A 142,198-nucleotide genomic window follows, 5' to 3' on the forward strand; every position below is an offset into this window, starting at 1 on the left:
GCATCATCTCATCAGCATTGCACAAAATCATGGCTAGCAAGAGATTTCAGTAGCACTGGGAGGTTTTAAGGGATCCCTGGATCTTTTCCTTATTCAGATTGCTTTAATCTTTGCTCAGCATTTGATTATTTTTCTTTCTGATAAAATGAAGGCAGGATTTATTATGGTGTTCTGAGTAACAGAGGAGGACATTAATTTCTCAGTAAAGTTGGCCAGGAAAATATCCCAGTAATGTCATTAAATAGCTGCATGTCTGACTGCTCAAACCACACTCATTCAAAATTTTAGGTGATTCAAAACGACTTTTTATTCTCTTTCTACCCAGAATATAACTTCCTAGAGAAATTACCATTCTTTTACATGAAAAGATGAGACATCAGGACCCTGGGATTTATCTGGACAACCTCTCCCTTACCTTATAATAGGCTTAAAGAAAAGAAACTTACAGGCATTTTGTTTTATCATGAGAATTAAAAGGAAAAAAAGAAAATATCCAGCAAAGCCTGAGTCCTCCCAGAGCACCTGCTGCTGTTTACTTTTTAATTGGTGTCCTTGATCAAGCTGAATTTCAAGCCTGTTTTTCACACTTTGCACAGAGATATGAGCCCAGTTGTTAAAAAACAGTTCTCCTTTATCTTAAGCCAGCTTTTTTTCTGAGCCTGAAAGAATCCAAAAGGGATTTCTCATCCAGTTCAAGGTACAGAGTATATTTGCAAAAAAACCCAGGAAAACTGGGACGCTGGGTCTGCTTTAGAGTCAGAAGCTGTAGCAGCATTTTGGTTAAATAAGTTATTTGTATTTTAGCTAAATAAGTTATTTGTCTCCCTAAAAGTCTGCAAAAATAAAGGCTGAATCCTACTTCAAACACATTAATTTTTCTGCATCAACTCCTGCTCTGTGCTCAAAGGGAAAATGGGCTGAAAAGAGTTTCTCTATGACCCAGATGTCTGTAAAGCCTCTCTACCCCAATGCCACCTGCAGAAAGCTCTGGTTTCTGTTTGGAGCTCCTCAGGGATAGTGGGTTGTGAGCTTTGAGGAATAAATCCCATTTCAGTATTTCTTGTGAAGGATGGTCTTGAAAGCTGCCATCAGACCCATCCCAGAGATGTGAGGGGTGATGGTCTCTGGCCTCGATGCTGCTCTTGTCACTTGGAGTGAGAGTAAGGAAGAATTATGGCATGGAAGGACCCGTGAGCTGAGCAGGGCACACATCCAGCCTCTCACCCAAAGTACAGCAGGGCATGAGAAAAACACAGGGCATGGCAATATCAGGTGCTCCCATGGAAATCCTAAAGCACTAGGACCACTGCTGTGCTCAAGGCATGCCTACAGCAGAGCAACTGCTACCACTGACTATCACACGCAGCTGGCCTAAGATTTAGCTATTTTCTGTATTTTCTGCTTTGCCCTGTCTCATAGATCCCTTCAGAAAAACCCCAGAGCCACAACCTTGCATCTCAAAATTGGGAAGAAGCTACCAACACTCATTGCCCCTTACCCAGGGGACCTTATCACAGCCTGCTGGTGGCACATTTTGGAACCCCTGGGGTGCTGCTTACCCACACTGAGCCGTGTCCCGCTGCCCAGGAGGAGCTGGGAGGACTGGGAGATGGAGCAGTAGTAGGTGCCGTTGTCCGAGGGATGGAGGTGGCTGATGTGCAGGCTGTAGGAGCTGTGGGACCTCTCCTCATGGACTCTAAACTTGTCCTGGCTCATGTTTGTGCCATATGTGGCTTTGCCCAGTGTGTTGGAAAATACCAAGAACTCGAAATGTTGCCTCTCCTGGCTCCAGCGGTACCAGTACACCCCGGTATGCTCCTTCTTCAGCTCACAGAGGATTGCGGTTTTATTGTTAGTTTGGGTTAAAATATGCTCTGGAGTTTGGGTTAAAAGTAGATTTGCATAAAAACCTAAGGAAAAAAGACACAGGAATATATAGTTATTATTTTAATTTCACTATTTTTCTTCCATGCTAAGTACAGATTTTCTTTATGGACTTAATAAAATCACGTAGACACACAGATGAGGCAGGTCACACAAGCAAGAAACAGGAGCATTTTTATCAGGATGCTCCCATATTCCCTCAGAGGCCTTTTGGGTTCCTCAGCTATTTTTTGGTCAAGCCAAATTATACAGATGGAGTTTTCTCTGTAAACACTCATCTAGGGAGCAGGCTCACTGGCAGGGAAGGGGATGGAGGGATGGTTTTGAGGGTGTCCTCAGGGCTGTATGTGTAGGGAAGAGCATCCCTGCCTGCTCCTGTGGATGCCCCTCTCCGCCCTCCTTACCTTTCTCATTTTTCAGACATTTCACCTCTCTTTCAAGATTCTTTTTTTGCACCTCTTAACTGATTTGCCAGGTTCTTCTTCTAACAGATGCAACACTGATAAACATCTCAGGGACAGAAAAAGAGACCAAAAAATGTGCAAAACATCTCAAAATGAGCCAATTTTATATTAGCTTTCAGACAATAATACTTTTCAAAGGAATTTTGAGACATGGGGAAGGAGGGGGAGTGAGGGGCAGCGGTGGGGTTCAAAGCTTTGGTTTGGTGTCGCATCGCCCTGTTTGGGCTTTGCAGCTTTTGTGGAAATTATCTAAGCCTTGTTTGGCCCAGGCAGATGTGAGGGGTGTCTGTGTGAGTGAGGATGTGTCCTTGTGGAAAGGATAACAGGTAACTTGTGATCCTTTCTGTTCAGCAAACAGTCCTGCAAATCTGCAGATAGTCCGAGACCGAGTGAAAAACAGCCCTCTGAAGATAAGGAGGCTCCCGCTTCCCCCGTCTCTTTCCCAGGCATGTTTTAAAGCTGTGCAAAAAGCTCAATAATACATGTTTCTTGTCTTTTTTTTTACCTTATAATGTTCCTTTTCTTTCAAAATCCCCAGGTTGCTTAGAGCAGTTTTTGCAGCCTTGTGCAGCCCTGCAAACCCAGTGGGGTGGGGATGGGCTGGCTTGACCCAAGAACACCTAAAGCTATCGGCGTGGCACGAGGTCCTGATGTCTCCCATGTTCCCAATGGGACAGGCAGAGGAAAGGGCTCTGGTGACTGACAGGGGTCCAGAGCCTTCCTCTGCCCCCCCTCCAATGACCCCATCACTGCCAGTGCTGCAGAGCATTAACATTGCAATGCCAAAACTCAAGCATTGCACAGCAGCTGCAGCATTTCGCCACATTCTCTGGCTCTGTGATAATGTCAATGTCTCCTTACTACTAAAATACATAATTTTCAGGTTTTAGAACATAATTATCTTAAAGTTTGCTCTGTCAAATACCCATGTGTTTTTTTAGGGGATGAAATGTATGTGTCCGTGGTGCATGGGGGCTTCCTTGAGTGCCCTGAGGTCTGGCTCTGCTGGGCATGGGAAGCATAACTATCCATGAAAAACTTTTCCTTGAGCTGTTGGAGACAGTGTTAGATAAGTCAGAAAGGATGAGAAGGGATCCTGGAAAATCTCAGCTCAGTGCCAGTGGTCAAGCCAGGGGTGAGCTGGGATGGAGACAGAGCAGAAAAACTCATCCTCAGTCATACCTTCAACCCCAAAACCTCCCAGTTCCCTTTCCTGGTGTATATTCAAGGGGGCCACAGAGAATCATGGTGTTTGGCCAGACCAGCCTGCAGCACCTTAAAAATGGTCCCTTTTCCTTTTGCAGGTGCAAAGCAAACTCTCACTTATTGAAGTTTTCTCGGCGGGCTGCCGTACAGATCTATAGGATATCAGTACTTGTAAGGCAGAATGGCTCAATAACACACCAGTTCCAGCTGCGGCCCTTGGAAAGTACTCAGTCTTTGGATGATTTAGAAAATTTGATGGGGTGTTTATCATCTTTGTGTTACACAGGCAGCATAGAGAGGAGCTACTTTAACTTCTCCATCAGCAGCTTCCTACAGTCCATCTGCACTGAGGGTGCAGTAAAAACTCTGTGGTGTCTCTACCATTACGTATTGAAATATGAATGGAATACAGAATGGAATAGAACAGAATGGAATAGACTATTTCAGTTGGAAGGGGCCCATAGCAACCAACTGGTGCCACTTCCTGACCAGTTCAGGGCTGACCAAAAGCTAAAGCATGTTATTAAAAGCATGATCCAAAATTATTGGAAATAGGTAATATCCTGTAGATCTATACTATGATGATATATTTAACCTTCCATCATCCAGATGCTGTGCAATGCATCCCACGTGCTGGAGTGGGGTGGAGGAGAGGCTGCAGCACTATTTTAGGTGCCCTCAACCCTTAAGAGATGCTTCCCTCTTACCTGGGATCTGGAGGCAGATGCAGAGATGGAGCCACGGCTGGGCCATGGTGGCAGACTCCGTGATGGAGGGGTTTTGTGCCAGCTCCCCCTTTCCACTCAGTGTCACCTCTTGGTGGCAGGGCTGGCTTCACCTCAGGAAGTCCTTGCCCCTCTCTGTGAAGATCTGTCACCAGCAGCTGCCAAAGAGCCTCTGCCACAGCAGCACGTGGAGCCTCAGCCTGGCAGCTTCTTCTGCACTGAGCCCCAAACCGAAGAGTGCGTCAGGGACAGAGCCCTATGCTCCTTTCCAGCACTTCACAGGGCACCCTTAAATCCTCTCAAGAAAAATAAAACCAAGAAAAGTCACTGAATTTTTAATAATGATTTTCTCATATTTCACCATCAAGTTATTCCTCCTTTTTATCTACTTCTATCCTATCAAAAAATTACAAATGTAGGACCATGGCCTTAAAGATAAAAGCAGGAAAGAATTAATTTCGGCTGTTTCTTTCCCTGTTGAAATAAAAAAGCTTTCAAAACAAGGGAAAGATGTGATTTGATCCATGGGGTTGTTTTCTTCAGCAGAATTTATAGCAGGAGGTGTTTTTCTCTGGAGAATGCTGAACACTAGACCAACCCAACATAAAGCAGAGACGTGAGGCATCACAGAAAACTTTGAAGTCAAGAGCAAGAAACCGCAACAAATTTGTGGCCGAAAAACCGCAAAAATGAGGAAATTCTGCTGGGGCTTCCCACCTCGCAGCATGTGCTGCTTTGGTAGCTGTGACAGCACACAGCTCATAGGCAGAAATATTTAAATGATGAAATATCAGAATGACTTTGAAATGTCTGTGAGGAAGAGGTTTGAAGCACTTGGGGTTTAGGATTCAAAGACAAGTACACGACATGAAATTACAGAGATGAACTGGTGTCAGCAGCCTTCAATATTTTCAAGTTTGGGAAAAAAATAGAAATGATTTATTATTTTTATTTATTTGCTGCCCTCTTGGCTGCCAAGTAAGATTCAGTTTTCTTTTATGGCACCCTCATGCAGATACTTGTGGTTCTTACAATGCCCCAGCATCTCCCCAGCAAGGGTAGTCTCATGTGGGGGCACTGAGAAGCCTCCCTCAGGGTTGAGCTGGCAGATGAATAGGAAAAACAGTATTGAATCTCGTAGACTGTAGGTTTTTGGTCCATTTTGTACCAGATTTTTCCATGCTGCTGTAACACATCCTCTCCCCATTTCTGTTTAAATTAATTTCCTGCTTGAAGCAGGCTGCTAGCTGCAAAAGCCTTGCCACAAAGGCTTCATCTGCTAAAATCTAGGGTGGGCTGAATCGCTTTTTAACTCTCTCCTGGCAGGAGAAGGCAATTTTAGTGTTTTCAAACCCACTTCAGTGCTTTTAAGCTCTCGTTTTCAAAGCTGAGCCCTCAATGTGGGGTGCAGCAACACTTGCCTCTGCCATCCTCACCTCCTGCCCTTTTGTTTCACATCACTCCAGACTTGGGCCTCCACAAAATGAGGTGAAACACTTCTTTTTTTTTGAGGTGGGGGGGCAAGGAATGCTTGACATGAGAAATGACACTGCAAGTGTATTTTCCCTTTGTCCCTGTGGTGAAGACTGTGAGCTGAGCCCAACATCCCCAGCTGCTGCAATGGCTGTGTCCCTCTTTTCCCACTGCTGCTGTCACCTGGAGCAACTTCTGGCTTCCTGTGCAGGACAAGAATTTGTCCCAGAGGTGGCTTTTGCCATCATTACAACCTTGGATGTGGGGATGTTACACTGGGATGATTCCCACAGGACATTATAGCAGCTTTAGAGGAAGAAAAAGGAATATGTGCAGTGTAAAAGCATAATGTACTGGAACATGGATTAAATGTAATTTTTTTTGAAACTGCTGTTTATACACAGTGGAGCTGTTTACCAGTGGCCAAGCTGTTCTTAGGACTGGCTGTTGCTCCTAAGAGAAAACATTCTGGAGGAGGGATACCTTTGTCTGGCAGCATATCGCCGAGAAAAATCAAAGCACTGTGCGAAGGTGCAGGAGACAGCTGCTGTTTATAACATCCCCACATTGTTTGGGGCTGATGTCCTGGGAAGAAAAAAGGGGAGGAAAGAAGACTGTAAGATGAACTTCTGTGTTCACACAAGCAAGATTTGTTGGTGACCTTGCTGGGGAACAGCAGCTCCTAATCACGAGTGTTTGGCTCACGGCTGAGCCACGCTGGGGGGAATCGCTAAATTTTGGTATATTTGTACTATTTGGCTGCACAGTTTCTAGGGGAATTTTATTCTTTTTCTGAAATTAAAGACAACTATCCCTGTTCCCAGCCCCACCAACTCCCTATGAGCCCATCCTAGTGGGAAACAGCCCCTCCTCTTTTTTCCCAGCCTGCATCCTGCCCACTTCACCACACTGAGATTCACTTCTGGTGCTTTCACCAGCTTTTCTGCATTTTTTACTCTTTCTTTTCCCCTTGTGATGAGTTTCCTACAGCAAAGTGTTTGTTTTGGGGGGCTGGAGCAAAGCATTGGGGTAGAAGAACAGGGTTTACAGCCAAGAAGCAGGACCTGGCTGGGGTTTCATCTCTGTTAAACTCCCATGTTGCAGAGGAGGTAATTGCAGCTGGGCTGTAAATGCCAGGCTAGAGAAAACAGCCACCATAAAAACAGGGGAAAATTCATTCTCTCTGTGCTTTTGAGGCTAAAAGGACTGATTTTGGGGGTCAGGGAAGGCTACTCAGGCTCAAGCCTAGTCCAACACAGCCAATACTGCAGTATGTAGAAATAAGGGCTGCTCTGGGGGCAAAGGGGTGCAGGATAGAAACTCCCCGGGGCTCAAGAAGCCATGTGTGAACATTTTTTTTCCTTTTTAATTTTTTTAAATGGTTTTATTCCAGTGGAGGGTTTAGCTTCTGGAGAATTTAATTGGAGGTAAAAGCAGTAATGCAAATGATAGCATTTTCACTAAGATGATTGGTACCCTTTTCTGAGTGTACAAAAAAAAAAAAAAAACAACCCACAACAAGTGGGTCAAATTTTCTGAACTGCTCCAAGCTATAATGTGGTTTGTAGAGTGGGGGGAGGGGTTCATCTGCTTTTGCAGGTGCAGATTTACATCTGTTATTCAGCTGATGCAATATCACGGTGGAGGCTCCTGACATGTCTTGGGTAACCCCAAGGTCCACGTCAGTGTATGAGGAGCTGGGTTGTGGCATGGAAAAATGCTGCTTTTAAAGACCACATGCCAAAATGGATATAAAGGATGAATTGTGTGAATTTTCCTGTCATTTCATCCCTCCCTGGCAAACAGATCTGTGCTTCGGGGGTGGTTTGGCAGGACCGTGTTTGTTACAGGTGTCAGGTGCGAGGCCCATGGGTGATCTTCACCCAGACCCCAGGTGCTAATGGGGTGTGCAGTAAATGAGGTGGCCTTGGGGGGATTTGGAAGGATGGACGATCAGAGGACAGGCTCCAGCTCTCCCTCTTCAGGACACTTGGCGCAAACAGAAGTTTAGTGTGAACCATGACTAATCCTGGACCTCCCCAAACAGATAAGGGGCAGTGCAGGTGCTGCAATGTGATCTCAGCTTCCCTAATCAGTGTTGAAGAGGATAAGGAAAGACAAGGAAAGTGTCCTTGGGAAGGCAGCACACGGAGGAGGAAAAGCCACCGAGGAAGTAAACACAGGTTTCATCAGCCCCAAACAACGACCTGCCATGGCTATAAAAATCACCGGGCTGAGACTTCGTGACCACCTTTACCTGAAAGGTGCCGGATCTGCTGGTCCTCTGCAGAGACTCTCTTCAAGCTCCTGAGACTGCCAGAACATTCAGCCAAGGATTGGTGAGATCTTATTATTGGGGTCCTATTCCATCTCTCCTTTGCTTCACCCGCTCCCGCATCCCTTCCCCGTTCCCTCCCCGGGAGCTGGTGGCTTGTGGCAGCTGCCGGCTCGGCCGTGGCCTCCCCTTCCCACCTTCCTTCCTCCTCCCTTGTGCCCAGGTTCGGTATCCCCCCGGGGGGCTTTTCGGAGGGGCAGGTCGTGGGGCCTTGCTCTGTGGAGGGGTTGGCAGTACTGGTGTGTTATGGTAGTTTTGCTCTGAGACAGAGCTCTCTCAGATCTTGTCCCCTTCACTATGATGAGCGACATCGTTAGCAGTTGGAAGCTGGAGCAGTTTGTGCTCCAGAAGTGTCTCCCCCCAGTTTGGTCGCCAGGGTCCTTCCAGGGGCCAGATGCGTACCAGCAGCTGTGCCAGCAGTGGGAGAGCTGGTCGGAGGAGAACAAAAAGCCCAAACCCACAAATAAGTGTAAGAAGCGAGCGGCTTTGCAGGGTTTGCTAATGGTAGGCAGGGAGTTGTCCAGATTGCTGAAGGAGGCTCTTGAGAATGTGCAGACCTTGGAGCAGGCCAAGCAGGAGCTCAAAGTGCAGGTGGACAACCTGCAAGCAGAGGTGCAGGGTTTGTGCGGGGACTCTCTGCGGAGCGCGGTGGAGATCACCCGGCTGGAAAGCAAGCTGGGCTATGAGAAGCTGAAAACGGAGGAGCTGAAGAAGGAGGTTGGCAAGTGGATCGGGGAGACCCACGATGCGCAGAGCGCGGTGCGGGCCGTCCTGCAGGACGTCCAGAGGGATCGGGGCACTGGCCCTGATCATAAGGTATGCCATGCCAAGATCCAGGAGCTGGAGGCAGAGCTGGGGGTGTCAAGGGGCATTGTGGCTGCCATCAAAGGCAAGAGGATCCCGATTGGGAATGGTGAGGGGGAGGACTCCCTGGACCCGCACCCACCCCACTATGATTATGAGGATGATGTGTGGGGTGCTAACAGCCCCACCAGGCCGTCCCCCTATGCTCCCCTGCGGGAGGAGGTGTGCCAGCTGCAAGTAGGGGAGGTAGAGGCTTCCAAAGATAAAAAGGCCCCCCACGATGAGCCAGTCAGCCATGCCCCACTCCAACCCATAGACACCAACAGGACTGTGCTCTGTTTTACCCCTGAGCAGCTCAAGACGGTGGGGAAGATGCTGGGGCCATTGACAAAGGAGACAGCAATTAACTGGCTGTCCAGGGTCCAGCGTCTGCCCAAGTGCCAGAGTGGCAACTTTGTGAGTGACCTGATAGACATTGTGAGAAAGTGCATGAAACCAGATGATTTTGCAGCACTGCCGGGGGATGTGCAGATGGGCAATGTACAGGATATTGGGGACGTCCAGCTGGCTGTGCTGAAGGTGTTCTTCCCAGAGGTCAACCCCTTAGTGCTGTTCCACCAGGAGAAGCAAAACCCTGAGGAGAGGCCCGATGCCTATGTTAACCGTAAAAAGATGCTCTACCAGATAGCTGGGCTGCCAGGCTCAAAGGAGTCCCCCCTCGATTTTGACAGGCCTGAATTCAAGGAGCCACTGGTGGTGGGGCTAACACCCCCACTGCGGGTGATTGCTGGTGGGGATGCAGCCAAAAGGCCTCTGTTGGAGCTGGAGCAGATCCTGACCCAGAATTTTGAGCTGCAAAAGCAGGCATTCCCAGGGTACATGCTGGGGGGGAAGAAAGGGAAAACATCAGCCATGTCCTTCCAAAATGCAGGGATGAGAAAAATGCAAGGAGACAACCGAAAAGATCCTGATGGTAAGGGGGGGTTGGGGAAGGAGAACCAGCAAGGGCTGAGGTTTCAGAAGCCCAACCCTTGGCGGGCTGAGCTGAGGAAGCGCTTGATAAAATACGAGAAACAGGAGGACATTGATGGCTTGCCGGATGGGGAGCTCTTCCAAAAACTGGTCCTGCATGAGGCCAAAAAGCACAGCAGCTCCCACCCGATTGACCCGGGGTCTATGGCTCAGCAATAGGGCTGCCAGGCACCCACATCGCCCCTTTTTGTGGCACCAATTAAGACCGATTTTTGGGGGCGCCTGATAGTTGATACAACTATTGGAGGAGGGGTGCTTGGACAAGTGATGTTAATTGATACTGGTGCCTCTTATTCAATTCTGGATATGGCCCCCAGCAGAGCCGGGATCTTTCAAACCTCTGAAATTATTGAACTGACAGGGCCAAATGGCCAGAAATCCTCAGTGCCATTCACAGGGCCCATACCCTTTGAAATTGGGGCTGCCAAAGGGTCTGAAAAATTTGGTAAAATGGAAATGAAAGGAAAGCCAGGAATTTTAGCCATCTCTGCACTGACAAAGATGCAGGTGGTGGTGGACCTGGCAAACCAAGCATTGTTACGCTGCCCACAAATTGATTTGCCTGTCATCCCAGCAAGCCACAGGGTAATGTCAGTGAAAGCCCCTGAGATCCTGGTCCACCCTGAGTGGGAGCCCCGGGTGAAACGGGTCACAGAGCAGTTCCCCCAGGTCTGGGCAAGGAGCAAGCTGGACTGTGGGCAGATTGATGCTGTTGTGGCAATCAAAGGGCCGGATCCGCCTCCTCAGCTTCAGCCGTGGTACCCGGCTGAGGCTGAGGACAGCTTGTGGGACACAGTCAAAACCTTGCTGGACAAGGGCATGCTGGTGGAGCAGCAGAGCATCAGCAACTCCCCGGTGTGGCCCCTGAGGAAAGCTGATGGGAAAATGTGGAAGCTGACAGTTGATTTCAGCATCCTGAACCAAGTCACCCCAATGCAGACCTCCACAGTGGTCAAGTATCCCAACATCTTGGCAGCCATCTCCCGGGGGTCCGAGTGGTTCTCAGTGCTGAGCCTGACCAGCCCATCATTTGCCATCCCCTTGCACCCCGAGTCCTGGCACAAGTTTGCTTTCACGATTCGAGGACGGCAATTTGCTTTCACCAGAGTCCCTCCGGGTTTCCACAATGCCCCTGCCATCTGCCATGCCCACGTGGTGAGGATGTGGGAGCAGCTCAGCCACCGGGAGAGCGTGCTGTCCTGTGCTGGTGATGTCCTCATCCACACCCATACAAAGGAGAAGAACCTGGAGGTGCTAGCAGAGGTGCTGGGGGCTGTCCAGAAGACAGGCTTCAGGATCAGCCCTACAAAGGCCCAGCTGTGCTGGAAGGAGGTCTCCTTTGTGGGGGTGACCCTGGGGGAGGAAGGGCGCTCACTGGAAAAGCAGAGGGTTGAGCTAATACAGAAGATGTCAGCACCATCTGATGTGTCCACTCTGAGGTCCTTCCTGGCTCTCCTGAGGTTGTGCCGTGAGTTCATCGAGGGCTATGCCGAGAAAGCAGCCCCCCTTTGCCACCTCCTGAAAAAGAACACCCCCTGGGAATGGGGGCCAGAGCAGGATGAGGCAGTGAAGACCTTAAAGGAGAGTGTGGCACAAGCCCCCATGCTGGCACATCCTCTGGGGGACAGACCCTATGTTCTGCAGCTGGCCAGCACGGGGAGGGGGCTGCAGGCCACACTGGGCCAGCAACACAGTGCCAACCTGCTCCCTGTTGCCCACGCCTCGCGTCTGCTGACGCCAGTTGAGCAACAATTCAGTGACTATGAGAGGGAGGTTTTAACCTTAACCTGGGCCCTGCAGCACTGGGAGTACCTGGTGGGGTCAGCCCCAGTGCTGTTGAGGACCTCCTGCACCCCGGTGAGGTACCTCTTGTTGGGAAAGGGGGATGAAGGTCCCCTGCGCTGCCCCAGGATGGCCAACTGGGCGTTGGCATTGACCAACAAGGAGGTCCCCGGGGACCCCTCACCTGGTGTCTACAGGGTGGTAATCAGTGGAGAGAGGGATGGGGAGGAGCAGGCAGTCTCCCTTACTGACCCCAAGCCGGGGCGGGCACCCCTGTTTGAGAGCAGCCTCAGCCTGGAGGAGGCCAAGGAGAGAGGCTACGTTGTGTGGTTCGTAGATGGGTCCAACTACCACGAGGAAGGGGTGCCCTACACGGGCTATGCTGCTGTCAACCGGGGCACCGGGGAGGTGGTGAAGGGGAAGTGCCTGCCACACTCCATCCAGGCTGCCGAGCTGGTGGCCGTGATGGCTGCCCTGGAAAACACGCCGGCAGACCAGCCGCTGGCCATATTTTCAGACTCGGGTTGGGTGGTGCGTGTGGCGCTGGAGTGGCTGCCCCTCTGGAGGGAGAGGGACATGCAGTCTGCTGATGGCAAGCCCGTCACCTACGCCAAAAAGCTGCTGTACCTTGCCAGGCTGGCAGAGCAGAGGGCGTGCCCAGCCCAGATCATTAAGGTCAAGGCCCACAAGAAGGGAACAGAGGAAGCCAAGTGGAACAAGGAGGCAGATGCCAAAGCCAAGCTAGGTGCAAAGGAAGGGCTGATGTGGAAGGCCAGCAAGAATGAGAATGGCCCAGTGTTGGTGGCTCCCAGCAGGCAGTGGGAGAGTGTGGATCTGGTGGGCTTGCAGGCACAGGACCCCAGGCTCTGGGAGTTAGCACGGGGCGGGGAGTACAAAGGGTGCAAGGTGTGGAAGGATGTCTCGGGGCTGCTCCTGGCGCGGAGGGAGGGGGCGGATTTCCCGGTCTGGGTGGTGCCTGAACTGGTCCGGACAGAGCTGGTGGCCCTGGCTCATGAGCAGGGGCATCTGGGGACAGACAAGACCATGGTGAGGCTGCAGGGCGCTGGGTGGTGGCCCGAAATGAGAGAGGATGTGGAGAAGTATGTCAGCAACTGCCTGACGTGTGCAGCCAACAATCCCGATGCCAAAACAGCCAAAGCTGTCCTGAGCCACCAGAGGGTTTCTGGGCCATGGAGCAAGTTGCATATGGAGTTTATTGGCCCTCTGCCCCAAACAGCCCAAGGCAACAAGTACTGCCTAGTGGTCAGTGATAACTTCACCAAGTGGGTGGAAGCATTCCCAGCTAGAAACAACACACCCAGTGCAACCGCAAAGATCCTAGTAGAGCACATCTTCTCACGGTGGGGCATCCCAAAGGAGATCCACTCAGACCATGGCCAACACTTCATCGGGGAAGTCACAAAAGGGGTGTGCAAGGCCCTGGGAATCAAGCAAAAGCTTCACATCACGGGGCATTTCCAGAAGCCCAACTCAGCAGAGGGTCCCAACCAACCACTGAAGACAGCACTAAGGAAGCTCATGAGCCAGCAAAGGAAAGACTGGGATCATAAGCTCCCACTGACCTTGCTGGCATTACGGGGTGCCCTGGTATCTCAAACACCTCCCCCGAAATTTCATCCTGCAAGAGACCCGAAGATTCTGGAACACTGGTGGCAAGGAGGGGAGCCCCCGGATGAAATGCAGCCCCGCGTGCTGATGGACAGGTGGGTCCAGGACATGCTGAGGACAGTGTCAGCCACCTATCACCAACTCGCCTCAGTGCAGGAGACCAACATCCCCAAGATGGTTAAGCAGCTGGGAGTGCTACTGCGCCCCGTGGAGTGGAACACGGGGGACCTGGTAATATACCGAAGGGTTAGTGAGAAGAACCAGGAGCTGGAGCCCCAGTGGATGGGGCCTGTTAGGGTTGTGAACAAGGCCAGCCCCTCTGTGTACCAGGTAGAAATCAGAAAGGGGGCAAAAAGGGAGGAAAAATGGTTCCATTCTTCACAATTAAAAGCATGGAAGGGAAACTAACGGGGCTGGAGAGCCCGCCTTGCTTATGTTTTGCAGATAAAGGAAAATGGAAGACGATTGTGACCAGCGGGAAGGGCGAACTTCGTGGCATCACCAGCCCTGTTTGTGCTGCGGGGAAAATGCTTTCAAATTTGTGATTGCAGGATTTACTTTGCTTTCTGGTATGTGCATAGTGCTGAGCACCCAATGTGTCCAACCAACTCATCAGCACCTTGGACAAAATGTCATTCATTCTCACTTAGAAAAGCACCTTGACACACAGGCCACAGCCCAGCACAGGGTTAGGAGGCACGCAAAAATTGGGACTGATTGGCCCTGGTCCCAAGCTTATGTAAAACATACGGGAATCATGGGATTAAATTCTAACAAAGGCTTAAATTTGTCAACAGTGGTTATGCATGGGGCAGAGGTGTACTTGGAAAATGAGTGGGGCTGGGATAGCACAAACAGACTTCCACAGCTGCTGGGGAAAGTGGGACAGCAAATAAAGGTGGGGTGCAGGGTGATTAATGGATCTACTCACCAGCGAGTAAATCAAATCTCTGTCACTGAAGTAAAAACTAAGAAGAACCAGAAAAAGATCTGTGCTGTGGAAAAATTTGACTGCTGGTACAATTTTACTTTGGTTCAGCCAGTTTTTGTGGTCTGCCTGTGGGCACACAATAGCATGGGGCTGTCCTTTAAATTCAAGATCAGCACCACAGCACCCTCCTTTGCTGCCATTAAGATCTCAAAGTGCCATTTTTTGGCGTGGCATGCAGCCCCTTATGTTGAAATTGGCAGCCAGGTAAAATTGGAAATTAAATATTCCCAAGAAGGTGTAACTGACCCAATGCAAATTGATGGCACCACCGTGACTGTCACAACCCCTAATGGCCACAAGAGGATCATTCCATTGAGCTGTTTCCATGAGAGCAAAACACTTGATAGATCCGAATTAGATGCGGAGGCTTCATGGTATAATCAGGATTATGGACGCTGCCCACACCTGATCATAACCCTCCAGGTGTGGTGTCGAGGAAACCTGAGCATAGAAATGTCCCCCGAGCTTGGAGGAAAGTGGTGGATAGGAGGCCCTGAAGGATTTAAAAAAGAATTTGCCATCATTGCTGTCTTGCCCCCTTTTGTTTCCAAAATAGGTCCTTATGTAGTGAAGCAAAATCACATCCAGGAGCTCCTGACAGGGCCTGTCCGGTCACTAAAGAAGGTGGTGCTGTCTCTGTCCACTGTTAATATTTCCTCTGTCAGACCACACTGTGCCCCCTTCCTGTCTACTCTCCACACTGGCTGGCTGGCATGGCTCCACAGCCGCTCCATGCAGGGCACCCGGGCCAGGAGAGACCTGCTGGCCACAGCGCTGGGAGGAGGAGGTGCCGGGCTGGGAGTCCTCAACAGTATGAATGCTGAGGTCTTGGCAAACAAGCTGGAGACTGTCACCTCAGGTGTGCAGGGCCTCCTCAAGCCCCTGAATTCATCCCTGTCCAGCCTAGGGATGGGGCAGTGGCTTGTGTCAGAGGTGCTGCCCACCTGGGAACAAATAAGTGAGAAAGACCATCAGGTGCTGTTGCAAGCCCTGGGCATCGAACAAAGTAACGTCTCTCTTGCTCTTAGCTGCATCCAGGCCCAGATGTGGGTGCAGAGTGTCATTGCAGGTATCCTGAGAGACGGTGACAACGGCGTCCTGCCCACCGAGATCCGAAAGATTGTGTGGGACGCAGCCACAGAGAAGGAGCGGCAGCTCCAAGCCTGGTGGAGGCTTGTCAACTTCACCCACGACCAGGCCCTTAACACAGTCATTGCCCACGTCCTCACTGTGGCGGAGGCTCGCATCGAAAAGGTCTACCCCATCGTGGCCCTGGGGGTAAACACAAACGGGTCTGTGGTCTACCCCCTGGACCACCGCATGTGGGCCAGGGTGTCTGACGGGAAGTGGCAGACGGTAGATTTGGAAGCCTGCATTTTGGAGAGGGGGCTGGGATTCATATGCGAAGATGATGCCCTTAAGGCGAGTGATGTGTGCTTTGACACCAAAGAAGGGGTGTGTCACTTTGAGATCAACCCCCAGAGCAGTAACAAAACCGTGTTAGTGTATGTAGGGAAAGGCTGTGTGTGCTTCAGAACGACATGTAAATATGTGCAAATTAATGAAGCTTATAACCAGACCGTGTTTAACAACTCAAATATGTGTGCTTGCAATGTAGCTACTATTAGAGGCTGTGATTTTGTGTATAAACCACCTGTGTTTACCAGCCAGTTGCTAATTAGAAACTATACCCTGTATCGTAGTATAACCCCAACCCCCATTGGTATGGATTTATCACTTGTAAAAGAAATGTTAGAGCATGCAAATTTACAGCAGCTGCTAGAAAATGCCAAGGCTGAAGCTAAAAAGATCCTAATAACCGTTCACCACGATGGCAAAGTTATAAAACAGGTAATGGAACGAATTAAGAGGGTGGGAGAACACCACTGGTGGGAAGTGTTTTTTGGCTGGTCCCCCACGGCCACTGGCATTTTCAACGCGCTGCTGCACCCCGTTGTAGTTATACTGCTAATGCAAATCTGTGTGTGCTTTGCCATGGTAGCCACTTGTTACTGGATGAGGCAAGTGAAGCTCTGCATTGACAACCAGGTGAAAGGACTGGAGCTGGCCAAGCGCCTCCTGCCATAGTCAAGGGCAAGACTGGGTTGGCCTCTGTGTTTGCCACCAAGAAGATCTTTTGGCTCCGCTGTTGGCTGCAACCCAGTAGGCGTTGAGCGGTGGGGACACACGCCATACCAGACCTTGATGAGAGGGATGGCCTTCTCTGTTACCAGAGGGCCATCCAGGAGGGGAGGACAGGCCAAGCAGCCTGCAGGTGGCATGAGTCACAGAATGGTTGAGGTTGGAAGGGACCTCTTGAGCAGTTTCACTTAGTCCAAACCCACCTGCTCAAGTGGGGTCAGCTAGAGCAGATTGCCCAGTACTGTGTTCAGCTGGGCTTTGACCATCTCCACAGATGGAGACTTCACAACCTCTCTGGGCAAACCTGTTTCATTGTTTGATCACCCTCATAGTAAAGAAGCAAAAGTTAGCATAAGTAACTTGTTTTTGAATCTCCCATCCCTAAATGCTAATGTTAAGAAGCTGCTCTTGTGTGATTTAAGAGTCCTTAAGCCAAGGAGATGGGGGTAAGGAAAGCCAAGGACAGTGTCTTTGGAAAGAAACACCCGAACTTGGAAAAGCACCCATTGAAGACAGCACGGGTGTGAACAGCCTCAAAGACTTGAGGAAAGATGGTACAAGATGAGCAGAACAGAAGACCCTGATATCACCATGGACTTTAAGGAGCTGAATCCACATGGACCTTTGCAGCACCACTTCCAGGTTCCCAAGACTCCCAGCACGTCTGGCCAGCGGATTGGTGAGATCTTGTTCTCGGAGCCTGGACATCGCTGCTTTGCTCTGCTTCTCTTAGTTGTGCACGTACTCAATAAACCTGTCTGTTAGAGAATGGGCCTCGGTGTTCAATTACCACCTCTCTCTCTACCCAGGCTCGTAGCTTTGGCTACACTGGTAAAGTGAAATCCCGGTAAAAAGGAAAGATGTGGTGGTTTTTTCTCTTTTATAGGCCCAGATCCCTCACTTGCTTTTTGTCTGCAGCATGTTCACACAAACACAAAGATTTCTGCCTTGGGCTGCAGAATGGGGCTCTGAGCTGGTGCACAAACCCATTCCCCTCTCTCACTCTGCCTCTCCCCACCTGCATATCTTTCCTGCCTCTGAATACAGAAAGAGCCTCAAAATACACATAAGGGGTCTCAAATAATTTTAAAGCATTGTCAGTTTCAAAAACTAGATGAAACACCTCATTTCCAGCCCATGTTCAATTTCATCTCAGATGTGCTGCACTCTCTGAGGATGGGGCAGGGGGTGGGGCTTACACAGACAAAAAGCCCTTTGCAATTCAGGTTGAAATAGATAGATAAAGTCCTTTAACCTATCAGAAACTGAGTAAAAATGGAGAAATTAATTTAAAACTCACTTTTCACAATCCCCAGGCTGAGAAGTGCAAAGAACTGTCATGTTGCTGCAGCACAGGTGCTTTAAAGAAACGCAAAACTTTGATAAAGACACTTCATCTTAAAAATACACATTATAACTGAGCTCATGAAAATATAAATAAACAAATCATGATCTAAACCCACAGAAATCCATTATTCCCTTGCTAAGAACCACAAATACACCCCCTTCACCCTTGGGATGGGAGGTTGAACTCTCCCTCCAGCCCTTCCACCTGGCTGGGACAGGCCTAGTACCTGGTGCTGCTCCCTTCAGTTTCCCCATCGCAAAGCCTCACAGAAAACACATGATTATTTTGCTTAAAGCACCTTTCTTACTTGCTAGCAGCTCACATGTTTCACGAGAATTAATTTATCAGTGAATATTACGCTTTTATACAAAGCTTTTACCCCTTAAACCTGTTTTGGGACTCTGTAGCAGAGAAAGAAACCACAGAATATTCACATTATCCACTCTTCAGTCCCAGCTATGCACCGTGAGTGTGGCCCAGAAGGGATTAGCCCTGGGATGATGGTATAGCCATAGGGAAAGGGGTTCCTACACCTACACACAGGTTTTAGCTGAGCACAGACCCCTGCACGTGCGTCCTCTGCAGCTGCACCGAGCTGCTCCCTCTGCACAGTTGGCTCACATGTACATGTGGGTTTGGAAAGTTTACAAAACCATGAATTTCCCCCCCTTTACTGTCATTTGTTTATCACCACAATCCAGGGAGGGCTGTTTTCACAGTAGCAGCTCTATTGCTGTGGCTGTGACGCACTTGGGGTTGCAGCTTAGGAGCAGGACCTCAGGGTTTGTCCGCTTTTCCAGCAGTTTCAGTAGATCCCAGAAAAGACTCTGCCCAAACTTGCCTGCTCTTCTGAGTCAAATGGGTAACACAACTGAATTTATTCCCTGGTTTATTTATTTATTATTTTGTCCCTATCCTCTCTGCTTTGGGAAAGAGGGGACTCTGTGCAGTACATGCAAGCTGTGGCCTGTGGAAGCCCCCAACCTGTCCACTATGCTCTGGCTTCCCTCAGCTCCAACTAGGCAGATCAGAGGCAGTTTTCAGCTCTAGCCCAGCCTGGCTGCCTCTGCTTCAGGCTGTGAGCAGGTCACTAGGCCCACTGACCTGGCCCCATGGCAGTAATTCAGATTAAATTCTGAAAAATAAGGGTTAAGGTGCTATTGAGAAGCAGTTTTTACTCAACCTGAACAAGTGATGTACAAAGAACCCTTAGTGGAACCCCAGACCTGCTGGGGTCCTCTGAAGAGTCTAAAAAACGCTCATAAGGGACAGAAAAGTACCAAACACATAATTTAACCCAAGGTAAGTGCTGATCTCTGGATATGTCTCACAAGACCGCAGAGATACTTCTCTTTTTTCTCCTGTGTACTTTGCTTGATGGATATTTGCTGCTGCTGCAGAGGATCCTGCTGGTTTTGGAAGGTGCCCTGCAGTCACCCAGAGGTGCCACAGCAGGTCCTCACTCCATTTGAGCAGACATGGAGTCTCCATCTCCTCCAAAGCACAGGTGAGTGGCTGTGTGGAGATACCTGATCATGGCTGCACAGGGTCACTTCCAGAGTCAGCCCTGGGGTAAGGACCTAACAGCTACCCTGAACCTAAACATCCCACATGGGCTCAAGTCAAATGGAGAAGGAATTTGCACTTGGGTCTTTCCCTGGCTAGGCTTGTACCTGAGTGTGTTGCTCAGAAAAAGCTCAGACTTTGATTTCCCATCCCCAAAGAGATTAACAGCATTGTATGTTCACAAAATCATTCAACGGAGCTTTTAGTAGGGTTCTGCCTCTGAAGCTCTAAAGACCATCAAGGTTCATTTCATACCTCTCTGGGCAGGGCCAGCTGGGCAGATTCCTCTGTCAGAGCTGCCTCTCAAATCCATCATCAGCATTTTGACAAAAGTCACTCTCCAGTGTAAACTTTCTTTTTAGACTCAAGGCTTGGCCATGGCTCTTTTTTTTTCTCGTCTTTCCTCCTCTCTCTTCCCTCTTTCCCATGCCCAGCTTTTGCCCCTTCCTGCACCAGGTGCTTTCCACCTTCCTTAACACCAGTTTTCTTGCTTCTTGAAAGTGACTGTCACTCCAGATCATCCTTCAGGAGGGAGAAAGCAGGGACAGCGATAAAAGTGCAGTGATATAACCTGGCTGATCACAATTTGTTACATATGGGCATGATGGAAGAAATGAGCTTTAGGCAGAGGAATGAGGAAGAGCATCAGGACTGAGAGGCACAATGAGGAGAATTGGTTTGAGAGCTAAAGTGCTGGGTAGCTCATCTGGGATGTGGGACAGATTCTGGTTTGTGTTGATTTTTTTCTCTTTCATAGAGTCTCAGAGAAATTCTGTGATGTGCCAGCACTCAGCATGAAGGGAGATGCTTGATTTATTCCTCACAACAACCTCAGGAAGTGATCAGATATGTATCAGCCTGGCTGAGAAGGGTCATGAATAACTCAGCAGGGAGTCAGTTTACTCTTAGGAACGGTGAAATGACTGAAGATGTATCCTGCAGAGGAAATTCTTGAGGGTTTACACATCTTCTTAAAAATAAAACATAATTGAAACAAATCCCAATTTTGAGAGATATCTCTCGTTAGTGTGACTATTGAATTTGGCAAGGCTAACACAAAACTGTAATTAAGAATTAGGCCTTCTACAGAATGGGACAATCAAAATGCCCTCATTCCTCCAGCTGCTTTCAACATCTTCACCAGTGGATGGGAGTCACAGTCACCTGGAAAGAGAATAGAAAGACATGAAATTATTTGGAAAAGTGCAGGCTAGAAGATAAAGGGAAAAATATCCCTCTTAAAAACCCTTGTGTTATCCTTGCTCTTCATGAGCAAATGTTGCAGTAAGGCTACGAAGGTGCCTGCTTGCCTATGTTTGCCTAAGCAAATGTATCAGAATGTCTATAAAACACTGCCAAAACAAAAAAGAAAGAAACAAAGGTTCATTTGTTTTAACAGCACGCCCACTAATGAACAAGAAAGCATCACCACAACAGCAGTGGTATGTGCATCCTCACTTCCTTCACGCTTGCAGAACCCTTGTTGGTAATCTTAACCCAGTTAGCTGCCAGAGCAGTAAAATCATAATGAAAGGTGATGTAGCTGTAAGATGAGCATTGGAGAGCGGATGAGGCCACACAGCGAGGTAGAGGTGGACACCAGCTAGGGAGGGCTGTCTCAGCCTCCTTTCCTTCTGCAGCTGGTGTTTCTCGCTGCTTCGAGCACAGAGTGGAGAGATGAAAGGCAGGCTGTGCACGGGTGTGCATCCCCCTGCTTGCAGCTGCAGGGCAGGCAGAGGGTGGCTCTGCTCGGGCTGGGTGACAAAACACCTCCACCGCAGGCACAGCGCCGGGGTCGGCAGCCGGCACCCCCGAACGTGTGCGGTCGATTTCTTCACTTGTTGAGCTAGAAAAAAAAAAGAGGAGAATAAAAAGAGCTGTAAACAAACCAAAAGGCAGGCAGTGAAGCAGCTGGCATCACCTTCTTCATCTGATTTGAGTGGGATTTTCCTGAAAGCAGAGCCACTTCCATAAAATCCCCTCATTTTAAGGGCAATTCTAAGGAAATGAGTCTATCTGCTTGTTTAGGCTGAGAGTACAGACACTCTCAGAGAATGACATGGAATAACTGAGCAGGGAAGAGACACGCATCCTGAGAGTTTTCAAAAAATATCACAGAAGGGTAAGTGCTTGAACAGACACAAATGCCAGCAATGCCAGCTGCTGGCCATTCACAGAGGGTGCCAAAATCCAGACTTTATTTAAATCTGATGGGATCTGATGCTGTTTTGCAGGATACAACTCTGCTATCATGAGTTGATTTCACCTCAGCTTCCCAGGTATCCTCCTCCACCCTGAACATGACAGTGTGGAGCAGAGAAGGAGCTCCTTTGTGAAGAAACTGCTGATGCACACTCCAATTTGAGCACTACACACAATACAGGTGAAAAAAGGTGCCTTCCCAAGGGGCCCAGAGGTCTCTGCATCATGGGCACCACTGACATGGTGCCCAGATCACTGACATGAGCTACTGGGCCCAGGGACCTCTGTGCCTGCAGAGATGTTGCTGCTGAAGGCGAGCCCAGGTGCTGCCTGAGAGAAACCTACGAGAGCCAAGTGCATCCAACATGGTGCCCTGATGTGGACTTGCACCACCAAAACTTCTCTTGGCCTCTAAGAAGTGGACAAAAGAGCCAAATCTTGCAGCTGCTGAGAAGTCTCACATTTCAGTGGTCACACACCACTTTGCCCAGACTGAGTGACTCCCTTGTCCAGACAGAAATGCAGTTTCCTGGCACTGTGGCGACATGGGGAGTGCAAGGCAAGAGAGGGAGCATTGCTGGGGTGAAGGTGAGCAAGGCAGAGTGATTTGTTATATTTTTTTAGGTACAGCAGTTGGCTATGCCCCCAGCATAAGAAGGATGTGGACCTGCTGGAGTGAGTCCAGAGGAGGCCAGGAAGATGCTCAGAGGGCTGGAGCACCTCTGCTATGGACAGAGCTGGGGTTGTTCAGCCTGGAGAAGAGAAGGCTCTAGGAAGACCTTCTAGCACCTTCCATCACCTAAAGAAGCTACACATGTAGACTGATATAATGTAGTTACAAAAGAAACATTTTGAGGGAAAAACTTCGCTCGCTATACGCAAGAGGTATCACAGCCAGTATATTTCTCACACACCATGGTATTATTGATAACTGTGGTTCAGTCTGTGGAGCTTGAATTCATAATGCAGATGGTTTGGAAACTTCTAGCACTTAGCTTTGGGGGAAACGACTTCATTTCAACTGTTTTTTAAGTTAGTGCTCAGAACACTGCCGGGAACTGTTTCATTCTTAATTCTAAGAAATCCTACTTTACTTTAAAGGTCGGATCTTTTAAATTTCCCCTCTCCTGCACAAACAGTTTTCAGTTTTCTCCACAGCTCTCACAGAGAAAAAACCCACAGTGTACCACTTTTTCACAATCCCCCCACTGAGAATCTGGTTTTATTTCAAACTTTCATATCTCAAATACAGGAACAGCAAAGACCTGAGCCTATCAATGGAAGAAGAAAGGTCTGTGACCTGACGATCTGTGGTTTTGCCAGGTGTTGTTAAGTATCAATTCTGCAGTGAAGCCCAACTGTGAGACAAGTGGCACCCAGCACTCTCTGCAAGGTGGGCTCCCTCAGGTGTTCAGGGCTTGTGGATATGTCAGTCACTTGTGGAAACTTTGATTTAAATTTATGCCCACATTCAGTGTTCCACCCTGGAGCAGAAGTGACAGACAGCACACTCCTAGGAGCAAAGCTGGGCAGGCAGTTTGCTGCAGCCCTCTGAAATCAAAGCAGAATTTTCCTAAATTCAATAGGAATCAATGCCTAAACCCTCATTTTGCCAGAAAAAAAAAACAACTGGTGGAAATAGCACTTCTTTGCTTTCACCTGCAAATCGAGCTCTGAAAGGGAGATGAGGAACACTTGGTGCTCCTCTTCTAAAGCTGTGCCACAGATTTATGGCACTGCACTTATTTATAATTTCCTATTCATTGGGGGTTTTTGTGACTATTTTTGTGACACCTGTTTTAGGGTATAATCAAGAACTGTTACAGGATTGAAAAGATACCATGCTTTGGCTGCTCATCACCTTGCTCTGAAAATAGAAGCAGGATGGGAAACAGGTATAGCTGGAGAGACACCAGCAGATCTGGCAGGGCTCTGACCTCCTCCCTCAGGCCATTTCCACCACTGGATGTCCTGAAGAACCAGCAGCTACAACATGTTATGGTTGAAAAAGCTGCAGCTGGAAGAGCTCATCTGGCGCCACAATCGTGGCAAGTTGTAAATCACAGAAGCTTGTGGAAAGGCTGGAAAGAGAACAAAAATCTCCCAGGCCTCACCCTGGTGCTTTCCTCTTGGTATTCTGACAGATACACACAGCTACTAAGCACAGTGTCAGTGTCCGTGTTGAGGGATGGCAGTGCTGGCCAAGAGCTCCATGCTGAAAAATGTCTTTAATTTAATTAAGCTGTAATAGTTCTCTGACTTGCTTAAACAACTGTTTTACACTGTGATCTGATTCCACAGATAAATGGTACATTTGAGATGCAGCTCAAGGCGTATTTGGGTGATTTGTAGTGATTTTGGTTGAATGTCTCTCAGTCTTTATGGAAACATGCTTGGGCAAGTTATCAGGTTAGATGTGACAAGGCCATGGCTCAGAAGCCAAGATGTGGGGTTAACTTGGCAGGTGTTGGGGCTCCTGGTGTGCCTCGCTGAAACCACAGCCTGAGTTCAGGGCACACAAGGTGATTCAGTGGTTCTCCCTTTCTTTGATGGGAACCTTACACCGTGGAAACCACTTGTTGCTCACTTCACTCTGAGATGTTCTGTTTCAGTTGTGGCCTTTTTCAGGCAGACCTTGCACTAGGATCTCACTACAGATTTTTCACATACTGCAGCCAGTCATGAAACCAGAGTATAAAAAGTCATAAAGGCGAAAACAAACTATAAAACAGTGGCACTATTTTGCACATTCATGGCAGTCTTCATAGGGCAGTGAATGTGACAGCTGCATTCAGAGATGAGTATCTGGGCTCCACTGCAGTCATTGAACAAGCAATTCCACTGCTTAGAGGCATTTCCTGTTATTCCTGCTCCCTCAAAAGTGTGGTCCCACCTCCCTCAAATATTGGCTGCCCTTATGGAGAGTTTCAGCAGATCTGTTTGCCGGTGAGGGAGAGCAGCAGACACAGGGACACAAGGATGTCCAAGGAATGGTGACCTTCAGGAGAAAGGAAGGAAAGTAGCAGCAGCAATCTGCTTCAGGGGCACAACATGGGCAGGAGAAATCTGCCAGGACCTCCTTCTGCACCATTTGTAGCTGAAACAAGAGGCCTTGGAAGAGTGACTTAATCCAGGTGGCCTGGTGAACCAGGAATAGAGCCAAAATTGAAATGCAGCAGTCCTCCATTTGAACTCGGTTTTAAACAGCAGCTTGAACCTCAGTTTTGTGCTCTGCTACATGTACAGTTTTACCTTGTCCTTTAGTTAGAGAGCAGTTCTTTCACAAAGCCAAGCGGCACACAAGTTTTCCAAACAAGGAGACAGATCTAATTTAGTGCTGCTGGGCCTTCAGAGAGGAATGCTTGTACCTGCCCAGGACACTGCTGTCTCCAAGGGGTCTCCAGGAAGATCTGAAAGACTTTCTGCTCAGATGTGACAAAGATCTGTGGCTCCATTTGTTTCTCAAATCAGAATTGTAATGCTTTGGTAGCTTTAATGGGAGGAACAGATGAGCAGAATTAGATTTCATTACTGACATTTGTCTCTAAGAAGTGAAAAATGATGTCTTTAAGCAAAGAGTAAATAACATCATCAATCTCTGTGCTTAGTACTTTAAATGTAGACAACTACTGGCACAAATGTGAAAGGCCAGGAACAAGGAGATCAGGAAACACATGAACAATAACCATTATTTATGACCATAGAAAATTGGTTATTGCTTACCTAAATTGGAGCTGTAAGTCACTTCTGCTAGATGAGAATCTGCTATGTTTCATTTGCAGCATTTACATCATAGATTCATCATTTTTAATGGAAATATGGCAAGAACACTTCATTTGGGATCTTATCTTTCATGTTTGACACCAAGAACCTTTATTTAGAGCTATTCTACACAGTTTCTGCAACCACTTTCCAGTGGGTGGGCGAGCAGAGAACGGAGCTCATGTACACATTTGGGAATGATCACTGAACAAACCAAAACCATTTCCTTGTTCTGCCAACTCATGCCTTTTCATTACTTTCAGAGATGTCAATCTCCTCCTCCTGACTTCTAAAAGTGCAACTCTTTTTTCAAAAGCGAGTCGATTGGCACTTACTCCCCTTCAACTAGTATGTTCATGGTGTGCAAGTGGAGTACTACATCATGGCCTTTCTATCTGCTGGGAAAGTTTTCTAAGTTTTTTTAGACTGACTTCCTAAGAAAAGGAGGTCAATGTGACCATATGGAGCAAGGGTGCCCTAGTAATAAATGACACTGGCCAAATACTCTGTGACAGAGGGCCAGAAATCCAGTGGAAAGGTCAGATCTGAGTGGGAAAAGAGAACCACTGAAGAAAGCAGAGGCATTATCTGTCTCAAATAAAGATCAGAAGAGATTAGGAAAGGACAAGAACCCCATGTACACTTAGAACATTGAACTGAATCCCCATGGACCTCAGGTTCAGGTTCCTGGGACTTCTGACCAGTGAATTGCTACTGGCACCTACATGTCCCTGCTCAGCTTTGTTTAGTTAAGTTTGTCTGTTAGAAGATGGACTAAACTATTTGACAGCTCAGGTTCTGACTACCCAGATCTATAATTTAGCAGTAGCAGAATAAATCTAGAGCTAAGATTGCAATCAACCCCAAAATACAAATTAAAAAAAAAAAAAAGAAAGAAAGAAGAAGCAGACTACATTATTTTTCAGGGCTTTTCAACCTACCTCTTATACTCACAAAACTAAAATTAAGAGAAATCAGACAGAATTCAAGGTTTTGAGGGCCCTGGTCCCTATCCCACAGCACAACAGCCCACAACAGAAAGCTGCAGTTGGGCAGATTTACTGAGCACAGCAGCTCAGCACAGGTGGCTCTTCAAACAGACTCACCCCGGGGGAAGCACAGTCGGCGTGGTGCAAACCAACAGTGTCATGGCTTTCAGATCCCACATCAAGGCTTACAGAAGCTTTCCTATGACCTGAAGACAACAAGAAAGACACTAAACAGTCTCTTATGAAATTGCTTTTAAATCATCAGTTTTCAGAACTTCACTGTATTGACTCAGTCCAGCAGCTTTTGGTGCGACGTCACACAGGCTTCAGGTCCTCTGCACAACCCGTGCTCCCAACACTGCAGGCAGACTTTGCAATTCTCCCCTTTCTCTTGCCTTTCCCTGGATATCCCAGACCCTGCAGAGGCTGATGTATCTAATGTCTGTGGCTTATTGAAGGTCTCACTCATGAGTCCTGGGAGCAGCACAAGAGCTTGAAACCATTATGGAATCATAAAATCATAGAATAGTTTGGGTTGGAAGGGACCTTTATAGGTCATCTGTTCCAACGCCGTGCTCTAGATCACTTTGCTCAAAGCCCCAGTTCAACCTGGCCTTGGGCACTTCCAGGGATGGGGCAGCCAGCCCTTCTCTGGGCAGCCTGTGCCAGGGCCTCACCATCCTCACAGGGAACAATTTTCTTCATAATATCCAATCTAAACTTGCCCTCTTGTTTAAAGCCATTCCCTCTTGACCTGTCACTCCAGGTCCTTGTCCAAAGTCCCTCTCCAGCTCTCTTGTAGCTCCTTTAGGCACTGGAAGGTGCTGGAAGGTCTCCTGCAGCCTTCTCCTCTCCAGGCTGAACGCACCCAGCTCTCCCAGCCTGACTCCATAGCAGAGGTGCTCCAGCCCTCTGAGCATCTCTATGGCCTCCTCTGGGCTTTTTCCAGCAGACTCATGTCCTTATGTTGGGGACCCCAGAGCTGGATGCACTATTTGAGGTGAGGTCTCACCAGAACAGAGCAGAGAGGCAGACTCCCCTCCCTTCACCTTCCCACACTGCTGGTGATGCAGCCCAGGACACATTTGGCTTTCTGGGCTGCCTGTGCAAATGATTAGGTCATGTCCAGCCTCTCACCACCAGTATCTCCAAGTCCTTCTTGGCATGGCTGCTCTCATTCCTTAAAAGTCCGGATTGCAATGAGAAAAATCTACTAGACAATGTGTACCTTGCAACCATTTCCATGTTTAATGGACTCATTTTCCACTTAGAACTGGTAACCAAAAAAGCAAACCAAACTGAAACCCCAACAGTAAATAACATCTGGAATCATTTTGTTAAACTGTAGATAGGCCTATAGCAGTTTCCTACACTCCTATTTCGGGGGATTCTAATTCTGTTCACTAAGCAAACATTTAAAATCCCATCAGTTCTACATCAGTTTTTTGTGGGTTTATTATTATTGTGCCTTCATGTAAAAAATTTTAATGGCCAGACTTGATGATCTTAGAAGTCTTTTCAACCTTAGCAATTCTATAAAATGTCTTATCAAAATGATTAATATGTAAGCAATTTTGATACCTAGCCTAATTGAAGAGAACTCTCTAAGAAGTACATCTGAAATCACCACAAAATCCATTCTGCAACTGACACCTGGCAGCCTTCTCCTGGGTAAAAGGGAAAGTACAAGAGCTACCATCTATCCCATAAATATCTTAAGCCAAATGTGAGATGAATGTTGATGAATCCTGAAAGCAACACAATTGATGCAGACCTGGCACTTCTCAGGATTTAGGTCCTCTTTGCCTTGTCAAAGGGAATATTTAAGTTCAGGCTACTTCCTTCTAGACTGAGCACTGCAGATGCTGTGCCAAAATAGGTGCTGCTACCCCCAGAGAGCAAAATAAGTGGGAAAACTGCAAAGGTTTAAGGACCTTCCCTGGGGCTGTCAATGAAGATGCAACTATGAGAACTCTAGGACAGAATCTCAGTTTAAGTGGACAGTACACCTTAAAACCAGTAAACCAAACAACAAAACAACAACCCAAAACCAAAAAACCCCATAAACTTACTAAAACCACTTAACAGCAGACAACAGGGCTCATGAAAAAGTCTGAAAGTACAAACTACAGAGGAATAGTAACAGAAGACCTTTTGACTTTCTTCATCTGGTGCTTACTTCCTTTCATGTGAGAATGGAGTTATGGAATGGACTCACTCTGGAAGTAAGCGTGGTATTACAGACAGGGTACAGGTCACAACCAGCCCCAGCTGCTGAAGAAAAGGAACCTATAGGTTAGAGATTGCAAAAGAGGGGCAAAACTCAAAGTACACTATGATCCCATCCCATACAAGGGTCCTGATATAATGATATAAACAGCATTTATAGATAATAAGAGTCTCTGCTGCAGTTTTACACGAGAATTGATGAATTTTAGACCAGTATTTATGAAGGTAGCTGGTAAGGTGTACAGTTGCTATGTAACCATGGCTTAAACATTATCACAGAGTATTTCTGATGTCTCTAGCAATGCAGGATAATTCCAGTAAACTGTTGTCAAGTGCTGGTGAGAATAAACCATTCTGAAAAATTAAATATTATTATAGATACTTGACCCAAAGCAAGCACCAACAGGTACCAATCTTGTCAGTCCAGATTTAATTAAAATAAGGTCAGTTTAAGCTTTATGTGAGACAGTGTCACCCCCAGGAGTGCAGCCCCAACAAGGAATGCCAGACTGGGTATCAAAATGCTGCTGACTGGCATGGTGTGCCATCAGTTTCCAATACAGGAATTAACTTTCTAATAAAAACTTTATTTTTATGACATACAATGGGCCAGGTGGCTCATCCTTTAGAGATTCTGTATGCTGTGGTGTAAGGCATCCAAAAAAGTTCGATATTCTACTGTTACTGATTTATGCAGCTTAACCCCTTCAAGCAGAGGAGTGTAAGATGGACACAATAACTTGAGTGGATTCACACAAGAAAATCCAATTACTTGGTTCTGACCATTAGATGAAAGCCCTTCTTGCACACAAAATACATGAATTGCCAGTGTTTGTAGCAGAAAAGGCATTTACAGAGAAAAATTGCACCAGTTTGCTCAAGTGTACTAAACTGTAAAAAGAGCTACCTAGAGCAGTTTTTAGATAGAATGATAGATGGAAGAGTATTCTCTCTTAAAAAACCTCCCACCCAGTTTAAAAAAAGGCCAATTGCACAGCAGCTAGGCACAAGTCTAGGAAATGTTACTATCATGGGCAGTATCCACTCTACTTCAATTTGCACAGCTTCTCACTGGAAAACATATTTGTTTCAAAGACAGACTTCTTTAAATGAGTTAAGGACCATACTTTATGTGTATTTTCCTTGAATTAGCAGTGAACTGCACAGCCTTCTTGGCAGACAAAACCCAACCAAGTGCAGACTACAAAAAAACCCCCTAAAAACTTTATAATGTAAAATGTAAAATGAGGTTTCGTTCACCTTTTTTTTTCTGACCACTGTAGTGAAAAGATTGGATTACAGGGAGTAAAAGTCTGGTTGGCCAAGTAACATCTATTGTGCCTCCTGGAGCCATCCTGAACCCTGCTGTGTCCTTATCCTCAATATTTTACAGTAGCTGATGAATTGCACTGAAATATATTCTAGGGACAGCTTCAAATATTGCTCTTCTTTGTTATTGCAAGATCCATTTTCATTCCTCAATATTGTAAAAAGGCTGACAGGAGTTAAGATTCTTTTTTCTTTGTAAATTCATCACATATTATTTCTCTTTTCATATTATAGTCTTTTCCTCATTAAGCAAATTTCCCACCTCTTAACGATGTAGTTCCTCTGTTTGGGCTCAGCCTTTGTCAATATAAACAATACAATGTCAATATAAACAATAAAAATGTCACTGAGTCAGCAGTGATGAATGCAGAGCTACAATAACCTCTTACCTCAGTCTAACACTTGTAGTGCTGTTAAACCCAGTAATTCCTTTGCCCCAAGAGAGAAATACCCTCAAAAATAAAGACACAGGATTCAAAACGTTTGTCTCCGTTTCGGAACCTTAATGATTTGCTCTGCTCAGGTTTTCTGCGTGGTCACAGGATGATTAACGCATTTGACATAAAACAGGCAGGGATCCCAAGCAATATCTTGGCTGGGGAAGGCAGAGCAGCACCACGAGCATGGCAATGTCACCCGCTGTAATGCAGCTCCTGGCACTCCCCTGCTGTTACACTGACAAATAGCACAGGAGCTCAGCTCCAGCTCTGCCAGTGTCACACAGCCAAGCACAGCACAGCCTCGCCTGCTTCCTTGAGCCCAAACAAGGCCAGAACATCCTGATCCACAAACTGAGGCAGCAGCTGCTGCTGAGGTGGGTTGGAAGCATGGCAACTTCAGAAGTGCTGGGTAACCACTTTTAAAAACCCTGATCTGGTATAATTTCAGCTTCAAACCGCATAAAAAAATGTACAAATATGCATAGCCTGTTTCTTTTTGTTTCTGTCCAGTTACTGCACTTTTAGGCATATATATGTGTGTATATATATGTAATGTTGGGCAGTGTATTCATAGGTGGTATTCTGAGAAGCTGCATGGAGGCAAGCTCAGGAATAAACAGATGTGTCTCTCACTTAAATCCCAACCAGTGAGTTGCAAATGGTCTTCAGTTTGGTCTGGGACACTGCAGGCTCCTTCCCAAGGCCACCAGGCACATCCTCAGCTGCTAAATGACATGTCCCTGCTCACTCCCAGAGAGGGGTCATGAACAAGTCTGACCTTTCTCTTTCTAACTCTGCCTCAAGGCTATTTGTCACACAAAAATTGACAGAGCATGGGGAGATCGATGCTCCCCCTGCCCGTGTGCAACCAGTTCTATAAATATGAAGCTGAACTTGAGGTCTTTAGCTTTCAGATTCACAAGACGTGTTTCCCGGGAAATAAGAAAAACTTCTTTAAAAAGATACCTGACAGTTTGTAACCATGACATCAGAAACTTTTCAGAGAATCAATCAAAAGCTGTGGCCTTGAAGAACTGCCAGACTGACCTTGTCATTTATATGCCTCCAAAATATTCAATGGGGCTGATGTTGTGAATTTGGAGTGGCTCAACTTTCAGACATTAGGAAATAGTTCACCACAGAGCAGGGCAACTACTGTTTGTCACAAAGGTACTGCTCCTTAATAAAAAGATATTGATAAAAATGTTTAACAAATACAAGACAATATTTTAGTTGTTTTTTTTTTTAATAAAAGATACAAGAATTCATACCACATGATGAAGTCAACCAGTAATTTTCAGTGTTGTTTTCCCTTTATTTTTAGTCTAAACAGTTTGTCAGCAGCCAAACTTTGGAGGGAAAACCACATTTCTGGGCTGGAGACATGAATCCAGCCCACATCTCCTATTTACCATGAACCAATGGCAGTATCTTCTCATGTGATTCTTGGTAGGTCTTATGGTCTGCCCTTGCCACAGATTCCTCAGCTGTATTTTGGAACCTGTGGCACCTGGCAGTGCCATGGACATGCTGTGAGAGCTCATGGCTTGTGAAGTTCACTGACATACCATAGTCACAGCAAACATTAACAGCAGTTTAAGTATCTAAAAGAATGCACAAGAGAAGCAGCACACCTGAGGAGTTTCTGGAAATCAGAGTATGAATCTGATCCTACTGGAATGGTAAGAAGAGCTTGGCAAGTGATTTTAGCACAAGACATTTAGTCTCAGGTACCCACAAGGTCCCATTAAAAGAAGTACAAAGATCCCTCAAAGATTTAATTCCATGCTCATGGGAAGTGTGGAGCACTGTAAAAATTCCCTCTGGCTTCTGGGGTGAGAAATCTCACTGAGCAGGTTGGTACCTCTGCAGTTATGGCCCTGTTTTCAGTTTCACAACACACCATCTGCCACACCTGTTCCATTTGCTTTGCCCCCATCACCCTTCCCAAGCACTACAGAAACACTTCTTTTCAGAGGGAACTGGGCTGTGAAAAGCACCTGTCAAAGCTCATTAGACAGAATGGGAAATGAGTGTTCAGGCACCATCCAGGCATAAAGGGAAAATCCAGCAATAAAACTGGCAACATCTTCCTGTTCTGTCACACTTCGCTTGTGGGTCCAGAAAGTAAATGTGCAATACAGCCTAGACTTCCATGAATGTACTACCTAAAAGCTGTTCTTTAAATAGCAGATATTTGTGCCAAGAAAAACAAAATATTATTGTTGGATTGTCAAGGCCAAAGAAAGCAGATGCTGGAGACTACTGCTACCCACAGTGACACAACTCTTTTGGCTACTAACTCTCAGCAGTCATACAATATTTCTTCTGATTACTTTAGCTCTTATGATGATTCAAGAACTTAAAGTGTGGGGCACAGAATCAGTGCCAAAAAGATTTTATCAATCAAAATACCTGCAAAGTGCTAAAAAAGCAAAACACATGCACAAATACAAAATACATGCACTCTGTATTCCTTCTTGGGTTTGTAACACTATTTATTTATAGTAGTCATTTGAAATACTTGGGCATTTTAATAAAAGGCTGCTTTACAATCAGACTTAAATTCCAAACATGCTCCAGAGGCTATGGAGCCCTAACAGAGAAGAAAGACAGAGGTGGGAGGAGGTGAGAAAGAAGTAGGCTGGAAAGCTGGCTTACTCCTCTGCACAGAGACAGGGGACAAGACTAGATCAACACCCCTAAATATAAATTCTCACATGGAAGTACATTTGTATTTAGGCTTTTAAGTTTGAAATCTGGCTTTTATTTCTGTGCATCTCTGAATCCTGCAATGGTAGCATAGGAGAAATAAGTTACTTACTGCAAAGGGATGAGTTAAAATTTAATTCTTAAGAATGTAACTTTGATGGGACCTTTCAGTATTATCCTAAACAGCAGAACCAGCATAAACAGCATCACTTTAAATGACTGTTTTCAGGGTGTGAACAATCTTTTCTTGAATTCCCTGGTTTCATGAGAAAAGAGGTGTTTCAAACCAAGTGCTTTTGTAAGCAACTCCTTTGAGCAAAGACAGTCAGTGTATTTGCTGCATCACTGTTCCCTCTGAGTCAATGTTCACCTTAAGTCACACGTGGAGCTCTGCTTCATCATTTCACTTTTTATGAACCACTTTAAAAGCTTGAGATAGAGGTTTATGAAGTAATAATTTTATTCAAAATGAATGTTTTAGTGAGTTGGTCTCATTCTTACAAATTCTCCAGCATAAGAAAAGCCATGGATCACTGAAAATTTATTAATTACCAAAAACCACTCAAACTTTACAAAGACTGGTGCATGAAGTGTTCCCTAAACACATCCACTTTTGCTCTCATAAAAATGACTTCTCATTCTTATCTCCAATGTGACTTAAAAAAGGCATGAATAAATAGAAAGAAACTGTTAATAAAGTAGAATAAATCATAACAGTAAGTGCAAGCTTAAAACCCAGCATACTATTTATTGGTGTAGTCTTCTGACTTGTGCATTCTGAGAGAAGCCACAGCAGCTAATACATCAGACAAAGTGAAATTAAAAGCAGTCTGAGAGAATAGTGAATAACAGTGAAGCCAGAGAACAACTTCATTGCTTCAGTGTTCGGACATGGATATCATGGGCATTGAGAAGGCAATGGGAACTTCAGGCTCTCTTAACAAAAAACCTGAAGCACTTAAAATAAATTAGAAGAATAAAAATAATTGAGGTGGATTTTGGAAATCTGAAACCAAACAAGTTGCCTAATAATAATGAATCAAACTCTTACTGTGTGAATTGAAATATAATTTGCTTACTGCTTCCCTATTCTCCATTGTGATCTTAGAATCACAGCCAGCTTTTTAAATTTTTTTTTTCCCTCATTGGCACAGCAATTCCATAAAGCCACTGATGTGAGAAGGCTTAAGGACATTTTAAGAGTATTATACTTACATATTTTACTACTTGAGAGAAGTTTGCGAATGTCTTTCCAACTTTAAACCTTCGTTGTCTGTTTTCTTATTTTTGCTGCATTAATTGTAGAAGAATTCTATGTAGGAAAGACAGGGAAAAAAAGCATTCCCTGGGGGTAATATAAACGTGGTAGGAAAAATGGTAACATTAATTAAAATATCAAAACCCAGGTAATTTAAAAAACTCTGTTCACCCCAGGATTTTCTACCACTTGATTAAAAAGGAAACACTCCCAGCTTTAGCCTATTATTAACTTTTCTTTCCCAATTCTTCAGGGCAAAGAAGACAGAAAGTAGAATAATGGAGTAAAGAAAATGTCTAGGCTAGACAAACCCCTTAAGGCAAAGACATACAGTTTCAAGTTCAAGGTGTTAAACCCACAAAATGACGCAGCCAAATTGTACCTTCAAATGCCAGCAGCAAACACGGCATTTTAATGAGGAGTAGGCATTTTAATGAGGAATCAGGTACAGCAACTGCAGTTCCTCAAGAGCAAACGCTGACTCACACCTTTTCTCAGTTTATGAGCCCTCTCACATGGCTGTCTGCGAGGCACATCCTCACAAGGATGTTACACACCTCGCCAGGACCACCTGCCAGCCCCACTGTCGGTGTGCATGCTCAAGCCTGTCCCAGCGGCACAGCAGAACAGGTTAATTTGCATCACGTGCACCACATTAATTTGTTTCACTCTGCAAGCAGGAAAGGCAGGCGCCTGCACGCAGTCATTTGGCTCAGCTGACTGGTTGCAGCTCTACGTGATGTTCAAACTCTATTGCTTGTAGTCAGGCCATCGTATTCCTGCTCCATCAGGGGAGGAAAGATGAACAAAAGCTTGGATGATGAGAATATCAGGTGTTTCAAACTGCAGGCAAAGAGCACCACTGAAATCCAGTCCCTTTTGGCTGTGGGGCAGCAGGAAGCACAGTCATTGTACAGACAACAAACTTAGAAATACACTCAGATATCCACAGAAATTCAACTTAGAAGGGGCAGACAAGGGTAACAGCCTTTAAATCCCCTATCAAATACCCTGGGCTGTGGTATTACAGCACTGTATTCCTACATGAGGAAGGGAGGCTCAACAAGTGAGATTTCCATTTCTGCAGTTAGGTGAAAGACTTTTCTCCGAGGAAACAATATTATAGTAGCATTAAATTTTCATTTTCTCAGTGAGTTTACTCACTGGATATATTTTGAGTGATTTTTGTTTTGTTTTCAAAGCTCATGGGAATGTAAAAAAATGAAACACCAAACTGGATTCTGCTTGGAAATAAATGCTGTTAATGCTGGCACTGCATGTTTCCATAAACGAGTTTCATCACTCAAAGCCTAAGAATTTTTCCCCACAGAATACTGTAACAAAAGTTAAGTTACAAGCTTTTATATGTGTCCTTGAACACTAAATTATCACTAATCTGGCTACAACACATGGCTATGCTTGTCCTCTGCTTCCTCCTTCCTATCACACCCACGAGAGCTGGGCCAGCCTGTCAATGCTGCAGCAGACAGAAATCAGCTATTCTGCTTTTATCAGAAAAAAAGCTGCACTTATTTAAAGTGTCAAATAATTTTTACTGCAACAAATAGCTCAGGATTTCAGAAAACAAATATTTGTTTCAATTTCTGTGAGCATGGTTTGAACCAGCTGTGCTTTGCTTCTTGAAACACACCATCAAAACTTGACTAGGGTGCAACAGAAAGCTGATTCAGTCTATGCTGAGTGGTTGATTTCTTCCAAAGAAGAATCCTTAGGATAATAGACTCCTTCCTTTCCACACTGTCCTGTTTTAGTCCTCCTTGTGCCTTAAGAACTCAGTAAGAAATACACCTCCCAACCCTCACTTTGCAGCCTCTCTGGGGCAGGTTAAGACAAGGCACTTGCCCTTCTGCCCAGCTCTTTTCTGACATCTCCCATGTGATTGTGAGAGAGCAGTTTGTGCAATGTTAGTTTTCAGCCTGCTCCCAGTGCTATTTAAGATGGGTTTGTGGAATATTGGGTGAGAAACATGATCAGTAAATTGGTACCCAAACTCTTTCTCCTCTCCAGTAAGTGAATAAGATGTGCTGAAGGAGGGAAAGGGGGAAATTAAGAATTTATAACATATGAGAGCTATTTACTGAGTCTCAGAAAAGGATGCATGGTTGTAACTACAGATTAACTACATTCCTACAGGTCCTACGTTCCTACAAGGGCTTTTATCTTGTTACCACTGAGTCAAAAGAAACTCCTTACACTAGAACAAACAAAAACCCCAAGGGGAGCATGTGTGAGTTTTGTGATAAACTTATAAAGAATTGTGCCATGGAGTCTTTCCAAAGCTGAAAGCTACTGCTGATTTTGCACTGAAGAAAAGGATACCCTCTGTTCTCACAGATCATCAGACCAGAAAGTACCCATAATACACAGTTCCATAGCTTGCTTGGCTTGTATGAACTGACAAACACAGCCAACAATCTTTTCTGTGTCTGGCTCATGGCAAAACCTGTACCAGCTCTGCACTAAAAATAAGGGTGTGAGCTACCTCTAAACACTGAGGATTTAAAAAACACTACCCTCGGACTCTTAAATCCCCTTGAAATTTCCAGGACATCAAAGTACTTCTGAAGTTGTTAATATACCAAAGCACATCTTGGAGTTCAGAAACATGACAATTCAATTTGGGACATAGGTGAGAAAACCAGAATTTAAACCTAAACATAGTAAGACCATATTGCAACTTTCCCCAAGTACATTCCTTTGAAGAGCATGCATACTTTCCTCCAGAAAGCTGACTGCTTAAAATAGCTGTAGCTTTCTAAAGGGAGTAATTAATTCCACTGGAGTTATTTCTGCTTCCAAGAGTACTACTAAATTTAACTGACAATGGGGAAAACTGCTGCTAATGGATGCTTCACATATTTTAAATAAAGCCCACAGTTATGCATTGCTAAGTGTGTGGTTTTTTAGTTTTTTAACTTGATTTTCATTATACAACTCATCAGTCAGTACTTATAAAGCACTGACCAAAGACATTAAATGGCTGCTAGTGACTAGTTAGTAACTGCCTTGTAATTGCCTCACAACAAGTAACACCTGTCTAGTAATTCCTAGTAACTCCTAGAGCTAGTAAGCTCCTAGTAACTGCTCAGAAACTACAATAAGAGCCTCTCAGTGACTACTAGGAAGAGTCTAGCAACACTGCAATAACTGTGTGGTAACCACCAGTAACATCTTAGTACCTAAGAACTGCTAGTAACGACTCTGTAGCTCCCTATTATCTGCATAACCATTACTAAATTACTAATTACTGCCTTGTAGCTGCCTAGTAAATCATAGTTACTGCCTAGTGTCTGCCTGACAGCTGCTAGTAGCTACTTAATACCTGCCTAATAATTACTAGTAACTACCTAGTAAATACTGGGCCTAATACCAGCCCTTCTCTTCATCACCCCATTGATCTACCCCTCTTCAGGGCCCAATTCCCCTCAGCCCCCATTCTTTCCATCCCCAGGAGAATGAGCTGAGTAATTTCCCTCCAGCTGTCCCTGCTGTTGCCCCAAAACAGAGGCTTCATCCAGATCAAGGCATCCCCCTCACCCTGTGAGGGGTCACATTGGGTGGTTAAAGCTGGATTGCAGTAACAGGATGAGTCTGAGGAGCTCCTGCTTGGCACAGGGATTTTTTTCCTCTTTTTTTCCTCTTTTTTCCTCTCTAATTTGTGACTTGTCTGAGATCTGCTCACAACAGTCCAAAGCTGCTACTGTTACATTTGATAAAATCGTGCTTTGGGTAATTTTTAGAGGGCAGCAGAGGGTGCTGTTAGTTCTCCTGTTGGGAGGATAGGGCTACTCACCCCTCCAGCCCCGAATCCAGACAGCCCCAAAGCACAGAATAATCTCCTGTTGAAGGGTCAGCCTTCCTCCATGCTCCCAAATTGGCATTTTTCTCCAGCTGGCTTTGAAATTCAGTGTTTTTTCACGGGGCTCAAAGTAGGTTCGCTGCTCTAAATACAGATAGAAAAAGAAGGAATCCCTGATATCCTGCACCTACTTTGAAAAGATAGATTCTTTGATATAATTATACTGTTTGTTCTGTTATTCTATTCTATTCTGTATTATTTGTTATCTGGGAACCAGAAACAGTGCTTAGTGTGATTAATGACTCAGCTCAATATAGCCACACTCCAAGTCATGTGAGTTTGAGAGGAAAAAACCAATCAGCACTGATTTTGAGGTGCTAAAGTCCTTCTGGCAATTTCTAAAAGATGCCTACAGCCAAGGGAGTAACTCGTGAATAACAGATGAGACCAGAGCATTCTGACATCACCTTTCACACATGTAGAGCATTGCAGCTAAAATTGTAATTGCTTGTAGGAGTTAATTGCCTGTAGTGACTTTTCAAGGCTGCTCAGTGTGAGCTGGGAGGCTCATGCTGGTGGCTCTGGGACAGCTCTGGCCTTCCTCAGGAGGAGTGGAGGTGTCTGGCTGTTTGTGGAAGATACTGCTCATAATCACATGAACAGCCAGATCACCCTGAATTTATGGAGCTGTGGATTGATACTGTTTGTGCTTGGCACACGCAGGCAGGCTGTAAGACAGGGTATTTATTATGATACCAGACTTCATTTGCAGGCAAGGAACATTGCCAGAGGCTTTTAGCAAAAGGTGCTGAGCAGTTCTGTGTCTTGAAGAGCCTAGTGGTACTTCCCACTGCCTTAGAAATGTAAAGGATTTATTTTACTGCCACAGGATGTACAGGATTTACCCTCTTTATTTCTCTGCATCTTACTTTTGCTGTTAACCAGGCAGATTTTTCTATGCAGCACAGAGATGTGGGAAGAGGTTTGCAATCATTCTTATCTGCACAGTGCTTAGAGATGGAGGAGGAAACAGCATCAGGTTTCCTTGAGGTGGAGGGTGAGATTATCAGCAACTAGCCCAGTGAAGTCCTACTAAATGATAACAAAGTGCTGAATGGCAATCTGGGCTGGGTTCAGCTTTCACAGTGAGGTTCACTCCTACATATGATGGCCTTTTCTTGTGTCTCTCTGAACTTGCACTGGAACAGACAGTAAAGCCACGGCCTTGCTGCTTGTGACTTTAGTCTCTCTGGTGGACCCTCCTTTTCCACTCAGGTGGCTCAGATGCTCTTCCACAGCTGAGCACTGGAGGTGGGGACAGCTCTCAGGTGCTGTTTCAAACAGGTTTAGTGCATCCAAGATGGTGAGAGGATCTAAGATGTCCTGCTTGTTCCTGCAGTTTGTGCTGAACTGTTGGTGTCCTTCCAGCTCCTTCCACACTGCTCTGTATATGTGCTGCCACTGGCATTTGGGAAGTGAATTCCTCTTTTCCTGGTGGTGACAGGATGCTGGGAATGTCAAGGCACGTGTTTCTCTGTTATCCCTGCCTCTAAACACCCTGTCCATCTCTTTGAGGGTAAAAATAAAGCAGCTTTATTTGATTTCTGGAAAAAGCCAGACAACAGTGCAGGGGTCAGAAAGAGGCATCCCAGCCCTCCCCATCCCACTGTCTCAGCTGTTGCTTCCTGAGAGACAGAAGCATGTGGTCGCTAAAAATACCCTGCAAAGAGAATACACTCTCCCTCCAATGGGAGAGAATAAATTAAGCTGAGTTGTAATATACACAACTTCTTGTGGTTGGGAGAAACTTTTCCCAACGTTTTGGAGAGGGTTTTCCTAATGAAGCAGAAATCCCAGCCCTGTCCCATCCCTGCATAGGTCGGCGATATTGTGCAGAGGATCTCTGGCTCCTGCCTCCTCTGCTCCCACCCCCTTGCCCTCCTATGGGAATCGATGTGGCCAGGGGTGGGGGGAGACCAGCCCTCCTCTTATAAGCGTGGCCTTGCAGCACGTCCAAGTTGATAGGAGTGACGGGAGATTTGGCTTGCTCCAAGATACCCACCTCCCAAGCCTTGGCGTCCCTGGGATGACCAAAGGAGGAATGGAGTCAGTGGAAGTGTTCACAACTGAAGGCAAAGGCAGGGGTTTGAAAGCCCAGAAGGAATTCTTGCCTGGGGATGTCATCTTTGCAGAGCCAGCCTATGCAGCCGTGGTTTTTGACAGGTAAGAGAAAAGCGCTTGTAAAACTCAGAGCGAAAGTACTCTCGCTGCAAAATTTCATCCGACTGGTTGTATAAAAGTTTGGAGGTGTCTGGATGACATCAGAGAAGGGATCGGAGGGAAGTCAGAAGCACTTCTCTAAAGACACATTCACAGCTTGTGTCCTTCCCGGGGCTCAGATCAGCTTTTTCACTTTTCGTATGGTGCAGTTTGTTTCCAGGGCGTGACCTTGCGAGGCGCTTGGTAACCTTTTAGAAATGCAGTGAAAGTTGCATGTATTCAATGCCTCACAAAACCAGCCCCGTGCTACACTGCAGTGAACTGCTGGGAGTTAGTGTAATTCAGGTGCACAGGAATCTCAGACTGACTTTGCTGAAGTCTCTGATGGGAAATACATGATAAAAATGAGTTCCATTGTGCTCTGCTCACGTGTGCCATCCCCAGCTGCACTTGCAGCTTCATCACCTGCTGCCCACAAGCTAGGAGGTGGTGGGGGTCAGCAAGTGACTCTGTTTCTGTTACGGAGATTTAGTATTTACTGCTGGCTGAGCTAACTGGAGACAAGTGTCTGCTTTTGCTCTTTCAAGAGACTGGTTTTAAATTTATGTTCACACTGATGTAGCCACACACTGAGTTCTGGTGCAAGGATATTTTTCTTTTCTGCTGCTTGTTTTAATCACAGCATTCACTCAACCTGCGCTGCTGGTGTGGCTGGTAGGTGCCCACTTCTGCCCTTTGAATTAGTGGGATTCACTTAAATAACCTGGAAGAGAAAAGATGCAAAGAACCAATTTCTATGTTGATCTCCTTTGGGTTAAATCTAAATTAAAGCCTCTGACACAAACGGAATTTGTTCAGCATTATAGCATGCTAACTGAGAATAGAATGTGGCCTGAATTTTTAAACTGAGGACTTAGATGGCAGCTGAAGGTTTCATTCTGAGCTTAGGAAAGTTGTAAGTGTTCTTCAAGGGCATCATGGTGAGTCCTGAGACTGAATTTTTAGCCCCAAACAGCCAGAAACTTTAGTAAATACCCTGTACACTAAGCAGGGCTCTGAGCAATTCTGCTTAACTGAGTTTTCTCTGATTAAATCAGCTCTGTTAGCGAAGTCTGGGACACAAGTAGAGGTCGTGCTGCTGTTTTAACCCCGGTCATCTTGCAGCTGAAGCTGATCAGTGCCACTGTGTGATCTGACAGTAGCAGAGAATTGGGTATTAAATGGAGAGAGCAAGAAATAAGTTTTTTGTGTCTTTCACTGTTTTCTTGTCCTTTAACTGTCAGTGGGTGAACATGATTATGAATCTTTGCCATAGCAAGAATGACACCTTTAGTTTTTATTTTAATATGTCATTGCAAGAGCTCACATTAAAAATGTCATTTTTCACTTTAAAATGTTGAGTTCTTGAAGTCTTCACCCTGAGCTCAATTACAGGAGTTGGTGACAAAATCATTTCTCCTTGATGTGTCCTTTTAGATCTCGTACTTCAGTTTCACTCGTGTCACTAGCTGGAATTTTGTGATGATTTTCTTCAGAAGTGCCTATGGACAATTATTTCTCTCATATGCCTTATTAAAAATACTTTTTTTTCTTAAACCACTGAAACATTTAGACTTTTGATGGTGGGTTAAAAACATTTTTTGTTCTGTGTGAAATGTTGCACCATGCATAGAGCAGAGCTACCCATGCTGAGGAGCTACAGCTTTGCTGCTTTTTCAAATGTCACTTATGTAACATGAGATAAGGGCAGAAGTTATCACTGCATCAGCTCTTAGACTGCAGACTGTGTTTTAGGCTGAGGTTTCCAACAGAAAACCTCAGATGGGGGGAAATGTGTTTCCCTGCTTCCCTCCCTTCCTCCCCATGCTGGGCTTGTTTAGCTCCCAGAGGGCAGGTCTAGAGGTTGAGCAGCAAGGAGTCAAGGTAAACACAACCCTTCTCTGCAACTGTTGTGCAATAATAATGGATTCATACCCTCCTGTGACACATTTCACCCCAAAGCACTGAGTATAGGTCAGTGGTGAAACGCAGACCCAAAATCTCCGAAAGAGAAGAAATGTTGATTAGTGCTTGGCATGGCATAGCCTGGGCTGAGATGTAATGGAAACACACATTTTTCTTGTGGAAATCACCCTGATGCTTTTCTTACACACCCAGGGCTTTGGTTTTAAAGGTACCTCCTACTGCTGTCCCAGGGTATTCAATTGCATCAAGCCTCATTGAATTGATTTCTGTCAAAGAAGGGTTGCCTGCATCCTAGTATTCTTTATTCCTGCAAGAATAAATCCACCCCTGGCCATGGCAGCTGATTTTACCCTGAAAGAACTGCTGTTGTCTCTGCATGGATGAAGAGTTCAGGGAAGAGGCATGTGCTTTTCTTTGTCCTCAAACACACATGTATAGGTCCTAAAATTGGTGTCTATTAAAAAGGGCCTCAGCATGCACAGGCAAACCCAAAATCCAGAGTCCCTCATCCTAACTTGACTCAGTATCTCCCATGTCTTGCTGAAAGCACTGTGTATGTGTACTATGGAAAAGGGATTCAACTATGAATGATTGCTGGGTTTAAGTGTTTGGCTCAGGTCCTACCAAATATGTGACCCTATTTTCCAGAGATCTCAGCTTTCTTCGTGCATAAAGACCACACAGAAGCACCAGAGTGCAGAGCTGGTCTCTACTTTGCAGCCCTTTGAAGAACTCAATCCTTTGGGAAGTCTGTTCCCAGTCTGTGGATGTTGACCCCCTGATTTTGCTGTTGAAAGCTATATGGAAGGCAGTCGTACTGCAGAGGTCAGTGATCTTCTGTGTGGCTGCATAGGACATGCAGGCAAAGCAAAGGTCATTTTGAGATTAGCAGGAGCAGCCCTACAGAGATACAACACAGTCATGCTCTCTAAAACACAGCTTGAAATGGAAATCAGGCTGGGATATCAGCCACAATTTACCTGGCCAATAACCAGGTAGTCAAGTTTAAAGTCAGCAACAAGTTACACGTGGGAGCTTTGACAAGCTGCCAGGCAAATAAAATGTGATATCTGTACTTACTGCCCAGAAAGTCAGACCTCAGGGTTGCTGTCACTGCTGGAAGCTGCTTGGAGAGGCTCTTCCAGGGCAACTGGATATCACAGCACAGACTTCAGCCTGACTTATGTATGTAGGTAGAGATAGATGCACAGAGAGATGCAAGGAGCTGTTGAAGCAATTTGGATCTGAGGTTGTCACCCCACTGCACTTTATAGGTGTCTGTCTTCCAGTAGAAGGCTGAGTTTGAGAAGGTGTGGAGATTTTATTTTGCTAGGAAAAGGAGAAATGTTTTCTTTGACAAAACTCTATCATCAGATGTCCCTGCAGAGCCTGACACTGGACTCCTGTGTCCAGACAAGTGAATCCAACACTAAATGCTGACATAATCAATGGAACCCTATAATGTGCAGTGAACACAGACATCTACCTTTGAGCTGAATGAATGAATCTACCTTTGAACTGAGTGTGGTGGTGTTACCTCTACTCCGACACGGGGTACAGATGAGCACATCTAGGTGTCTAAATCTACAGGCTGCATCCCACTCTGGAAGCCCCTGAAGGTCACAGGGACCCTGGAAGTCCCTAAAGTCATGAAGGCTGGTGAGGGCTTGTACTCTTCAGACCAATGATGGTCATCTGAGCAGCAGTTTCTTACACAGTGTCAGAGAGTTTTAATCTAGAAGTACATAAAACTCAAAGAAAAATGAGGTTCCTATAAACATCAGTCTGCTCATAGTTAGATTTTAAGGCCAGGGTATGACTCACTAGGCTAACCCTGGTCATTGGAGGAGGGGTTGGACTAGATGACCTTTAAAGGTCCCTTCCAACCCAAACCATTCTTATTTTATGATTCTATAACTTTGTCCCTTAACCCAGTGTTTACTGGATGTTGACTCCTGTATCAAGCCTGTTACTTCTACCTGAATGAGAGGAGGCTGCTTAAAGGGATGGTGAATACTGATTAAAAGGGGGTGCAGAACTCTGTGTGATTTCCAGGATAAAGCGTAGACACAGCCTGATCTCTGTTTGATTCAGCCTTGCTGTTATCAGCTGAAATATTGCTCTGAAAACACCGTCAGGCCTGCTTTGCTCTGAAGTAGAAGCAGAAAGCTGGAAATACATCCCAAGCAATTTTTTTGCTTTTGTTGCAGTAATTTTTCAATTTGCAAAGCCTCTGAGCCTCTCACTGAAACTTTCTCTAATCCTTCCTCCCTCTTTGCTGTCTCCTTGAAGAACCCAGGTCTCCTTTCCTCTGTCACCTTCATGGTGACAGCATTCCCAGGGCCTGGGCTCAATGTACTGTATGGGACCTTCTCCTCTGACACATCAGTTGGCTCTCAAGCCTGTAGGAGCTTACATTTCCTATAAGCAAGGGGATGCCTCATATGTCTCTGTCAGCCTTTGCCAAGAGAAGGTTTGCTCTTTAACCCGCGGGGTTTGAGGGACAGTAGTCAAGGAAAACAGTGTCATGTTGTGGAAAGCCAAGATCATCTGAAGATCTGCTGGATGAGTGATCTGCAAATTGCTAAAAACTGACATCATGCAATTTTTGCACTTCTTTTTGATGTATGAAAGAGGCTGAAAACATTTTCCGAGGAAACATGGGGAGCTCTGTTATTGTAGTTGAAATGACCTAGAGATACAAGAAATCAAAAATTTTCCATAACAGCATGACTGAAAAGATTGTGGGAACAAATTCGCTGAGTTGATACTGATAAAAACTGAGAGCTAATGTGATCATATTCACATTTTTAAAAATGTTCTGGGGTTTGATTTCTTTATTATTTTCTCATTTGTTCAAAACTTTAAATAAAACCTGGGAGAAAACCTAGCTTTTTTTTAAAGGAAACCTCCCCCACACCTCTAAGAAGAGGCTGGAAAATCTTGTAATGAAAGACTAAAAATAAAATAGTCAAAATTTATTCTAAAATAAATCCTCCACTCAAATCAGAAAAACTAGGATATGTCATCCCTGACATTTTAAAGGAGAAAATACTAAGGTCAAACCCTTTTTAAAGTAGCAAACCCATTCTTATGCTAATAATTAATCTTTAGGTAGCAGGTGCATTTCCTTAGGCTGTTGTTTTTAATGAAGTGTTGCAGCCCCTGCTTTGAAAGCCAAGGAGACTTTGCCTACATCTTAAGCTGTTCTTATGCTGTTCTCTGTAGCAGACTGAGGAGAGAGTTGCCCTGCCAAGCAATAATAAGTAGGACTTAGGTGTAAGTTAGGCCATCTGTGTGTATCACCTGTGATGCACAGAATAGCATGAACCCACGTTAAACAGTTTGTGAGCTACTCACTGTGTCCATCAGCTACTCAATGAAATCTTCCTCTGTTCTTTGCCCTAAAGCCATCTCACCTGGCTTTTCCAGGCCAATGAATGAGATGTTGTGGGTGCTGGATGGCAAATGTTTGGGTTGTGCATGTCTCAGAGATGAGGCTAATACATTTCCTGTGACAGTGCTCAGCCCTCTGTCCTGGCAGGTCCAACAGACCTTAATCTGTCTGAATCCAGTCCAAGCAGTCACAAGAGACATTTGCTTCTTCTTGTTTCACTGCGAGCCGTGCTTGCAGGAGCCATGGTTTAGCTGTCAGTGCTGTTACCTCTTGCATTTGTTGGCTGGCACACTGAATCACTGCTTTTGTCCTTTAATCCTGCTACACCCAGGATTAGCTGTGGTTGTGCCTCTCACCTATGTAACTCCAGAGCACGTGAGCCCTTCAGAGTTCAGCTCGGCTGATGCTTGGGTGGGAGGCCAAGGAAACCTGAGTCTCCCCAGAAAGTCATTCAGTGAATCTGTCAGTGGCATCTGCCCTCTAAGTCAGTCCCAAATCCCTGACCTGGCAAGCTTGTGATGGGCTGGAGGCATCACTGTAGTAAGGGAGATCCTGCTTTTGGGCAGGGTGAGAAGCAGTTCTCACTATACGTGGAAGAGGGCAGTGATCACCTCAGAGGCCACGGCGTGCACAGACACAGCAGAAAGCAGTTGTGTTGTTGTGTGGTAAAGCAAGGGAAGCTGAGCAGCAAGAGCCAGGGGGTTCAAACCTCCAGGGTTCCTGGGTAGGTGCCACAGCAGAAGTCACCTCCCCAGGGTTCTCCCCAGGAACTTTGAGGCTGCCTGGCCATGCAGCATCCTGATGTGTGGATGTGGGCTGCTCTCTGTACTGGGAGGAGAGGTCTGGGATACCTGAAGCCATTTTGGGTTGTGTTAAACACTTTCTAGACCAGACAGAGGTTTTACAGACCAATGATTTCCACAGGCAGAAATACTTAAATTTAATCTCAGGCTGCTTCACTCGGAGAACCTTAACACTGCAGAGAGAGGAGGCTGTGAACACTGCGAGCCTTTGGTGTCTGGGTGTTGTCTGTCTCCAGGACAGATGGTATCAGAACCCAGCCAAGGGAGATCCCCACTCTGCCATTCCCTTTTGGCCCATCCAGCTCTGAGCTCCTCTGACACAGCAGGAGTTTGCACAACTGCCAAGGGGCACCTGGGGGATTTAGGTGCTTGCAAATGCTTAAGCGATGTTAGTTGAAGATTTAGGCAACAGATCTCAAATACTTGTGTCTCCTGACTCTTTTACTGTTCCAAGAGTTGAGCCCAGGTCTCTGGAGTCCTGGTAACACACTGTATCAATAAATCCAGTCTTGTTTGACACCATTTTGGGGCATGGAGGATCCCATAATGGTTTTGTAAGAGATGCAGTATTTCTTACACCTGCCAGTCAGATTAGCCACGAGTAATGTCTCTGCAGTTTCAATACCACATGGGCTGTTCCTTTGCTTTCTCAGAAAGTCTTGTATAACTTTTTTAGTGCATTTCTGCATCTCCTCAGAAATGAGGGATTTCCAGAGCTGGTGGTAGGTTCTGCCAGCCAGGTTTGCTTTGGAAAATCTGGACACCCTGTGCAATAAACAGCAAAATGCAAAGCCAGCATTTCAGTATTTTTTGGTTCTCAGGGAGCAAACTGAGGGGAGAGAAGCACCTGTTGGAGGACTTGGGTTTTTCTGCACCATGCTCCCTTCCAACCTGTCATTCCTCTCTACAAGGAAACTTCTTTTTTTTTTTTTTTGCTTTCTGACTGCCCTTAAAACACCCCAGTGGCAGGAGGGACCCCCATTCCCCATGTGAGATATCTCCCTGTGCTCTCCCTGTGCTTCCTGGCACGACGTAACCATGTGGGTTTTATCAGCTCTCTGGCTCTGCTTTGCCTTACAAGGAGTGTAATCTCTCTTGCACCTCTCTGTCCCCCTGACCTGACAGCTGACAGAGCACAGCCTCACATTTCTCACCAGCTCTCAGCTTTTCCATTTGACAAAGCAGAGTTGGCTGCATCCCCCGTCCCAGACGTGCTTCCCCCTGCCCCATCCCAGGTGCTTGCCTTGCATTGGGCTCCCTCCAGCACTGCTCACTTGCCTAAACCTCATTTTCCAAACCTCATTTTCCAAACCTCATTTTTGCACATGGTTTTGTCTGCTGGGGGTCATCCTGCTTTTAAATCAGTAGCCCTCTTTATCCTGCAAGAGCCAAGGCACACGGTAGATTATGTCAGCAGCTCACATATTTTCAGAGAAAAGAAAATGCATTTTAAATGGACTGTGATATAAATATGCATATATATGTGTGTATATATATATATCTATGGGTATAGTAGAGAGGCAGGACAGTCTTTGGGCTGCATTCTCCGGGACTGTGAGTCTGATTCCTGCTTGTGACATATCCTCCTTATGGGATCATCAATAATTTTTTTATTTCCTCGTGCCTCAGTTTCCCCATTCTGTGTTATGGACAATGATAAATGTGCCCTAGACCATGAAGCCTCTGAGGTCCCTGAGCTTTTTGCAGTGAGGAGAAGCTCCCTTCTGGCACCAGCAGTGGCTGAGTGATGGGAATTTAAATTCTCCTGTACTGTAAAGCCTGGCTGGAGGCCCAGAAGAAGTGGGCGGTTGCCTGGAGAAGCAGACAGCTGGAGACACCAAATCAGGCAGTGAAAAGCCTTCTCTAGCAGCAAGGGGAAAGTCCCAAAATTTTTTGGACAGGAGACGAAAGTGTCTCCTCCTCCTTCTCAGTGAATTAAGTTCTAAGAGCAACAGCTGGACATGTGAAGGGGCTTATGGGGGAGGTTTTCCCTCAGTCTGGGACCTTGGACACTCTCAGAGGGAGGATGTGAGGTCAGATTTCTTCAGCAGTATCCTCTGACGCACCCCTCCCTGGGTCTGGGTTATAGTTACACGCATACAATTGAAATCCTCTTTTGAATCCCCCAAAGATGAAATATCCCTTTTGAAGGGGTCCCAGTTACTCCATGACCATTTAACTTACATCAACAGCACTGGGCAAGAACACAAGGATGAAGCTGGGTGGGATGTTTCTCCATCCTCCCCAAAAATCATGAAGAGTCCATTTTAGTGGCTGCAGGGAGCCCAGGGGTGCAAAGCTGGTGGGATCTTTGCTGGGCAGAGCTGGCCCTCGCTGATCCAACGTGTCCTTCTGTCCTTCCAGCCTGATACACGTCATCTGTCACACCTGCTTCAAGCGGCAGGAGAGGCTCCACCGCTGTGGGCAGTGCAAGTTTGCCTATTACTGCGACAGGACCTGCCAGAGAGCAGCCTGGCTCAACCACAAAAATGAGTGCTCTGCCATCAAGAGGCACGGCAAGGCACCCACCGAAAACATCAGGTGACAGCTGGCCCCGGCAGCCTGGGAGAGGACAGGGCATCCCGTGGCAAGGAAGAGCTGGGTGGCCTGATTTGGGCAGGGTGAAGGTGGGAGAAGATTTAGGAAAGTCCAAGAGCATGCTTGAGGTGAAGGGATAGGGACCTGGATGAGCATCAATGGTGCAAAGGATGTGCTATTTTTTTCTCAGTTCTGTGCCCCAAAAACTCTGAACATGGTGAGGCAAACCCACCCTGGATAGTTTAGAAGGTGTGGGAAACTGGGGAGTAGGTGGAAAAGTGAAAGAGGAGATGGGCTCTTCCCCAAGTTGCCTATAGGATACATTAATTTGTCTTCATGTTCTGGCCCTACCATAAGAAAATGAGAGGGATCCTCAAGGAAATGGGAGCATTTGTGGAGGGCTTGGGACCTGGGGGCCTGTTGCACTTCTCCAGGTGAGAACACAGGTGCCGGGACAAAACCCTGCATATCTCCCTTTCCTTCAGAAGGCTGGGGATGGTGACCATCCATCACCCATCTGATGCTGAGCCTGTCTCAGTCAGTCTGCCTGCACACCCTTTCCCGCTCCAGGAGATGAATTTTGATGGTCCTTTGTTCTCTCCTTGTGGTGGTGGTGCTGTAACACCTGCTGCTGTCTCGTGGCCAGGCTGGCTGCCCGCATCCTGTGGAAGATCGAGAGGGAGGGCAGTGGGCTGTCCGAGGGCTGCCTGGTGTCCATTGAAGAGCTGCAGAACCACGTGGACAGCTTTGGCGAGGAGGAGAAGAAGGAGCTGCGCATGGACGTGGAGAGTTTCCTGGAGTTCTGGCCACCCCACTGCCAGCAGTTTGGGATGCAGTTCATCTCCCACATATTCGGAGTGGTATGTTAGAGGGGTGGGAGCGCAGATGGGGGAGGGTTTGTAATGCCAGCTTTTGGGAGGAACTCTCCAGCAGGTCTGATTTGAGGATGGGTGACTTCATCCCATTCCCCACCTGCTTCTCCTCTGCACTGACACTGGGAAACTGAGGCATGGCGAGGGCTGAAACATTTTGGCTGTCTAAACATGCAGACAAATGGTTTGCTGAATCATAGGTGCTGCCTTTTCATCACAAGTCCCGCTGGGCATCTCTCTGCACCTGGGAGAGCTGAGAAAATATAAGTATGTTTTTAGTAAATAAATCTAGAATATATTTGAATATAGCAGATCTGTTTTAGTAAATACATTAATATCTATTCATACTGTGTGCATTTAATTTTTTGCATAGCCGTAATATATAATAAAATCAGTAAAAAATACTCAATACATTTAATAATATCCATTACTAACTTGTTAACTACAAAGTTTTGTTCTCAGTGTAGCAGGGAGGGAAATTCCAGTTAAGGCTGAGTTGCTCTGCTCCCAGCCCTGGGTATCCCTGCACTATCCCCTCAGCTCCCAACACTGCCAAGAGGAGACACATGCTCTGCTCACCCCTCTGCAGGGGCTGCTGTGCAAGACAAGCTGGCCTTTGCCAGTCCCAGTATAGGGAGAGGACACAGCATCCTTTGGTACCCACACCACAAAGAAAATCCAGTCCACTGGACACAGGGAGACCCTACGTGCTAGTGACCAGCACAGCTTCTCTGTGGAGAAGCAAGGAAGTACCGAAAATCTACAGAATCAGTTCACAAAGGAAATAAAACTATTAACCGGGTAAAATAATCAGTGACTGAGTTAATCATTTCCTTTGGTTTATTCTATCACATTTTCTCTTTGCAGATAATTGTTTATGCTTGTGACTGAAAACTGTTCTGTTCATATGTGATAATAGTGTATTATATAGGAAAGTAAAATAATTCAGTCTTGGAATATATGTCATGCAAAAGTCATCATTCTGAAAATTCACAGCAAAGACTAGTAGCTGCTTTTTATGAGCTTTGAGGGCAACCCAGCAAACATAACTGATAACCAGGTTGAATGCAGCAGTAAAGGTTAATTTCTAACTGATACCTGTTTTCATGAGTGTGAACTTTGCTTTCTGCTGGAATTGCCTCAAAATCATTTTCCTGTGACCTTTTTCTGAATTATTTGCAGGAACCAAATATAAGGAAATCAATGCACGACCAAACCAAATTTATCTTAGACCTCCCAGGTGAACACTGACAGCAAATACTCCATAATGTTTACTCAGCTCTGCCTTGGGCTGGTCCTTCTGCATGAGTCCTGCTTTGCTTCTCTTGATGCTTTATCCCGACTGGAGTGTTTCAGCTTTTTCTCCTTTAATGCTTCTTCCTGCCTGTGTTTTGGGACTAGATCAGCTGCAATGGCTTTACCCTCAGTGACCAAAGAGGACTGCAGGCTGTTGGTGTGGGAATCTTCCCCAACCTCTGCCAGGCCAACCACGACTGCTGGCCCAACTGCACTGTTGTCTTCAACAATGGCAAGTGAGTGGATTTCTTTCGTTTGGTGCAGCAGGCATGCATCCTAACAGGCAACTCAGCAGGCTTTGTCACCCCCAGAGTCAGGTCCCTGCCCCAGAAAATCTATTCATTCTTATTTCCTTCACTAGCTCAGGAAAAAAAGCCCGAACAGTGTTTTCTTGCTAAAGACAACCTGGTTTCTCTCCTTGTTATTTAAAAAATTATCATCTGATGCACTGACAAATACACCAGATTTGGCCTCAAATCCAGCAACCAGCAAAGAATTTTTCCCTGGTTTCTTATCAGTTTTGTAATTAGACTCAAAATAGGTAGATAAAGTAGTGAGTAGCTGTTTAACTCACCCCTCATATTGAAGCTTCATTTATAGATAGTTAAGGAGTAATTCCATGTAGTAAATTATTAAGAATTATTCTGAGTCCACAGTCCAAGAGTTTCTCATAACCGAAGCTTGCAATCAGCTGTGTATCAGTATCTGCTGGTGTGTTTATAACCATTCCTAACACAGCCCCCATCCGGTGAGACTGTACCATCCCAACTAATCACTGATTAACTCTTTAGCAATGGGACCTTAATGACAGAAGTGTTTGTTATCTGCAAGCAGAGTCACCTGCGAGTGCAGGATGCTCTCAGCCTCTGGGCATTCCCCATTCCCACCCAAGTCCTGTAAGAAAACCTCTGCAGGACAAGTGAGATGGAATAACATTCAGTGGGAAATGCAGGGATGTTTCAGCAGAGCTGGGAGTGGAGGTAGCCCACAAGAGGAGTGCTCTGCCCTTCCCAGTTTCCAAGCCATGGCAGGTATAAACTGCTGTTGATTCAGAAAGTTGCAGTGTGTGCAAGACATTAACTGTGGGAAATTGCTTGCCAGAAACTGCACAGCCACAGGATTTCCTCTGAACTTTCCACCGTGATTTTACAGCTACCTGTCTTTACTAAACTTTAGTGCTCTAATTTAACCCCCCCATCCACAGCCACTCCTTTTTTGACTAACACATTGCTTCTCCACTCCAGTTATCACTGCTGGTTTTCCCTGATAAAACTACACTAGCATTTACCAAGCAGTTGGTAAACGAGCCAAGAGAAAACAAAACTGCATTAGGATTATTACCTTGGTGGGAAATACGGTCTGATCCAAAGTCAGGTTGGAGTCTGTACTGTGATATCTAGTTGCCCTGGATTGGATCCATAGTGGGGTGGTGGAAGAGCCACTCCAAACAACTTCCAGCAGTGGGGCAGGTAACCAGCAGTGATAACAACCCTGACTTTCTGGGTAAGTACACGAATGGCATTTATTTGCCTGGCAGCTTGTCAAAGCTCCCACATGTATCTGGTTACTGACTTTAAACTTGACCATCTGGTTATTGGCCAGGTAAACTATGGCTGATATCCCAGTCTGATTTCCATTTCAAGCTGTGTTCTAGAGGGCACAACTGCTGATGTCAGCGGAGACCTTTCTGTGCAGGAGATTTAGTTCCTGCCAAAAGTCAGGAGCAGGTTTTGCACATTCCCTGACCTAGACCACTCCTAAACTCACAGTGCCAGGGCAGCTCTTCATCAAGTCCTCTATGGCCCAGTGATGGACAGTTTGGTCCTGGCAGCTGCATAGCCAAAGGGAAGCTCTCATGCAGTGCCACAGGAGCCAGGAACAGAAAACTCCCTTGTCTCCTGTCAGTACAATGTCCAGTGCTATGCCATGTACCCATTTTATTCGTTGTTGTATGTGTGTAAACCGCAGGTGTTTGTTTTGTCTTTCAGTCATGAGGCTGTAAGATCAATGTTCCACACACAGATGAGGTGGGTTGGTCTTGAAAGCATCATTCTCCTCCCTGTGCCCCTCATGCCCTGTGTTTAATGGAAAAGATGCAAAGACCCCAAGGGGCTCCCTCTGTTTGCACCAAATTTCACTTTCCCTGTTTTCTAAACTTCCCTCCTCCCCTGTGTAAAGCCCCACTAAACCCAAACCTCACTTAACTCTGCATTTTGTAGTAAATTAGAATGATAGTGGTAATACTATGACTGTCTTCCCCAGGGTGAATTCCCTGTCTGCCTTCCCACCCTCTCCCTTGGCTTCCTCTCTGTCAGTATTTCCCCTCTCCACTCCTCATTTCTCCTCCCCTGACCATGGCAAGAGCATCAAAATCAGAACAAGGTCTCGCTAATCTTGTGCAGCCCAAAATAAAACCTTGCATATTAGGAGATGAGAAATGACTGTGCTACTGACACACTAAATACTCCACGTTTCTTCTGCAACAAACTGTGCCCGAGGAATGTGTTGCCTACAGTAGAAGTACCATGAGATGTAGGTTTCAATTCCTTTTTATCATAATCCATGATTAATGTTCCACCTTTTAATGATGCCACTGTTACCTGATCCAAACTAAATAAATCACAAAAATATGTGCAAAAAAATGTCCCTGCTTAACTCATGGCATTTGGTATATTATAATCAGTGTTCTTAAGGGGACACTGTTGTGTTTTAAAATTTAATTTCAAGCAGGCATGCAGTTTCCTCAAAGAAGATGTGAAATACATTTGAAGTGCTCTTCTTCACAATTGAATCTTATTCAGTACATTATAGATAGGGCCATAAAAAATGGGGCAAAAGTTTCACTTCTGATTAGCATTGCTATTTGGGGCAATTTGAGTTTTGAGCTATCAGGCACTCTCTGTGCCTGTGCATGCAGCTATCAAGGTCCCTGCTGCTCATGGCAGACACTGGGGAAAGAGCCCTGGACAAGCTCAGTGGTGTGCTCCTGGCTGACAGTGGCTCTTTAACTACAGTATTTAAAATATGCCATGTGTTTCCTGGCTTACCCCAAAGGCAATCAATCCCCTCCACACAAGGGATGGCTGCTTAAAATACTCCTACAGTGCTTGGGCTATCAGGGGCATCATGAAAATCAGAGGCTTGCTTTTGCTTCTCTGGTTGCATGACTCACTTCAACGAGCATCCTGTTAAGTGTGAACAAGAATGTTTATAGTGTAAACCTTTAGGATGGCAATTGCTCTTTTTTATGCACTTCCTCCTGGAGGAGCAGGTTGCACCTCTCTCTGTCTGGCATTTTCCCGTGGTTGTGACATGACTAATAGCTGCCCTTTGTGACAATGGCATGTTTAGTGATAAATTTTGTACAAAATATGTTGCTGTTATGACAACACCCAGAGAAGGTCAAGACCAGCTGAGGAGAGGAATTTTGACAGCAGCTTTAGCAGAGCTGGAAGACTCAGAGCAACACCCATGGTGCTGAGAGCCTGTAACAGGGATTCCAAGGGAAATAAAAGGGAATTACAGGAGAACTACAACCCCTTTGCAAAATCATGATCACAGAGAATAAGTCATGTCCTCCCCAAAATACTTACTTTTAATGCACCTGGTGATACCTGTGAGTCCTCTGCCACCTCTGCCTTTAGTGAGGCTTTTGTTGGGTTCCACCTAAAGCACCTCATGTTCAGATGGGAGCCAGCAGGTCCCCCTGAGGTCCATCTCAGGGCAGACATGGACATTAAACACATTGTTGAGCTCACTAGTAGTTGGGAGACGAGATGGACACAGAAGAGTCACCTCACAGTTTGTATTTGATGGATTTTTTCCCAATTCTGGCCAAATTCTCCAGCATGTTTAGCCCCTGCAGCTGAGAGATGGCCCAGAGTAACTGGGAGATTCAGTGTGTAGAGTGAAACAGCACAGGAATAGTTCTGAGTGCCCACATTATTTAAGACCTTTTGCAGGGAATGACATGACAGAAAGGCAGGTACAAAGGTCTGGCTTTCCAAATCCTGTCATCAGGGGCTTGCCGTGGATTTCAGTAAGAGACTGGCAATTGAATTGTGGTAATAGGTCAAATGAGCTATTTGAAAATAGACTCTTTCCAGATAATTATTTCTAAGCTTTTATGTGGAAATGCATGAACATGGTGAAGGCATCTCTTATGCAGCACCCAGGGGGAATTTGTCTTAACTTTTCAAAGTGAAAACAATACTGAAGGCAGCACAGCTCGGGATCTGGGAGTATATCCAGGGGTGTGTGGGTAGCATGCAAAGCAGTACTTAAAAAAAGACCCCAAATCCAAGCTGAGCATTTTGGTGTATATTTCTGATCTCAGTGGGGTTTTTTTCTGGTGACATCTCCTGCAACAAAAGTTGATGTCTAGGTTCAGCCCCCATCTGGATAAATTAATGAAGCCATAACCTGTTTATAGCTCAGACCTTTACATATCCCTGCCAGGGACTTGCAGAGGGGCAGGAAAAACTGGTATGAGTGTGTTCTTGCTCTGTATTCAGTCAACCAGACTGCTGTTCACCTCTGCACTGCCTCCCTGAAGACTTCAAGCAGTGCCTTAGGGCGAGGGCTCACCTCTGCAAGGCAGGGCAGGCCACAGGATTTGTTCCTGATGGCTCCGTGGCTCCACTTCTGCTTCTGCTGCTTCTCCAAGTGCGCATCCCACCTCCTCTGCCCTCAGGATCGAGCTGCGGGCTCTGAACAAGATTTCTCCAGGGGATGAGCTCACCGTTTCCTACGTGGATTTCCTCAACCTGAGCGAGGAGCGGCGGAAGCAGCTGAAGAAGCAATATTACTTCGACTGCACGTGCGAGCACTGCAAGAAACAGCTCAAGGATGACCTGATGCTGGCAGTGAAGGCAGGGGAAAGCAAGGTATGGTTCGTCCTGCTGTGTCCAAAGCCAGTGGTGGCTGCATCTCCTCCACCAAGGTGTCTGCAGGTCTCCAGGACTGTGGTTTCTCAGCACGGGGACACTATAGGAACAGAGTCAGATTTTGGCAAAAGCATGACTAATGACAATAGGTAAAATGAGAACAGAACTAAACTTTGATTGGACACACCACCAATTCAAGCCCACCATGCAAGGCCAGCTTAATCCTTATTATGCGAGATAAGTGCAGTTTTTAATTTAAAAAAGCCCCCAGAAGGTGCCTTTAACCTAAAAGTCCATCAATAGACAGAATGCAAAAATACTGGAAAATTAGGTCTAGAGCTAAGAAAAATGCTGGCATTTAGATCGTGGTTGGGTGGTTTCTTTGTTTGTTGGTTTGTTTGTTTGTTTGTTTGTTTTCTGAGAAACTGCAAGGGAATCTACATTTTGAGCAGCAGAAAGAGAAACGTGTTGCAGGTGATTGTGGTGACAGGACTGTTTGCTGCTGAAGCTCTGTGGTTTGTACCATCACACCAGCTCCAGGAATGTGGGAAGCCTGAACATCCAGTCCCTCTTTGCAAAGGCCTGTCACAGGGAGTTTGCACCATCGCTTGACGTTTTTGTGTGGTTGCTGTGGGCAGATGGACTGTGAGGAATTAACATGTTTAAGTGCTCATTTTTAAGTAATCTCTCTTTTCCTGGGAGGTCTCACAAGTCATCGAGCAGGAGGGTATAAGGCTGTGTCTTGCTGTTGGCAGTGGGAAGTGCTCCTTGGTCAACTGCTCCAGTTTATGAGTTTGCTGGCAGCTCTAGGAGTTTCTTTTTAGTTCCTCTACCCAAGGATATAATTGCTCATAGGTTTGTGCTCTCTGGCAGTGTTAGCTTGGGGGGTTTTCCTCCTGCAAGCCTTATAAAGTGTATAAGGGAAGGGAAAGCAAGGCAGGGCAATTAAATATATCATCAAGTCATTGATCTGCACTGTTGAGCAGTCACACCATGAATCACAGTGAAGCCCAGGGAATGATGTGGAGCAGGTGGGAAACCAAACAGAAAAGGTGGGATGAGGAAATGTGACCTCAGACCAGCAGTGCCATCAGGAGAGGCCCAGTGAGAGGCACCTTCCTGGAAAGGAGCACAGAACCCTCAGCCTCCCGCTCAGGAGGTGCCAGGAAGCCAAGCTCAGTCTTGTAACTCTTCTTTCAGAGAGATGGCAGCCAGGAAAGGCTGATTATTACAGAGTGTAAATCTCTCCTTGAGAAAGGTTTAGAGAAATATTATCAAGCTGATATAAGGGAGCTCCCTTATGGGAGATAGGACATGGGATAGAGGAGGCCCTTTCCTTGCTGGGTCAAGTTCTCTAGTGCAAAAGACCCTGCTTTATAACTCCATTTTAAATTATCAAGCTTCATCTTACAGCTAATCCTGGCTACTGTACTTTTCCACTTACAATATAAAGCTGTCCCAGAGCTCAGTTCTCTGATGCAGAAGGATTTTTTTCTGGCTTTCTGCAGAAATATTTTTGAACACATTCCCCAGTAGACAGCATAAAAAGATTCCAACTCTCATTCAACACCTGCTATCAAGCCTTGACTGAACAGTGAAACCATAAATCACAGAATGATTTGGGCTGGAAGGGACCTTTTAGACCATCTCCTTCTGTCTGCACCTTCCACTAGGGATGCACCTTTTGGTGAGCATTAGAGGTGCTGTGTGGCACACAGCAGGAAAACACATGCTTCTGGGGGAATGTCCTCCACAACCTGAAGTGCTTGTGCAGAAAAAGCCTGTTGGCATGCAAGGTGCATGATTTCAGCTATTAAAAATACACCCCATCCACAGACAATAAGGATCCAGGCTGACCTCACCCACAGAGCACGTCGGCTGGGTCGCATTTCCTGAATGCAGGGTACGCTTGCCTGGGAGCAGCAGCGCTCACAGCTGCTTGGAAAAAGTGCTAGGAATACATGGGAGATTGACAGCTTCCATCCTCAACAGCTGCTCCGACCTCCAGTCCTTCACCTCTTCCAAAGAGTAGCAAAGTTCCCATTGTTTATAATGGTAACAGACTTACAAGTCCAGTAAAGGCAAGGGAGGATTTTTATTAGACAAAGCCACCATGGAAATGCTGTTTAAGGTCCCTATTCTGGGAGTCTTGACTCAGACAGCCCAGCACTGATGTTAACATTGCCTTTGGATGTACTCTGTGCCCCAGGGTACCCTGTGTGCTGCTCAGACAGCTGCCCAAATCTGATTAGCTACAATAGCTTCACTATAAGACTATAGAAAAATAAATCATAAAACAAACGTATCCATAAATAGATGGGAGGTAAATGGCTCTGAAAACTACTGGTTTTCCCTCAATACTAAACTTTGAAGAGGATTTCCCAACTAGATGAATTTCAGATTCCTCAAAAGTCTAATTGACCAGGTGTAGGAAAAAAGACAACAGGAGAGTCCTATAGTCCTACAATCTTTGCATCCTTCATTGGAATGTTGGGTCTCTGCTTTTGATCTACACCCAGAGGTCCTTCCTGGCTGCTGGCTCTGCTGTGTGTCTCCACACCAGGCTCTTCCCAAAAATTCCTGGAGTCACGTGACTGTGGGCTGATTTCAGGTGTCTCATTTGTGAAAAGGAAGGTCATGATAGCTAGAATAGATGGAAAATGCAAACTTGAAGGGCTCAGAGAAGCAGAAGATGAATGGTTGTGCTGGATATTATGTTATATTTCAGTATTAAAGCAAGAAAGAAGAGACAGCTAATTATGAGCTCATTAGTGTTTTGACAGGTGTTCCTAATGTGCTTCACGTCTCTAAATGCATGGTGAAACACAAATTTCTTTGAGGTGTGCAGGAAAACACATTTCCCTCTCTGGGTGCAGCTGGAATCTGAGCTCAGCCATCTTAGGTGTTTGGAACTAATGACAGCAATTCTCAGGGTAGGTAAAATTCAGGGATCTTTCCTATTCCACCCATCTCTGACTCAAGAGCCTCATTTCTCTCAAGCAGCTGTACTAGGAACACCTGATACTCACCAGCTGGTGGCTTTCACAGCCTCTTTGGTATCTCACAAGACCTCTCAGTGGCAGGGTGAATTTCCAGAGGGGAGGAGTGGCAGGGAGAGTTGAGGAGCCCAGTCACACTTGTCAGAGACATGGCCACTACCCTGACGGGCAACACTCTCGCTGAAGTCAGCAGGACCCATTTCAGCTCATTTCAGCTTTGAGCAGGTCTGAGGGACACGCTGGTACTTTCATCCAGCAGTAGGAATTGGGTGATGTGGGAGACATCCCACTAAGCTGATTGGGGCCAAGCACGCTTTCAACCAATATATTTTGGAAGTGTGAGGCAGTGTGTTTTCCTCATTGGTTTTCCTAATGTTGTCCCCAGCCCTCTGCAGACACGGTGAAGGAGGTGATCCAGCTCTCCAAGGACACGCTGGAGAAGATCAACAAGGCCCGCATGGAGGGACATTACCACGAGGTGAGTCCTGGTCCTTCTGCTCTCTTGCTGCACACACACTGCCCAGGAAAGCAGGCCTTGTCCCCCTCTACATTTGGGATTTATGGATGAAACAACCTCCCCATTGCTGCAACCTGAATATCCCCATGTGCTTCCTGCTCTCCTGGAAGCTCAAATTGAAGAAGCTGACACTGGTTTCTGCCCTCTGTAAAGGACAACCGTGTCTGAGACATCCCAGACTAACTTCTTTTGTAGTGATTGACACAAGGAGATTCAGGTGACTTCAAGAACCTCTGACTGACACGGGTGTTGAACCAAGGGCCTCCTGGCGAAAATCATGAGTTACAAGGCAGGTGTAAGAAGTCAGCTCTGCCAGGTAGCCTCACAAAAAGAAGGACAGTGGGTTTGAGAGTGGGACAAGACTGTCAGGGGTCTTTGCCTTTGTTGATCTCTTCAGCACCTTGTGTTGCTCATTTGTCAGGTGCTGAGAATAGGTGTGTGGTTTGGTAGAAACGTGTCCCATCTGGGGCAACAAAGGCAATGGGTGACAGAGCTCAAGTAATTTCTTTTTTTCTCCCTCTTTTGCTCACCCAGGAAATATTTAATTGTTCTCCTCAGAGAGCACTCCAGGTTGAGTAACAACCTGTGGGTTTTAACTGTCTTTGGGAAAAGGCTGAAGCCTAGAGCAGAAATCAGGACACTGAATCACGGCATGGAACAGTGCAGCTCTGTGTCTCCAGCCCCAAGGGGTCATTGAGAGTATTCCTGTCACCAAGTGCTTTCAGGAGGCTGGGTGGATGGCACTGGGGTGCAAGAGTCCTGTAGGCACTTGGTACCTGACAGTACCCAGCCTCCTGGAGTCTTTCTTCTGAGCAGAAGACATCACGTTTTCCTCACCAGTTTTACGAGTGTAACCTTGGAGAGAAAACTTTGAGTGCCAATCATTTTGCTAGGCTGATGTTTCTTAACAAATCAAAGCACATCCTCTCTTCCCCAACCTTCACAGAGGCTGACTTGGCCTCTGGGACTGGTAAGGACTGTCCAAACCACAGGGCTTTGGTGTGGCAGCTTCAGGCCCAAAGTTGCTTGGACTTACCCTTCCTCTCCCTGCTTCCTCCACGCTCAGGTTGTGAAGCTGTGCCGTGACTGCCTGACAAAACAGGAGCCTGTGCTGGGGGACACGAACATCTACCTGCTGAGGATCCTCAGCATTGCCTCCGAGGTGCTCTCCTACCTCCAGATGTTTGAGGAAGCAGCTGACTATGCCAAGAGGATGGTGGATGGCTACCTGTGCGTCTGTGCCCTACTTCTGGCAGCTCTCTGTGCTCATGCAATGTTAAGCTGTGTGTTACAGGAGTAGTTTTCTTAATCTGCTCCCATCAAGGCAGTGGTGATGAAATTCAGATGGGGACTTTTTTGTACCACCAGACAGACAGAGACCCCTTCTTAAATGCACAAGAGCTCCCAAACACCTTGATGTACTAAACTGGAACTGGCAAATGGTTTAGGAACATCTTTCATTAGCCTTTTTGTTTGGTCTCAGAAGCATCTCAAGGCTGCCCTGATAGCAAGACATAGAGCCTGGGTGCAGGACAGAGAGGCTGTGACTGCAGGAGATGGCCTGTTCCCTGCACCCTGCAGGAAGGAGAGGTCAAAGAGGAAAGAGAAGCCATGTCAAATGGCTGTCACTCAAGACATTCCCTCACTCCTGAATAGTACATGGGTTTTGTCTTGGCTAATTCTATAGTCCTGTGCTAAAAGCTCAGTGAGAATAAAGAAATTCAGATTTAGTTCACATAGATCCAGGGTAAATCTCACGTTAAAAATTATGTGCTTTATTATTACTGAGGTTTTATGACAGGAATGATGAGTATTTGACAGGAAAAAAAGAAAAATAATGGAAACTGTAGAGAAGAGAGAAAAGCCCAATTCATCGTATCATTCACTCTCCTGCTGAGACCATCTCACACTCATTGCCTGTCTCTTAGGTCAGTTCTACTCCAAAAAGCCTGTGATATTTCGTTCTTTTGCAGAGGGGTGACAGAGCCACCTCCCTGGCTTGCAGGCCTGACAAGCAACTTCATGTCCCAGCCCTGGCACTGAACTAATTGACTGACACAGAGGAAATTACTTCCCCTCCGTGTTCCTCAGTTTCTCAGGCCACGGTAGTTTCCCTTCTTGCTTTAAGTGCCAATTCAAAATGCCAAATAAGCCCTTGAGGGCAGGTTTTCAGCTAAGTCCAAGCAGCTTCTAACTCTGCTTCAGCTTTTAAAGTTGGATGCAGAGGAGCGGTTTCAGTCTTCCTGCCTTAGGCACTGACAATTCCCAGGTGTAGGGATGCATCTGCAGAGGGTGAGATGAACATTTCTGGAGTTTCTGGAACCACCTGTTTCTCTTCCCACTTTGAATGAGAAACTGGTGATTTTTGCATTTTCACTGCTCCAAGTGTGTCAAGTTAAGTTGGTGCCACCTGAGCTGTGGGGTCAGATCTGGGTTCTGTTTGTGCCAAAATAATGACAGAGATTGGTGTTCTCTTGGCATAAGATGACAGACCTTGGCTTTCTGCAAGCCAGGTGTTGAACTTTCCCAGTTCACATCCCATCTTTCACAACTCGTGCCCCTGTACAGCTCTGTCCTTGAGTAATGTGTCCCTGACCCTTTCTAAGAAGGGAACATTTCAGGGGAAAAGGCTGCAACAGGCTCTTCACCTGAGTAAACTATCTGCTCTTTGGCAAGCATATCATGTCAATGACACTTTTGGGAACCCAGATTTCTCCTGAACTAAAATTACCCAATGTTTTTCCAGGAAAATATACCATCCCAACAACGCGCAGCTGGGGATGGCCGTGATGCGGGCAGGAGTGACTCACTGGCACGCTGGCCTCATTGAAGCCGGCCATGGCTTGATCTGTAAAGCCTATGCCATTCTCCTGATAACCCATGGACCTTCCCACCCAATTACCAAAGACCTGGAGGTAGGTGTCATCTCCTGTCATCTCTATTCTCTATCTGGGCAAGATTAGAGTCAAGCTGTGGAAACAATCATCTGTAAGGGCTGAGAGATGTATTAAGTGCTGACCGCTTCATACTGGTGCTGTGGCTTTATCTAGATTATGTTATATTTTTCTGGGAAATGCATGTCCTTTCTTATTGGAAATTTTCTTCCCTGAAAAATACCTCTTTTTCTGCACCAGAACATACATGAGAAATGGCAGCTGAGCCCTTGACTCTTCTTTGAAACTTCTGTGCCCAAAGACAGAGCCTCCTATTCTCTCATCAGCCTGATTTCACTGCTCTCAGATGGATGACATTGCAATTTGAGTACATCAAATTACATATGGTGGATGTTTACCACCTGATTTTCTTTACTGGTGTCCACTCTTCTTTATTTACCACTCCCCATTCCTCCTAAGCAGCAGTGTATTTTTTCCTCAGATGACTGATGGCTGCATTTCCTAGCTTAGAGTCAAGATCTTGAGATCCCAGGGAATTACATCTGCTCAGATGTGAGGAATTACTTACAATTTCAGCTGGGAGTCTATCATTTCTTTAGCCTTTAATTCACTTGATGTGACCTGTTGGCTTTATAGCATTCTCCTTTATTACTCCCGAAAAATTATAGGATACCAGATGAAATCTTTTATTGATGTCTTAGTCCTCATATAGCAGAGCTATAACCTTTATTAGTGCAATTTTATATCTTCAGAAAAATTAATATCTCCTACCTCAAGCCAATCTGTTCACTGTTTCCATATGTGTAGCAAAGGATGAGACACAGCACCTCCATTTCTGTGTTTCCTTTCACACTTTAGGAGGAAAATAGTGGATATAAGGCACATGCTTATCTCTGTGCTCCTAAACAAAGGGTTGAATAAATGCACAGAGGGGTGTAAAAATGTATCCTAAAACCCCTTCTGATCCTCTGCTGTAATGCAGCACTAGGAATGACTCTGGTGATGACGAATCCTGGGGTGTAAAGGGTGCAGCTGTGGGACTGAGCATCCCTCTCCTCCCACCTGAGGTGACCCCCACCCTGGTGATGGGCCAGGCCCAGGGTGTGGATGGGAACTGCACTCATTCCCTGGCTCTGCACAGCATCACCTCTAGGTTCTGCATCAGTTTTGGGAACATGAGGCTTCCCAGTAGCCTGTGGAAAAGCTGCATGCAGCAAAGGCTGGTGCCTTCCTCAGTACACAGGCAAATGGGGTTGGAGAAAGAACAGAATATCTGTGTCCAGTCAGCTTTGGTCCTGCTGGTAGGACATCGAGGGCACGGTGCCTCAGTCATTGCATGGCCTAGGACATCCCCTGGGGACAGTGCCTGTTTTCTGGCAATGTTTTATTCACTTGGTTCGAGGTCCCCTGCATCACAGGGTTTGTAACCTGCTGTGTCCCTCAGGTCATGCGTGTCCAGACGGAGATGGAGCTGCGCATGTTCCAGCAGAATGAGTTCATGTATTACAAGATGAGGGAAGCTGCCCTCAAAAACCAGAAGATCCAGGTCATGCCCGAACCCAGCAATGAGAATGCACCAAGCCTCTTCCACAAAAAGGAATAAACCCTGAGCTTGACACCAATTCATGCCTGCTGGGTAACATCACCTGTGGCACTTCCAAACATTGGGAATATGATACAACAGTGTGATATATCCATAAGGACTGTTTCCAGTGGCACAAGTCTGACAGCATGGACCTGCTGGGGGAGCATCCTGAAAAATCTTCAGAGGACTTAAAGCAGAAGAGGTCCTGGCAGAAACAACACTCTTTTTCTATCACTAAGGCATTAAAAATCAAAGCAAAAAACCCTGTTATAAAATTATTTACATTTTCATTGGAAGCCTGTTTCTCTCTAGCCCTTATTCTGAATTCTTTTGTTAAATTTTAATTGATTTTTTCCTAAGGGGTTTTATTGCTTCCTTGGGATAATTTCTTTCCAGTAGTGTCCATGGGATGGTAGAAGTGGGAAGCCAGTTCCAAGAAGTGTTGTGTACACCTGTGGGCAGTGAATGCAAACTGAACAAGACCCACCCAAGGTGGTGTTTTGTGTTAAATGATATTTTTCTGATGAAAAACTGCTGGAAAATGATTCTGCAGCTGGCACAGGTGCAACATCAAACTGCAGGCTCTTTGCAAGTGAGACTAAGTGGAATTCTGACATCAAGATAAGTTAATTGGGATAAATTATTCTCCTTACTTACAAATCAGAAAATGTCTGCAGTGATGGACATGGGGCCGTGCCAGAAGCCACTTGCTGTGGTTTGATGCACTGGCTGTGTGGATTGCTCTAACTGGGCAAGCAGTTTCCAAGGAGGGCATCTACCTTTGCTCACCTTCAGGGTGAGCTGGGGGCTCTGATGCATTTCAGCACCTGCCTTTAGACTTAGGTGCCTAATCAACAAAAAACTGAGGAAAAAGGGATAGTCCATAGATCAGCTGCCAGTGGACAGCCAACAGAACTAAGGAGAAGTCTAATGACTAAAGCTGGATTTCTAGATGAAAAAGGGATTTGCTGTCTCACCATCTGTCTCAAAATCCTACTGATTTCCTGCAGACTTTCAGTGATGTCCAGGAGAGGAAAAGGTTTATTCAAGAATCCCCCACCTGCTCTTCAGCAGCGTAGAAAGAAAACAAAACCAGGGCTTTTCTTCTCTGATGTTTCTCAGTGATTTTGCTGATGTTTCTCCAGATCTGAGTTCACTAAAAACCAACATCTGCTTTTTAGGCACTGTTCAGCTAAGCCCTTCCATTTGTCTGTGAGGTGCCTCTCTGCTGCCCTGTGTGACAATCCATACTGGTTCAGTTCTTGGCCTGAGGATCAATGTTGATCTGTGATATGAAAACCTTTCCTGGGCAGAGAGGAGTCCTGGCAGAGATGCATGTGAGAACAAATTGGTCCTTTGGTGGCATGTGTTGGGGTTTCAGAAGGAGGTGGGGGAGCACTTGTGGTGTTTTCCTAACATCCTGATCACCTTTGAGAGGTTGTAAGAACATCATCCCAGCTAGATGTATCACACAGCCATGTATTCATTTCCCAGTGACAATTCCCTATGATCACCCAAGCACCAGCCTTGGAAAAGGCAGATAAGAGGGAAGAGTTTTCTTTCCTGTGTGCAGCAGAAAACTACATCTCCATTTGGCCTGAAGTGCCAAGCAAGAGCATGGGAGATGAGTTTGCTCCCTCTGTCTACACTGAGAACAACCAGCCCATCTCCTGCCAGGAGACAAAAATCTGTATTTCACCCTGGAAGAAGTGTTTGATTGCAGTTCAACCCAATTTATCAGGAGCAGCTTGGGGTGAAACACACACTGGACACCTGAAGGGAGTTTGTGGCCCTCCTGCTGGTGGGAAGGGGTGAGGAGGAGATGAGGATGGAGTGGCCAGAGCCTATAGGGATGGATCCTACTTCAGAGGTGTGAGGATAAAGACTGCAGCTGCTAGCCCATGCTGGGTGCTTCCTCAAGGCAGCTCTCCAAACAGGATCACTGGCACTTCCTTGACTCCACCTAAACCACCCCATTCTTTGGCCCTGCTGGTCACTCTGGTCACCTTGGCCATGTCTGTAAGGAAAGGGAACAGAGCCCTTTTCCTGCCCAGAGCTCCCCAGCCAGATCAGCCATGGGTACAGGACCTACTGGGACATCCCCAGCAGGATGCTGGCACCTGTCCCCAGGAAAGGGCTGGAAGAACACTCATCAGCATGGTGAGTAGCTCTGAGCCTGTGCCCTGCCTCAACTCCATTCCCCAACCTCAGCACACCCTTAGCTCAGTTTGTTGCCCAATTTCTACCATTGCTTCCATGAGCTTTGGAGGCTTGTGTCTATTTATAGCAGCAGAGAAGAGGTTGATGACAATGAAGAGCTTCAATAAAATTTTATTTTAATGGACACATTTTACATGGTAAAAACATTGGCACGTGTAAGGTTTCTAGATTCTCTTGCTGACTCTCTTGAAGGTGAGGTCACCCAGGGTCATTGTCTGAAAAAGAAATGGAAGGTGTTAGCTTTTTATGAATTTGTAGAGTCATTGAATATCTCAAGTTGGAAGGGACAAATAAGGATCATCATTGTTTTTAGCTCCAAACTGTACTTAGGATGTGGTCTTGCAAATCAAAACAGGACTGATCCCCAGCCTATCTCTTATAAACTGAATTTTTAAAGCTTTGGATTTTTTTCATGGATACCCCAAAGCAGGTAGGGATTATCTGGCATCCCTCAGCTGGGATCAGTTTGCCTCACCTCTCTTCTCTAAGAGTGCCAAGCCCTGGCACATTCCTGTTCCTCTGGGTGAGTGAGAACATGCCCTCATTACCTGAAACTTTGATCAGCTCTGCCTAAACTGGGGTCTTTAAAGTACTTTTTGGATCATACTCTAATGAGAAACTGCCTTCAGTGCCTGGCTGCAGAGCCTGTGTGCAAGCACATGCTCTGCTCCAGCACCTCCCCAAGGTGCCCAGCACCTCTGTAGTTTCCTAGGGCCAGGCCCCTGAAGGCAGCTCTGTTATTCCAGCCATTGCCCTTCTGCACTTACGTGGGTGATGGTGTCTCCGTTGAGCTCTGTGACAGATTTCATCCCTTTCACCTGTGTGACCAGCTTGTTGTCACCCTCCATCTGCACAACGGCCTGGTGGAAGACAGAAGCATTCATGTTATTGCTGGAGACCACCTCGACCCCTGCATTTCGTCCTTCCCCTGCTTCAGTAGGAGGGGACTGCAGAGCCAGCTGAGCTGGGCCAGGGTGTGTCACGACATCTCCTCTGCACCACCCACCTACTGCACACTGCTGCAGCAGCCTCCTTTGGGGTGAGGTGTCTGGGAGCTGGATGACAGTAAGGGGCTGGAGGGAGTCTCAGTCAAGGTGGGAAACTATTTAAGGAGCTTTCAGAAACTCAGACATCGGTGGAAAGTTCATCAAGGGACAGGCACATCTGCTGAGTCTCTGCCCCCTGGGAGCTGCACATCTAAAAAGGCTACAGATAGCTGTCCTAGGGCAGCTATCACTGATCAATGAAATTAAACAAATAAATAAGCCAGCAAAGCTGATTTCTGTTTATCTGTCTTGCCCAGCTATAAGATGTGTTCATTTGCCCTTGAGCTGCTGATGCAAAACTCCTTACGCAGAGTGTAAAACTCTTCTAATAACTGTTTCCCCCTGGTTTATGCTAAAGTGATGCTGGAAATCGTGACAGCTCTCAGAGCCCCATTCACGGGGCATTTCTTTGCTGATCACCCTCCTGCTTTCAAAAGTCCCTGCAATACCATCTTCTCCTGAGGTAGAGGTGAGAGGCAGTATTTGCCAGTGGTGCTGCCTTGATGTTCTGTGAACCACTGGAAACTAATATCCAGGAACAGGAGCTGACCCAAGTCCAAGGGTGATAACTCCTCACCTTGCCAAATCATCTCACCCAGCATAACCTGAATCAGTGGGAAAGGCTAGCAGAGAAGTTAACAGCTACTGGGACTTAAAATTTGAGAGATTTATTGGTTTATGACTGATTGTCTGATTTTCCTGCACTACTTTTGAGTCAACAAAATGGAGGCAGAGGTATGTTTTGTGTTGCAAAAAGACACAATCTTTTTCCACCTCAAATCTTTCAGCACTCTTCCTGTAAAAAAAAATTTACCAAAGCATCTCTATCCCCCTTTTCCAAACGGGATATTAAAACACTGGCTCCCAGTGCTTTCCAAAGTGACTACTAAGATAGTTTTAGAAATGCAAGGCTTCTTCTGCAGGAAGTGCAGTACATTAATTAATACCTGTGGTATGGTCAGTCCCTTTGCTCATATGCAGAGGGAATGGCTGGAAAGGAAATGTAATGTCCCTGAGCCCCCACAGCCCTGGAAGAGGAGGGGCTGCTCACTCACCTTCACTTTCTCTCCATTCAGCATCTCTAACTCACTCTCCTCCCCAATGGTGAACTCGTTTTTCATCACTTTGGTGCCAGTGGTCACAGTAACCTTGAACTTTTTCCCATCCTGCACAATTTCTGAGATGCTCTTGATGTCCTTGCCCTTCTGGATCTGGTCCTCAGGGAGCCCTGCCCAGGAACAAGAGACATTGAGTGAATGGTGGAGCCATCTGTGGGCAGATTGCTGCTGCTGAGTGAATGAATGTAGCAGGATTTGGGGACCTACAGCTGGGAAAATTTCTATTCCAGTGCGGAAAAACATTTCAGTGACGATGCTTCCCCAAGAGCCACAGGTCCCTGAGTCTGCTGGGGAGGAAGATCAATACTGTCATCCTGGATTTTGTGTGGGAACTAGGCATGTCCCACGTCCACTGAGCTAACTGGGAGAACAAACATCACCTTTGTCTCAGAATAAAGAGACAGGGTCTCAGAATAAATCCTGCTTTCCTTCTTTCACTGTCAGGCAAGGAAAAATGGATTAAATGAAGACAGAACAAAGGAACAAAGTGGGTTTTTTATGAGATTCAGGGTTCCTCAGAACCAGTTTATAAAATCTTCTCCCAAAGCCTGAAGGTGATCTGACAGGTAGAGCCCTTCTGGCACATAATTGTGCAGTAATAGTACAAAGCCCCGTGAATCCCTGCAGGACCACATTCCCTCTGACAGACATGAGTGGAAATCTATCAGACACATTCATCATTTAGCATTTAAACAACACTAACTATTTTTCTGATGAACGGTGAGATTTGAGGCTTTGCAGCATCACAGCACAGTGGCTGACCAATGTCCTGCTTGCCCTCAAATTTCACAGCTTGATGGAGCAGATCTGCAGTGCCCCTAAGCCACCAAGGTCCTGCTGGCTTATCATGTGTGTGCAGCACTCAGCCACACTGGCCAGTGGCTGCAGAGCCTGCCAGCACTGACTTCCTGCAAGCCATAAAACTTTACCCATCATCTCTCGACCCCCAGCCCCCAAGACAGAGAGGTGCTTTCTCTTCTATTTTGAGACCATATCTCCACACATATACATTTAAAAGCCCAACAATTACAAGGTGACAGACAGAAATAGGAAACCTAAGAGATGTCTCAATCTACATCATCAGCACATCAGAACAGTTGGCTGCCAAAAATCATTGGGATCTGAGGAGGCAAAGCAGCACATAGCACATGCAGGCACTTACCAAGGGCTTTCATAAAGGGCTCAAAGTTTTCCTGGGACTGGAGCTCGTACTTTCCAGTGAAGCTCATGGTGGAAAGGGTCTCTGTGCTCCTAACACAAGAGAAGGTGCCTTGCTGGTAAGCAGAGCTTGGTTTTATATCATCCTTCTGCCTTAAAAGTTGGCCAGAGTAAGATGATGTAATTAGTTTATGGGCATGTTCAAACATTAACGTAAAACCGGGCAACGGTCAGTGATAAATTGCTCTACAATTTACAGACTGCAATTTACAATGTGGGGGCAGGGAGCACCCCATAAAATCCATTTCATGGAGGTCGCAATGTGGCATCCATAAACAAATGATAAAAAAAATAATAATTGTGCAGAGAGGATCGTTATCAGAGGAACGAGCCAAATCATCTAATAATCTTGCAGCATGGAAGCACGCATCTAAAGAGGAGAACGTGGTGACTGTGTGTCCCCTGGAGCTGACACTGGGGGGTTTCTGCTCGCTGGTAGGTGCACAGTGGGTCTTTATCTCTGGCAGAATACTGCAGTATTCTGGCACTGGCTGCACACTGGCAGGGACTGACTGGCTCACAGACCTGTTCTGGTGGGGTTTGGTGTAACCCAGATGCAGCAGTAGCCCAAACCCATCATTATCCCCTAAGAAAATGACTCCAGATCAATTCCTGGCCTTGCACTGGCCCACCTGAAGACTGTAGATTGATTCAGGCTCCACCACTATGGCCCTGCATGGATAGAGAACAGGTGCCAATAGTGATCTACCAAACCCCTTTCATCTCCTTTCCCCATAGGGGCTACAGTCACTCATGTACTGAAGGAGCATTCCAGCCCTTGGAGCTGCAACTCTGCCAAGTGCCACATCAGAAGAAGGGCCAGCAGCAGCCTCCAAGCTGAGCCCCATTCCTCCCTCCAAAGTAGGACTCAGAGCTGGGCTCCTCTGCCAGTCTGGTCCCTTTGGCTGAGCGTCCCAGATTGCTTCACGGCCTCTGAGCAGCCATCCTCTGGGTCTGGACTCCCAGGCTCGGCTTCTTGCCTCAATGAATTCCTCCTCCCTCCCAAAGTCAGCTCAGGGATTTTCCACCTTTTCACTCACATGTCTTCTCCTCTTTGCAATTCTTCCATTTTGCCTTCTCCTAGCATCTTTGTCCTTTCTTTGAAGTGAAATCATAGATAAGAATGAAAAAGACCTATCTCCTTCCAATTTGGAGACACTGTCAGAGCCTTCTGCTGCCTCCTGTCCCGCTCCTGCCGGCTCAGCCCCACTCTCCGTGCTGCAGGAGCGAGCCTCAGTTTCTGGTTAATTAGTACAGGCAGTGTCTGCCAGATGAGGCAGGAGAGGGAAAATGTCAGCTGGTTGGACGGACAGTGGATGAAGATGGCTGGGAGGGGAGAAAATCTGTAGGGACATCATGCCTACACATCGTGGAGGGAGCCAGGCAGGTTCAGAGAGCATTCATGCGGGGGTGGGTTGACTCAGCAATTTCTCCAAACAGCTTTTTTGCTGTTTTCCCTTTTATCCCCTCAGGAATTACATCACCTTAGGAATTTCATTTTGTTTTTATGCCTGTCTCAGCTGAATACCCCGGTGTCACATGGGGCTGTGCTGACATGTCCCTTTTCAGTGTCCTCTTCATGGGGACAGTGGTGACTGACCTCTTCTGCTGTGTCCTGGCAGCAGCCCAAGTTAGTAGAGCCCTGCCTCCTGTCAGCCAAAGTTCTCTGGCCATGGGCCACCTGGAAGCACGTGTGCCTCCCACCTATTCATGCCCTGGACCTCTGGCTGCTCCTCCAGGCAGTTCAGGTCCCCTCTCTTTCCATGATGGGGAGAGATATTAGGCTTGAAAAAACTGCAGAGTTCCCAGGCCCACTGTGTCCATGGAGACGAAGCGCCTAAGGGCTGGATGTCACTCATCAAGTGTTGAAAGGGGAATATAATTGTCCAGGACTCTCTTGGTAACTGGGCAGAAAGTTTTCCATTCACAGAAATGGACAGCTTATGGGAGAATTCACCCTGTTTGGACCCCAAGTTGTTTTCTGTAGGCATCCTCTCCTCCTCTACTTACTGTGAATAGCTATAACATATCTGTGCTCCTGATTTGCTGCTGGATAAATGAGGACTGTGAATCACTGCTGGAAAATTTGGAAATGTGACCATCTTATTTTTGATCAATGAACAAAAATAAAACTTCTTTGTGTTCTGTTGGGCTCAATGTTCTTTTAATTTTCTTTAGCAAAAAAAATGAAGTTAGTATTAAGAAAAGGAGAAATGCTTATTGAATGAAATTTGGCCAAGGTAATTAATATCTAGCCAGGCCTGCTGAGCAAATGGCAGGTGAGATAAACTTAATCTCAGTAGCAAAGTTCAGAATACTTGTACATCTCCCCACCAGAATATGGGATCTTTTAAAATACGATATCACTTTAACTCTCCAGAGCCAAGCAAATGCACTTGATTTGAACTAACTTGAGGCCATGTCAATTGATAATTTGATTAAAGTAAATCCATTCCCCAAAACCTAAATCTGGTTTGTATAAAGAGAAAAGGCATGGATCATTTTCAAAAATTATTGAGGAAGCTACATCTTGTGGGAAGTCAGCAGGTACTTCTGTCTTTAATTTGCTTTGAAAATAAAGCATAGGGTCTTAGAATCTTGTTAGAAAAAAAGGAGTGAAGTATCTTATTACTGCTTTTTGCACCTGAATCAGAGATATGTACATGCAGATCTTCTCAGGCAAAAATATCACCAGTGGATCAGCCATGGTCTGGGCCCAATGTCAAATCCCACCTGCTCTGGCTCCCTGGGTACTCATCCTGGGTCTCCACCACCCACCTCTTGGAAGAAGGTGCTCAACCCAGACCTCCCAAAGTTCAATTTGTGGCTGGTGTCTCATGTTATACCATCTTCCATAATCAAGAAGAGTTTGGCTCTGTCACCTCTGTAGCTGCCTGTGGAGCAGTTGCATCCTTTTAGGACTTCCCCTCAATTCCCTGGGATTCCTGATCTCAGCTCTCACTTTCACTCAGTGTCTGGGAAGCCACCCACCTACCTGCACTACTTCTTGAAGAGTTGGACATTATATCCAGATTTTGAGATTTAGGGCTCCTACAGAAAAAAAAAATCTCTGCCTCCTCCAGTTCAAACTGAAACTCTTAATTAAAAGTTCTGAACTGCAAAAATGACTTTAGAGTCAAAGTGCTGTGTGGGGAGAGGCATTTTGCTGTAGCCCAGGGGAGGGTCCCTGGCAGCCTTGTGGAGGTCTGGGAATGTCTTCATGTATCTCTACTCCATCACCTCCCTTGCTTCTCTTATCTGTCCCACCAGTGACTCCCCAGACTTCAGGGAGCCCAGCACCTCACTGCTCTGGGAAGCCAGGGCTGGGCTCCACACTAGGATTTTCCTGGCCCAAATGTGAAAGGCTGCAAGCCAGGACCTTTGATGATTCAGCCCTGGATTTTTCTAGTGCAGGTCCAGTTGAACACCCCAAAACCCCATGCCATATATTTTAAAAGCTTGGCCACAAGCTTTGCCAGTCACAGATCCCCGGGTGGGCTTCCCTCTGTCTCAACCTTTGGTATCATTGGGTAATCATTATTTCTGCTGCCCTTGAACCTGGGAACTTGGTCTCTTGCTGGGTTTTCACATCTCTGGTATGACTAGTTTGAACCTTGAGGAGCAAAGGTTTCTTCATCAGGCCACATGGCTGCATTGCTTTGAAAGGTTGGATGGGATGGGAAAAGGTGCTGTTGCTGCTGCTGTGAGCTCTCCATCCCTCTTGGTTTCCGCCAGGTTTTCTTTGTGCTGCATTACCAAGACAGCACTGAGATGAAATACAACACCTTTCCCAGATTTTTTTCTTTTTGAAACAGCCTTGGCAGTCTGCTGGAGACTCCTGCCTCCAAGCTGTAACTTCCAAGCTGCAGACATGCAAGTACCATTTCACATAGGTTTAGATTAGATATGTCATTATCAGAGCCCTGATAAGACTGCCAAAAGCAGTAGCTTGTGCAGAGAGCTGCTGCTTGATAAAGCTTTCCATCGATGCTGATATTCAGAGAACAGCAGCCCTCAGCCCTTGTCATCTCGTTGAAAAGGTATCAAAGGGAGCAGAGGGTTGGTATTGCTTCTTCAAGGTCAAGGCAGCTCTATCACTGATAGCACAAGAGCCTTAGCTCTGCTTACCAATGATCACCTGGGCAGCAGAGCTTACAGAAGAGTTGGACTTTGCTGCTGGGATCTTGCTTTAGAGTAGGAATTAAAGCTGCTGGCTCTGCCTCCCACTTCCCACTCTCTTGCCTCCAACATCTGTGAGGTAGTGATGTGGCCTCTCTCCAGGCACATGGACCCGTCTGTTTATGCCCTCAGAGGACAGGTATTGTCCTTGCAGCTTGGCTTTCAGTGGGATGAGGCTGCCCTCCATCCCACAGCTCAGTTTGTGGAGACAGGACTGAAAGGAGAAAGGACTGAAAATGGTGCTCATTGCTAATGGAGCTGGTTTGTGCCAGGGCAAGGAAAGAAAATGTTGGGAAAGAAATGGAGCCATTAGCAGTCAATGTTCTTGAGTGAGGAAGGTCGGGAAGAGTTCCCCAAAGCAGAGCCAGTGAACATTTAACCTGTACAGATGGTGCATCTGACCCCACCACACACCTGCAGTGCAAACATCTCCCTCTGATCCAGGCATGTGAAGAGCCCCTGAGACTCAGTGGGGATAAGGAAACCTTCATGTGACCAAGTGCAGGAGACTGGCGTGTTGGGATGGAAAGGGAAGCAGCCTCCAAGTGCCCACAGGTGGTCAGATGAACTCCAGTCCTGGAGGGACACCTGGCTGTCACTGTGGGCCAGTGCTCACCTGTCCAGCTGTGCTCCCCTTCACCCTGATTTATCAAGAGCAGTGGCTCACTCAGTGCTGCTCACAGTGGCTTGCAGCTGATTAGTCAAGGAGAGCCTCTCGGGGCCATACAAGCGTGGGGAGGAGCCTGTTCCTATCTCTCCCTGAGGCAAATACAGAACCACAATTTAAATATTAAATGAAGGAAAGTCCAGGCAATAACCCCCAAGACCTTCCCTAGCAGATGGTGCTCCATGGCTGGGGAAAGCAATGAGCCAAGAGTGATGCACCCTCCAGAGGGTCAGCACTGAGGCAGGAAACAGCTGTGAGGAGGCCAGAGAATTGCATGGAGTCTGACAGCAGGTGAGTTTTCACCAGGTTCAGGACCAGGAAGGTGCTCCATGGGGAACAACCATGGTGCCAACAAGACCAGAGCTGTGGACAAAGCCCAGGAGTGCCACTGCCCATGTCCCACTTGGTCCTGTTTGGTTTGTGATAGTCAAAGTGCCTCCCTGAGCACAAGTATCCCCATTTTGCACATTATGGAGCCTGACTTTCCCAAAGTCACCTGGAGAAGCTGATAAAGCATCTTCCTTGTGCAGTCCTTAGTGGGCGGTCATAGAGCTATGGGATTGCAGAATCTGAGATAAAATTTGGCTCAGGGGTATAATGAAAACTTCAGCATAGTTGAAGCAGATTGCACAACCTTCTCCAGGTAACAGCTTCTCCAATGTCCCACCAGGGAAGCCAGCACTGCACAATTCCTTGCACTCCCTTTCTGCTCTACCTTTATGAGTGGGTCTTGCACTTTGGTGTACAAGACCCAAACCACAACACAGATGTCCTTGACCTGGTTGTGAAACACCTTGCTCTGAGGAAAGAGTTGCACCCAGATGTGGGGAAAGTGCAGATATGCTGGCAGCTCCTTGCCCTGCAAAATCAACCAAGGTGGAAAAGTCTATTCTATGCACATTTGTAGATGAGAGGAGGTGTCCCATGTAGAAGTTCTGCCTCATGTCAGCTGAGATACTGACAATTTAGATCAGATTTGAAAGAGGGGGAAAGAGCCACCTCTGCTGTAACAAAGATACAGCTTCGTGGATTTAAATTTATTTTCAGTCATACATTTCTGCCTTATATCTCCTTGACATGAGGCTCAGATAAATAATTCTGGGTGCACGTTTGCCTGTGCAGCTGCAGATATTTTGCAAACTTCCTTAGCCCCCTTCCTGCTGCAGATTCTGAGCCTGACTAAGATGTAGATCTGCCTCTGAGAAAGGCAGAACTGTAATACTTTGATTTCTGGCCAGAACCTTGCAGTTTTTACCCGGAATCTCCCTGTTTTCTCCGCGAGTGTTCACACTTCTGTACGAGAGGGCAAGGGACACACAACTTCAACAACCCCCAGTGATAAGCTCCTATAATTTTTCTCAGCCAACATAACACACTTCCCACTGGGATGTACTCTATGCAGGGTAGTAAATGACATTGCAAAATCCCCAGTATCCTGGTCACTCCCTTTCTGGACCTCCCTGCTGTTGCCTGGGCCACTTATAAGTCTGAAAGCTTTTGTTTGTATGTGGGTTTCAGACCCCAGACAGCTTGTGGGCAGAGACAGGACTAGGAGATATGGGAACATTTTTGTGCTGCTCAGGGTTATGTGATTTTTTTTATTAAATTTGGTGCTTTTTGAACCTGGATGAGAGTTGGGGTCCTTTCTGTGTGCCCCTTTCTGAGTGTCTCCATGGGGATAGGAGAGATCCTGCTGAAAAGAAGGTGATAAAATCCCAGAATGGGTTTCTTTGGGGAGAAGATGGGTGAACATTAAGAACATTCTTCCCACCCCGATCAGCTCCTGCATCAGCTTTGTATCCAACCCTCCTGCCGCAGGACGCAGCCCGAGCTTCCTTTTCCTCAGCTCCAAAACTTTGGAGAGGTGTTTCCCGGCTTGTGTTGGGATAGCTGGGCGTCCGCAGCCTGAAGGGTGGAGGGACCTGTGGGAGGGTGGGAAAGGCTGGATGGGCTCAGGGAAAGGGGCGTGCATCGCCTCCTGGATGCCGGGACACAAGGCACTGCCGCCATCTAGTGCCTTGGGATTCACCGGGGGCTCCGGCAGCACTCCGGGGGTGCCCTGCCGGGGAAATGGGCCGGGGACCCTTACCCAAGGCACTGCTTGTGCTTGGGACACGTAGAGGGGCCCACTTTGCTGGGGAGGATGGAAAAGATGCTCAGCAAACAAGAAGTTGAGAGTTTTGCTGTGCTTGTTTTTGAGTGTTGCGATGCTCGGGGCTGAGACATGAAATTTTAGGGGGATTTGTGCAGGAAAAAATTGAATTTTCGCTGTTATACATGTCTTTCTGCTTCCTCAGTCCTCATCGCGCTTTGGGATGCCTTTGGAAGGTGGAGAGGCTGAGGAAATTCTACCTGGAGGGATGAAAAACTATGCATTACAAAAAAAAAAAAAAAAAAAAAAAAAGTTGGAAAAGTCTGTTAGCAGGAATAGGGAGGCACTGAGTAAGATCAGGTTAATTAGAGGTTATTACATTTTCCAGTTCTTGACCTGTTGCTGCAGTGGATGAGTCCTGACAGGCAGCACAGACATACTCCTCCCCTCCTTTTCTTAAAAATTCAAAATAATATTAAAGAATCATAGAATGAATCATGGAATCACAGAATGGTTTGGGTTGGAAGGGACCTTAAAGATCATCTGGTTCCAACCCTCCTGCCATGGGCAGGGACACCTTTCACTAGACCAGGTTGCTCAGAGCTCCATCCAAAATGAAATGCCACTCTAAACTTGAGTGCATGGAAATTGCAGGACTGAGCATGGGAAAAGCTCTCCAAGTGAACGGCGCTGTCATCCTGGTTTGTGTCCCAGGCTGTGTTCTCTGCTCACCTGTGTCTGCCACATCAGCAGCCCCTGCACCCCAGCATTAACCACTGACCTTGTTCAGGAGGGTTATCACTGCTGATAGACCCAGGGCACGGATGGACCTGTGGCAACACCCTCTTTGCATATGCAAAGCAGCAGGTATCCTGGTGTAATCCATTTTTTTTGCAGGGTTCCTGCTTTCCAGACAGATGTAATGTTGAATTAATCATCAATCTCATTGTAAGCTCTTCACTTGGAAAAAAAAAAAATTGGATGCATTAATGAAGTCATTTCACACAGCTAAAACACACATTAAAAGAATGAGATGTATGGTAAGTGAATGCCCAGAGGCATAAAGTCCCACGGTGGTGGGAATAGGTGAGGTCTCATTGAAGTGTGCTGGGTGACCCCTGCAAAGATGTATATTGGTGATATTAAATTATTGCATTGGTAATAAAAACTAACAGCTGCTGCAGTTTTCCCTATGGATTTGTTCCTGTCCTTGTTCTAGCCTGAATTAGAGCTGAGCTCGAAGTGTGCTCTGCCTCTGCATGGGCAAGGAAGGGAAATCCTGAATTCTCCTTGGCACACACCATCATGGGAAAAGGGAAAGTTAGAATAGAGGAGTCAAATCACATATCCAGCAGTTTTTACTATTTGCTTTATTTCTAATATTTCACTGTTTTCTCCAGAGATACCACTTGCAGTTTTTTGTGTTAGCTACCACTGGAGCATGTTGAGGAGCTGAGACTCTGTTTTGGAGATATCGGCCACTCATCTCAGCGTCCAAGTAAACCTGGGAGCTTAGTGACTCCAGGGATGGCCATGGGGAGGTTTCACCATCGATTTAAACCTGACCAATCCCTGAAGAACAAGGTCCAGCCTTTCTGTTTTATCCAGCACCTTCTGAAAGGACCTGGATCCACATCTGGAATGGGGACAAACCTCTATTAAAGGGTGAGCACCCCAGTGTGCCATGAGAATCTGGTGACTACAGGTGCAGGGAGGACCATGGGGTCACAGCAGGTTTGGGTGACTCAGGCTTCATCTTTGCAATGTCATGGGAAATACTGAGCACAGAGATGGTGGGGAGATGCAGGCTGGTTGGTGATATAATTTATATAATTATGGATAAGGAGCTTTCTCCCTAGCTGATTTCCTAGAGGTGTGCTCTGCTCTGGCCCACTGTTTGAGCTCAGATATATTATTAAAAAGCTTCTGTTTGCCTCCTGCTCTACTACAGCTACCCTGTTCAACCTTGAGCAACACCATCACAGGTACCTCTGTCCAGAGCCTAAAATTTACCTACTGCGTCTACCTGAAGAGCCTGCAGAAAGAGTCCTTTGGGATGTTGGGTGTAGAAAAGTTGTTTTCCACACCAGTGCCCAGGGCAGTGACTGGACCACTCTCTACCAGAGACTTTTATCATTGCTCCAGTTAGAAACATAAGAAAAGAGAGAGAGAGGCAAGGTATTTAGGGTCAGACACCAATGCTTTGGCAGGTGATGTGTCCCTTGCTGCAGACGTGGGCTCTGTGGCTCACAGCAGGTTGCTATCAGCCATTCTTTTTACCTCTGCTCCTGCCTGCCTGGGCTGAAGCCCTTGTGCGTGCTCCAGCACTGAGCTGTGTCCTGGGTTTGTGCAGCCACTGGTCTTGTGCTGACCTTGCCCTTCAAAAAATGCTGATTGTATTAAAATAAAAAGCAACAAAGGGATGCACAGCCCTTCCCTGTGAAGAACTGGATTTTTTTTGCACAACGCCTCCCGTGTCTCCTCTCTCTCCTGTGCCTCAGTTTCCCCGTTGGTGTGACTGGGCTGTTGGGAGGCTGAACACTTTGCTTTGCAGAGCTGAGTTACAGACTGATTTTGCTTGTGAGGGACTTCTGGGTTTTTCTGACTCAAGCTCTCCTTCGAGCAGGCTCAATCTTAAATTTAAATCCAAAACTCACAGTTTAATCAGGTGTCTCTCTGGTTTCCCAGATGAAGTTTGAATGTCTCCAGGGTTGTACAAGAGACCACAAGGTCTCCATGCCCTGTGATTGATCACTCTCAGGTTAAAAGCTCTCTCCTAATATTTAACTAGATTTCCCCCTAGCTGCAGCTTGCACCTGCTGCCCCTTGTCCCCACGCCTGGCACCAGCAGGAGCAGCTGGGCTCCATCTCTCCCACATATTCCCGTTCCCAGGCTTGGATCAGGCCGTCTCTGCCGGCTGCCGCGGCCCCGGGAACATCGGCGGGCGGCAGCGGGGACAAGTTTTCTGTGAGCACAAGTGCAAAAGGTGGCCGGAGGTTGTCTGGCCACTTGCCCACCGCGTTGAGCCGTGCTGAGGGGCTGCAGCGTTGGCCCAGGGGCCTGAGGTGGGTACGGCTGAGGGGGTTCAGGGGGCCGGGGGGAGAAAAGGCCTCGGTCAGCAGCGCCGGCGGCCGCTCGGTGGGATTTGCATGAATCCGGAAGATTTAGCCCAGCCCTTCCTACACTGCGTAAAATCCTGTCCTTAGTTTAACCCCTTTGAACAAAATCAGCTTCCTCTAAAAATACACTGATTTCCTTTTATTTACTTTTTTTCTCTTTTCTTGAATTTAAAGCTCCGGCTTCTGCAAACAGCCCACAAAGGGACATGACGTGCTTGTGAAGCGACTTCTGTGCCGCCAGGGCTTTTCCTCAGGGGGGAAATGTCTCCCTGGGCTGGGTGGAGGGAAAGAGGGACAAGGAGGCTCGAAACTTGGCACAAATCCCAGGCAGCGTTTCCACCTCTTGCAAAATGCTGTGTGCGCTCCACTGAGCCCGGCTGCTCCAGCTCCCTGTGGGACGAGGTGGTTTGTTCGCTGGGGAGTTCTGTCTGTCCATGGGGGAAGTTTTGGAGATGAGGGCCTGTTCTTGGTGTGGGGGTGCTCTGGGTTCTGGCAGTGACTGTGGTGCCTCCCCAGCAGCCATGGAATACGTCAGCACCCGGGGAGGCGCGAGGGCCGTGAACTTTGAGGGAGCCCTTTTGTCTGGCTACGCACCCGATGGGGGCCTCTTCATGCCCCAGTGCATCCCCTCGCTGGACAGGGACACCCTGCGAAGGTGGAGCAGCCTCTCCTACCCTGGGCTGGTCAAGGAGCTGTGCTCCCTCTTCATCCCGGCCGAGCTGGTCCCGCGGAACGCACTCCATGGTGAGCTGAGTGGGGAGCTGCTCGCAGGGATGTGCACGAGGGTTTGGGGGGTTTGGATGCATCTGCCTGCCTTCCCCCCATCCTCTTCGCAGCCCTCAGAGAAGGGAGCGTGCTGCACCATTGCCTGCTCCTTTCTGTGCCCTGTTCTCCTCTGTCACCTTGCTGGCACTAGTGGAAAAGGTATCCCCTGTGAATAAATGGGGGTTCTGGTGACTGCAACAAGCTGATATTGTGGCCCTGCTCGCTGCTGGGGCTCCCTCTAGGGCTTTCTGCTGCTTCATGCTTGCCTTGAGATCTGTTTTTAAATGTTTTTAACACTTACGAGCTATCACTTCCACCAGAGGGCAGCTGCACCCTCTGTCTCAACGGCACATTGAGCTAAAACTCGGCTTTCCCGTATTTTATGTTTTAATACAGTATTCTGATTGTGTGGCATGTCACCTGGGATTACTTAGCACAGAGTTATCAAACACCATTAAGCTCAGCTGGTTCACTCCTAATAGCTACGAATAACTTGTTGGATATCTGTCACTGCACCAGCAACTGAGAGTCTTTGGTTGTGCAGAAAGGTACCCAGGAGCACAAAGAGCACAGATGCATGAAGCCGTGGGTGAGAAAAACACTCCTCTACACAATCTAACAGGCCATTTAACCATTTTCCCTTTAGAGTTGATCGACAGGGCCTTCAGCAGATTCAGACACAAGGATGTCGTGCATCTGTCCAGGCTGAAAGATGGGCTGAATGTTTTGGAGCTCTGGCATGGTGTTACTTATGCATTTAAGGACCTGTCCTTGTCCTGCACAGGGCAGTTTTTACAGTACTTCTTGGAGAAAAAGCAGAAGCATGTCAATATTCTGGTGGGTGAGTATGACTCCTTGGTGCTAAGGTTCCTCGACAGGCCTTCACCTTGAAAGCCATCATCCCACAGCCCTCCCCAAAGATGCCCAAGGGTGGTATTGCCTCATAATCTCCAGGCAATGCCGAGGTGGCTGCTCCAGCCAAGAACATCTCGTGGAGCATCTCTGCATCTTTTTTTTAAAGTGCAACGATGCAGGTTTGAGTGACACAGCAATTTTTTGCTTTTCTTGGTGCTTCCTCACTTCGAAACAGGGACTTCAGGGGACACAGGGAGTTCAGCCATCGAGAGTGTAAGAGGGCAGAAGAACGTGGACATCTTTGTTCTGCTGCCCAAGGGGCTCTGCACCCAGATACAGGAACTTCAGATGACCACCGTCATTGAAGACAACGTCCACGTCTTTGCTGGTTGGCACTGCTGTTTGAACTGTCCTCTTTATGGCCTTGCTGTATCAAAACCTTGACCCTAAAAGTCTGAGGGGGCTACTCAGTAGGATTTGCAGCTTTAGCAGCTGCAGCCAGCCAGGTCATTGCCATCACCATGCCCAGACATCTGGCTAACAGATGTTTGGGCGTGGTGGTGGCAATGACCTGGCTGGCTGCAGGATGTTCATCCCCCATTTGACAACCAAGAAATTTAAGGCTTCCTTTTCTCCTGGCCACAGATCAGAGCTGCCTCCATGCAGGTGGTTGGTATTTGGCTGCACTAAATTCAGCACAATTTTTTGTTGCTAAAAGTGTTTAGTCACCCCTTCCCTCTGTCCTCTCACCTTCATGGGTGATCCACCCCCTACCACCATGTTGTGGAGAGAGATGAGATAAAATTGAGCTGCAGGCATGCCATCCCCATGGATTGGCATCACCACAGGGTGCTTGAGCTGCTTGAGCTCCCATGGACTCCTCTGCTCAGCCAGGTCTCACCTTAGCATCTCACAAGGGGATACACCGTTTGCCTTCCTGTCAAGTATATATTTGGTGGAAGCAAGAGCCCAGAGTGCCATGTCTGCAGAAACTGCCTGACATCCACGGGGTGCCACTCAGCACCCCCTGGTTTGTACAGCCCCCAAGGCAGACAGGCAGCTCAGGACACTCCTGGCCACAGCAAATCCCAGGGCTTGAGACCAAACCTATTTCTGAGCATAAATACCTTGTGCCTGATGCACTGCTGCTGGCAGATCTAATCTTTCCTTTCTCCTTTTGGCAGCTTGTGGGAACAGCGATGAAATCGATGAGCCGATCAAGGAACTGTTTGCCGATGTCAATTTTGCTGGAAAATACAACCTGATGAGCTTGAATTCCATCAATTGGTCCAGGATTATGGTGCAGATTGCTCACTACTTCTATGCTTACTTTCAGTGTGCCCCATCCCTGGATACCACCCCGCTGCCAGTGGTGGAAATTGTTGTGCCAACAGGAGGAGGAGGAAATATCACAGGTAAAGGGAAAAAAAAGATGGGTTAGATAAGAGAGAGAGAATGCTGTGATCTGTGGACCAAAAGCACTTTGCAGATACTGGCTATTGCTATTTATTAAAACACCCACTCTCTGGTAGGATTTCTTCAGAACCACTTATATTTTATTACTCATGTCTGGTTATTACTCAATTTAGGTGTCACTGATGATTTGCAAGGTGCAGAAAAACCCAAACCACCCTTTGATGATGACTGTAACTATCTTGAGGATGGGCACTTTAGGAGAGGACAGAATGTGTTTGATGCAGAAAAGAGGGGAAATACTGTGGCTCTGATTTCTTAAGTGAGACATTAACAGAGGTGTGGAGTCCTGCCTGGTCCTACTCTGGTTTTTGTGGTAGTGCATGGTCAGGAGAACCACTCTTAATTGCATAATCTGGCCTTCTAAATGAGAGTCTTGATTGCCTCAGTCTCAAAATAGGTGTAGAACTGTTTTATGAAAGCAATAAAGGATTTTATATATTCATTGCTCTTCCAGGCTGCCCATCAGAGATGCAAAAGCCCAAAATCTTCATCTCTCCTGCTTGCCTGGCAGCTGTCTGAGCTGTTGGTCCCCTGCCAATCCATCTGCAAAAGTGGAGATGAGCAAGGGTCTGTCTTCAATGGCAGGTGGAGCATTCCATCCCTGGATTTTATAATCTGTGCTCTACCAAACCACTCAACTCAGATATCTCAGAGTCCACTAGGGAATATAATTTGTGTCTGCTTCTGAACTGGATGCTCAATCAATTTGTGCAACGACTTCTTTGCTAAATCTCCTTTGAGTGTTTCTTCATCAAGCACACGTGTTATTTTCACTCTTTTTCTCTAGCTGGCTGTATTGCCCAGAAGATGGGTCTCCCAATTCGACTTGTTGTTGTGGTGAACAGCAATGACATCATTCATAGGACTGTTCAACATGGAGATTTCTCACTGGCAGAGAGCGTGAAGGCTACGTTAGCACCAGCCATGGATATCCAGGTGTGTAGTGAACTGGCCAAAATGCAAAAATAGCAAATATTGTATTTTTTAAATCTTTTACTCTGTTCCACCTGCTGCCACTCGATGATGCATTAGGAGGTGTGATTCATATTGACCACTTATGCTACAGACTGCTGAGCTGAGATAGACCAAACACCTTCCCCCTCACTTTTCAGGGCTTGACTTTCTGATCTTCATTGTTGAGTGCTGGGTTTCCAGGGATTTGTTCTGTGCAAGCTTAGCAAGAGAGGGACATTTTCACAACATGTGACAATTAGAGAACTAAAAATGCCATCATGTCTCAAGGGTTTTGTTGATGCTTCTGAAAGGCTCCACCAAGAGTGAGAGAAGAGACCAGGAAGAAGGTAGGGAAGTCCAGAAGAAATGCCTCATTTGTGGCTGTCTGCAGCTTGGTCAGAGCAAAACAAGTCTCAGCAGGCAGGGGAAGGCCTTGGAAAGAAAAGTCATGGAGGTACAGAAACCAAACACCTGGAAGCTAATACCTCTTGTTTCACTCCCGCCCTGTGATCCCCAAGGATTGGATCTGCTTCCAAACAAGTGATCAAAGTGGGAAACCCTTGGTGTTGTATCTCTGTGGCCTTAAGCTACCTGGATTTTCCAAAAGCTGTTCAAACACACTGGGCAGACCTGGGAGCCTGGAGGGACTGCCATGCTTTGCAGTCATAAGTCCGTATGCCCCCATCACCACGCTGTATTCTGCAGCTTGGCCTTCCTCCCAAGCCAGGAACTTGTGGGACTCCTTAGAGCTCCAGGGATAACTGGGCTCCTCTCTCAGCCCATCTCCCTTCAGCAACACTGGTCAGCAGGTGCCAGACTTTGGGATCATGGGGGCAGGCAGTCAGGTGAGCAGATTCCCTGAGGTTCCTGAGGAGCTGGATGAGTGTATCCCTCTGCACATCCCTCTCCATGGCAGCATGGGACATCTCTGCTCAGCTCACATCTGAAGCAGCCATGCCAATATTTCCATAGCTAAATAGACCATTTGCTCTGGAGGGAAATTGAGGAGGTCTCTGTTTGGGACCTGTTTAAAGCCGGATAAGCCTTGAGGTCAGACAGGATTGCTCAGGGCTTTTTCCATTTGGGTGTTGGGAACCTTCAAGATGAAGAATGCAGTCTCTTTAGGTTGCTGCTTCTGCAGACTAAGGTAAAGCAGAGAAAACTTTCCTGTTAGATGCTGCCTGAAGAGTTGAAGGTGAAGCAGAAAGTCTGGTGTGGATGAGCTTCGTGAGGGCAATCGCAGGACAATCACAGCTGATGCTGTGTCTTTGCAGCGCCTAAAGCAAAGCAGGGGCTGCTCTCTGTCCCTAAGGTCAGGAAGCACGACACAGCTCATGCCCACATGCCCAGACTTTGTCCCCACCATGACCTGTCCTCCAAACTGGGCCCCAGTGTTCTCCTGGAGAGCTCTGGTGGCATGGGACGGAAGTAAAAGCCTTACTTAGATGGTAAGGCCAGTACTTGCACCAGGGTCCTGGCCCAGTTTTTCTGGTGTCAACACAGTGGTCTGTAATGGAAGCCATAAGGCTGGTGGGAATGAAGGATGAAGGGGAAATGTGGGAAGGATGTAGGAGTAGCAGAAAGAAGGACAGGAGAAGGGGTGTCAGGAGCACAGTGTTGGAGGCCCCCCCAGGAGCAGGTCATGGAAGTCCAGGCATACTGACCTGTATCTTCTCAGGACAGCCTAAACTAGGGGACAGCCTAGAGCAAAGAGCAGGCTACACCCAGACTAGACTGAAGATTAGAGGCTGGAGGCTCTGGGAGACGATGGTGGAAAGATGAAGAACAGAACTGGGGCCATAAGACACCCAGATAAGGACACAAAAGGCTGAGTAAGTCCTGATGACTCGACAAGGTAGGACAGGATGGACTGACAAAAGGTCACAGCTGCTAAAAGTTATGAAGAGTTCATCCAAACCCAGCATCCAGGAGGTGAGATGAGGACTCTGTAAGTTGGTGCCCCTTGTCCTGTCTGTCCCTACAAGGTATCTCAGCCAAACCACCTGGATGAATGCTACTTGGTGCTTGTAAACATGCAGGAATGAGATGGGGCAAAGAAAAATTGGTTTGGGACCCTCCTGTATGGTCTCGCACAGAGTTCTGCTGCAGTGTTGCAATGCTGATTGCTACACAGCCATATAGGCCAGTCAGGCCCTATATGTGCCCTATAAGTCCATGAAGATTGGTAGCCAGCCCTGCAGCGAGCTGGCTGTCTCATTAAGTCACACAGGAGCTGCATGACTCACAGCAGCATCTGCAACACTGAGTAAACAGCTGGATATTTCTGGTTCTCCAAAACACAGTGTGTTATTAGCCTGGGCTCCTCACGGCGATGGTACAGATGTGGTCATGCTGTTGATTCATCAGTCATCCCTTCATTTTCTGTTTTAATCTGATGGTCACTGTCAGACTGCTCTGACAGGTCAGCAGTTCAAAAGACATTGTGTTCCCAAAGACTTGTCTTGGGATGTAGGTGAGCATAGGAAGACAAAAAGCCCACCCTGGCTTCCACCAAGAAAAACACAGTGGTGGGACCTCAGCCCTAACAAGGCATCAGAGAATCCACAGGGATGCTCTCCCCCTGGAACAGGTGCTTGAATTTCCTCACCTGTTGCCTTGTTATCCCAGGAGCCTTACAATGTGGAGAGGATCCTCTGGCTGCTCTCGGGCTCTGACAGCTGCCAGATAAAAACGCTGATGGAGCAATTCAACATCTCAAAAAGGCTGAAGCTGCCAGAGGATTTGCACAGAAAGGTCAGTTCCTCACACACACAACACTGTACATGTATATGTGTAAGGAGAATTGCTGTTACCAGGTGTTTTCAACTCATTTTCAGAATAAAAAGTCATAGGGGAGAGTATCCAACCAAAAATTTAAGTGTGAGACCAGAAGTTTTATATCAATTTGTGTACATGGACATGTTAAAAACCCCTTTATATATTTTTTTTGAAGCAGGCTCTTTTTTCTTCACAAAACTAACTTAAAAATTGCCTGCAGTTATTTAGATAGCATATGAAATTACCCCATCCTTGGCCATGCACCAAAGCATCGTGCAGTGGATGCTGGCACAAAGTGGGTGTTTGGGAGTGGGTCTGCTGAATTTGGTGCAATTCAGCCTCACTGTTACAGCAAAGGGGAGCAGAAACACAAAGCAGAGAGAGAGATACAAGAGAAAACCAAGTATTTGATTTGTGAGAGGGCCAGATGCAAAGTCCTACCTTTTCCTATCCAATTTCCCGTGTGCTGTTCCTCACAGAGCAGCCTTTGCCCAGTGCCCACTCCTGTTTGTGCTGCAGAAAGATAAATACTAAAAAATGGTATTACTAAAAGCAAGAGGAGCTATTACAGTGAGGTGGATTTTACAAGTCCTCAGAAGCTCCCTCAGAGCATGGAAATGGCAGCACAAAGCTGAGGAGCTGACTCCTGGCTCCTGTTCACCCACACTCGCAGCACCTGTGAATGGAAACCCCTTGCCCACACTCCATCCCTGTGGTTTTTTCCAGCAGTGCCTCATCTCTCAGCTGCAGCAGCAACCCATTTTCCTTCAGTCCCTGGGAAAACCCATCCTCCAGCCTCCCTATTTCCACCTGCTTTGCTGTGTGCCTGGCACAAACCCTGCTGGGAACGTGTTTTGTGGTGATGCCCACTGCAAACCTCCCTGTTTCCCACAGCTCTCTGAGACTCTGGGATCATGCTCGGCCTCTGATGAGGACATTGTGGGAGCCATGAGACGCTGCTGGGAGGAGAACCAGTACCTGCTGTGCCCCCACTCTGCCGTGGCTGCTCACTACCACTACTCACAGCCACACAGGTAGGGAGAGCCCTTGTTCCTGCAGCCTCTCCAGCTCGGGGCTGGCTCACACCCTAAGTTTTCTTGCTTTTCTTTCCTTTCCAGCATCCCCCGGTGTTGCTTGGCTCCAGCCTCTCCAGCCAAATTTCAGGATGCTGTGCTCCGAGCCAACCTGGTTCCCCAGATCCCCCCTGAAATCACTGCCCTAACAGCAATGGAGACCAGATCCACTCCCCTGGAGCGGGGATGGGACTGGGCACAGGTGCTCCGGGGCCGGATTGAAGCCGTGGCGCAGCAGTGGGAGGCACAGGCGGGTCAGTTTGCACCCCAGAGCAGGGTGGGAACACCGGCCAGGTAGTCACACCTGTATGTGTGTGAGCCTCCCAGGGCTCATTCTCCACTCCCAGGAAAGCCCTGTGTTGTGCTGGGAGTCTCCATGCAATGATTTATTAGCAAGAATACACATCCCTGTTGAATTACATGGACTATCTCATAATATTTTCAGTAAAGAGCACTGCAGTTGTATCCCCTTTTTCCTAATAAGTCACAAAAACTGATCGAAACTCTGAATAAACCTGCCTGTTCCACCATTACTGGCTGTTACAGAAAACCTCCTTAGCACTACCCACAGCTGCCTGCTTCTTGAGCATTATCTAGTGATTCTGGCTCTGTGCTGGGATGTTCAGCCCAGAAAATCCCAGTAGCACCCAAGATGCTCAGTAGGAAATGCAAGCAAGAGTGGAGTGGATCTGCTTTAGCCATCCCTGTGATTTAAGCAATTTCAGGGATCATTCCCAGGTATTGAAACTTGCTCTGTGATAGTGTTAAATAGCAGATGTTTTCCCTGGACATGCTTATCTTAGAGATACTTTCCAGTACTGTATCTTACAGCTTTTGGTCCTAGTCTTGCTGCAGACTCTTCCCAGGCAACTTCCACTGTAACAAGTAGGAAATGGGAAATTCCCCTTATCTTCTGCCTGAAACTTCAGGTCTTTCAATACCACATTCTCATCATATACATATAAATATATAAATACCATGTGTGGGAGCTGCCTCCACAAGTCATGCATCTGGCAGGAATCTCTTGCACATAAAAAAGGGGGAAGAAAAATGGGAATAATTATACCGGGGGGAAAAATCCCCCTTTGCCATCAAAAAAGAAATTCCCCCTTTGCCATCAAAGGAAGTCCTGTAATGGGAGGATTAATCTGAAGGTTTAGTGGCATTTAACAGGGTAAAAGTAAATTCTGTGAAGTGATTCAGCTTGGGATGTTGCAGAACATGCGGGAAGAGTGGGAAGTTTGGCCTGGGCTGCAAGCTGCCTTGCTGGCACTCAGGCAGCCTTTTCCTCAGCTCCCTCCGGCACAGCCGGCCCCATGCCACCTCCTTCCATCCCACCAAAACCCTGCAGGAGAGGAGGGACCTGTGCCTCCTCCAGGGTGGGGGCTGATGCTGCCCCATCCCAGTTAACAGGGATGAGGGAAACAGCTTAGCTGAGAATGATGTGAAAACCACAGCACTTGGATGTGTTTGATGCTAACAGCTCTACTTGCATAGATTGAGCAGCTGGGAGGAAAATGATGGTGGGGTGTAGGAATGATGTTTCATGAGGACATCATTCACCCTGCTTGAAGAGCCAAACCAACAAAATGTGTCTTATTTAAGCAACAGCTTCATCTTCACAAGTAACCCTGCCCCAAAGGATGGCTTTGTACTGGGGGTGGTGCAGGACATCACTGGGGGTGGTGATGCCTTTTCCTGGTCTTAAAATCAAGAGACAAACACGATTAGAAGGGAAAAAGGGATTTTACCTCAGTATTTATTTTAAGGATCCTTAGGTGCACATGTCCAGGTCTAATGCACCTCCATGCACACCTCCATGTGCACCCACAAAAGATCTGGTATAACATTATAGGTTTTACTGATTAGCATATCTATCAAAGATTCCCCAATGAGAGGCTTGAATGAGCCCCCCTCCCCAAGGAACCTTCCCCTGGATGGTTCTTAGTTTACAGAATGTGTTTTGGAGAGGACCTTGGGGTCTGGGGCACACTGATCCCTAACTAGGAAGTTTCTAAAATGTTTAGTCTCCCAGCTGAACAAACAAGCCCGAGAATGTAGGCCAAAAAGCACCAAGAATACAGAAGTTGTAAAAGGGTATAAAAGGTATAAAAGAAAAGGCAAAAAATCATTGTGGCATCAGCGGCAATAAGAAACTTCCCAATCCCATTTGGTCCCCATGATCAACTTCCTATTTCATTGATGCAGATATTATACTCACTCATTGGACCCCACTGCCTTTAACAGCTGCCTCCCCAAATCTGGCAGTTCTCAGCAGGGGATGGCTGCCCAGTTGTAATCTAGCCCTTAATCATAGCTTAAGACTCCCTGCAAGAGGGGAGAGGCCTGAAATTGCACCCAGTCCTGCATCCAAGTGAGAGGTTGCAGACCTGGCTGAACGGTCAGGACCAGAGTGAGAGGAGGGGGCAAGAGGGCATGGGACAAGACCCCAATCCCTCACTGGGAATCCTGTGAAGGATGGGGTGAGTGGGGCTGGACTTGCAGCCTGCCAAAGTCCCGTTGTGTTTTGCAAGCAGAAAGCATAAGGAATACATTCATGCTCCCATCCCAGTGCCCTGAAGCAGTAGGATGAGTAAAGAGTCCAGCCTCGTTGCAGGGTGAAAAGAAGTTTCATTCTCAACCATCCCTGAGGATACCCTTATGGAGTGAGGATGCTATGTCTTCCCCAGCCCAAACCAGATTTTTTTGGGGCAGGACACTATGAAAACTCTCTCTGCAACCTCTGGAGCAGAAGAACGGCAGGAAAAGCCAGTTCCATGCCTGGAGCCAAGGCAGAGGGAGAACAGATAGGCTCGGCTTGCAGGGGGGCTGTGCTCCCACAGAGGGTGATGCACAGCCACGCATGCCAGCCCAGTGTCTGGGATGTGGGAATGAAACCTGGCCCTGTGGGCATGCTGTGTCCCACCACCTGCTCGGGGACCATGGAATCTGTGGCCACTCTCACACTGGGAGCTCCCACTCTGTCCCCAGAACTGGTGCTTGGGGCTCTGCTCACTCATCCTTGGGTCTCTGGCTCAAAGGGAAGGTCAGCCTGGTTTGATGGAAAGATGGAAAATGAAGGGAGGAAAGTCACACAAAAAGTGGTACCTCCTCACCCAACACTGATGGGTGGCTGCAGGCTCTGGCAGCTTCACATGCTCACACAGCTTCGTGAGATATTTTAGTCCTACACCTTCCAGAGCTGATCATGAACCCAGGACAGGCTTGTCAAATAACTCATCTCATACATCAACTCCTCTTGCTTTTTTCCAGCAAAAATTCCAGTTTCAGCTTCCTGACCCCAAGCATATCTGACCCATGTGATCCAGGAGACAGTGATGCCCACAAGCCAGTGACCATGCTCCATGGGGGACCCCATCTTCCCCCACTGAGGGCCATGGCTGGGACATGTTCCTAGCCCCTACCTCAAGGAGAAAGTAATGTCTTGGGATAGAGATGCAATGTGTTGGGATAGAGGAATATGGTCATGGCTCAGCTGGAGTTTCTATTCAGTAACTCACATGTACCAAAGCAACGTGCTGTCCCTGAGCCAAGCCCACTTGTAGTTGGCATGTCCAGCAAGGGATTGGGGTGCCTGTCCTGGTGTGGTTTGGGCTCTATTGAGCTACATGTGGGGTCTACCCTCTAAGCCATCTGCCTCTGTGCTCCATGGAGACTTCATCCATCAGCAGAGCCATGCTGCTGTGGTTCAACACTCCAATCATTAATAGTGTCATTAAGAGATCTGTTCATTAAAGGGGGACATGGGATGACTGTCAGACTGCTGCTCTAGCTGAGATAAAATTGAGAGGAATATAAAATCCCAAATGAGCTGTGGGTGAGGATGTTATTTCCCATGAGCAGAGCAGTCCAGCCTTCCCCTGTGCTTTGTCACAATGTCCATCCCCATCTTCCAGCTTGTGGCCACCCAAAGAATTGATCTTTAGGCAATTACTCCACTGACTGGGCTGTCATGTCCTTCTGCTCTATTTATGAGCTGGGAGGAGCCCACAACGTGGTGAATTATAAGCCGATGCTTTAAAACAGTTCTGAAGGTTTGGGAGTTGAATTATTATTTATAATGCCCTGGGGGCCCCATGTAATTTATGGACAGGTATGAAGACAAGTAGGCGCTCAGACATGGGGACAAGCCCAGTGTAAATGCTGAGATAGAAAGATAGATAGATGGATGGATGAAGATAAGCTTCTTGGCCAAGAGAGCTGGAGATTGAAAAACTGGAGATGGAGAAGCCTGCTCTTAGACATCTGCTCTCCTAAGGTGATACCTGCTATCCCACTACTCTCATGTTGTAAAAAGACATCTCAAATGTGGTGCAAATCATTTGTTTACTCCTATTTTTTTGAATTTATCCAAAGTGCAAGGAAAAAAAAGTAAAAAGGAATTGCTTTGTTGTTGCAATTTGCTGTTAGGCATTCCTATGTGTGCTAATGATAAGTATTAATTAAATAGCTTTCTGTTGTCTTTTAAATGCAGTTCTTTCAGGCTGTAATTAAACACAGACACCCAGCCCTTTCTGTCTGCATAGGAAGAGGCAGGTAGGCCTCTGGAGCTCGGCACTTCTTTCCTTGTAACACGAGAGAAGTGGAAAATGAGGCAAAACCAGTTTCCATTGAAAACTCAGTACCTTGTGCATGTCCTTCACGGGAAAGGCAACCAGCTCAAGGAAATTAAAGGAATGTGACTTCCAAGATCTCAGCCCTGCAATCAAAGTAAGTTTATTTGCCCTTAAGATCTTGCAGCTTCATACATTTTAAAGGCAGAGGAGATCACTTTGTTTGATTTCTGGGCTACACAGGCTGCTGAACATCACTCTGCTGCATTCATCATTGTTGCCTTTTGAACATTTCAGTCTGAGGATCTGGAGATAGGATTTCATCCCATTCACTTGCTTCTTAGTTTCCCCAGTTTTTTTCACTCTTGTGGTGAAAAAACAGGCACTGCCATAAATCCCCATCCCTGTGCTGATCCTCTGGTCAGTATTAATCTCCCAACTGAGGGTCTGCTGCTCAGGGAAACTGGAGCTCCCACCAGCCCTGCTGCTTTTTCTGTTTCCCAGCTTAAAATAGACTAAAGCCCTCTAGAAATGCAAATAAAATGTCAGATGCTCACGTGATGGAAAGCAACCCCCAAGTAAAATTTGCCATGTGCCCACAACACTGAATGACACTTGAGCCCAAATTATTCCTGCCCTTAAAGGCCACTGGGCTTCACTTGTCTGAAATGCTGCTGTTAATCAATAAATACATGGAAAGACACTGGCTGTCTGCTGTTGAGAGGGGTGAGGGAAGATGCAGCTTGCTCAGGATGCCTTGGTCAGAGATGGGCCATAAGAGAAAAGTTTCTGTGTTCAACAGCTGCATATACATCTTCTTTTTGGTGAATGGAAACATTTAATTATGCATTTGTATAATTTATAACCTGAGATGTGTAGAACTTGTGTAATAAATACACAGAGAATGTAAGACACACACACTGCCTAAGAGGGGATCCTCTATCTGGGACAGCGCAGCACTTTGCTCACCCCAGGGGATGCTCCTCTGCCTTGGTAACTCCCCACACAGATCATAAAACAGCCACAGCCCTTTGGGGGTCCTATCAACCCAAAGCTGGATTTGCCATGGGTTCTTCTGTGCCCCCCAGCCCCATGGCTGTGTGTCCAGTGATTTTGATGCAGCTGGCCAGGTGCCCACAGGGAGCTGGGAAGGGGTCTGGGGCACTCTGCAGGCTCCTTCCCTGGTGAGGGGAGCACAGGGCTGGGAGCATCTTTGGGGCTGTTGGTGGCAGCAGCAACAGAAGTGGCTCAGAAGAGAATTTTTCCCAGTTATTCGCATTTTAGAAATGAGAAATGAGATGGAAAAAGCAGGAAAAAAAAAAAAAAGATAAAGTAAGCATTCAGAAATTAAACACTTAATTAAAAAGGAGTTTGACTTCATTTGAATTGTGTCAAAAGATTTTTTTCTTTTTGGCAAACACAAGCTTCTTCTGAACAGAAACTGAAAAAGAAAAGAGCCTTAGAAAAGGTATTTTAAAGGCAAAATTACTCACTTTTAGTCCAAATGGTTAAAATTGTGTTTCCGTTTTGAGAGAAGAAGAAAATGTAGAAATTTTACAAATTCTAGGAATATTGAAAACACCATATCACAAAAGAAGAAGGTGGTATGGGGGAGACGAAAAGTGGAGCAAGAGGGTTGGGAAAGAGAACAGCCAGCAGCTGCCCTGTGTGGCTCTGTCCTTGCCCTGACACCCCTGAGATCACCCCGAGCACTTTAAGATCACGAGATACTGAGAACAAAGAGTTTGTGTTCTCTTTTTTGCTCTGTAGTTCCCTGCATTTTCAGGCTCCCAAAGCTGGTTCAGCACTTTTAGTCCAATTATTAAAGAAAGCAGAGTAGGAAATTGCATATAATATGGTTCCAGGAGGGTGATGCTTTCAGAAAAATAGCAAAAATAATGATTCCTGAAAAAGAAATAAATTAAAAAGTGATGAGCACAGGAGCTCAGTGATATTTCATGCAATTCCTCACTTCATTTCACTGCTCTTGCCTTGGGACTCATCAAACAGAGCATCACAGATATTTGCAGAACTTTTTGCTCATGAAATGCAAGAAGGGCGTGATGCTGCAGTAGAGGGTGGGGAAGGGAGCAGGGGCTGTGTGTGAACACGGCTTTATGTTGGTATCTGACACAGGGAATGGAGCAGGACTCACTGCTCCAAGTGCTGGACTGACACGGGAAAAGAAAGATGAAGTATTTTGGTATTGCAGTTTGCAATCAGAGCTTGAACAAAAGGTTTTGAGGATGGGGTCTTTTCTCTCACTGACTTTCTGTGTGACCCTGGGAAGGGTTGAGGTGGGGTGAGGAGCTGGGGGACCCTCCTGCAGCTCCCACAGCCTGGTCACTGCCACCTGGGTGACTGCCGGGGTCCCACACTGCCTGGGGACCAGGCTGCTGCCACCTCACCCTGAGCTTGGTGCCCTGCAGCTCCACTTGGTCCCTACCTGCCCAGCAAAGCACCAGCACCCTGGGAACTCCTCGCTTCCGCTCCTCCGGGATGCTTGTGGGGATTAGCCAAGCTATGCTCCCTAAACCCATCACATGTGTTTCAATAGTTTTAATTGTTGCCTTTAAGATAATTACAGGCTGGAGAGCACGGACAGGAAGAGCCCTGTGGATTTGCAGCGGGGCTCGGGAGCACCGTTGTGTACGGAATGGGATATCTGCCACTTGGAAGTGCTTTTCCTGCTTGGGAGAGCGGTTTGCATGCCACCAGCTGGGAAGGAGCACAGATCCCCACTTCCCATGGCTGGAACAACTGGAACAAGGTGTCCCCCTGCCCCCCACTCTACCTGCCCTTGGGGAAAGAATCCCCCAGCACCTGGCTCAGCAGATACTGACCCTTGCTCATTTAAGCTGCAGCTTTTTCCTCCTTCCCACACCCGCTCAGAAGGGAATGAGGACCTGAAGTGAGCAGGATGCTGAAAATCAGCCTCACAGTGGGGCAGGGAGCATCCAGGGCCCACCTTGCTTAGAGATGGGCAGCAGCAGCCAGCCCCAGCACTCTCCTTGGCTCTTAGTGAGGTGGACCACACCTGGGTTTTTTAGTATATTATGGTTTGTCCTGGTCCCTTGCTGGCTATCCAGCCTCCATCACCAGAGAAAATACTTTCCTGATTTTAAAGGGAGATATCTCTGTCCTTCCCGTAGCCTGGAGTAATTCAATATTGAGTGAGAGGATTGTAGTCACTGCTTTTCCTCTGTTTGCACCTTTCTTGCAATTATTTTGTTGGAGCTCTCTGCTGGAGAGCAGGGCAGGCAGCTCCCGGGAATAACACAACTTCCTAGATGCTGCCTTGCCACAGAAGAGCTGGGGCAGCAGTGAGGACCCCTCTGGGGGCACAGACCTTCCCCAGGGTTCACCATGCAACACAGGATTTCTCCTGAGATCTTCTCCAGCCCCTGTGTCACCATGAAACCCAGCAAGGGGTTCTTGCCTTTGCTTTTGCAGTAACCTTTTTACCACTGATGCTTTTTAAAATGAAAACAAGGTTTCATCTGCATCCAAAAGTTTGCTCCAGTCCAGCCTCCTGTTTGCAGGATGCCTCATGGCTGATGTGGATCCGGAGGATCCGGCTGGTTGCTCTCAGACATTGAAACTCGTAGTTCCCGGAGGGGTGATGTGGGGCCTGGCACACCGAGGGTGGGATTAGTTTTAGCATTCAATCCATAGAAATCCATTCAATAGCACTTCTCCTGAGCTGCTGCCTTGCTTCCACCCTAACTCCTAAAATGGAAATAATCACACCAGGGAAAAAAATTGGAAGAAGTCAAATATTAAAATGCAGTGGCGGTGAACTGGCTCCTGGGTGGAGGGGACAGGAATGGGCCCCGTTGCTGCTGCCAAGGTGAATTTTGGGGACCTGTTCAGACCTACATCTGCTGGCAGTGGATTAGAAGTCAAACCCACCTGAAATCCAGAACTAAGCATCCTGAGGGGCTCCTCGAGGACGGGATATTCCCCTCCACGAGCTGCCGACTTTGCCCCAACAGTTCTTCACATCCCATCCCTCTTCTCCCTCTCCCCTTTTCCCTTCCCTTCCCCTCTGATATGATGCATTGGCAGAGAAATAAAATAATCAGCTATTGCTTTATTACTTTTCCCACTCCTGCTTCCCTCACGGGCAACTGTATTTCGGCACATGTTTTTAATATTTGCTAATAAAAGCAGCTCCAGTAATGACATGCTCCCTCCCCAAGACAAAATTGCCGGGACTGGCGTTATCTAACAAACTCGTTTTGGCACAAGCGCGTCTGAGTTCGAGCCATTTCTGCCCATTCACAGGATTATCAGCCATCTCTGCAGCCAGCCCCAGCCCTCCTCTCTCATTCCTAGTTAATTGGTGTGAAATTGGAGCAAGTTCTCAGGTGATAATGTGTTTGCATTTACTGCTTCACTGAACCACCCTAGCCACTCAATCCCAGCTTCATTAAAGCCTCAATCTCGGCTTTTGCTCCTGGCTGTGAGCTTCAAACCCTATTTCCTGCGTGGCAGACATACAGCCTAACACATGTCAGGAAGACAGCTTGAGCAGAGCTGCTGGGAACAAGCACGGCTACTGCCCAGGCGCCGCTCCGGGAAAATCACGTTCGCGGTGGGAAAGATGCTTGGAGTCCCCACGATGGCTTCACGCTGCGTTGGTTGGCTCCCTGCTCTGGAAAAAGGCATATTTTATACCCTTTAATTATACTTGATTAATGAATTAATTTTAATTTTTTTTTCTGCAGCACTTTGAAGATAAAAACCCCTTCGTCTGAATTCCGTGATTAGTATTTAAAGACTCAAGTGAAATATTTGTAGGCAGAAAAACCTAACCGAGGAATGCCTGTGTTCAAGCATTCAATAGGGCCTATTCACAGGATAGATTCCAGGGTTATTATTAGCAATAAGGTTATCTTTGGCATAATCTTTTTATGCACAACATGCTATTGGATTCCACCCTCCTGTTTCGCTCAGGCCCTGGGGCAGAAGGTAGACAAACCAGAGCTGGTTCAAGCCTTGCAAGTGTTTTTCATGCAAGTGGAGCTGAAGCCTGGCAAAGTCTGCCATGGTTATATTTAGGACAAACCATAAGGGGTTTTTTTGGTGCAAGATGCACGCACCAGAATGCTTCTGCATGAAGGGAGAAGCATGTTGCCCCTGGGTTATCTCCAGCCCTGCCAGCACACGCTGTTGGGGACCTGCTGCACACTGGGGACATCTGTGACACCCTATGGGGGCTGACCCTTTAATCTGATGGGTCCTATGCCCACACATCATGGAGGCAGCTCTGAGCATCCCCCGGGGGGGTGAGATTTCACAGGTCCGGACACAGCTCTGGGCTTGGACAGGTCTGGACACAGCCAGGGAGAGAAGCCCTGCCAGCCACCCCGCTGGGCGAATGTCTCCCCTGGGCAGCTGGAAGCAGCTCTCTGCTGGGGTGGATGTACCCTGGGGGTCCCGCCCGCCCCCAGCCAGGAGGGCTGACAGGAGTGGGGCTGCATGGCAATGGCTTGATCTGGGCATGAAAGGAGGGCAGCTGTCGCCTGCCTGCCTCTTAGTTTGGTTGTATTTCTAGCTCTCATAAAGCTAAATGTAGGAGGTGGGGTTTTGTAGTTGTTGGTGGTGCTTTTTGGTGTTTTGTTGTGTTTTTTTTAATGGATGGTGGGTGTGATTTTTCAAACGCGTTCCCTTTGGCACGTCTCTGCCAGCAGCATCAGTGAGAGCCCCAGGATGCCTCTGCTGGAACCCAGGAATACCTTCCTTTGAAACTTGCCCTGTGTCTCCCCAAACCCACCACTGAGCACTGGGGGTGGGAAGAAGTGAAGCCAAATTTGGCTGTGGCCCTTTACCCCAAACGGCTCAGCTGCTGTGCAGGGTCCCCAGATCACCCCAAAACCAGCTCCAAAAATCGATTGGGGCTGCTGGTCCATGGCCAGGCTGTGCAGTCTGGATGCAGGAAGAGCCAAAACACATATAGGCACATTAAAGGATGGCTGGTGTGGCTTTGAAACAGCGCGGCAATCCCCTGTAGCCTAGTTTTTAGAGAAAGTATTTTGTAGCTGGTTTTTCTCTTTGTGACTAAATGTGCTTATTAGGCCCCAAGTGCATCATTAAACCCGTTATTAAAAGTAAACATGTTAAGGAAAGTATACTGCTGAGCAACAAGCTCATCCAGGGCACTGGACCCTCTGGAAAAGTCATTAACATTTGTATTTAAAGTGAACATAGTTAAGAACATATTGGACTAATTCAGGGCCTTAGAGCTATTAAAATGACTGCCATTAAAAATAAATATGTTAGGCAGAATATGTTGCATAATTAAAATTATTTCAGTGTTTACTCTGTTTTTATGCTGGCCTCTAGTGTAAGAGGTTATTTGTGTGTATATAAAATATATACGTGTTTTTTATATTTATACATACATGGTAATATGTCTAACTATATATCTTTGGTTATCTATCGTCTTAAAATGACTCCGTAGGATAAATTGGACTTCCTTGTTGCAGGATGAGACAGAGCCCCAGTGGGATGAAGTCTTGATTAAAACCATGGGGGGAAAATAATAAATAATAAAGGCTTGGCTATATGTAAGTGTTGTGGCCACAGTCCAGTGGCTGTTGAGTTCAGTGGGAATCTTTCCTTGACTTTGCCACTCTGGGTCAGACCTCAGGAATGTGTTTCTTGCTTTGATGGTTTTATTACTGGCAGGTCAGCTTGGAAAATCAGAAAATCAGCAGCTTTGCCTTCCATGGGCCATTCCCAGGCCAAGCTCCACCTGATGCCTTCTCGTTTGGACCCAGTCCCCTGCAGCTCACGTGTCCCTGGGGAGGTGGCAGGGTGGCATCAACTCTTCCCACCTGCCTCCCTGTGTGGGAAAAGGTACTCCCAGGGAAGAGTTTCTCCCAGCAGTTTTGGACGTGAGCAGTGACTTTTGCCTTGCCAGCACCTGAGACTGGTGGCATCTTGGTCCCTGTGTACCATAGATCCAACCCATATAATGTCTGTAAAGGTGTTATAGAGCCATAGAATAGTCTGGGTTGGAAAGGACCTTTCAAGGTCATCTGGCCCAACCCCTCCTGCATCTTCAGCTAGACCAGGGTGCTCAGACCTCTGCCCAGCCTGACCTGAATGTTTCTACAGGTGGGACATCCACCACCTCTCTGGGCAACCTGTGCCAGTGCCTCACCACTCTCCTTGTAAAGAAATCTCTTCCTCATATCTGGTCTGGAACTCAAGCGGAGGCCATCATGCTAAATGCAGTCACCTCCCAGGGACTTGTATGGGAGCTGAGGCTTTTGTGATTCTGGGAGGGTTCATTAAAAATAATAATAAATATCTTAGCCCTCACTGTACCAGCCAAGGGCTGCTTTCCAGTAATTCCCTTGGGAGTCCCAGTAACTCCAGCACCCCACAGGATCAGAGGTGGTAGGACCACAGGGTAAGGAGGAGAAAGCTGCACTAAGGAATTGCATGGGATAGAGGATGTCCCTCGAAGAGCAGCCTGTTGGAGAGGTTTCACTGTGTTCATTAATTATAGTGAAGGGGATAAGAGGTTAATTAAACCCTGCTGGTTGGCAGTGACCAGCAGCTTCCCCTCCAGCTCTTCTCCCAGGGGTGCTCAGGGTCTGCATTCCCAGTAACCACAGGACCTTCCTGGATGTCTGTGAGGGTCTCAGGCCGCCTGAACACCCCAGCTCCATGGGTCACCTGCAGGGTTGTCCCACCAGCACGGCCCTGTGTGGGTGTTTCTCAGGCTGGCACGACCCTAAACGCCGATCCCAGTGGGGGGAAAAGCACCCGCCCTGGCTTTCGAGGAACGGAGCGGGGAATGTCAGCAGATGGCACTATTTCTTCTGCGATTGGAGCAGGTGGCTCCCAGCACGGCTCTGATCCGTGCGCTGGACCAGCGGAAGCACCAGGCTCAGGGCAGAGTTCTTTCCAGGAGCCCCATCAGCGCTGGGAGCCAGCCCTGGGCTCCACGGGGGATGCGACCGCCGCTGCCGGGTGCCGGGTGCCGGGCAGGGAGTTCACAGGGTCCCCATGGAGACCTGTCCTCCTGGAGGTTGCCTTCCCGTCGGGTTCGGTGCCCCACAGTGACTCAGTGATCATCAGCACAAACCTCAGGCCGCTCTGCCAAACCACTGCGCTGCTTGTTTTGTATCGGCCCTTTTTTTAGGGTTGAAAATCAGTGTTTGTTGCTGGCTCTCCAAGGGGAAAGGGAGGAGAAGAGAGTTTTTGTGCCCCTCCCTGCTCCCTTTCACCTGCACCCCACTCCAGGTGGTACTGCTGTCCCCAGATGCTGCCAGCTGGAGAGATGCCTGCAGCCGGGGGTCTCAGTCGCACAAGTCCCAAGGGGGATCTCACCACCTGGATCGGCCCTAAGCTTCTTATATCAGCTGAAAACCTCCTTGTCCAGCTCTGCCCCAGCACTCCGGGGGCTGCAGGACCTTGGGGCTGCTGCCTTCTGCCCCATTCTTGATTTCACCAGCACCAGAGCTGCTCCTGTGGCTCCCAGCGGTACCTGTGCTGCAGCAGTGGCCAGCCGGGGGCTCGTTTTCCACCTCACTGAATTAAACTTCATCTCCGAGATGCTACCCAGCGCAACTGAATATTTAAATAATGAAACGAAACCGTGCTGGTGGGAGTACAGCTGCTATTACACTTATTAGTTAATTGTGGCGGTGTTTCAGAGCCCTAGGCATGCACCTGGACCCCTCGTGCTAGGTGCTGTACAAACAGGACGGAGGAGAAGATTTTGGCGTTTAAAGGCACTGAGTCATTCCTTCGCCCTCTCATCTGAAACCTCAGCTTTGTGTAAAACCTTTAGGATTTTGTTTAATGGGCGCAGCTAATGGTGAGGTAATCAGGGAGCCTTTCGACACAAAACCCAGCGATCAGTGGGTTGGATGCCTTTTGATCTCGCTGCGGAGCAAAGGCATTGAGAGGAGAAGCTGCGCGGTGGGGTACCGGGAGATGCTCTGCGAGTGGGCGGCAGAGACCGGCCCGGGGCAGCATCTCCCACATGAAGCCCCTTGTGTTAGGATCCAGCTGGGGACCATCACCCTCATGCCATGTCCTGTGCACACTGGGACCTTGTGGACACATCCCTGGCACTGCTTAGATGTCACCCACGAGGAGATGGGGACCACCAGGGGTGACTGTCCCTCCCTGCCTCCTGCAGAAAGGAGATGTCTGCACAAGACTTCTGCTTGCAGGACGTGGATTTTGACCTATTGTCTCTGAAGGTACCCAAACTGAGCAGTGGGTGCAAGCCATGCCCTTCCCAGGCTCCTGCATGTCCTGCTTCTGGCCATCTCTACAGCTTTGCTTCTCAGGGGAAACCATGGGAAAAGGTCCCCTGCAAGTTCCTGCAGCAGAACGGTGGCTGATGGATGCTCACAGAAGGGATCACAGTCTCTGCTGGGTGGTCACCTGGGGAGCCCAGGGTGTCGCTCCTGTGGCCGTGTGCACAGTGCACAGCCAGGCTGGAGCAAAAGTCCCCAAGGCTGCTCCTCTCCTGAGGTGACTTCACCCAAAACCTTTGCTGTGTGGCAACATCTGGCTGGGGCGTGAGCCGAGGCGATCATCGGAATGGCAGAGGCCCCAAGGTAAACCCGTGGAGTTGTACTCGTGGGTACATTCCTTCGCACTGATCTCTGCCTGGCAAGCTGGTACAAGCTACTCCTGCAGGACTCCTTTCCCTTTCTGCTGGTGTGAGCGAGGTCTAACTCAGGAGATCCACCTCAGGGTGGTGCTGCTCCTCTCCCATCACCCGGCACACTGGCACATTGTATGAGTGCAGGGGTCTTTTCATAGCCCCCTAAGATCCCAACCTTGTAGAAACAACCCTTTTCGATTCACCTGGGACCAAGCTTTGCCGGGTTAGTGTTCAGCTGGATGAGCCACTGCATGGACACAAGGAAGGGGGAAAGAGCAGGGGACAGATGGTTTTGGGTTAAGCATCCAGCTTCCTTCTCAGGGCTCGTGCTAAAGCAATATCCTTTGAAAGAACCTTACAGAAGTGTGTTTAGAAGTGCTACAGTAAAAAGAGCAGCACTGAGGGTCTCCTTTTCAGTCATGGGGTGGGGAAAGAAGATTGATGGAGATACAGCTGCTCCTGCTGCTGTCGGGTTAGGATGTCCCAGTCTGTTTAGGATGTATAATAGAAAGAATAACCTCTTCTACAGTTACCACACCTGACAACCAAGAATAAATAACATGGAAAAAAATGATCGCTTTATCATTCCTCATCATGAGGAAATTGAATGAACAGGGTAATGGAGAGGGTAATACAGCTGGAGAGCACAGCTAAAGCTGTAGCTGAGCACAAAATCATCCTGTTCAGCACTGTAAGGGAAGGTTTTCTGCTGTTCTTTACATTAAATGTCATGTGTCTGAAACATAGGGATGTCAGGTGGGGAGACAGGCTGCTCACAGAGGTGCTTCCCCAGCAAATGCCGTGATAGTCCTGACAAACGACATCTCCTTTGGGCTGGCACCAGTGAGGAGGGTTGGGTTGGTGCAGTGGTAGGTCAGTTTGGTCAAGCTAAACCCGGAGATGGCCGTCTCTGTCTCACTGTGTCACTGCATGGCAGTGCTGAGAGTCCAGGGGATGCCACTTACCCTGCAGGTTGGCTTTAGGTGGGACTAAACACCCACTCTGTCCTGGGAGCTGGCATCTGCCATGGGGGTCCTCTCTGCCCTGAGCTGTCACCAGCACAGATCCCATCCAAGCAGGGACATCTCTGTGGGGCAGATCAATTTCTTCACCCAGAAGCCCATTTTGCAGATCTTTCTCCTTGTTCCAGCCATGGGAGCCTCACCTACAATGGCTTAACCTCCACTGATGCAAATCCTTGTCTTACCCAGCTTCAGTCGCCAAGGGTGGGAACTATATGACTAAATGCAGACAAGTAAAAGGCCCAGAGGTCTTGCTCTGTTCTTTTCATAGTTGATGGAGATCTAATCTGCACAGCCAGGGGAACTGAGGGTGCAGTTCATCTTGTCTTGAAGCAGTTGCAAGCAGGCTGGGTGAATTTTACCTCCAGAGGGCCTTTGGTGACTACAAAGGGAACTGAGGTACCTGCTCTGCTCCAAGTCAGCTCTACAGAGACTGACTGTTGAGAGATGCAAATGTCACCCCGGTCGCACTTGGCTCTGGGCTCCTTCAGCAGAGAGTGGAGAAAAATACCCGTAGGGCAACTCAGCCTACCTGCCCTAGACATGTCCCCAAAGATGGAGCATGATGGGCCTCTGGGGCATCCTGTCTCTTGCTGTGGACAGTAGATGTTTTAGGTGGCTAAAAGGTGTTAAGAGGTAGCTTCTAGAAGGTGACTTAGGAGATGAGCATCTTCTCTACCTTTAGTCTAGGCACGCTGCCTCCCACCAAGCTGCTGGAGTGCTCATGGGTGCAGAACCATCACTGCAGGAGAGTGGCTGCAGGGCAGAGAGCCCAGAGCTGTGTGCTGCCTCCCCCACTGCAGGGCAACCCTGAGTCCCACCAGCATGCCCGGGTCCCAAATGGGGCTACAGCTCTGCACTGAAAGGCTGTGGGCCCTGGGAGAGCTCACCTGCAGAGGTGAAGCCTGTGGCTTGGAGAAGGATGTGAGTGTGGATGGAAACTCTAATTTGTCAGGAGAGGACTCTACCAGGATCCAACAAAGAAACCCTGGGACCAGCCTATGATGTGTGTAGAAGACATCATGTAGCTGGTTCTCCTGCAGGTTTCTTCTTCCTGGATCCAAGCAGGTGACACTTGGGGAGCTTCTGGGAACTACCATCACCCTCTATATCCATGACCATGTGGCCAGGGGTGTAGTGTCCAGCTGTGGGATGTGCCAGACCACTGACCTCACCCTTGGCTTTCATTGATATCCGAGGGCTTTGGGCCAGCTCTCAATAACACAACAGAAAAGAGACCTGCAGACTATGCCAGCAAGGGAGAAGGGTAATTGGCACAACATGACTGGAGCTGGGTGGTGGGATGCCTGTCCCAAAATCCTGCCATTTCTCCTGGTTTCAGCAGCTCAGCTGAGGGTGAGGTGTCACATGAATGTCCCAGGGCCGGTGCTCTGCTCTCCCTCCCTCCCTTTATCTGCAGATCGTGCCATGCTAACAAGGCACACGTACAATGTTTGTGTGTGCATGTGAGAGACAGAGCGCTGACTCCGGGCCAAGTGAGAAAAATCATTAGTTACAGGCTCTGCAGGACTGAACTTGACGAGGAACTTGGGGCTTTGCCCCGACAGCGCTCGGCGCTGGTGCATTATTCAGTTTGTGGCTATGTTGATTTGCAGATCTAATCACTCCAACAACACATACAGAAAATTAATTTGGACGTGGGCCTGGTTTCTAGAGAAAGTTGGACCTAAAGGCGGGAGGTTGGTTGTGTGGCTCAGGCAAAGGCCCAGGCTGGGGAATATCCCATTTCCAGCTCTTGAGCTTCACAAAGGAGATGGGATGGGGATGGAATGGGAAGGAGAAGTGGAGTTGAGTGGCACTGGAGCATGTGATAAACAGGATGTCATCCCCATTGAGTCATTCAAAATCAAAGCCCTAATCAGTTAGTCCTGTCTTGTATTCATACCTCTTGCATTCATGGGAGATGAGCTGGATGAAGGGGGAGATGCTCTCCTTTTCTCAGCCAAGGGATGGCCCCCAAGAGGTGTTGATTCAACAGATTGATTCAACACATTTCTAAAAATACTTCTGGTTGGAAAAACATTGCTACTGAGAGTCAGACCAGATGCACTACTCCTGGGCTGCCCAAGCCTCCAGACCCTTTCCTCTTTCTCACCTTCCCGATGGTGCCTGCCCCCATCAGAAAACAGCATCTCAGTGGAAACACAAGTGGTCCCAAACATCAGATATTCCTCCGTGGACAATCCATGGGTTTGGATTGCTCCCAGCTGTGAGGGATGCTGCCTGCCCTTCTGCCTGGTCTGTGTGAGCTGGTGCCATGAGAGCTGCTAGCAGCCTGCAAATCCCTCTGTCTTGAATTACCTGGTGAGCACTCTCCCTCCTTTTGATCCCAGACCCCTTAACTTTGCCTTCAGCCGGGGCTGTCTCAGCCCTGGACATGCTGAATGCCCTCCTTTTAAAATGGGATTTAAGAGGGCATTAAGGACTAATTAGGTCTAATGAACAGCAGTGGCTGTTTTAGACCTGGTGCCTCCAGTTGACATCAAAGGGTGAAGGGGATGGGGTGAAGCTGGAGGAAGTATTATCAGCAGCAGGAAAGATTTAGACCCTGCAAAATCACCCCCCAGCAGGGAGGTTTGTGTTCCTAATCCCTCTGTGCCTGTCAGGCAGGGAGGTAGCATGGTCCTCTCCCACTGGAGACAGGTGGGATGGAGAAATCCTGATGGGAGCCCATCATCCCCATAGCTGCCTTCTCTGCCATCCCTCACCATGAGCGGCTGCTGATGGATTTGGGTGATCTGGGGCCACCCCAAGATGGAACCCACACCAGCATAGTGTTCCCAAGGCAGGAGGCAAAGAATAGGACAGGAAGAAGACTAAGGAGGTGGTAGGGGACACGGGGACACATTCAGAGCTGGGAGAAGAAGGGAGGCAGCACTTTGCCTCCTGGGAGCCTCCTCAAGCGCAGGCAGGGGTGAGTCAGGGCTGCTCATACACAAGCTGCTCATTAGCAACATGAAGTGTTGATGCAGGACCCTGAGCCAGGCAGGGTTTATGTGCCCAGGGTGCAGCAATAGCAGCTGAGTCACACACCCTACCCAAAACATTTAAGCCTCTCACCATTTTCTGCTTGTCAGAGGGACCTTTGTTGTAAGGGCCTGCATTGTCTAAACGCCACGCGCGGTCTGAGGGCACAGGCACTGTGCAAAGGCAGCGGTACCTGCCTCCCATCCAAAGCACCACCAGTTATCTCCTGCCATGACTCGGGTGGTTTTGCCACTGCTGGGAGGTCAGGGGTCAGGCTCAGCACCACGGGAGCTGTTTCCTGCCCTCTGCCGAAGCTGGCGGTCCAGAATGGGAGAGATGGAGTTTGCCAAGAGCGATTCCCCCTTTGATTCAGTTTACATGGCAGTATCGAACAGCGGTTTGGTCGGGGGGATGTTACAGATATCAAATCCTTTCACTGGAGAGTCAGATCTCGGCAGACAGCATTTTGGAGAGCTCAGGGAAAACAACAACTATTTACGGTTGTTGTTTAGGGTTATGGACGCAAATGCCCTTGAATGATACAAACCGTCTTAAGGGGAATTTTTGCGGCTGATTAAGCGTAACCACAAAGCTTCAAGAAAACATGTGTTTATTTTAAGTAAGTAATGTTGATTACTAATGAGAATACTTAGTAGATATGATCAAAGGTAGCTGAAGTGCCGTCATGATATCAAAGACTGGGATGGAACGCTTAATTTAGATGTTGAAAAGCCAATCTAAGGTGAGTGTCTTGAAAGTAAATATCATTAACAGTATCTAGATTAGACCAAGGTATAAAAAGAGTTGGAGGTAACAGCTTTCAAATCTCCCGTATAAACAGGCAGGTGATGCTGTAACTGGGGGAGGCGAGTCAGACACAGAACCCAGGGTAGGGGATGGATTGTGCATCTGGTGCACGCAGCCGCTGGCCGGGCTCCCAGCTCTGCCCATCAGCATCTCAAGGGAGCCGGCTCTCAGGAGCCAGCGTGGCTCCTTTCTGCTCCAATTTACCCAGGGGAGAGGGATGGAAATGAGTCCCCTGCTCCCAGCATCTTCAGCTTGAGGTCTAGCGCAGGGCTCTGGCTGAGGAGGGAGGGCTTGTGATGGGATTCTGAGAGGGAAGGGGGTGTCCTCTCTGCCAGCTGACCCAGGAGGTCAGGCAGACTGATGGAGGGATGAGTCTGACAGTGCAGCTCAGTGCTCAACATCCAGGTGTCTGCATCCTGCTTCTGAAGCCTGCTTCCCTCTACCAGCCATGTCTTGCTCTATTAGCCAGAAGGTGCCTGGGAAAGGGCTCCACATGTCCCCAGTGTCACCAGCCCTGCTCCCTGATGTAACATCCCTGCAGTGAAGCACTGACAGGATTTGGGACAGACAGGACGTTATATCCCCTTCTCTTGCCAGTTGTGTCATGTAGGCACGAATATGTTATTTATTTACCCCATATCCATCTCAAGCTCCTGGGTTAGAAAAACAGGCAGTGTTAATTGGAAAAAAATCTGGATGTGGCTAAGCCATGATCCACACTGTCTTCTGCTAAAACCCAGTGCCAGGTCCATGGCCTGGCGACTTCCCTGGTGGCTTCAGGAGATGTCTGTCCCCACAGCTGTCTCCCCCAGACCATTGCAATCAATCCCCTCTCCATCCCTGCTCCCACTGCCCAACACTAGCAGGGACCCTCTTAGCTCAAATGCCTTGATGATGGCCAACACCCTCCATGTCACTCCCACGCTCCCCAAGAGCCACTCAGGATACGTTCCCCTCCACACGTTTCCCTGGCCCGAGCCCCTTTGATCGAGCGCTGCGGGGCAGTGAGAGGGTGCCAGACTTTTGCCCTGCCTTGCGTGGGTTGGGAGAGTTTTGCCTTCGCATTTGGGGCCCAGGGAGTGCCCACATCACTGGGTCTGCTGGGCATCCTGGCTGGCCACAGGTGGGCCCAACAGGCTGTTGTTGCATGAATCATCCCCTCTTCCCCAGCTGCACTGGTGGTCCCGCATGGTGCCAGGGATGCCGGAGACAGGGAAAGGTGTTTCCCAGGGATGTGTCTCAGAAGGGTTAAAGGAGGGTGGCTGTGCAGGCAGAAGAGCCTGCTGGTGAGGGCAGATACCATTCAAAGAGCTGGAAGGGCTGGGTGCTGGTCCTGCACAGGCTGATGCTTTACTATGTCATAAAAAAGGTGCTTTCCAGAAAAATAAAGTCTATGAGCCACTTTCAAACATGAACTCAAATCTCAGCCTTGCAAAGGTAAAGGGCACTGAAAGCTTTTCAAAGCCCTGGTGTCCCTGAGTCCTGGCTGGATACCCTGCGCAGCTGATGTGTGGCTCAGGAACTGCTGGACCCTGCAGGTCCAACCTCTCAGCCAGGGCTGGAGCATCTCATCTCCAGTGAGCAGTGACAGTGCCATGTCGAGCTCTTACCAGAAGTCTCTTTGCTCCCAAGTGTTTTGCAGGCTCTTGAGTTGTAACAACAATAACAACAGAAAAGTACAAAAGCTGGTGATTTAAGTAGCTTGAGAACAAATCACTTCCCTGTTTGCCTGAGTGTCACCTGCTCAGTATCTGCTCCGTGATACAGATGTACTGTTTTCTCTGGAGCAATGAAGATCTGAATTTCTAATGCATTAGAAAAGAGAATAAATAAAATCTAACATGAACAAAGTGATTTCTGGCCCTCTTTGCATATTACAAAGGAGCAAGATGGGCACAGACCCAATTCCTTTGTTCTTTTCAGATCTCTGCTACTGGGAGCAATATTTGTTAAGAGATTTGAAGCTGCAGATGAAAAGTGCTACGTACGGACCGAGCATTATTACTGCTTTAAACTCACACCCTTCAAACCAGCTGGCTGTCCCTGTTTAAAGGGAGGTGTGTGGCCAAACAGGTAGGACAGACACTGGCTGCCAGGATGCCCTGGGTCCTTGGCTCATCCTCACTGCCAAGGCTGCGGACACATCCCACGTGCAGTCCAGCACGGACCCTCACTATTGATAGCACTGGGGTGGCAGCAAGGAGTGCAAACCTGGGGTAGGCAGTTGCTCAAGAGCATTTTCAAGACCCAGATTTTGAGATGGAACTGAACAAGTTGCTTCAGTGTTGACCCTGCTGGGTTTGACACCAGAAGATGAATGCACAGTGGGATTTGGTGATATGGAGGTTGTTGTACAGCCTTGGGTGGACATGCAGGGAAGCAGTGTCTCTGGTCACGCCATCATTTCTTGGAAAAACTGGTCTGCACTTACTGCACCTCTCCATGACCAAAATGCAAGTGCAGGGGGAGGAGGGATTTAATTTTTTTTTTTTTTTTTTCAGGTCATACATCTAGGCTTACAGAATTTTGCTGCACAGAAGGACCTGGGAGATGCCCTGCCACATCCTGCCATCACACAAGGCTGCTGCCTGTGAGCAGGGAGCCATCCTGGCGTCCCCAGCACCAACAAAGAGAAACCCATCCATGACATTAAGTACTGCTCAACAGCAGCTCAGATTAAGAAAGGTTTTCTTGTGCTGGAAACTCCATGAATAAGAATGTTAGGAATTGGCTTAAACCACCAGTGACATAATTAGAAGGCTTTTGATATGCCAATTTGCCTGATCTCAGTTACTTCCCCCTGGTGCTGGGGAGTGTCAGCAGAGGGATTAGCCTCCAGTCACTTCCTGACACTCTGCTAAATCTTCTCCCTCTTTGTTCTTCATCCAAGACAGGGGAAAAAAGGAAAAACAGGGAAGCAGCTCAGGAGATACTGAAGTGAAGCAGCGTGCACTGCATCCCTGACCTGCCTTCAGTTTACACTACAGGCTCTCCTTAGGGGTGTAATGCAATTACGGCTATAACTGGGTGCTATACATTTTAATCCCATTAGAAACAGCCTTTTAACAGCTCCTGACTGACTATAATATGTAATCTCATTAGAGACACTACCTTTATACCTTGTACAAGAACATCCAAGCAGAAATCAAAGGCTGGGATAAGAGTAACATGGTGTTCTTCTTATAAAACACTGTTTGCTTTCTTGCTTGTATTTGGGGTGCTGGTGCACAAGGCACAAAGGCACAAAGGATTTGGTGGGGCCAGGCTGGATGGGGTTTGGGGGCCACCCCTGGTTTTTCTCTTGTATTTCTCCCAGCAGCCATCCTGCCCTGCTGGGGACAGGGTACTGCTGTGTGCAGCCCATGTGCCTGGGCCAGGTCTGCTGGCCCAGCACACACAGGGGTGCAGAATCCTCGTCCCCTTGAGGCTGGCTCCGTGCAAACTCAGGGCAAATATTGGCCGAGGCTGGGCCAAGGCTGGAAGGGTTTCTCCTGCCGGAGAGTGTTCACTGCGCTGCCTCCCACGATACCACACTACACTGACCAAAGCCCTTGGTGCGGGTACAGCTGTGTCTACACCACGTCTGCTTGTGTTGCTCTGCCAAATGGGGGGAGGACAAAGGCAGGGGTGATTTTTAGGGTTTTTTTAATCTGTTTTCCTCAAGGATCTATCAACGCTCAACCGTCTCCTTCCATAGCAATCTTTGAAATTTTGGGCCAGCTTCAGGCAAATTTTCAGGAGGAAGGCAGGCTTGAAGATATTCAGTTCCTACATGCTATTTTAAAATAGACTCTTGAACAGTTTCCAGGTAGATTTGAGCTCATTAGAGACCAGTACACACATGGGATAGGGACAGAATGGATGTCCCAACCATGGGCTAAGCTTGGTGGGGTTGTGCTCCTTATCTGAGAATCCAAACTCTCAGACAAGCACCTGGCCACAGCTGGATGGGGGTTCACATGTCACTCCCATCCTAATTCAGCTCAGATGATGTTGAGAGAGCAGCTCAGCCCTAAACACTGGGATGGAAAGCGCAAGGCTCGGACAGAGCAGCAAAGGTCAGGGAGGGAGGACAGGAGGACAGGACAGACCTGTCGCGTGGGGACTGCAGGGCGGTCCCTTCTCCATGCTGAAAAACCGAGATACTGCAGCCAAGGGCATCCAGGACCTAGCCCTGGTCTCTTTCTGAAGGGAGAGCAGCTGGTCCTGACTTGATCTGAAACGTGGTATGAATCGTCATGGAGCAGGATGGCAACCAATTACCTGGGCATAAATCTGTTAAAAAGAGGGGGAAAGGGCACTGTTGAGCTGAGCCACACATCAGTCCAGCTTTGGGGGGCCACTGTGACTGTCCCTCTGGTGAGCCCTAAGAGATCTTGATCTTTGGGATCTTTAAAGACTGCAAAGACACTTATTTTTGCAAGAGGGGTGTTAATCCCAGCAGATTCTAAGGGGTGTTAATCCCAGCAGATTCTAAGGGGTGATAAAGTACTTTGTTTCTTGCTCTACAGTAATTGTGACTTCTGACAACTCTGATAAACTAAAATGAGGTTCTCAAAAGCATCCACCCAAGGCTTTGTGGGGCTGCAGTCAGGGTTGTATTTAAATGCCCCTAATGAGTACCTAGAGCAAATGGGAAAGACATGCAAATCAGATGTCTAATTGAATGGGCCTTTGAAGGAATATCCCAAGCCTCTGGGTAATTGATGGGTTATCTTTCCACCGGCTTGCCTTGATTGCATCTTCTTCCACATAAGTCTTTCCTAGGAGTCTGGTTTAACAGGAAAAGTGGTGCACCAGGATTAAATGCAGCTCTTCTTCACAGACTGAACGAGGACATTTGCTGCCCAACAGTACGACCCTTCTGCAAGGCAGTCATTATTAAAATCTCTCTAGACAGGTATTTCTTCCAGGCATGGAAGTGCCTTATCATATTGCATCTGAGCACTGCACTCAGTAAACTGCCTCACGACCTGCTCTCCGAAGTGAAGGCATGACAGATGAAATAGCTTTCCCATCAAGTTTCTTGGGCCCACTTCTCCAGCAGGTGTAAATTGATGTGACTGCCTTCATCTGGATGTAGCAAAGCTGATTTGTGCCATATGGAAATGTGACCTGTCTGACCCATTGGCTGCCTTGGTATCTCATGGGGATTTATCAGGGTTGCATATATGAATTTTGCTTTGCTTAAGAGCCTTGTGTTATGTTTGTACAAGAGCTGATTGCCAGCAGCCACCGTTATGGCCGAGCAACTGAGCAATGAGCAGGAAAAAGATTCCCCAGTTGGAGCTCTGCTTGGACTCAGAATTGAGGCATAAATCCATAAATTTGGGGGTGTGTCTATATATTAGAGTTATCTGGGCCATGTGAGCTCTCTCCAGCACCTCTAAGCAACTCTGAGGACCAAATTTTGTCAAACACACATGGCACCTGAGGCCATTTGAGAGGTGCTGGGGTGCTTGAGACATCCTCAAGGGCTGGTTTGTGTATCTGTGGGAGACTGGAGCAGCAGCTAGGGGCTAGAGAGTGTGGATACTCAAGTACATCTCAGCAACAGTCTTTAAGGCAACAGATTTTTAGCCAAAGAATCTGCATCTCAGCTGAGTTTAAAATTATTTTCCTCTAGTCCCTGTTGATGACAAGAGGGGCAGATTTTAGCCATAGCTTCAATTTCCTGCACTGGGGGGAAATTCCTCTCAGAGCAGAGTCTCAGGGATGCTGAGCCAGGATTGTCCTTGACACTGAGCCCCATTGCTCAGTTTGTCTTCAATCCTCACAGGTGCAGAAACCCCCAGTTCAAGCCCCCACACCCCAACACCACCCCCAGGCTCCCCATAGGAAATCAGCACGGGATCCTGGCTGTATCCTGTTGCATTTGAAGAGCACAAACACATTTGCCAGCATACCAGCTCAGCCTGGGTTTGGTTTGCATCTCTCCTTTAGCCACTCAGACCCGGCCCTCAGCTCTTTCCTGCCTTCAACTGCCTTTGTAATTTCTCACAGCAAAGCATCCTGTTCCTGGCTACATTCTTGCCTACTATTTACTATTTCTGTCTTTAATCCATGCCTAAATACCATACTTTGCTCTTCATCTTTAATTTTCCAGCCCAAACCAAGGTATTATTACCAATAACCTTGCAGATTTCCTGGATCCAGACTGCTTTTCTGCCTTCCCTCTCTCAGCGCTTTCATACCCTCATGGGTAGCCCTGGGATGGGGCTGGTTTGCAAAGCCCCAACAGGGGCAGCAGGCAGAGCACAGCCCTGCTCCAGCTGGCACGGGGTGCAGTGAGTGTCTTGCCCACTGTTGGGTTTGTCCAAATGCCAGGGTGGGTTGGTGTTACCAGAGATCCACATCCCGGGGGAGCAACACAGGGGCTTGGCTGGAGTGGGTCTCCATGCAGGATCTCGGTTCTGGTTCCTGCCCAGTGGTGCTGGACCACTTTTGTGCTGGTCAGTTCACCCACCAGCGTTTGCCACCTGGCTCCATGGAGCCTTTGTGCCGCTGGCCGCTTTCCCGAGGAGCTTCCCACGCAGCTTTGAGTCTTCCACCAAAGCCTTGGCCCAGACTGTCCACACACAAGCCCTGAGAGCCAGAGCTAATGCACGGTGTGAACCTGGCCCTGTGCCTGCCTGGGCATATGGACTACAGCCTTGGTTTCGCTTCAAAGCAGGCTTTGACCTGTCTGCTGTGCTGCAAGGATGGAGTTAAAACCTGGAGAGAAAAACTCTGATTTGGGTAGCTGGCCAACGGCTGCCACAGTTCACTGGGATGGTATTTCTGACCTCTGCTTCTATTCCTTTGCTTTCCAGAGATCAGAAATTGCTTGCTGTTTGCTGCTGAGAGCCCAAGACTCTCATTGGAGACAGGTCTCAGCATGGACAGATATATGTGGTGAACACCAAACCACAGAGGTCTCTCCTAGCATCTCTGCTCTTACAAGAGGGTATCTCCAGCCCAGCAGCAGCAGGTCCTCCAGGTCAGAACCAAGGTGACCTTGTTGCAGATGCCTTGAGATGGGTTTCATTTCATTTTCTTTTGATCTTTTTGTACCCCACAGGATAAACATGGACACCTGGGGGAAAAGGAGGGGAAATAGCATCCTTTGGCTATTAATCCCAGCTTTGGTTGAAGTCCTGGCTGGTATGGATGAAACAGAAACTACAGTATTACGTGAGGTGCAAAGTCCTTGGAAGAGTCCTTCCATGTTCCAGAATTGCCAAGGAATAAATGCTCCTCAGACATTATAGCAGGTAGGAGGCCTGAGGATGGATTGTCACCACTCTGTCCCAACTAGGCTCGATGATGAAACTCAAAATCCCATGCCATGAATTGGGGACGTGCCAGTATCCACCCCCAAGCTGGTCAGCCATCTCCTGCCACCACCTGGGATAGCCAGCTCCTGGCTGTACTGCTGTGGTGTTCTGCACTTCCATGTCCCAGTGCTTGCCAGCACCGTGGTGTAACCATCTCCTCCCAAGCAGATGTTGCTGAGACACTGGCAATGTCCTTGGAGCTCCATGTCACTGTGACTGCACCCTGCCATGTGCCCTCTCTTGCATCATCTGTGCCTCTCCACGGGGAAAGCTACATATGAGGGCAAACATCAGTTTTTTCCTTCTACACTGGTTTGCATTATGTTCTCACACATTGTGTATGTGTGACAACAGTTATTATTGCTGCTTACTACTGGAAAACTTAATTTTTGGACCTGCTTTTCTCTCTGACTGCAGAGTAGTTTGGACTATTTTCAGATGGCCAATGAAAGGTCAGATGAATGTCACCTTTCAGTGTGCCAGCTTATCTTCTGTGCTCCTCAATGCCGCTCCATTTCTGGTTGCTGGAATGGGACATTTTTTGGACTGCTATTCATGTATTTTTCCAGACTGGTTATGCTTTTACTTCTTCCTCTATTTTTTGAGATCAGCTGATTTGTCAACATGCTGTTGCTTTTTGTGCTGCAGTCACTAGTGAAGATGTGAAATGATTTCCAGCACTGATCCTTAGGGAGCCCCATCAGTGATCTCCCTTCCCTTCAGCTGATCTTTCCAGCACAGGTCACTGCTTCCCTGCTCCCAGCAGCACCCACCGTCTCCAGAGGAACTTGCCGTGTCCTATGTGCCACTCCAAAGTCTTACAGCAATTTTCAAGTCTCAAAACCTTTACACTGTAAAAATGTACTGTCCCTCCTGCTGTCTGGGAGATGTTCTGGCACTCGCCATGCTTTGGATCCCAGGTGAGGGTTTAGCTGGGCAGACCACCTCCCTCCCTTGCCAGAGAGCCTGGGTGGTTCTTCAATCGGAGGTGGTCTTCACTTGCGCCTTCCCCAACCTGACAGCTTTTGCTGGATGAGACAATGTGGTTCCCTGGACTTGAGCACCTCAACCCATTTCCTCAGCCATGACCAGTTTATCCTCCAGACTTCCTTTCCCCCGTGCTTGTGGGGACTTGGAACAGAGTTTCACTGGATTCCTCAGGATGACTCGAACTAACTTCCCTTTACCTGTCCCTCACTTCAGCCCTTACTTCCCTGTTTATATTTTATTTAAATGGGTAAAAAGACCCCAAATTTGTTACTGGTTTTTATCTTTTCAATGTCTCTCATCTTTTTTGGACAGATCTTTCTTTTTGTTCCTTTGTAACTTTCTTTGTCAACCTTACTCCTCTTTATTCCTCCTGTTCCTTCCTGTCTCCACTTAGTATCCCATTTCTCCTAAGGTACCTGACACCTGCCCATGGGTTCCTGGGGAGGCACAGCATCGAGCCTGCTTTTGTTTGAAGGTGAAATGAAGCACCGTTTCACCAATAAAAAGTTCTGACTGTCAAGCGGTGTGTTATTCAGGGCTGATGAATAACTTAGAGGAGATCAAAAGATATTAAGCTAAAAGAATTATTATACAGGAGCCTACGGGACCACACAGATCTCCCGTTCCAGCTAAAAAAGTCCCAAATTAACCCCCCACACCTCTCCCCCTTATAAAAAAAAAAAAAAAAAAGCGTGTGTGGTCTTGAACAGCCAAAGAAGCAAGCCATTATTTGTAAGTCTGCTATATAAAGCATAATTATTATCCTTTTTATCATCCAAGTTATGGGGCAGGCTTTTCCATCTTTACTCACGCCAAGTAGCACCTCCTGTCAGAAATAGCCTCGCTGGTTTGAAGGGGATGAGTCATCCCGCAATCAGGTAGGAGGAGAACAAAGATAGACACGACTTCCCGGACTGGATCTCTCTCCCTCTCTCTCTCCCCGATGCACGATCTCGCTCCTCCACGGCATCTATCAAAGAGAAGCGCCGCGAGCGCTGGTGCGGGCGCGCCTCCCCGGGGCCCTGCAGGCTGGAGACGGCCCACCGGAGCAATGCATCTGGTCCGCAGCTCCCTCCTTCCCGCTCGCCTTCCCAACAGCTCCTCAGATGTGGGCAGGAGCGGGCTGTGGGCCCTATGAACTCTTCTGGCAGCCGGCGGCCCCACTCCCACTCGCCTCCTTTCCCATAGCCCCAAAACCCGTGGTAGGATTCGAGTTGGGGTGCTTGGCAAAGAGGCTCCTGTCCAGTCACTGGGGGGCTCTGGTGTCGTCCCACCATGGTTGAGAGCAAGGTGAAAATAAACAGCAATGCCATGACTCAAAAAATGCAATACACAAAGGAAAAAAGCTCCTCCAGTAGCCATGGGGCTCTCCTGGCCAACAGCCTGCTTTTTTCAAGAGCCCAGTTTTGCTCCAGCTGAGACTTTGCCCACTCCCTCTGGAACCAGAATTTAGATTTTTACCACTTTTTTTTGCCTTTTTTTAATTAGAAAGGAATTCTGAGAGGTAAAAGGGCTCGTTGTTTCCTCTCACTCACCCTCGCTGTTACAATTTGAAACCCGCATCTGGCATTCAGAGTGTTGAGAACAACTCAGAGCCAATGTATTGGGGCTGATGAACCGCCCTGGGTTTCGGGGGAGTTAGCTGTTTGCCCAGATGCTCTGGGGGAGCTCTTTAATATCCCAGTGGGAATAACACTACTAAAAAAGGAAAACCCATTACTACACGTCTGCTCTTGCAGAGGCTCCTCTGCTCCTGTGAGGATGAGACCTTTAGAGAAGGCTTCTGAGTTGTTGCAGGTATCACCTCGAATGGCTCTGACAATGAGCAATTTTAGGACAATTTTATTCCCAGCTGCCCCAGATAATCTTCCCACCCCCCCGCAGTCACTACCGTTGTTGATTAGAAGTCTCTTTAATTGAATCAACCGGTCTGTTCACTGTGGCAAGCACTGTGCTTTGAAGATGCATTAGAGCACACGTAGGGAAGCACTGAGTAATGCAGGGAGATAAGCAGCTGTGTTTGAAGCTGGGGATCCAAGAAGCCATGGAGGAGCACAAAAGGCACATGAAAAAGGTGGCGTCACCCCAGCTCCCCACAGGAGTCCTGAGGGCCCAGATCTTCGCCCTTGGCTAGGTTGGTTGCTTCATGCTCAGCATTCAGCCCTGATGTTACATGCAGTGGCTTTTGTCGCTGTCTCCAGTCCTCCTCTCTTTTGATGCTCCTCTGCTCCATGTCAGACACCAAAGGTGGTGGCCACCATTTGGTCTCATGGCCAGTTTGGGTGGAGGGATGGGTAAGAGCAAGCGGATCTGGGTGTCTCACATAGTCCTTGTCTCTCCTTGCTTGTTTTGGTTCATCTCTTAGTGGCAAGAACTTTGCTGATGTGAAGCCAATAGCAGAGCAAGGCCACTCCATGGGGAGGAAAAACGCTGAACACCAAACCCTTGGATCTGCATCTGGGAGCTCAGACAGTTGTCAGAGACATTTGAAGTCTATAGGGATGTACATCAATGCAGGAAATCAGGCAGACTACCCAAAAGTCACACCTTAATCCCATGACTGGAGTACGGAGACAATAGGAAGAACTCTACAGACCTTCCTAGAATGGGGGTTACCACCATGTGATCTTCAGGAATGATGTGATCCTTGGGGTCTTTTCACGGTCTCTGGTGGACATGGGCAGCTGCTGCCAGTGGAAACAAGACTGGCAAGAAGGACAGACCTAAATATTTAGCACATCTTTTTGTTGAATCCCTATTTTAGGGCAAGAGGAAAGGCAGAACTTTGGAGTTATGGATCTAAGGAGTGGCAAGATTTTCAGCTTGTTTCCATAAGCCCCCTTTACCAGCTGCAAAGCACAGCACCAGACCACCCCAAAAAGCAAATTATCATCTTCATCTAGAGATGTTCAGCACCATTTTGTCTTGCAGCATGTCCCAGAGCTCCCATAGGACCGATGGGCAGGTGTCCCAAAACAGGCAGCCAGGACATCTCTGAGAAATTTTCTCAATGGAATAAACATCCCCAAACTCATGAAAGGCAAATTGCCTCCTCTAATACCCGCGTGCTTTTTCCATGTGAGCAGGTGCAGATGTTTTCTGGCTTGTGCCTGCCACTGGGCGTAGGTTCTGCAGGGCTGTTATCTCTCTCATCAGATGATACAAGTTCGCAGGCTCATCTCCTTCCAAGAATGCAACTGACTTAAAAAGAGTTCAAAAGAAGATTAGGTTTCAAGGTAACTGGAAGCTATTCAGTCAAAGCCAAGCTGCATAAAGCGAGGGGAATCCTCCTTCTACCTCCATGGCTGTGCAAGGCAAGTGGGAACATGAGAAAGGAGCTGAGAAAGTGTGTGTCTTCTTCACAGACACAAACAGGACTGCAAATTGGAGACAACCACTACAAATTTAGCTAAAGATGCTTTAGAAATTGCATCTTGCCAATGTTTTGCTTATCAAGCTACAGTGTTTGCTGGCAATTACCTCAGCAAAGCTAGCACAAACAAAAACACATGGGATCTCATCACTAGTGCTCCCTTGTCAGAGGGGAGGTTGGCACTGTGGGACGCAGAGGCTTCAGCAGTGGGAGCACTTGGGTGCTCAGTTGGTGAAAACCCCCCAGCCCACAACTGCAGGGTCCATGGTGCTGATGGCAGGTGAGAGCTGGGGGCTGGGTATCCTCTCCACTGGCAGCTCTCTCTGCCTCTCCCTGTGCCTTTCATCCATCCAGAAGCAGCAGGAGCAGCCACCTCCACTCTCCCAGCTGTACTGCCATCATCCTGCCCTGTCCCCTCTCTTCCCACAGCAGGAACATGCAGTCTCTACCCACTCATCCTCTGGACAGCTTTAGTTGCCCAGCTGAGGTGCTGTGAACTAGCCTCATAGTAGAAATAACTTGGGGCAAGAGTGAGAACATTATAAATAAACACTCAAAGTTTGGGGATGGCTATAGCTGGAGCCTGGTTTGGAGGACAGGTGCTGCATGGACAGGCTGCAGGGACATCTGTGTGGTGACTCCTGGCTTGGCTGTGCAGCCTAAAATGTGGCACCAGGCTCTTATGCCTGGAGACACAATGGTGCCTAATTCTTGGTGAAAGCCCATCCATGGATCTGGGCATCAATTCTCTCATACGTCTGTCATGCAATGTTTGTTTTACAACAGGATCCTGTTGGACTGGTTGGGACAGAGGTGTCATTACATCCAGAGACAGTGTGACCCAAGTGCTGTCTGGAGGAGTTTTGGATATGGCTTCATTACAGAGCAGCATGCAATGTGCATCTAGCTGGTCCTGCAATCACAGGGAAAATCCTCAGATCATGGGATCATCTAGGTGGAAGGAGACTTCTGGAGATTGTCTAGTCCAACCTCAGCTCTCCAAGGCTGGGCAGCAAACACTGGTGCAGCCTGACCCAAAGCTTTGCCATCTGGAGACATGCAAAGGGCGGCTTTGCCCTGCACCATAGGAGAGTCTTGCTCCTTGAGGAGCTTTCCAGGCTTGGCCACCATGAGGGAACCTGCAGCTGGCTCCATCACCACAGAGGCCCCCACGACCAAGTACCGAGGACACACAGCGCAGGTTTGGGCAAGCCAGGCCCTTCTAGAACATGACTGCCAGAGAGGTGTCCACACCCTGGGTTATTTTAAAGCTCTCTCACCACCATTACCCAGCCTCTCAAGCCCTGCCCCAATCACAGAGCACCTGACAGAGGAAAGTTTAATCCCACAGGGATGAACAGGAGGAGGAAGTGCACTTGGTGGTTGAGAGCCAAGAGGTGATGCAAGGCTGCTGGTCCAGCCAGAGCAACCCAACCCATCAGGTGCTGCTGGATCCCACAGAGCTGCTCCACACCTTTCCCTGAGCGCAGGGCTCTGATGTCTGCTGGACATCCCTGGCCATAGGAAGGTCTCATCCTGCTTTTGTGGCCATGTATGCTTTGCTTCCCTCCTCCAGTGCCTAATGCAAGGGGGCTGGCTGGCCAAGGCCAAAGCTCTGGTAGGTCTGAAAGCCCTGAGAAATGTCACAGAGCTGTCCCATAGCTGAAAGGGTCACCCACAGGAGACCTTCTGCACACCTCAGTCAGCAGCTGTCAGTGCTCCTGTCCTTGCTTTCTCACCTGCAGGGTGCTCAGCTGGGCACCCATTGGGTCTCCCCAGGGATGGATGCTGCTCTGCCCTGCTCCACATTCCCCACCACAAAGACAAGGCCTTTTTCTTCCCTTCCTTCCTCCTCTGTCCACCCAGACTGGGGAAAAACTTTACTTTGTCCCCACCGCAGTTCACTAAGGGCTGTTTTTGGGGTCCTACGTGCAGGACCCCCTGACAGTCTGGGTAAAACCCGTAGCCGTGAGAGGAAGCTGCAGCCTGGTACCTGCAGCAGTAACTCTCATAGTCACTAAACCTGTCATCCCAGTCTGGATTTTCTTTAAACAATCAGACAGGAGTAAATGATTCACTTGTTGCTCATCTGAAGTTTGCTTTTTTCCTCCTGGAAAACATTTCTTTGGGAGGGCTGGACCTGAATTGCCCCTGTTTCCCAGTGCTCCTCAGCACTGGCCATGTTGGCGGAGAAGCCAGATGTGCCTGGGCATGGGATGGCAGGAGCAAACCCATCACCACCTTTGTGTGCCTCCTCTGAAAACCTGCTGATTAAAATGAAGCTCTGCTATTTCACTGTTTCCAGCCTCCTTGTCCTGTTTTTTGCCCAGTTTATTTCAGAGGACCCCTGCCACCACCTCTCAATAAACAAAAAGAGGTGGATTTTTCTGCTGTTGCACTTGGGCACGGCACTTCTGGAGCTGCCTGTCTTTCCCAGAAGAGAGGGGCATGAGGAAAAGGATTGCACCCGCTACTTGTGTCTGTTTATTTACAGTATAAACAGCTTCTGTGCTGGAGCTTTGAAGAGGCACCGCACATTTGTATGCCAAGATCCCTCCACGCTCTGTGCGGTTTTCCCACGTGATCTGAGCTCTTCAGAGAGGAAAGTTTGCTCCTTTGCCTCCATCCTGGAGAGGATGAGGAGGGCCAGAATGATGCAGAGCCCCAGTAAGAGGTAAAGCCTTCAGTGAGGGAGGTTTGGGTTGAATTACCCTGTTTATGGTAACCTGATGCAGCTGTGTTAACGAGCAGTAATTTGGTAAATCCCCATTAGGCTGTTGATCATGAGCCCTAAAGTGACTCTCAGGAAGCTGTGGCTCCCATCAAAGTCAGCTGAACTGCAGCAGCAGGAATGGCAACCTGCCTGGACCGAGTGCTGGTTTTGTATAAAATAGATGAAAATAGACAGATAATAGATAAAGAGATAAATGGATAGATCATAGACAAAAATTGTTAAATAACTTCTGGAATTCTCTCCCAAAATAGCTGTGCAACAGTTATTTAAATGCTATAGGGCACAGTACCTGCTTGCAGGGAATTATCACCACTGCAAAATCAGTATTTGCTTAAAATCCCTTTGGTAAACTCAAGAAAATGCTTTAACAAAGCAAAACCACGGCAGCTTCTCACCACGCTCTCAACCTCTTGGGTTTGACAGAAGTAATGATGGATGTCAGAAACCTTATCTTGGCAAAACAGCTCCTAACAATTCCCTAACCCCTGAACACGATTGTTATCCGCTAAGTTGCCTGCCTTACCTATTTACGATAAGCTATGAGTATGACCATGTGCCCCAGAATAAACTCAGGCTACTTTTTTTCTGTTGGTTAAATATTAGATTTACATCACTTCAAAATTAGGAATGGGATTTAGGTCATCCAGCAGAATTTGCTCTTGTGTCTTGAAATTCTTGGTGGCCACACAACTGTGCTCCAAGGAGAGCTGGTGCTCAGGTGATTTGTACCTTGTGAGGTGCTCAGCATGACAGTGGCAGTGATTAATTTTTCCCCTTTAAATAGTCCAGGGCTCATAGCCCAGGTCCTACAGTCCTTCGTACAGGGTCAAACATCTCCTCTTCACCCACCTTTTCAAAGTTAAGTTGCTTTTCCTGCCGTGCTAAAGGCTTTAAGATAGACAGCAGCTGTTTACCTGCTGACAAAGAAGAAAAACGGGTATATTCCCAAATCCCAGGTCCATTATTGTGCTTGCCGGGATTTCCTTCTCTGCCTCATGCCTCCACTCTCACCCCTGGGACTTGTGCTGTCTGGGACATCTGCAGCCTCCCAGCACAGCTAAGCCCTGCTAGCAGAGACCCCATCCCAACCAAGCCCACCTGCCCCGTGGGGTGCTGGGCATGGAGGCACGGGAGCGCCAGTGGGAATATTCAGGTATTTTGCATCAGAGAACAAGAGGAAATGGCCTGAAATTGTGCCAGGGGAGGTTTAGGTTGGGTATTAGGAAAAATTTCTTCAAACGGTTGTCAAGCATTGGAACAGGCTGCCCAGGGCAGTGGTGGAGTCACCATCCCTGGAGGGATGTAAAAGATGTGTGGATGTGGCGCTTGGGGACACAGTTTAGTGGTGGCCTCGGCAGTGTTGGCTTAACAGTCGGGCCCGATGATCTTAAAGGTCTTTTCCTACTTAAATGATTCTACGATTCTATGTTTGGGGCAAAACATCCCTCTCCTGCCATCTTGCCGGCTCCAAGGCCTCAACTTTTCCTGTCAATCTCTCAGTTATGCCCTGACTCAGGCCCTTTATGGTGGCTTATGAAACACCCCTGAATGCTTTCCTGAAGACCCATGCACAACCTCCACTGGGGTGTGAGGGTTCCTGAGTGTCTCTCCTCTCCCTGGTGGCCATGCCTGGCTTTGGAGGCAATTTCAAGAGACTTGCAAAATGGCTTTTGCTGATACATAGGGTGGGCAGGAGGACACAGGGCACCAAGCCCCCACTGGTGTCCCTTAGGGTTTGTGCTGCTTTGCAACCAGACACGAGGTGTGACTATCACAGGTATGCTCAGGAACCCCAGCATCATCTATGCTCACTTCTAAGGAAAAAGACCCAATAACTTCCGTGCTCCCAAGAGAATCCCTGTGGGAGAAGGAGAACAAAGCAGAGGTGTGTTTGCACACCAGCCTCGCAGATCCCCCTACCCTTGATGCCAAGCCCTGGGTTGAACCCCTCTGCCCCAGCAAAGCTGTCCCCTCCTGACCTTGGTCTCTGCCAAGGGGCTCACGGGGCTCCACACAGCTGCAAAACCCCTCTGCCCCCATGGGCTCTGCCGTGCCCGTGGGATGGTGCAGGGGATGCAGCGCTTCGGGGATCAAGGGCGATGGCTGCTGTGTGTGGGTGAGGCTGCCTCAGCCTGGAGACCCAGAAGTTAATTTGTTTGTTTCCTTTCTGTATAGGATATTGTTACCAAAAAAAGAAAATGAGGTGGGGGGGAGAGAGAAAAGAAAGGCTGAGGCCAAATGATGAAAAGGCCTCTCTCCTGCAGCTATGAAATCTCACCCGGAAGGCGGCGAGGGGAAGTGTCTTCCAGCGGGGTACAAAGTCAGAGCAGAGCTTTGAACTCGGGGGAACTCCACGGCGGCGCAGAGCCCTGCCAGGGAGCCCCAGCTGTGCATACCTCAGCTGCAGCTGAGGGAGCTGGGGCCACATCCTGCACCCCTGCTCTGCTCTGGGACGGGCTCGGCAGCAGGCTCAGAGCAGCCGCTGCAAAGGGGGCTTCGCTGCACTGGCACGGGTAGGACGTGTTCCCTGGACCAAAAACGGACCCACCCTGAAGTTCTGTCTTGTTTTGGGATGGGTTACCCTCAGCCTGTCCCTGGAGTGTGGTACATGGCGTTTCTCCCCTGTCCCAGACAGGCTCTGCTGTCCCTTCACCTGCCCCCTGGCAGTTCATGGGTCCCCCTGCCCACCTCCACCACCACCACTGGGCTCTGAATATACCCAAATACCCTTCACCACAGGTGCTCTGAATACTCCAAACAGAGGAAGGTTTTACTCAAATATGGTAACCAAAAAGCTGGGTTTGGAAGGGATCCCAAGTTACTTGGGGGAATTTGGGCAATTATCCCACCATAACTTTTTTTAAATTTTAATTTCACTCTAATGATTTCAGAGGTACCTTTTCCCCATCTCATTTACAAGTGAAAACACTCAGTTAACTAAACTGAGGAAGGAGTTTAAAAATTAATGTAGGTGCCTCAAAATGAAAGTAAACCTTGGGACAAACAACGGGCTTTGTGTGCAACTGGAAGCCAGGTGGATGTGCTGCTGCTGGGCTTTGCTTTTGGCTCAAGTGTCCCTCACCCTGTCACCAGTCCTGGTGGGGTGGGGTCTGTGGAGAAAGTGCATCAGATGTGGCCCCATTTTTTGTGGTGGATCACAACTGGGTCAGGTGGGAGAAAAACAACACTGTGAGGTTCTAGGAGAGGGATGAAGCAGAGCAGCATCAGGCTTAGACCCTCTTCTCCAGATCACCCCCAGCAGCAGCCTTTGCTTGTCAGCTGCAACACTTCTGCCTTATCTGCAGCTATTCCCTTAAACAGCCATTTGAAGGAGATCTTTTCAGTATTTGCCCATGAACCAACTCCCAAATTTGCTGTTTTCTCAAGGACTTACAGCCAGTGGATCATGCTGCTGTTCCCAGGGATCCGGTGACAGGCACCTCCACCCCTGGGAAAACACTGCCCAGCCCAGAACGGATGGGACGCCACAAAATAAATCTCCATGTCGTAGGTATTTCTTGGGGCTGTAATCCCTGAATAAACATCCTGCCACTTGAACCTGTTGTGAGGAGCATGATGGTCACTACCCACAGGAAAGATGCTGTGACAAGCTGCCACCAGTCCTGGGATGGGGCAAGAGGATGGAGGTGATGAGCATAGACTTTTAGCTGGTTCGGGATGATGGTTTGTTTGGCTGGGGTTTGGCCTGTCCTGGTGCCAAGGAGCAGCAGGACTGGGTTAGGTCAGGAGTCCCCAGCATCAGAAGGATGTGGACCTGTTGAAGAAAGTCCATGAAGGTGCTCAGAGGGCTGGAGCACCTCTGCTGTGGAGACAGATGAGAGAGCTGGGATTGTTCAGCCTGGAGAAGCTTCAGGGAGACATTCTACACCTTCCAGTGTCTAAAAGGGCTACAAGAGAGCTGGGGAGGGATATTTTACAAGGGCATGTAGTGATAGGGCAAGGAAAAATGGCTTCAAACTGACAGAGGGCAGATTTAGATTGAATATTAGGAAAAAATTCTTTATTGTGAGAATGGTGAGGCCCTGGCACAGGGTGCCCAGAGAAGCTGTGGCTGCCCCATCCCTGGAAGTGTCCAAGGCCAGGTAGGACAGGACTTAGACTGACCTGGTCTAGTGGAAGGTATCCCTGCCCTTGGCAGGTGGATTGGAACTGGATGATCTTTAATGTCCCTTCCAACCTAAACATTCTGTGATTTTATGATTTCTGAGGTACCCACACTTAGACCCCACAGCCAGTTTTATTCTTTGAGCTCAGGAATGAAGCCTGGAGAGCATGTGAAGGATGGGCAAAGGAACCTTCCTGTAGTGCCTGGATTGCTCATCCCAGGGCTGGCTGGTACAAACCATCCCATGTACAACCAGTGTAACACATCTGCCCTGCAGCATCCATGCAGGGACACCCTCAGACCACTCTTGAGCCACCTGGAGATGGAGGGGATTTCCCGGCAGCGCACACTCCACCACAGTGGGAGAACAGCCTGGACAAGGACTTCAAGCTTCTCTCTCGCACTGATGGTGAAACAATGCCATCATTTGAGCAGGGTGGTGCTTAATTAGCTTTTACTTGAAGGAAAAGGGGGCGGTGGTGGAGGGAAGGAGGTGGGGGGAGAGCGCAGCGAAAGACCACGAGAAAATCCCCTTTTCCCAGTGCGGAGAGGGACGTTGCCTAGGTGCTGCGGACTGAAACACCTGCTGCCCGGAGGGAAAGCGAGTTCCCAGGAAATGCAAGAAAGGCACTTTCCAATGTGGAATATGTTGAAAAGCACAGAGGAGGAGAAGGGGAGGGGGGTGGAATGGCTGCGGAGATGCATGAATATTAAAATGATTATAGCACTTAATAAAGTGCCGCACAGGGGAGGAACAATAACAGGTATTGTTGGCAAGCCTGACGCTCAGCTTCCCCTTGATTTGATGGGGCGATAACCATCGCAGTATCTCTTTCATGATCCCTGGCTCCGTATCTCTCTCGCAGCGCGGCAGAGCCACACACATTCCAGGGGAGACTTTGAAGTCTCTCTCGAGGCGCAGCCCTGCCAGCCCTGGGCAGGCTGCGCCGCGCCGCGGCTCCCCCGGCGAAGGGCCGTGGGTGGGGGACACGGGGAGGGGGCTGCGGAGGGCAGGGGGGGCGTGGGGAGAAGCAGCTGGCAGCTCTGAGCCAGCTTCTGCCCCCGCCCCCCAGGGTAGCCCAAAATACCCAGTCACTTTTTTAGGGTCACCCGCAAGAGCTGAAATCCTAAGAAAATGGGATGCTGGACACTGCAGCTCTGTGACTGTCCAGTGAAAGACACCCAAGGGGGTCAGCCAGGAGGGAAAAGGGCACTTTTCAATCCTCCACCTCCCCAGACAGGACAGGATTCCCCAGACAAAGAGACACAGTTAAATGAGGAATAATAACAATTTAACAATTCTTTTAAAAGGCTGGCCTCAGGGACAGACTGTGGGGTTTTACCCCCTGGGAGAAGGCCTGGAGCCCAGTGATGCATTTTCAGAGGTGGCAGCACAAGCCCCTCTCACTATCCCTCGAGGGAGACACAGATGTGCCTGGAGTGACACGGGAGTTTGCTCATGCCACAGGGATGAGCTGGAGGCTGCAGCACGGGAGGCCACAGCTTGTGTTGGTTGGACCCTGTTTTGGGCTGACTTAGTGGCTGGGACCTAAAAGGCACCAAACTTCCCCAAGGAGAGAAGGAGGGCAGATGGGCAGGTTTGGGAAAGGAGAGCAGGATTTTCACCAGGAGAAGATAATGTGTCAAAAAGATGTTTAGCAGGGATGGATGGTGCAATCGCACCCATGGACGCAGAATTTCCTGTGCGTTTCTCCCTGCCCCTCTTGGTCTGAGAGCTCTCTGATTTGGGGGCAAGGTTGCCTTGTTTTGGGCAAGGCTTTGAGCATGCTGGAGACGGTGGAGTGCAGTCATTGTCACTCCGCCACAGCCACCCAAATGCTCCTTTGGTGCAAATTGAGAGGATAAAAGTTCTGCTGCAGCCCACATGCCACTCCAGAGGGTTTCATGCAATCTGTGGCTCTGTGGCTCATACGCTGCATTAGCCGTGTCTTCTCACCCACTTTCCCTCCCTCTGTCCCTCACTCTGCCTCTCTGACCATCCGTACCAGACAAACTATCAGAGCTCCCAGCCAGAACTGCTTGCTTTGCTCTTTTCAAATCAAACTTCTGCCGGTAGCTTAGACCTCACACTTAATTTGCGTTAATTGTTGTTGGGTTATTTTTTAAATTTAATTATTGGTTTCAGAACGCAACAGAAGGGAAAAAAAAAAAAAAAAAAAGAAAGAAATTTTCCAGCCCTTTTTTTTGCTAGTGCGTGTTTTCTTTCTCGTGGGAGGCAGCCGCAGTGGGCTCACCCCTCCACGGGTCTGGGGGGCAAACAGGGGTGCTGAGAGCAGGAGGGCGCCTGAGCGAAGCCACTCCGCACCTTCATCCTCCCCGGCACGACAACCTGGGGCCGCGGCACAGCCGGATTCGGGAGAAGAGGCCGCGATGCCTTTGATGCCGGCTCTTCCCCGGCGAGGCCGTGCCGATAGGGGTGTGTGCGAGTGTGCGTGTGTGTGTCTTGCGCGTTGGCTCTGCCTTTGAGATTTGCCCCTGGTCATTTCTGCTGGGAGGGAGCTGAGGTTGGTGCTCTGATGTGGGTGGCCCAGAGTTTGTTACCTGAGGACAGCCGGCTTACCTCTGAACTCCTGCCTCCCCAACGGTTGTTTCCCTGCTTGTGCCTGCTTGCATTTGTGCTGCGTGTCTTGCTGCATTGCCTTGACCCAAGCTAAGGCGAGCTGTTCCCCAGGGAACGGGGTCCGGCTGAGATGCCAGGGTGGTGGTGGTGGTGGTGGGGGTATCTCCCACCCCAAGGCTTCCAGCCGGCAGGCACACATAAATGCTTAGTCTGAGTAGAGCCAGCACCCATATGGATTTGGAGTTGAAAAGAAAGGACTTAAAGGCAGAAAACTCCCACTGTGTCATGGAAGGAGAACACATCAGAGGGAGGCAGTCAAAAATCCCTGGAGGGAAGGCAACCTGATGCTTTGCCCCAAGGTCCAGCAAAGTCATGAGCAGCTCCCCCAGCCCTACTTGCTGTGGACGCTGATGGGGACCTTCCTTGGAGACTCCATAAGCACCCTCTGTCATTTTTCTCAGCGCAAATAAAGAAGAGTTATGAGAACGAGAGAGTTTTTTGGGATGAGGCACAAGCTGTGCTGATGCCGAGCAGCCTCCAAACCCAGGAGAGAAGGGAGAGCAAAATTCCTCCCTGACCCTGCAGGCAACCAGCTTATGCCTTGGAGCAGAAGATTTGATTGCCTTTTACCATTAGCTCTGCTTGCGTTGGTACAAAGAGTTATAAAAATGATCCCCCCCCTCCCCAAGCTCCCAAAGCACAAAGGCACAGGCGCGGCAGCGCGCAGCCCTCCCGACAGCCCGGGCTGCGCAGTGACCTGCGGCGGGGGGAGGATGGGGATGGCGATGGGGATGGGGAGGGGGGTGGAAACACAGTGAAACAGAAAAAGATTGACCCAATATCACCCAAGCTGGAAAGACGTCGTTATTCCATTTAAGCCCGCTGAACAGTGCCACAGCAGGGAATCTGTCTGTCTTGGTTAAAGGTCTCGCTGCCAGCCCAGCCTTGGAAGTGCCAACACTAATCTGCAAATTGTTGCAAACCCTAAAGAGCCGCCGAGCTGGGAACCTTCCTCCAGCCCAGACCCCTATGGACCGGGATGCCCTTCCCCATTAACATCCTGCTCCCCGCCGCCGCCAGGCAGGCTCGGTCAGGCACCGCTCCCTCCAGACGGGCTGGAGTAAAAATCCCGGGCATTAAAATCCCGATTCCTGCTGGCAGCCCCGTTGCAGCGGGAATGGGATGTTTGCCACCGACAGAGGTTAGATTCTGCCCGGGGAAACTCTTGCATGCTCTGGACTAAATTTGTGCACGTCTTTCTGATTCGTGTCTTCCGGCAGGTCCCCAAATAGATGATGATTCCTTTGTCCTCTTCTGACTTCACGGATCACATTCAGAGCCTGTAGCTTTTGCTGAAATGCCTGGTTTTTGGCTTGAAAAATCTCTGGTGCTACCTCTGGCGTTGGCCAGGAAGAGGGTAGTCACATGTGCTCTTAGACTAACAAACAGCACTGTTCTTCTAAGACCATGGGTAGCAATAATTCAGGGTCAGTGAAAAGGGCATATCTAATGGTCTAGAGGATAAAAAAAAAAAAAAAAAAGAAAAAGAAATAAAGGAAAAAAAAGCAGCTAAAAAACGCTGGCTAGCATGATAGAAGGGGATGGATGTGGAAGCCTGGCTGTGGAGATGCAGACAAGACACATCAGGGAAAATAAAGTGATGCATGGAGAGGGATTGGGGACTGGGACAGCCTGGGTTTAGCCATGGAGATCATGGCACCTACGAGATCTCAGACAGGTAGGAGGCTGTGACATGCCAGCTTTCAGGCTAGCTGGTTGCTGCACATCCTAAGGACCCCGGAAAACTCGTTAGGAGGGTCCCCACAGAGTCTATACATAGTGCTGATTTTTGTGCAAGACAAACAGGTAACCCAAGGGTGAGATCTGAGTCCAAATAAAAGACTGGAGCTGACAGAGGTGGTAAACAGTTATTCTTAGTAACCATATTTATTATTAAAAATATCAGTTGGAATGAGAAATGTGAACAGCAAATTTAGAGAAGCATGAATTCCTTTGGCAGGAGCTTTAGAAGCAGCCAGGGTTTTAGTCAGGTTTTTTGAGGTCTGTAATGAGGTGCCAAAAAAAGCACAAACATTCTTCAGAACATTAAAAAAACCCAAAACCTAACAAAACCTCCAGTCAATCACAAAAGGGGAAAAAACAATGTTACCATAAAAAAAAAAAATTGCACGAAAAAAAAAAGGAGGCTCCTAGAGCATTATCCTTAAGTCATGTAAAAATCAAAAAACCACTATGCAAAAAATAACCTGTCTGCACAGAAACTTGCTTATGCATATGACCGTAGCGTGTGCCTTTGCTTGTAGTAAACATGCCCTTTGCCTTCTGCTGGTGACATGACACTGGCATGTCACAGCTGATTTATAAACGCAATTGGATTTTCAATCTTCAGGTCTAAATTCATTGCAGCAGACCCCAGCAGGCAGTGTATCTCTGTTTATCTCTAAATACCTGTTACGGTGCTTTCTTGGATAGAGCTGGGTACAGTAGGATGTTGTTTATTTTTACTTGCTTGCAATAAGAGGAAACAGTGTTTGGTATCAGTCGTCATCATGAGCTAAGTGGCTGCAGGGCTCTTTCGAGGACTCTGAACTGCAGAATCAAAAATGCAAGCAGTGCTCTGCAGTGAATCCTTCAGGATACGCGAGGACTCACCTTGCAGCTCAGCCGAGGAAGAGGAGGAGCGAGAAAGGCTTAGAAAATACAGCAGGTATTCCCAAGCCATGGGCAAGCTGGCTTCAGTGGGAGCTGCCATGTCCATGCACTGAGGCTCCTCAACAGCAGTGGTTTATACAGGGCAGGCTGGGTGAGGGTCTTGGACTCAGGTCCTGCAGGTCCCTGCCAGGCTGGACACTGTAGGTGCACACAGGGAATTCAGGTTAATTTGGTGCCTCCAGCCCCTAGCTCAGGATCACAGCGGCCGCAGCCACAGGACACTGCAAGTGGAGCACTGCAGGAACATGCTGAATTGCTCATCCTCAGGTACTCCCTCTGCGAGGAAGGTCTGGCCTTCAGCAAGCTTTCATGGATCAGAAGCAGAGGCCTAGGCATGTAGGCTGAGGGTGGAGAGGCAAACCTACCTCTGGGCTTTCAACCTCTCTGTTGCAAGCCAGGAGCCTGAAAGCTCTGGGACCCCCCATCTCCTACCCTATAAAGGTACTTCCCTTGGAAGCTACTGGGCCTCCAGCTCCAGGCTTGAGCTTGAGATCCAGATATCCTGGAGCGGGTCCTTAGAATCCTGAATAACCTGATGTTTGTTTAGGAAACCTTGGACACCAGGTTCTGGCAGTTCTTCCTGGTCTCAGTGGCGTTTTGCTTCCCAGGATGGAGCCAGCTCACCTCACAACCTGCAAGCCCTGAAATTTCCATCTCACATGGTAAGCTGCGAGCTGCTCAGGTCATCCTTGCTAGAGCTCCTGCAACTAAGGGTAATGGAGCATCAAGTTCATGAGGGGCACCAGTGAGAACCTTGCTCTGCAAAGGTGCCCATAAGAGTCAAGAAGAGACAATCTTTTGCTGTAGGCAATGCTTGACAAGAGTAGAAAGGGTAAAAACGGCAACGATTTAAAAGTGCTTGAAAAAGGCAGAGCACAAGGAGAAACAAAGCTGGGGAATAGCCCTTCATGGTCCCTGAGCTATTTAAAAGAGGCTTAAAGGGATTTGGTAAAAAAAATGACAAGAGATTAGAAATAAAATCAAATAGCAGCTGCTATGTGTAGCCCTGTGTGGCTGGATGAGTGTGAGCATCAGAGATGATCAATATCCAGGCTGGTTTGATTCTGGTAGAGGAAGAAGAGGAGAGAAAGAGAAGGAGAGAGGGAAAGAATTTTGGGGCCGGTGGTGCCTCCAGGACATGTCTGCATGCACGGCTGGGGGGTCCAGTACCAGAGCAGCACCTTGGCTCAGACAGAGCAGCCCAGGCAGTTCCCCTGGCAGTGATAATGAACACGAACCCCATGGGCTCTGGCCATCAAAGCAGTGGCATGAAAGGCACCTCATCTAGACTCTCCTCTTCTGCCTTCGAGGAAGAGGCTTCCCCAACTCCATGACACAACACAGCCTAAAGGGGGAGGGCACCAAACCACTGTTTAGATAAGGAAAGCCTTTATCAAGCAGAAAGGAATTTTTAAGAAGAGCTTCCGCTGGTGCCTCTGTGTTAACAAGACTTTCCCATGAGCGGTGACATTTTATATCTAAATGGTTTCTAATATGATAACATTCCCAGAAAACGTATTTGGAAAGAGCCATAGATCCTCTAAGTCTTGCCAGATGGGAAGTAACAGCAATAACTGCTTTGGTCTCAGACAAACTTCAAAGCCTTGGTGTCTTCTTGTCTCTCTCACGCAAAATTGGGAATGTGCACGCAGGAGAGTGTGAAAGCACAGCAGGGGTCTGGTCAGTATAACCACAGAGCTCAGCCCCTCCCCAAGGAATTTCATGTATAGCACAGCATGGCTTGGCAGAGAGATGGTGGGACTGTTCTTCACTCTTGCCCAGTTCTAGTAAGTGATCCTGGACACATGGCTGGGGTCCCATGTCTTGTGAGGAGCCTTTTGGATCATCCAGTGGATACAGGTTTCAAAGCCTGGTCCCAAGTGTCTTCTGAGATGGACTCAGCATCGATAGATTTTCCTGGATGATTTCTATGTCACTTTATTCCTCCTGCTCAGAGAAACTGTGAATGCCCCATCCATGGAAGCATTCAAGGACAGGATGGATGGGGTCCCAAGCAACCTGATCTAGTGAGTGGCATCCTTGCCTATGGCAGAGGGCTTTGAACTAGATGATATTTTAGGTCCCTTACAAACCCAAACCATTCTACAACTCTTTAGACAACATCCATAACTACATAACCATAGTTAAGTGCCCCCACTCAGTGTACTGATGCCATTAGACTTTTTTCTGCTGCCACTAGAAAAGCAGACCTTTGTTGCTTCAAGGTTTGGTCATCAAATTTACAGCTTTTAGAGGAACTCTACTGGAGTTTCAGTGAGGTGATGGGGGAGCTCAGGAGGTCTGGAGACCCTCACCTCAGCACCTAGGAATGGTCCTGGTTGTGCTGGGGATTTGATAGGAGAACCAGGCAGCTTCTGCAGGCTTGCAAGCTAGTGAGATGCTATCCAAGATTGGAGCAGGCCAGCCCATAGACTGAAAAGCTCAGCATAGAAAAGCTCAGCAGGCAAGCAGCACACAAACAGCATGCATGGCAAACAAACAAATCCAGCAAAGGCCACACAAGCCAGACAGAAATCACCACCTGGTGCAAAGGGTGCTGGGGCCAGGGGTTTGAGGATGTGGGAGGAGCACATCTGCCTTGTCTGTGGGGAATGGTGACTGTGGCTGGACAGAAATGGGGTGCAGACGGACACATGGGCAGCCGTGTGTGGACACTTCTAGCTGGGTGTGTGAGGCAGCTTGGGCATGCAAACATTTTGTGCAGGACATGGCCATCCTCAGCAGTGCACCCTTGGCACAAGCCTCCCTCATGCCTGCTGTACCTGGCCCCGCTTCCCAGCAAAGGGGCAAATGATTTGGCCATTGGATTGAAGAGTGAAGAGGATGAAACTAGCACAGAGCAGCTGAGCTCCAAGCCAAAGCCCCATGTGTGACCCGTTGGAGTGAGGCTGAGCTCAACCCCCTCAACAGGATCAGAGAAGGAAGCTGCTATCATTATCCAGATCCCAGGGTGTCCCCCCAGTGGTACAGGTGGAGCTTCCCGGGTCGGCTGCGCCCTTCGTACCACTTACCCTGGGAGGTTTCTGGGTGATGGGCACGTGGTGATGGGTGGGACGTGCTGCTTGATCACGTCGCTGGAGTGGGATGCCTGAGAGAGGAGTTCTCTGAGATCACAAAAGCCTTTTCAACACTGGGAAGAGGGGAATTTTCAAAAGCACCCCGAGCGGAGGGAGCGTGTGCTGTTTGGGTGTAGGACTGGATCTCCAGCACGTTCACCTCTGGCGTTTGTTTTGGGCCCATCTCTTCTCCCCAAGGCCTTGGGGCAAGCAGGAGTGCCATAACAGAGAGCCATGAAGAGAGTGGAGCTAGCCAGAGGCAAGGATTTTGTTAGCGTTTGGAGGAGAAAACAGGGAATTTCCACATATGGAAAAATGTTCCTTTAAACTGTGATTATGTAAAAATACAAAGCCACAACTGATAATATCTCTCACTCTGGGGAATGATGGAGAGTGTTTGTTTCTTTAATTGCCTTTAATACTCACAAAAGTTACCAGTTTGCCACCATGGCAAGTGAAGCTCATTTGTTGGATTGCAGCACGCACAACACCAGCTTCCTTTCCACGCTCCTTCAGCAGTGCATTTTGTCCTTGTTACTAAAAGACGGCTTCTAATTTAATATCTGTGCATATTTGATTGCCAGTGCTTTGCCTGAAAATTGCCTGTAGAGGTGCACACTAAAATTAGGTGTGTGATGAGTTTCTAAATGAGGACCCTTGCCTAGTCAAAGGTGGGCTGACTCCTGTTATGTAGGAGCAGAGCCATGAGCCAGGCTCCTACTCCTATGCTGGGTGAGCATCCTGTGTTTTAGATGTCTGCAGATGTTCTTGTTATCCCCCTGAATGGTCCTCATTCTCTTGAATCTCACCCATTTTTTTTGTCTCAAATGTAACAATTTAACCAGGGCCTGGGTGGAAAAGTATTTCCATTGGTTTTGGATGTGCTGCCTTTGGATTTTCCTTTGATTCCCGTTCAGAAGCTCCCTTCCCTTGGTATGCTTTCATCCCATGCTCTCCTGTATTCCTCCTCGCTAAGGTAAACAGTTTGGGCTGATGTATAAAGGGATGCAGAGGAAATTCACAGTGCGGGCAGGAGCCTGTGAGAGCTGATGTGGGCTGTGCTCCTGTTGCTGCTTTAATTCATCACCACTGGAGCATGTAAAACCAGGACAGTCGCTGGAGCTGCAGCGCATGAATCACCCTTTGAGAGAAACGTGCCCCTGCGTGCTCCGACAAGCTCTCCTTTTCAAAGTGCCATTGTCAAACCTGGCTTGCTAAGAGCGTGGATCCAAAAAGCTCTCACTGCAAAGGTAAATTATACACTGATCCCTGCCTGCAGTTTGGTGCTGTGCCAAAGAGATGCCGAAACCTCCCAGTGAGTCATATAAATCATAACCCCAAAGCCCCGAGGGGGCTGGATTAATACTGGATCAATGTGAACGTGCCACGGAGTTATTTGATCGCTACAATGCTGGTATTGACTGTTATACACCTGTTGTATCATTAGGGATTACATCTGTTGTAAACACGCTGTTTGATGTTGCAGGCTGTGCTAACCACATGCACTGTAATCATGGCTTGTAGCTGCTGTGGTGGCCTCAACATGCCCAAATTATGCTAATTTTCTTGTTGTGGGGGGTGGCCCGACAAAAGAGGTTTGCTCAGGGTGAGCCTGTGCAGAGGGAGATTGAGTGCAGCGTGCTGGGGGAGGCAGGAGAAGGGGTGGGATAGCAGTCTGCATTGCAATGGAGATGAACAGGGAGGAAGGTGAGAACAAAAATGATGTCAGACTACAGCAGACACCGGCTGAAGGAGGGAGTTTCCCTGTTCTGGCTCAAGTTTGTTATCAAGATAAGGTCTGAAAAGATGAAAAAATCAAGGGTGGGCAAGTGGCTGGGCAGGCATGAGGCAGGGTTTAGCTGCTAGAGGGGCTGCTGGTGATGGGGAGGAGTGAAGTGAGGTTGTTCAGCTGGGGTTTCACACCACGGTGGGGTGGTGGGGCAGACTTGTGGATGGTCCCCTGCCACCTGCAGCAGCAGCAGCAGCCTCAGCAATCCCTCATTCAGTAGTGTGTGCCTGCATTTGAGAGCAATTTGTCCTTAATGGAGAAATTCTGAGTTCACACTAGTGGCTCCCAAGACAGTATCAAGTCCTTCCTTGCTGGGTGTATTTCTTGATCTCTGTTTTGGCAACTTAAGCCTGAGGGATAAGTTACTTAATGCTGACAACTTCCTTAATCCTCATTTTTCCTGTCTCAGGCACAATGTTTCTCCCCCTTATTTCTGCTTCCTACCCCAGAGAGGAGCCAGGCTTTCTCCAGACACTGTCTCCAGAACATCCCTCACTGGACGTGCTGATGGCAAGATTGGAAATCAGCCTCTCCATCCAGTGCTGCTCTTCCAGCTGGACATCCAGCACAGATGGACGTAATTCCCTGCATTTATATTAGCCATGTCATGACTCCAGTATAATGAACAGTCTGTCCACGCTTCCGGCTGGTGGAGCAGAGCAGGACACCCGTCCACCTCCTATATCCATGTGAGGGCAAAGGCCAAGGGTGTGTGATCATTCTGTTCCCACATGGGGACACGCCCTCCTGGTCCCCTGGGAGCATGGTGCCATTGCAGCAACAGAGCTCGGCCAGAGGACGAGGGGATGAAACCTCTAGGATTAGAAGGGACATTTAAAAAAAAAATCAAACAAAAACCCAGAAAGAATCTCTGTGAATTGTTCTTTACTTCAACATTTTCTGTAAGCTGAAGATTCAGCCAATATCTATAATTTTCTAAATTCAGCCATTTCTCTCTCTTTCCATCTTACCTGTCTTTTTTTTTTTTCCCTAGCAACACCCCAAGGATAAACCAACAACAGCTGGAAAACGGATACAAACCTGGGGAAGAAGACAATGGAGGAGTCATTACCAAATATTTCGAAACATCTGATTCATAGTTTTTGCCCAGTCCCAAAACTTTTTTTACCTGAAACTGAAGAAGAAAGATGATGCCAAGAGTTTTGAGCTTGCAGGGATAAAAAGTCACTACAATTTTCATTCCCTTCCTGGAGGTACCCAGAGAAGGGTTGAGCTGGCTGCCTGACACACATGGCCACTCCAAAACTGTGCTGGAAACGTGTCCGGGAATTTCTGCTTGACTGTGCTCCTCACTGTCCAGGCTGATGCTGACAGTCAGAGGTGGCCTCTGGGTCACACTCTCCTCCCTTGTGACCAGAGATAAGTTTGGTGATGTAACTTATGGGATGCTAGAAAGAGAGAGAACAGGGGTGGTATTTTGGAAGAAGCAGGTGAAGAGAGAAAGGACACCTGAACAGGCTCTGATGGGGGGAAAGATCAGCAGCCTGGGGTTCATGGCAAGCCCTGACTACATTATTTGAAATACAATATTCAGGGTGGGACAAATGATGGATCATAGAATCATAGAATAGAATATGCTGAGTTGGAAGAGACCCATCAGGATCATTGAGCCCAAATGAAGATGGATGAAAAGAATGGAAATCCTTTTCTTAAGCCAGCCCCTACAGATGACGCAGCAGTGGAGCAAGAAAGGCTCTGATTTGGTGGGAAAACACCACTAGCTCTGAAGCAGCTCTCATCCCACCCAGGTGAGCATGATCCAAGGTGGGGATGGCTCTGGCAGCTGTGGTGTGCAGATCTGGGTAGGAGCAGGTGGGACTCTGTCTCAGTGGCTTTCCTGCCACCTCCCCATTAATCTCTTCCTGCAATCTTTTCCAATGTGCCAGGAGTGCATGTATGACTCTGGGTCATAATTTCTGATTTTTACCTGAGGATTCCTGGTAAAAAAATGCCCTACAAGCATTGTGATGCCCTGGAAGCACCATCAGAGCGTTTTAACCTGTGACAACCATTTCCATGGAACCTTTTTTCCCTAAAACATCAGATAAAGTTTGGCTTTCACCCAGCATCAACCCCATGGGTACTGCACTCAGCAGTGAATTTCCCAAGGACAACCTGACCACCCAATGTGTAAATTCTGGGGTCCCTTCTGTTGGTCCAGGAAGTGCAGAAATACCCTGAGATGTCTTCCCAGGGTGCCCCAGACTCTTCCTTATGCCAGTACCTGACACACCGGCACAAATCTTGCAAGCCTGGCTGCTCCTGGGTAGTGATGTGACTTCCCAGAGCAGATATACAACTTAACTGCTTCATGCCAGGAAGGACACAAATGGGTTTTTGCTTTCTGGGAGTGTTGACTGACCGTTTGAGGCAGCAGCATCCTTCTTCCACACTGATATCTTACCTCAGAGCTCCCCATGCACCTGGGTAACCCAGCAGCCATTCCTTATCCATCCCCTTATTTCCTCCCTTCGGATGCCTGGGCTCTCCATGCAAATATGACCATGGACCAAAAAACCAAATTCCTATTTGCTCTGTCCTCCATCTCATGTGTCTCACCCCCCTCCCCCCACCTGGGGATGAATGAGATGCTCATTGTGGCTGCAATATATCATTCTTACTATTTGTTATGAGGTTTTAATGAGTGCGGAAGATTAGGATGTTTGCAACAGCGTAACAATAAAATACATATCTCGCTCATTCCTTGCCAAAAAGTACTTACAAATAATAAAAGTGAGGCTAGCTGAATGCATAAATCTCCTTTCACAAGCCCCCACCCACTGTGCAATAATTAGTACAAAGTGCAGTGCTAATAGATCATCTTACTTGTGTGGGAAACTTGACATTATGCTTTGTTTATATTATCCCTTTGGCAAGAATCTGCATGGCAAATCCTGGCAGCCAGCAAACAAGAGGCTCTCAAGGAAGGTTTCCAGACTGTCGTGCAGAAAAGCAAGCCACAGGATTGCGTGCTGGTCAGGATGCTGAAACCAGCTGGGGAGCTGAAGCGTTAGATCCAGCTTTTATGGAGTTGAGCTACCAAGTTTCCAGCTGACTAGGAGCAACATCCTGCTAGTGATTTGCAAAGGGCTGTTCCCACCCCAGCCACAACAAATCAGTGTGAACCTTGGCTTCAGGATGGTGCCCTTTGCTTAATTATATATTCAGGGCCCAATTTACTGCCTGGGCCTCCTAATGGGAACAGACGGGGTCGCCCAGACTTGAGACAGGCACCGAATATGGCCCCTGCAGTCTCTGGCTCTGTAAGTAGAGGGTTTTCAGCCAGTGCCCAAATAGCTCCAGCTCCCAAGACCTTTCTCCTCCACTCAGCCCCTACAGAGACCTTGGCTGATGTGGGAATTACCTCTGCTGGGACATCTGGCTCTGTCCCATGGTCCTGGGTTGCTGCAGTATGACTTGTCCAGCACATGATGGTGTCTCAAAATGCTGTCAGTAGGCACAAGGGCTGTCTTCAGCTCTCTGCTGACTGAAATGGGCTGTGGGTAAATGTGTTGGGTGGAAAGCCAGTCCTCATCCCCCCATACCTCTGACTCTTCACCCCACAGCCCTTTTCTCTCTTCATGGGCTCAAGTCCCTTCCTTTACTTGTTTCTCTATCCCAGGGAACAATGCAAAAACCAGAGTCCAGTTCTTGGATGTAGAGATACATTCCTGCCTGGTGAATCACAAACCATTAGCACCACAGGTCCTGGTATATTCACAGGAGGGCATGTTCTAGAGAGTTTCTTGCCAGCTGGGAAAATGGGGAGGGGAAGCTTTGCTTTCTTCCCTCGAGAAATCTGGGAGTCACCTGCAAGCTGGCCATTTCAGCAGTTCAGAGGAGTGCCACCACACAGGGTCTTGTCCTAAGGACATACCCCAACAGAAGCAGCTTGTCTTTGCAAAGGCCTTACTGACCTCCGCCTAGCACCTTCCCCTGCTGACAGTCTCCCCAGATTTCTCCCAGGAGAATTTTTCCTGTGTGCTGGGGGTCTGAGCAATAACAAAAAGCCAACAATGCCAAGCTACATGTTTCCATGTAGGATTGTCCTCTGCTGCTTCGTGAAGTGCCCGCAGAGTGTGCTCCACCAGGTCCCTGTGTGCTGCCATGTGTGGTCCCGGAGTTTCTCCCCCTGGCTCAAGCTGGTGTTGGGGTGTGCAGAGCATCGTCCTCAGCACCTTCCCTCCGCTTTCTGCTGAAGGGCTTTGGAAGGACTATCCTGTGGGATGAGCCAATCTGCTGGACAAGCCCCAGCAGCCTTCCCAGCAGCAGGTGTGGCTCAGACTCCACCTTTGAGCAGGCATCAGCCTTGCATGTCCAGATTCACTCCTGCTCCAGCAAAGTTTCCACATGTGTTTCATTCCCCTCTTCCCTGGGGGACCCTTCCTCATTACATCCCACCCACTGGTCTTGCTCAAGGCTGGCCTTTCAAAAGCACTCAGGTTGTCCTGCTTTGTGGCTGGGGAACGGAGACAAGGTGTCTTATCCAGATGGAGAAGTGACTCATCCTTGTGGGAAACACACAGCAGAACTGCCTAGTGCAGGCCCCCCTATGGTCTTCTCCTCCATCTTTTTGATGAGATCACCAGGAAAGAGAGAAAGTTTTCACTCATGGGCCCAGTGGACATACTCACTTGGAAATTTTGACCCTGCTTTTTTTTTTTTAACTTGGGTGGGTACTCTTTGATGGGATCACAGCAGTGTCCTCTGCAGCTGGAAGAAACCTGGTATCAACTCCCTGACTTTGCCTGGTTCTTAAAGCTTTAAAAAAAGAGTTGGCAGCTCTGGCCCCACATGGGCCTGAAAAGGAGCTTGCTTCATAAGGTGTTGTTCAGCTGGGAAGAGGATTTCAAGCACATCTTCTCCTATGCCAGACCCAGCTGCTAAGAACCACTGCAGAGATATTTCTTCCCTTTATACCGTCGGGCTCAGGGAATCCCGGTAACGTGCGAGTAGTTCTGAACAAAGTGTGCAGTGCTGAAGCAGCACTGCCATGCTGATGAGGCTGGTTCAGGCAGGGGGAACTGGGCAGAGCCCTGACATTTCGGTGACTGGTGAGGTTATTTGAGGGGAAAGCGCTGGGAGCCCGGCGTCCAGCAGCCAGTGCCGGCAGCAGCCGCTCCCGCTACCCGCGTTGACTCCGCTGGCTCAGGACAATGGCAAATGGGCTGAAACATTGACAGTTTCCTCACAGACTCTTCCCAGAGTTACTAAAATTAACCTTTTTATTCCCCCCCACTGGAGAAATATAAAGCTTTTACTTCCCTTAACCTCTCTTTCCCACCCAGTGGGCAAAGAGTTTGTCAGTTCTACAGTTAAAATAATATGTTAAGGATTTCCAATGGTGCAAGTCAAACTTCACATTTCCTAATGATTCTAGATGCCTTTTTTGTCCTCAGACATTTCAAGTTAAACCTCTATGAAACTGACCTTTTGGCTTGTCATCCTCTGTAAGGACCCCAGAGATGAAACACTTCTTTCAGTCTGTCACTACTGTCCATAGACTGCCCCCCCCTTTTCCCCTCTCCTCTATTTTATCAGCAAGAACCCATAATTGAGCCCCTTGACAATAGCAGGACTGTGCATTTCTTTGTCAACAACAATGGGCCGTCCAAGTTCATTACTGGAGATTGTTTAAAAATTGATTCATGGGCCAGTAGTAGTAGCTTATTATACAGCATAAGTGACAGTGTGATCTGGATGGAGGCCGAGTCATTCTTGACCAGTCATGTCCAATTAGAAAGAACATTGCACACATTCCTGTTGGAGCCACATTAATGAATTAGTCCTACCACAAACTGAGAGAAGCTTGCAGGACCCTAATACCTTTTGTTCCTAAGGATAATTCAGTAATTTATAAAGAGAACAGCGCGAAGCACATTAGCAAAAGAACAGTAATCGCGAGACTCAGGCAGTCCTTACACTTGTCCTTCATGTCAGGTTTCTGGGGAGCTCCGTTCCCTCCGAGCTCTGTGTTTCCCTGGAGGGCACAGACCTCTGACAGCCCTCCCAGGGCTGTGGTGGCAGTGCTGGTAGTGACCAGGGCTCCACAGGCCTGTGTGCACCTGAACTTGGGCCAGCATCTGGCATCCAGGCTCTGCTTCCCAGGATAACAGGACAGCCCAGGTGCATGGAATGCCATCATCCTGCAAAAGTCACATCCGAGGGCATTATTTTATCCTGGTGCTTCCTCTTTGCTCTGCAAAAGGCACTGGTGTGTCTGACCCACACCTTGGGAAATAGGAGAGAGGAGCAGTCAAGGCACAGTTTTCAAGTTTAGAAGTCTGGAATTGGTGTTTAGGGTCTTAAATTGCGCAGCCAATTCTGAGGCATTCCGAGATCAATTTAACTTGTACGGAGCAACTCCCAGGGACTGGGAGGCTTCAGGGTATTTAGGACTTCAGACTTGCAGCACTAAGGACTGTCTGTGTGTGCAGAGTCCTTGCAAAGGCTGTGTTAGGGGGAAAGATGAGAAAAAGGTGAGTGTGTCCAGCTTTCCAGGTGCTGACCAAGTCCATGAGAGGAAGGAAGGAATGCTGTCAGCTGACATCTGAAGGATGCTGAGGAATCTGTGGTGTAGGTACGAGTGAATGCAATTCGTGGGTTGAATTATTTCAGCAGAAAGCACTTGTACTTTGGCATGGGAACTGCAGGAAGAGGGAACTGGAAATAGTATAAATCCCCAACCAAGCCAAAGTTAGCAATGTTCTCCATTACAAAGCTGACTCCCAAGAGGAATCCCCCTCCCCAGGAATGTTTACAAGTTAAC

At 47.9% G+C, this 142,198-nt stretch overlaps 4 protein-coding genes across 7 annotated transcripts in view; 2 read left to right on the forward strand and 2 right to left on the reverse strand.

Moving 5' to 3' along the window:
* Window positions 1-4,307, reverse strand: part of CD8B (CD8 subunit beta) — a gene marked incomplete at both ends in the record, with an annotated part of 5,556 nt that extends 1,249 nt beyond the window's left edge. The window contains 2 exons of the mRNA XM_082282264.1: window positions 1,560-1,910; window positions 4,262-4,307. Of these exons, the coding sequence (XP_082138390.1) occupies window positions 1,560-1,910; window positions 4,262-4,307 (397 nt within the window). The remainder of the gene's footprint in view (window positions 1-1,559; window positions 1,911-4,261) is intronic.
* A 35,608-nt stretch (window positions 4,308-39,915) lies between these two features.
* Window positions 39,916-64,390, forward strand: SMYD1 (SET and MYND domain containing 1). Of its 2 annotated transcripts, XM_082282353.1 has the most exons (10): window positions 39,916-40,345; window positions 48,872-49,048; window positions 49,692-49,905; window positions 51,319-51,449; window positions 53,202-53,240; window positions 55,907-56,099; window positions 59,484-59,576; window positions 60,682-60,845; window positions 62,362-62,530; window positions 63,954-64,390. In XM_082282353.1, exons 1-10 carry the CDS (start codon window positions 40,209-40,211, stop codon window positions 64,110-64,112), a joined length of 1,476 nt encoding a protein of 491 aa, XP_082138479.1. In that variant the 5' UTR covers window positions 39,916-40,208; the 3' UTR covers window positions 64,113-64,390. The 2 variants fall into 2 exon arrangements, with proteins under 2 accessions (XP_082138479.1, XP_082138480.1); XM_082282354.1 differs by lacking the exon at window positions 53,202-53,240.
* A 2,088-nt stretch (window positions 64,391-66,478) lies between these two features.
* Window positions 66,479-69,707, reverse strand: FABP1 (fatty acid binding protein 1; the record flags this gene model as incomplete). Its single annotated transcript, XM_082282651.1, has 4 exons — window positions 66,479-66,529; window positions 67,082-67,174; window positions 68,416-68,588; window positions 69,641-69,707. The coding sequence occupies 4 exons, from the start codon at window positions 69,705-69,707 to the stop codon at window positions 66,479-66,481; spliced, it is 384 nt and encodes a 127-aa protein (XP_082138777.1).
* Window positions 69,708-79,529: 9,822 nt separating this feature from the next.
* On the forward strand, window positions 79,530-88,175 carry THNSL2 (threonine synthase like 2). 3 transcript variants are annotated; one of them, XM_082281503.1, is made up of 9 exons: window positions 79,530-79,700; window positions 80,271-80,498; window positions 81,166-81,360; window positions 81,610-81,762; window positions 82,559-82,789; window positions 83,638-83,786; window positions 86,433-86,558; window positions 87,477-87,616; window positions 87,701-88,175. In XM_082281503.1, the coding sequence occupies exons 2-9, from the start codon at window positions 80,276-80,278 to the stop codon at window positions 87,951-87,953; spliced, it is 1,470 nt and encodes a 489-aa protein (XP_082137629.1). In that variant the 5' UTR covers window positions 79,530-79,700; window positions 80,271-80,275; the 3' UTR covers window positions 87,954-88,175. The 3 variants fall into 3 exon arrangements, with proteins under 3 accessions (XP_082137629.1, XP_082137628.1, XP_082137630.1); XM_082281502.1 differs by having other exon boundaries at window positions 80,274-80,498; XM_082281504.1 differs by lacking the exon at window positions 79,530-79,700 and adding an exon at window positions 80,053-80,156 and having other exon boundaries at window positions 80,274-80,498.
* The last annotated feature ends 54,023 nt before the right edge of the window (window positions 88,176-142,198 follow it).

This window comes from Coloeus monedula (genome assembly GCF_965178545.1).
Source record: "Coloeus monedula genome assembly, chromosome: 5".
Taxonomy (NCBI): Eukaryota; Metazoa; Chordata; class Aves; order Passeriformes; family Corvidae; genus Coloeus; species Coloeus monedula.

Coding starts and splice junctions, on each gene's coding strand:
- THNSL2 (XM_082281503.1), top strand. CDS start 80,276: ATGGAATACGTCAGCACCCGGGGAGGCGCGAGGGCCGTGAACTTTGAG. Junction 80,499..81,165: donor CCCGCGGAACGCACTCCATG/GTGAGCTGAGTG, acceptor TTTTCCCTTTAG/AGTTGATCGACAGGGCCTTC. Junction 86,559..87,476: donor CAGAGGATTTGCACAGAAAG/GTCAGTTCCTCA, acceptor TGTTTCCCACAG/CTCTCTGAGACTCTGGGATC.
- SMYD1 (XM_082282353.1), top strand. CDS start 40,209: ATGACCAAAGGAGGAATGGAGTCAGTGGAAGTGTTCACAACTGAAGGC. Junction 49,049..49,691: donor GCACCCACCGAAAACATCAG/GTGACAGCTGGC, acceptor TCTCGTGGCCAG/GCTGGCTGCCCGCATCCTGT. Junction 56,100..59,483: donor TGAAGGCAGGGGAAAGCAAG/GTATGGTTCGTC, acceptor TGTTGTCCCCAG/CCCTCTGCAGACACGGTGAA.